The following is a 143877-nucleotide window of genomic DNA, read 5'->3' on the forward strand; positions in this document are numbered from 1 at the left end:
ATATACTTTGGGGGAAATCTCATTTCAGATTGCTGAAAAGTTATATGGCAACTGTTTTCCCAGCAGCCAAAATGAAGCTTTTTCTATGCATTAATCATATTTATACACCAGAAGAAATCCCTGTGCTTGATTACAAAAATAGTATTTCTTGGGGCATCTCTCTATTAGAAAGAGTTAACCAAGAGGAAAACAATATGAGTATATCCTCTCCCTGCAGACAAGCTAAGGCAGGAGGACAAGATAAATTTAAAAGCGCCTCTTCCTCCATCACGGTTTTCTTCTCTCCATCCACACAGACGCCCCTCATTCACAAGTATTGTCTACAAGCCCAGAATCAAGTACTCTAGAATATGGGGCAACCATTAGCCCACTATTAAAACATGAATATTATTTTAAGTTAAGCAGCAATTAACTAAAAATCTATCTATGGCATAGGAAAGGGATACTTCAGCTGTTATGCCATGGATAGCAGGGAAGGAAAACACAGTGCTCAGCAGCAAAATAAAATTAAATAAAATTAGCTGCCACAGTGGAAGCTCTGCAGAGAGGAATTCCGAACCTATTTCCTAGAGAGTTTCTAATCTCAGCGTGACTTTTTTTGCACAAGTTTTGGATGTGAAGGTTTGAAAAGGATGTTGAACTGGCATGCCTTTTGACTGTTGCAAGGACGAAGAAACTGAACATGAGTGAGAAGTTACAGACTGTATTGGGGTTATTCCAGCAAAGGCTTCTCCCACCTGTGACCTGCCCTCCACACACTGAAGTGACTTCGTCTCCAGAGCAGAGAAAGGCAAATTACTTTCAGGCTCTCCTCGTTGGACTCCTTATCAAATGGAACACCTAATACATCATCATCATCGATTTGTATGCTGCTTTTCCATAGTCAACCATGCGCAAAGCGGTTTTATTCCTTTTGCTCCATTTATAATAAACAAGAGGCTGCTGATGGTTCTAACGCTGTGGCCAATTGAATCCAATGAACAGGATGCTTGAAGGTCCAAGGAGAATCCAAAAGACTACAACGGGGTAAAACAATATGGTTCTCTTCAGATGTTCTGGACCACAACTTCAGCTGGCATGGTCAATAGTCAGGAGCAATGGGAGTTGTAGTCTACAGCATCTGGAGGGCAGACACTATGTTGGCTATCCCTAGACTGCAATGTTTTTGAAGCAGTGGTCACCCTGCTCTGTCTCTCTTGTCTGCCTGTCTCTCTCTATACACATATACAGCGGTGCCCCGCAAGATGAATGCCTCGCTAGACAAAAGAGTTTTCCGTTTTGGAGGTGCTTCACAAAACGAATCTCCTATGGGCTTGCTTCGCAAGACGAAAATGTCTTGCGAGTTCCTGCGGGGGTTTCCCCCCCCCCTTTTTCTAAGCCGCTAATCCTCTAATCCGTCAATGGGCTTGCTTCGCAAGACAAAAAAAACGCTAGACGAAGAGAATCACAGAACGGATTCTTTTCGTCTTGTGAGGCACCACTGTACATGTACATATACCTGTATATATGTATATATGTATGTGTGTGTGTGTGTGTGTGTGTGTGTGTGTGTATATATATATATTCTTCTAGAGCAGAGTGGAGGCAGACCCAAGCTTGCACCTTATGTCCTACAGACTGGAGAAAGTGCATTGCCAATGAAATGAAAAAGGCGGCAGGGTGAGCCAGCAAAAACAAGTGGGTGGGACAGAAGAAAAAAATATATTTCCTTCCCTAGAGACCTAAATACTAGGCAATTAACTCGGGGGGGGGGTTGGGGGGGTACTTTTAAGCAACTGGAAAGTTCCCGAAATAAGAAAACTGCAAGGGAAAACTCTTACCTACAACTCAGAGAAGATATTCTGTTTTTAAGATCCTTGAAAACACAGCAATGCTCTTGATTTTTAAAGAGACTGTGGCGTGCAGTGAATATAAAAAAGTGATAGATTGGAAGTGGCTGTCCAGCCAAGACAACAGAATATGGTTTGAGTAAATGGGGAGGGGGAGCAATCTACAGTTGGCATAGTCTGGCCCAAGTTTCCTAAGAGTAATGCAGACTGCAAGGGTATACAATCACTATTTGCTTAGTGACAAAAAATTATGTGAAACCAAGGTCTTTGCTTCTGTATAATATGCATACATCTTGGCTTTGGCAAGGGTTGAGCCAAAAGACAACATAGTTTTTTTCCTGGTTAACATATTGGGGACCATGAAAGGAACAGGATTTCTCAAACCTGGTGCCCCACCAGACATTGCTGGACTAAAACAACCACCATCTCTGGCCTCTGGTCATTCTTGCTGGGACAGCTATGTATTTGAGTTCAACATCACCTTGAGCAGCTTTTCTCAACCTTGGGTCCCCAGATGTTGTTGGAGTACAACTCCCATCATTCCTAGCTAGCATGACCAGTTGTCGGGGGGTTGGGAATTGTAGTCCAACAACACCTGGTGCCCCAACTGATCTAGAGAGAACCAAGTTGGAGAATGCTGCACTACATGATGCAAGACTACAGTATGTCATTCTACTCAGAAAGACCATGGGATGCTATTGAAGGTCTTGTTTCAGGGCACACATTTTCAAGGGGAGGCAAAGCAAAGATGTTTAATGGAGACAGCAATGTTACAGTCATATTTCTCCTCAACACCCACCCACAAATGGCTGCCTGCCTTGCTTCCAATTCCAAGCATAAATCCCAGAGAAGAGTTACCTGGAAGAGAAGGTCTGAGTTGGTTCAAGACAATGGCGCATTATCGACACCATCACACCCTGAAGTTGTACTGACAGCAGATTTTATGCCACCATTATTTCTGCAACCACTTGCTCCAGAGATGTGACACAAAAGACGTCAAGGTGTGTGCCATGTCCAGAGATCACTTTCTCAAACATGTCCTTTCCTTCACAAAACACAGGAATTCTGTGTTCCTAAAAGCCAACCTTAACGTAGCATTTGTCCTGGTCATGCATACCTTTCTCTCTCCACCCTCCATTCTTACCTCAAGGAACAATGCTAGAATTTAACATAAATGAGGAGAGAACAAATGTTACGTGTATTGCGCAGGGACTCTTGGGACTTAGGTCACAATCATATTTTTTAAAAAGCCACGTTACATCAACTGTGTGGTATCCATTTGATGGCTGGAAGCAAACAGGTAAAATGGAGTCATTTAACAAAAAAGAGGAGTCAACATCCTGTGCCACTTTAAAGACTCCTGCCCACCTGAAACAAGGTTTGAGAAAGGATAGGCGGCTCCACTAAGAAGTTCACAAACCCCATGGAGATTCCTCTATGCATGGCAGAGGTGGGAGGTCACACAAATGTCAAGGAAATGGGGAAGGACAACCTTGCGGAGAGCCAGCGAATCAGTTCACTTTCAGCATTCAGTCCCAAGCAGTGATGAGGCATGTCCCACATACGCCACATGCCTAACCATAGACACACAAGAAAGAAAACATTCTGGGAGAAGTTGCCGGGGGTGGGGTGGGGGAATCAGGAGTTTTCCAAAGAGCAGCAACATCAGGTCTTTTTACTAGCTCCAGTCACATAAGTCACAGAGCCCCGTGTCAGGGCCTCTCTCTATTACAGCCATTTCTCTCTCTGCACATGGAAGAAATAAAGTATTGAATACCAGGAAGTCAGTTTCTCTGCCTGGTGTCATGTATTTTGCACCTCCAGAGTCACATGAATTAAGCTGCCCATGTTCTCTCTAGCCACTTGGTTGTGACCATGGCTTTAGATGCAGAGGCTGGGCTCATCAGCTGTTCTGTGGGCTGAAAGAGACACCAGAGAGGCCACAACTATGGGCCAATAGCTAGCAGCAGAGCAGGCAAGCCAAGCTTCAGAGACACAGATCACCGCATTAAACTTAATTCCATAATCCCTGCCCTAGTTTTACATTTTATTGAGTTTTTAAACATCCTCTCTGTAAAATGCATTCATGTAGGCAATGCCTCCCGCCGTCCAGGCCATGCAGCAGCGCTGGAGGAGGGGATGGCTACCAGTTTTACACTGCTCACAGACAACGTGGAAAAGGAACCCCTGTACAGACTAGATTCTGCTGGGAGGCAAAACTCAACAGGCCGCGTTACCATGCTGCTCAATAGTGGAACGGGGCAAAAGGGGGGAAGAAATAGTAGCAGCAGTTTAACAAAGCCACTCTTGCCCCTGCTGACGTGTCCTACTCTGTGCATAGTGTGAAACAGTGCAGTCGTTCATCAGAGTTCAAACTGAGCAAACTAGATTTCCCTTCAAACAAAGAAACAAAAACAAAAAAACCCCAAAATCATGGGAAGGAGAGGCAGTTCAGCTTTAGCTGGTCCGGCAGTGGACTTGCCCCTCGGAGCTGTCTTCATCATCTGAGCCTCCAGTCCCACCACTAGTCAGTCCTGTGATCCGGTAGCCCATGTTAAACAGCATCACCTCCAGTGGGTCAGCGTTCATCCGCCTCTGGTTGGCTTGGGAAGCGCCTTCCATGTCTTCCACCACTCGCCCGTTCAGTGCCTCGCTCTGCAAAACAAGAGGAAGGGCAACAGGCAACGTTAGCTGCTCACGCTGGGCAAACCAAAGTGGGTGGGGCTGCTTTTGGTTTTCCAAGCTTAACCCACGGCAGGCACATTGCTCTGAACATCATCATCATCATATTTATTACGTATACCCCACCCATCTGGCAGGGTCTCCCAGCCACTCTGGGTGGCTCCCAATGGAATATAAAAACCCCCCGATAAAACATCAAACATTAAAAACTTCCCTAAACAGGGCTGCCTTCAGATGTCTTCTAAAAGTCATATAGTTGTTAATTTCCTTGAGATCTGATGGGAGGGCATTCCACAGGGCGGGCGCCACTACTGAGAAGGCCCTCTGCCTGGTTCCCTGTAACTTCACTTCTCACAGTGAGGGAACCACCAGAAGGCCCTTGGTGCTGGACCGCGGTGTCCGGGCTGAACAATGGGGGTGGAGATGCTCCTTCAGGTATACTGGGCTGAGGCCTTTTAGGGCTTTAAAGGTCAGCACATGCAAGTAGCATTCAGCAACCAGGGCTAGAGGTTGCCTGTAGAAGGCAGATCCATGCATTTGTCTAATCCTTTGTCTGATCATACCTCTGGTCTGGGATTCCACAGCCGTACGACTGGATCAATGCCACTGGTGGCCAGGAAGCAGTAACTCGGGTGGGGCTGGAGGCAGTTGACAATGGACTCATCGCCTTGCAACACCCGCACCAGGTTTGTTGTTTCTTTTTCCCAGATGAAGAAGGAGCCGTCGTCAGAGCCGCTGACAATGTACTGTGCATTGCTGGGAGGGAGGGGCAGGGATTGTTGGAGAGAGTAAGTAGAAGAATTGAAGCAAGAGTTAGGTTTGATCATTGTAAAATGTGGACCAAACAAAATTTCCCTCGAATTCCCTAATTCAGCAGGCAGTACAGATGGAAGGGCAACACATAAACAGCAGAAACTCCACTCCTGACCTTGAGAGAAGTTGACATACCTGCCAAAAAAGTTGGCCTCTTTGATGTCTGTGGTGGTGTTGCAGTGGCCACAGTATCTGAACTTGTAGTCATAGCTGCGCTCCCTCAGCACCATCTCATCATCCGAAATGGAATCTTTTCGGCCCGTTGCTCGCAGCCAGATAGGGCCGCTCCCTTTCTTGTCTTCCGCTAAAAAAAGTCAAACACAGTGTTACTTGTTTCTAGCACTTGGGAGAGCACAAGAAAGCTTTGCTGCTTCTCAGTCTACCCTACTTCACAGCGATAAATAACATCCTCTGCCTAGGAAGAGTTGGACACGACTAAACAACAACAACCACCTAGGAATTTTAAAGCTGGAAGGGACCTCAGAAATTATTGGATCCTGGGGTGGGGAACCTCAGGCCCGGGGCTGAATGTGGCCCTCTTAGCTTCTCAGTCTGGCCCTGATCTAAATTACACCCACCACCATACAACTGATATCTGCGCTGTTCGGAAAAACAAAGGCATAAAAAGAAAAGTGCAGTGCTAATGCAAGTTGCAGCTGAATAGTCTTGAATCATGTATACCTCAGAGGTTTGATAATTTAAGAAAAGGAATCTAAGCCTTCACCAATGCTCAGGGCAGGATGGCAATACGCTGGCACAACAGTTCTCACCATTATCACTTTTTGAGAAAAGGGCTGCATTGATGTCCCGGTCCAGTGCATCACAAGCACTGCTATGTGCTTGCTCTGGGAATTTTCCTTTGAAGTCATCCAGACACTCCAGTGCTTCTGCCACATACTTCAGCTCAAAGAGACAGCGAGCCAGGCGGAAGTGAGCCTTCAAGTGGCATGGATTTAGGGAGATGGCCTTTAAGCAGTCTCTCAATGCATCGTAGTGATCTCCATCCCTGTAAAGGTGACAAAAATCCTAATTATTCAGTGGGAAAGCATTTCCCCTCTTGCTTCCAAAACTCATTTACCCCCATCTAGTTCAGTATTCTCTGAAATGTCTGATAGCATCTCTCCAGGGTTTCAGACCTGGTCTTTCCTAGTCCTACCTGGAATGCCTGGGATTGGACCTGGAACTTTTTACATCCAAACCATGCACTCTACCACGGAACTATGAATGAGCCCACATTTCCCTCAAAACAGAAGCACCTCTGCTTCCCTTCTACAGCAGCAAAAGCCAGACTATACTTGGTCCTGATATATGGGCATCATTGCTTGCAGAATTTTCCCAGGAGGGAAAGACATTATTTTTGTTAGGAGATAAGCAGAGGAAGGCATAAACTATCGGGGGGGGGGCTCATGTGGCTCCTCTGGCGAGAGCATTCTCCCCTCACCTTGTGCCCTCAAAATGATGTTGGACTACAGCTCCCTGGGTCATGCTGGCTGGTGCTGATGGGAGCTTGAGTCCAACAATGTCTGGGCATCATCAGGTTGAGGAAGGCTAGTCTAAAAAAGAGACAGCCCACGAGAGAGTCTGCAGGCCAGTGGCTTTAGCAGTCAGACTGACAGCTGCCTATGGAGGAAGTAATATCCACATACTCTTGAGATCAAGGGAAGGGCAGAGGTATCCACAGTGCTATCCTAAGATGGCAAGAGAGGCTCATTTCATTAAGGAAAGTGGCCTCGTTTGCTTACCACTTGCGCTTCATGTAGGCAGCAGCTCTGTTTCCGTACAGCATGGCATTGCTGGAGGCTTTCTGAACAGCTTTGCTATAAAGCTGGATGGCTTGAGTCCATTGCTGACAAGCGAAAGCCTCGTTGGCTTGCAATTTGATTTTCTCCAGATAGGGAGGCAGCTCCACCTGTGGACTTCAGAAAGGAGGGGAGGAGAGGAGAGCTGGAATATGTCAAGACAGATCCTGGCCATGGAACCCCTCCTTACCCCCAACCTCCCTTTGATTTATTAAATTTATACTCTGCTTTTATAAAACTAAATACACTTTTATTTCAATCAGTTCTCGCAGCTGGATAAACAAGTTTCTGCCATGGAAGTCTGTTCTGTATTGTTTTTTTAAAAAATTATATTCTGCTCTTTCTCGTGCAGTTGTTAAGTGGTTTTCGTTGGCTTTATTATGCTTTGTACATCACCTTGAGATATATGTGGAAGATTATAGCATTAATGGCAACAACAGCAACAACTCCCAGCAGCCCCAACCAGTACAGCTGTGTTGGATGAGGCTGTAGTCTAAAACATCTAGAGGGCACCAGGGTGGTGAAGACTTGGCACAGTTTCCAGTCAAGTTGACTCTCACTCTCAGTCTCTTCAAGTAAATTCCCAGAACTTTTTGGACACGGTTTAGATCAAAAATACAAAACCATTTAAGACAATCATGTCACCTTACCTTATGTGTGCTCGCCCCTCGGACAGCCTGAAGCCGTTGCTGTGGAGATGGATGCCATTTGACACGCCATTGGTTGATGTTTTTCCGTTCTGCACCTCTTGAGTGTTGGAAAGACAAGCAAGGTGTAAGTTGCAGATAATGTGCAGGCATCTTGCACATACTTGGCCATTCAGTTTCATGGACTCATCGATCCTCAAGGAGGCCAAGGGTAAAACAAAGTGCATATGTTCGAACCACCACCACCCCCTGCATCCCAGAAATAAACACTCGTAACTCACATAGAACTTGTAGCCATTCATCAAGGAGCAAGATTTCAATCTGCTCTTCCCTGGCTCACAGCTCATTGTGTAAGCCTGGCGCCCCCACCTCCAAGGACCACCCATACCAATTATACAAGGCACGTAGCTTGGGCCAAATAAGACCACAACTTTTATTGATTACAGATGAAGGGTTTGGCAAGGCATTGGGAAGCCACTTTGACCTGCTTGCTGAGGTATCCTGTTTGGGGTCAACTCAAGGCAAAGGGGGCCTAATGACACACATCAAGTAGGCACCCACTTCCCCCCCATGCAATTGCCAGCTTGAGAAGTGCTATGGTCCTCGCCCCCGCCTGGACTTTTGGACAGATGCAGCTGCTCCTGGATCTCTGAAAACTCTTTGTCGCTAGCCTGTGCCAGGTATCTCAAAAGTCAACATCAACCAGGAATGCAGACGTGGGCATACAGCTCCCTCCAGAGGCACATTTACTTGAACTTAACAAAAAATAACAACTAAATGGCAAACTAGTAGGCTTTGTTCATATTTAACGATAATAGCTTTTCCCAAGCAACCCAAGGGAATCGTACGTCAGCGAGAGCACCAACAATTTTGTTAAGATCCCTATCCCCCACCCCTGGTGCACATACACACAAAACTACAGTTCCTGGGAAAGGGAGATTGGCTATTGAACTAGCTTATGTTTGTAGTGTCCTGACATGCTAGCATTACACCACCAACTCCATGATGTACTATTCCAAATGGGAGAGAAACCCTTAACACAGAGAGAACTGCACTATGGGTGGTAAGCGAAGTCAGCAATGTCGCTTCCATTTGCAGTGGTACAGGGAAAGAGGAAGCCTTGCGGTGCTGTTTCATTAGCTTCGTTGATTGTTCAAAGCCACTAAGTCCTGCCTCATACACTTCCCTCAGCCCTATTCCCTTTAAGCAAATAAGTGTCTATCCATTATAAGCATCTGGTTTTATTGCTCTGCAAAGAGGTATGCACTGGGGAGTTACAACTCAATATAAAAAGTCCCATTTTCTGCTTTGCAACATGCTCTGACATTCCATTACGTTTATTTCTTAAGCAAAGCCACAGCATGTCATAAGTTACCTACCTTGGCAACTTGTTTGGTAAAGATCACCACTTCCAATGTGACAGCGAGTTTTGCATATTTTACTTGCATGTTATTAACAAAAGCCACATACCAATGGCATGAATGTGACCAAAGTCAAAATGGGTATCTAGTACTTATTCACCAAAAAACAATGGGGCGGAATAGCAAGGAGAGGCTCACCACATTATCTATGGGATACTGCAAAGCCCATTAAGTAATTAAAGACTGGACTCTCCCCGGTTTGTTCAAAGACACTTAAATTACACTGATTGGGAATAAAAAGCTGTAAAATTTGCTGGAACTGAGTTGCAAGTCCTCCACACAACCACCATTCCAAGAACAACACCAGTTTTGAAATCTATGTCAACCTCCAAGAGGGCTAGAAACAGGCGGAAAGCTAGAGTGGCCACAAAGAAATGCCTTAAGAGTTGAATACAAATACAGGCGCTTTCTTCAATTCAAGATAAGTGTAGTTCGCTCACCTCCTGAAGAGTGGCATTTCTTTGGCAGGAGAAAAGTGTATGGCCGCTGCTTGTAAGTCAGATCAAATAAGTAAACCTAGAAATCAAGTGGAGGACAGTAAGTTTGCAGGCTTTACAAGCCAAGTTATGATGAAGAAATAAAAGGATTTGTTTTCTGCCAGTTACGATGAACATGCACGTTTCTAGTAGAGAGCAACTATGTCCTCTGCTGGGTAATGTAAAACATGACTTCAGAACCCAAAAGGCGCCTCCCCACCCTCAAAAGATGGTCACTGGGAACTGAATGCCTAGTGATGCCTTAAGAAAGAACCATGGATTTCAGAGTTATATACAGAACAGCTTCTTCGTCATAAAACAACAAAACTATATCAGTTTATGGAAATTTTAAATCAAGCCACCTCTTTGACTTAGAAAACTGATTTGTCAGGTGAGAACAAAAGCAACCACGGAAAAACTTCCTGCATTTGGAAAAGGATTTCTTCATATGTTCCTAGGACTACTTGCAGAAGCCTAGGAATGGTCCCAGAATTATCAGAATTACCAAAATGTGTCCCATGCCTTGGAGTGTGCACACACACAGCATGAATGAGTTTATTAATTTAGAGTAGGGAAGGATATAATGGCAATTTTATGTGGCTTCATACACAACAGCAAAATTCCTATTCTGAAAACCATGAGTATGATTTTTTAAAATATAATAATACACACTGAAAAGCCAGCTTAAGTCTACAGCCTGCAGTGAAACTACCAAAAGGAAGCACCTATGGACAGAGACCATGTCACTTTCATGTTCTGTACACCAAGTCACACTTTCCTAGTACCAAAGAAAGTGTTCCTTTGCTTCCAAAATCAGATAGTGCTGGGAAGGATAAGGTGTTTGTTCATTGCCAGCATTTCCAGGGGACCTATGATTTTCAGAGACAGTTAAGGCAGGGATAGAGAACTCTGTGCCCTTCAGATGTTGCTGGACTCCAACCCCAGCTAACATGGCCAATGGTCAGGAATGGTGAGACTTCTAGCCCAGCAACATCTAGAGGGCAACCCAAGGGATTCATGACCTTCATGGAAAGTCCCCACAGCTGTTCTCTTCAGGAAACTCTCAACCCAAAGAGATTGGAGGGATGAGGAACTACTACAAAACATATGCAGTACTAGCTGCCCAGAACGAGCACTGTGCAAATCATTTAATGACTGCCAAGCGATCGTCCACATGTATGAAACCACTACCATTGAATAATAAAATAAAATAATAAAATAAAATAATAATAATAATAATAATAATAATAATAATAATATTTTTTATTTATACCCCGCCCTCCCCAGCCAAGGCCGGGCTCAGAGCTACCTGGCCCCGCAGTGAATGCAATGCTTTTCAGTGAAAGCAATTCATATACAGTGGTGGCTCGCAAGACGAAAAGAATCCGTTTCGCGAGTCTCTTCGTCTTGCGGTTTTTTCGTCTTGTGAAGCAAGCCCATTAGCGGATTAGCGCTATTAGCGGCTTAGCGGGCTTAGCGGATCAGCTGATAAGCAGCTTAGCGGCTCAGCTGATAAGCGGCTTAGCGGCTCAGCTGTTAAGTGGCTTAGCGGATCAGCTGATAAGCGGCTTAGCGGATCAGCTGATAAGCGGCTTAGCGGATCAGCTGTTAAGCGGCTTAGCGGCTTAGGATCAGCTGATAAGCGGCTTAGCGGCTTGGGAAAAAGGGGGGGGAGGGAAAAAACCCCGCAGGAACTTGCAAGACATTTTCGTCTTGCGAAGCAAGGCCATAGGAAATTCGTTTTGTGAAGCACCTCCAAAACGGAAAACCCTTTCGTCTAGCGGGTTTTCCGTCTTGCGAGGCATTCGTCTTGCGGGGCACCACTGTATTTAACTTCAAGTCTATAATTAAATAGGCCCTTCCAGAGATTTATGTGGTAGCAAACCTAGATTTGGAGAAAGGAGAAGGGATGACACTTCCAGGTGCAGGGAAGTATGGTTTGATCCCAACATGTTTCACGTCTTCTTCATGGGAGCTCTTAGGCATAACCAGCACCAGTAATTCCACATAAGAGAACTATGTTTCATATTTGGTTTGATCAGAATCTTTGCTTTCTCTATTTTGCAATATTTTCTGCACTGTGGATGGGCCAAAGGCCACTCACTCCTTGTGGTTCTGACCTTGACCCCTTTGAGTTTTATCTAGGAAATCTTTTGAATGACTTTCCAGCCCTGTGAGGGTTGCTCAAAGAAATAAAATTGGGAAATGGCAACAACAACCCCCAACAACCCAGTACCAAAACACCTGCCCATCAATTTCTAATGGGCAATTCATCTGTGATCCTTCTTACCTGCTCCCCTCCCATGTTGACCAAGAGTTCTGTACCATCAGGACTGAAGGTGACATATGTAGCTACCAAAACTCTCAGCCGGTTATTGTAGTCTGGCAATTTCACTGGAAGATGCCCTGAAGAACAAGAAGAAACTCAAGCATAGCTCACCTCTGCAACTTCACAGAGTGGAAGTGACCTCAGCCCACTATTACAAACTTTCAAAAGGTGCTTTACCGTAAAAGCATCTCATATTTGTGCTGGCCTTTGTAGCACCTGCCAGTTGTGATATGAAGGAGTTCTCAACTCATACTAAGCTATCAACAGTCAAGGAAATCCATGTTTAAGCCATCCACTCCCAGTCCAAGTAACTTAAAAGCACCTGCATCTCCTTAATGAGACAGCAAAACCACCATCTTTTGGAACACAAGCAGACCCCAGATTAGTCACAACACACAAAACTGTCTTACCTGCTACATAGTACTGTGCTGCACCATCTGGAAGGGGTTTCTGCCGGTCACAAAATGTATGGACTCCAGCTGTGGGATTCTGTTTCATTGTTTTTCTAGCCAGAAGGGAGGAAGAGTTTAATTTTGATGATGCTGGTTTTGAGGGCAGGAAAAGTACCAAAGCTGTTAAATTAAAAAGGTGAAACACAAAGAAACTACCAGGGAGCAGAGTGGGGGAGGATACTGGGACAGTCTTTGAGTTCTATATGATTAAAGAGATGGGAGAAGAGGACTGATGGAACAGGAGGCTGCTGAATTTGGGAGGCATTATCACTTGGTGTAAATTAGGAATGCAAATTGCATCTTACCACAAGGAATAATCCTTCATGTGTAGTGCAACAGACAATGTTAAAGTCTGACTATTTTAAAAAAGTTTTATTTACAGACTCCTGCTGTTATAAACATGGCAATTTACCAAGTTAACATCAGCAAAACAAAGAAAAATCATTGTCCCAAAGAGTTCCCAATTTAGATTTCAACTATGGGAACAATTCAAAAGAGAGTGGAGGGAAGAAGAAGGGGGGGGGGAAGGCAAGCAAATGTAGCTAACACAAAATAAAACGGCATAGATTTACTTTCAATCAGGAACGAGACTTAATAGCTTCCAGTACATACAAGCCAGTGCTTTCCTGCAAGTCTTTGGTATGATGTCATACTACTGATAGCTTTCGCATTCAGGTGTAGAATTTTCAATTACAGCAAAAGCAAAGACCAAGATGTACCCCTTTATCTCACTTTATAAAGCTGGTCTCCGCCCCCCCCCATTTTTCTATGCATGTACATAAATGAATATATTCACCACCTTTACTGTCCACATCATACTGTACAAGAATCAAGCTCTCTGAAACGAAACTGTGTGCTACATCATTCCACCTTTTAAAAGCTGCTACGGGTCCCTCTCTTTTGTTGCAATAAACTAACCTGAATACTTTTCGAGAGTCTACTTCTCTACAACAGCCACATATATCACTCACAGCTGAACAATTTCCAAGGTTTGGACAACAGAAATTACTCATGTGACCCCGGATGCACCGTCATGTTCAAAGTGCATTATGTCCACCTTTATGGTGAGGCAGTCAAGCACTCCATCTCATGGCAGAGTACACTCTATGGCTAAGCTTAAAATAAATGTTGGCCTTGGTTCCACAGCAATATGACTGATGGTTTGCTGCTACAAAACCAGCACAGCTAACGCTAAGGAACCTGTAGTAAACTCTGAGTTTGCAGCCCCCTCTACAGTTCATGTGAATTGGTGCAAGTCTTTCTTCTTGGTTTTACATTATTTTCCCTTCTGCCTGATGACTTAAACCCTACCAAGCTCCAAGAATTAGCTACCGTTACCTGTGATTGTGGATCATGCGTATATCATAGATCCGTACAAAAGGCCCGCTGGCTCCCACTGCCAGGTAGTTATTGTCCTGGGGGTTGACAGTGAGACACTTTGCCTCCACAAGCTGTCCACAATATTCCGTCAGGTCAATCAGGACCTCTGAGTGTTTGCTGTTCTCTCGCAGGTCATACTGTCTAAAAAATGAGCAAATGAAAGAGTGTTAACAGGTACATACAGAACAGAAGAAGCTACTGATAGGCATCACACACTTAGCCACCAAGGAAAGTGGGGAATTAAGGCACCAATGCTTTGTTGGTCTACTTCTTCCTACCTAGGTTTTGCTTAGGTGGGTTCTCTTCGATGAAGGCTAACTGGCAGAACACACATTTTGCATGCAAAAATGTCACAGGTGCAATTTCTGGCATTTCCAGTTAAAGGTTTAGAGTAGCAGGCCAATGTGAAGTCTCTGTCAAAGACTATGTAGAGCTGCTGCCAGACAGAGCAGACAGTACAGGGCTGAATGGGCCAATGATCAACACAGTATAAGGCAGCATTGCACCTTATACAGTTCTGGCTCTCACACCACACAAGCCTGGGAACTGCAGTACTGTAATTTCCAACAGAGAGTTCTTAGCATCCTCACAAAATTCACTGCCGTTAGTAGGAAGAGCTGTTGCACTTCAGATAAGAAAGCACTTGTACCTAATCAGCCCATCCTCAGCCGCACTCCAGAAGGTGTTGGGCCACATGGGAGCTGTGGCAATACGCTTGACTCTGTTTTTGTGATCCCCAAACATATGGATGGTTTCTTTAACCGTCAAGTCGTGGACATGCACCTTGGAATCAGCAGCCCCAGTGATAAGTATCCGATCCTCTGCATGTGGTAAGAACTGTGGAGAAACAAAGCAAGATTTTCAAAGCATGGATCTTCCAACACAACCACACTTTCCCCTCACAGCAAACAGGCATCCTATTGCCTGCTTAGGATACTGCTGCTGAGCAGCCCCATTTGATTGGCTTTGGGTTGTATCCAATGTAGCACTAAATGAAAATCACTTAGTGGTCTGCTTGTTCCGCTGGCAAAGTGTTTTGCACCAGGGGAATGTTGTTGCACAAGGTAATGTGCAAGCGGGTTGCTGGTAACCTTGTGCAGTTTATTGTACAACAATCTATTGTGCAATGAATTTCTGCTGCTAACGCAAAAGAACTTACACTTATAGACAAAGAACACTGGATACATCCCATAACTGATAAGTGCCCACCTCCAGTGAAATTTCTAGTATTTCCTAAGAGTGCTTTTAGGACAAATACAAGAGGAGGAAACCCAAGCCCTGCATGCAAATGTTTCCAGGGCACATAAAGTACATGCATGTACACTCTTGTGTGTTGACGGGGGTTGCAGGGAGAATTAAGCACATTAGGCTTTGTGCGTGTGTGTGTGTGTGTTGGTGCATATGCTCATGTCAAGTTCAATGTGCAAATGGCCAGGAAGGCAGGTACACCATGGTGATAGGACTGGTATAATCTCAAATCTCGACCCCTCACAATTCAGGGCCAATTGGGGAGGCAGGGAAAGCAGGAAGTTCATTTGGCCCCAGGCCTCAAGCTAAAGGTGGATAAGTCTGTCAATGGCTGCTAGAAGTGATGGAGGCTACACTCTGCCTCCACAGTCTGAGGCAGCAATGCTTCTGAATGGCAGCTGCTGGAAATTGGGGGTGGTGGTGGTGCTCTTGTGCTCAGATCCTGCAGGCATCTGGGGGAAAGCTGTGCGAATCAGATGCTGGATAAGATGAGCTATTGGTCTGATCCAGCAAGCTTTTCTTATGTTCTTAACATCCAGAGGACCGCAGCTTCCCCAGTCCAGCCTTAGAGATACACCCTGATCCAGCAAGGAAGAACCACATATCTGTATGTGTTGAGCTGCTACAATGCTAATCTGGCACCCACTATATATTTGAGAAATGCGTATGAGTAAGTACATCACCATGCAGGACCCACCAGTTGCATACAACAAGGAGTGTCCTGATGTTGACTGGAACCACCACATATATTTTCTTCTTTTTGCAAATTGTTTTCAGGGGTCTTGTGGTGGTGTTTTCCCCCCAAAACAATCAAGCAGTATATAAATTTTATGAAATAAATGATTGTTACTTTTGGTCAAACTGTGGGTTATTTTGTCTGCCCTACTGAGTGATAATTTTAAAATAATTTTATAAGTGGCTTTATGCTCAAATATAAAAGAACAGAAATGGAAGACTGAGAGATAAAAATGGTGACAAAGGAAATCCACCTATTCAGACAGCACAGCACATGACATCCTGCTTTATGCTGAACTGGAGCATCCCAGAGAAGTGTGATAAGTATGCACAATACATTGCCCAATTCACTCATTCACCCAGAGATTTGTAGCTACCACACATCATTCAGCATATACAGGAAAAACATCACAACTTGGGGCTTGTGCTTGCCTCTACCATTTTCTGTGTGGAGCTGGTGTCTGTACATCCATTCTGATGTCAGCAAGGGAGTCACACAACTGCAAGCTTCACTTTTCAATCTGTGCAGCCGCCTTTCCCCTCTTTAGCCTCAGCTGAATGTGGACTGGATGAACCAGTCACATGAGTCTGTCACCATAAACACAGCAGCTAGTGTGCATGCAATGAGCTATGAGAGAAAACCCATGCAGGCCATAATAGGCATGCCAGAAGTTTGTGCTGATGACAGCTATTTCACACCACTGGTATACTGACTGGGGAATGAGGAAATAACAACACTGACCATCCAAAAACAGTCCAAGTCTGGGCCATGTAAAAATAGTTGAAGCAGAGACAGCCCTACCATGAGGATTTGGAGTGCCATTAATGGCAGCAGAGTGGAATACAGATTATTTGACCCACAGGGCACAACCAACTGGGAGGTTCTCTGGGACAAGTGCTATTGAAATGGGCACCAGTTGTGAAACAGCACCATCAGTCAGGCATCATTTGAATTATTCGCCTCCAAATGCCTGGGGCTGTCCCTGGGTCTGAAACACTGCACAATACATTTGTCACAGCAGTGTCCAGTCTGCTCCCCAATGCTGAAGATTTACAAGTTCTCCTCTGTTTCAAATATTCAGACTGCGAGTGCCGTTGCTTGTGTAGCCAGACAAGTACATGAGGTTTTGAGCCTGGCTTGCTGGGGCTGATGGGAGCTGCAGTTTAGCAACATCTAGATGGCTGAAGACTCCCCACTGAAGGCTTAGAGGAATCACAAGGTTTGCAGAAGAGCAAAAACTCAAAACAGCAACAACAAAACCCTTAAAGGGAGGCAGGGCGACCGTAAAATTGGCCTACTGAGGAATAAATGTAGGCAAGAAATGTTGCATAAATGTTGAGTGCAGGGGACAATAGAATGGAATGGCTGGAATCCTGAACAGCAACACTCCTCACTGTGACATGTTGTTGCATGACCCATTCGTAAATGCATACTGCTTAAAGAGACCATTTCCCCTCTGCTCATCCTTTCACCACTTTGTCCAAAACCCACTCACCTTGACTGAGAATATGTTTGCTGTATGTCCTGTATGCATGGAGAGGAGCTTCTTATGGTGCAGCGGGTCCCACACTATCGTGTGCTGGTCATCAGAGCCAGAGGCCAGCAAACTGAGAAGTCAAAGGAGACAAAGCGTTATGAGCTTTGCTGCCCATGAAAACAACTCTGATCTTCCATATTGTTCCACATTCATTTGCAGGAAGACCTCAGGTGCAAGTGCAACCTGGGACACTCTAGAATCTATGTAGGTTTGTGAAGCACACAGCAAGGAATTAGAAGGAGAAGAAAATGACTCCACTATCAGCATGATCATTGACAGAAACAGGACAAGATAATGGCAAATCATCAGGTGACAATTTGTGGAAAGTGCCCCATACCTCCAACTAATGCCTTTTGATTTAAACTGTTCCCTTGGCCAGATAAGCTTTCCATAGACATTTAATGGAGTTGTCTATTCTTCCCTACTGTACTTTCCCCACAATACAAGGACTTGACTTACAGGTAAGAAAGTACTTCCAGCATCTCATGTCAAACATGGTCCACAGGTTCTATTCCAGCAAGTCTCCAGGTTGTACTGTGCAGCCTGCCTTTATATGGCTTACAGTATGTTATGGTTAACATAACTCCCACCTCCCAGAATTTAATCCAGGCATGAAGATGTTGTTGGACTGCCATTCCCACCCTCCTGAACCTTTGGCCATCCTGGCTGGGGCTGATAGGAGTTGGGAATGTATGTTGCTTATTTCATCTTATTTTTTATATATCATAAATTTTATACACAGCTTGGCTGTAAAAAAAATTCTGAAAGAAGTTCTGGAGAGCTACAGATTCTCCACTCCCAATTTAATCCTTTCTGAAAGTCACGACAATGTATTGCAAGAAATAACATAGTAAAATTTGTCTTGCTGGATTAAGCCAAGGTCTCATCCAGTTCAGCATTTACCGTATTTTTCGCTCTATAACACGCACCCGACCATAACACGCACATAGTTTTTAGAGGAGGAAAATCCGTAGGCATGCCACCCGTAGGCATTCCCTCCATAACACGCACAGACATTTCCCCTTACTTTCTAGGAGGAAAAAAGTGAGTGTTATGGTGCAAAAAATACGGTAATTTCAAATAGCAGCCAACCAGATGTCTTCAGAAGCTCACAAGGAGGGCATAAAGGCAATGGCTTCTCAGTTTGACAACTGCTAGCCACAGCATGAATGTGCTTGATCTACACTTTAAAAACGAATGAAAAATTGCTGCTGGAAGTGGGAAGACTATAGCAAAGGCACCATTTGGCTAAGCAAGAGAGCAAAATGGAAAGTGGCCCCATCGTAAACTCAGTTGCTCATCACATTTTACAGAGTTCCCTCCACTGGATACATGCTACAGTCATCCTTTAAATTTTAAGACATACTTACTTTCCCTTTTCATTCCATTCAAGGCAGTTGACACAGCCAGTATGACCCTGAAAGAGTTATACAAGGTAATGCAAAGTGTTATACAAATTTGAGATTTTACAGAATTCCAAGATGGGGATAAAATAAAATATCACACTATTCGGACATGGCCAATTCCACTTGTAGTTTTAAGTTCTCAGACCCTCATTTGGATGTATAGTGTGAGTTGTCCCTTGTCACTCCCTTGACTACTCATAATGTGCTTGCTTGCACATACTTCATGAAAACAATCTTCCCACACCACGACTAACAAGAGTAAGTTGCAGGAAATGCAAAGCAGCCCCCACTAACTCCAGAAGATCTTTATCAGAACCTCTGGCACCCTCCAGATCTTGTTGGACTATAACTCCCAAGAGAGGAGAGAGAAAGGAATCCTCAAGCCCCATTTCACTAACCCTTTATCGTTGGCCATGCTAGCTGGGGCTGGTGGTGAGTTGGAGTTCAACAATAACTGGAGGTTGGAGAAGACTGCTCTAGTCTAGAGCAACTGAGACTCAATGCTAGAGGTGACAACAGACAGCTCATGTGTCAGCACAGCCACTGCTGAATCCTTATAAAATGAAGGAGCAATGTAAAGAACATTTGGCCAACTGTCACGGATGCTTTAGCTGAGATTCCTGCATTACAGGAGGTTGGACTGGATGACCCTTGCAACTCTACAGTTCTATGATTCTATGATTTCCGATAGAAAGGAAAGGGTGCCGAACTCTCCTTGTCCTATGAAAGGTCTTCTTCTCAATGCAGCCCCACCAGAAGAAAGGCAGCTAGGAAGGAGGTTTCAGACAGGGAAGTGTACTGGGCAGGGGGTAGGCTCAACAACACCCTCTGACTAGTCTCAATGCCCTTTAAAAATCATGTCCACCTCTGATATTTTAGGGATTCAACATGACTGAAATTGGGTTGTGATACAGATACATCAAGTTCCGACATGTTATCTGGTGCCAACCAGTGTGGGGCGGCTACTGAATTGCCACCTCCTGCCAAAGAACTTGCTGTCTGCAAAAGCCCATGCTCCTGTTTAAAAAGCCTTAGTTCAATAAAATAAGGAGGATAAGAGACAAGGTGGCCATGTGGTCATGGACATTTGAGGGAAGTAGGTTCATAATGTCACTTTCTAATGAACTGAGCCTTACAACTAGGTAACCTCACATAGGATTAGACTGCTTGGCTGATACTCACAGGATGCTTTAGATCTAGCTGAGATTTGCATATCACAAACACATAGGTAGGTGCTCAATTCTTTTAGGCAAAGACCTAGCTCTTGGAAGGGGGAAATCCAAGTAGACTAAGGATGGACAACCTCTCCAAGCACTCTTGGGCTCCAGCTCCCATCATCCCAGACAGCATGAGCAATGGTCAAGGATGGCAGCAGCTGGAGTCCAACAAAACCTGGAGGACAACAGATTCCCAATCCCTGAAAGAGATTAAAAACGGTGGCACTTGAAGGTGGTTCTTCGCCAACACAAAATGTTAAATAAATGCAAAACGTGTCAGAAGAGGCACACCAATCCTTGAGGGGGAAACTGGATTTTCGTTAGCATTCAGCAGCTGTCATTGTAAGGGGAGGAGCTGTACTTCAGTTCCTCCAGCACTTGCAACTTACCTGCAACTCTGCCTCCAAGCCCAGGCGCTGGATGAAGGGGTCAGTGACATGATAGTGTCGTTCAAAGCTGAGGGCACCCTTCTCCTATAAAGAGCAAATGGATATCATGCCTTACTATGTCAGGAATCAATATGTGAGCTCTTAAATCTAACTCTATACCATTCCAACAGAAGGCACAGTGTTACGATAATCCATGGAGGCCCTTTTCCAAGTGCCCCCACAATCCAGGGTATGGAGGGTGGCTGTGAAGGAGAGGTGGCAGCCGAACTGTGGAATGATAGGAAGCCCCTTGCTTCTTCTCCTTGCTGTTGCTTTGAGATCTTCTGAGGAGGTTCTTCTTCTTGTTTCACAACCGGGGAAGCTCCATATTTAACAATGTGAGACGCATGGGTGGCCATGACTGATGGGATTCTGGCACATAGTGAAGACTTCTTTGTTCTCCGGAAACTTTCAGAGGTCATGTTTAGTTTAATTTCAAGTGTCCCCACCACCACCACCCGGCAGCTTCTACTGTTTGCATTTAATATTGCTTGTTATCATTTTTAATTGCACTTTGACTGCTTTTGTAAGTCCTACAGATATAAGAGGTTTGAGAGTTTGTCTGTCTTGCAACCAATCAGTATATAAATTTTAATAAATATTTGTTTTGATGTAAGCCACCTTGCGCATATTTGACAAAAAGCAACATACAATAATGCAAAATAAATTAGATAAATGAGCCTTCTGTGGTGGTGCCCTAATTGCAGAATGCCCTCTTCTCACAAGTACAGCTGTCATCATTCTGATGTCAGGTTATTTTCCAGAGACATTTTAAGTGAATGGTTGTTTTTTGGTTGCCTTTGTCTGTTTCAAATTGTATTTTATTGTTGTGCATCTGGTTGTTTTATTTATGTTTTGTATTCCACCTGCTTATCTGTACAGATGACAGTTGGGCTATGAAGTAAAATACATATATACCTGTTCATTGCCTTCTCCAAGTGGGCTAGCAGCAATGAGAGTGATAAGACAGAGCACAAACACACTCTCTCTCTAGGCAGTTGTGCCTACTGTGTCCTGAGGGTGAGGGCAAGTGACTGGGCAGTGGCAGGGCAGAGGTGCTACAGCCACTCAGCAAGGAAAGCCTTCAGAGGGAATTTTGCCCATCTTCTACCCCCCTCAAAAGAACCTAGAGCCAGCACCACTGACAGCCAAACCATGGTTTGGCCATGACATCTGATCTGAGCTTAAAACATTAAAAGTATGTTTTCTGAGACCACACCAAACTACTCCAACTGCTCTTCCTCCCTCCCTTTAGCGCAAGAGGTACCTTGAGCTGCCTGTGGATGAGGTCTCTAGTAATGTTTGCTTTTGCCATCTTCTCACAATAGGGCTGACGAAAGCAAGCTAGTGGAGGTGTTGCTGTGCATCCGAGCATTCCAGTAGAGTTCGTATCCATACAGAAGGCATTGAAATTACCTGTGGTCAAATAAGGGGGGTGGGGAAGATAAGATTTTTTTATTATTTATACAGAAAATCATGATGTGATGGCTAGGGTCCTCTCCTGCTTTGATTCACCGCCCTCAGCAAATGGCATTTGGAAGACGACCCTGAACCTGAAAATTCCTTTTAGCTATTAGGGCTAGTAGTCATTGATAACATGACCTCCATATTGCTGCCTTTCCTAACCCCATTTTAAAGCCATCTAAACACACGGCTATCACAACACCTTGTGGCTCAGGTCCTACACCACCTTCTCCCATTCATGCAAGGTCATTAGTTCCCACCACCTTTCCCCTTAGCCCTACCACTATGATCTCCCCTCTCCCCCATCAGCCGCCTGAATCCATCACTCACATTTGGAAATAAGAAGAGCCCTGCTGGATCCAACCAAAGGCCATCTAGTTCAAGCAACCTGCTCCCCCACAGTGACCAACCAGGTGCCTCAGGAAGCTAGTGAAGCAGGGCAGGAAGGCAACATCCCCTTTCTGCTCTTGCTCCCCAACAACTTGCATCCACTGGCATGCCACCTATGAACCTTGAGCTTTACGATAGTTGTGACAGCTGAGGTAGTCCAGGCAATTGAAACTTCAAGACTGGATTACTGCAATGAACTCTATGTGAGGCTTCCCTTGTGGTTGGTCCACCAAGTGGGATCCTGTTAGCATTTTACACCTCTGCTCAAAGATCTGCACTGGCTACCAATTTGCTACTGCACCCAGTTCAAGGTTTTACTATTAGTATATAATGCCCATAACAGCTTGAGGCCAGTTGACTTGAGGGATTGCCCCATATGTGCCTTGCCCCATATGTGTCACTTCTATCTGTGTAAATTTTACAAGTGCTATATAACATTTGCTCCACATCCATGAGTCGATCTTTCAGCATGACAGCACCTACGCTTTGGAACACCCCGACTATTAATAATAGACAGGCACCTTAATCATGCTGTTCTAGATACCGACCAATTTTTTTTATTTTTTTTTTAGTACAGAAAACCTATCTGGACATAAGTCAGGTGCGTAAAATGGTTTTTAAATCCTGCTGGTTTTATCTGTATATTACTGATAATTACTTTAGTATTTTGTGTGGAAGGCTTGGAGATTTTTGGATTAACCATCTCAGGCCCTATGACTGGCAGGGGAGGCCCTGTTGCTACCTGTGTGGCATAAACCCATTTATGGGAGGTCTGGTGAGGTCTGCATCCCTCACTGCTTAGTTTCAGGAGGAAATTTAAAAGCATTCCTGTTTACCCAGGCATTTGATAGCTCAAAGAAACAGTTCCTGGCAACCTTGAAATTATTAGCCAAGAGGATAAGGATTGTTTTAAACTGTTTCTAGATGTTTACAGTGGTACCTCAGATTAAGAACTTAATTTGTTCTGCAGGTCTGTTCTTAACCTGAAACTGTTCTTAACCTGAAGCACCACTTTAGCTAATGGGGGCTCCTGCTGCTGCCGCCACCGCGATTTCTGTTCTCATCCTGAAGCAAAGTTCTTAACCCGAGGTACTATTTCTGGGTTAGCGGAGTCTGTAACCTGAAACGTCTATAACCTGAAGTGTCTGTTACCCGAGGTACCACTGTAATTGTTTATAAATGTTTGATTGATTTTAGATCTTTTTACATGCTTAAATGTTCATTTTTAATCGTATTGCTTTTTCACTGATGTGTTTGCTGCGCTGGGTTCCTTTGGGAAGAACCGGATATAAATTTAATAAAGATAAAATTTCTAATTCAATAAATTTTGTTCCCCCACCCCACTAACTTTATATATATCCCGGCGTATTAGTCATCACTTATCTTGACCAGCTAGCTACATACTTGCTGTGAATTGTGATCCTCACTCAATTCCACTACCTATAATCTGTTAGCGTGAGGCAAAACTGTAGGAAGGAATGCGAGCAATGCAACCGACCACTGAAGCAAGGAAAAACAGCCTATATCAAGATAGGCTTTTCCTCATTTTTGTAAAAGTGCACTTGAGCTTTGGCTGTGCCATGCATCATGCATGCAAACAAACAAGCTGCAGTGCTCACTCAAGATAACTGATCATGCACAGAAACCCCAAGGGGCTTGTTTAATGGTAGAAAGGAATGAAGAAGCTAGGACACCATCTCTCCACAGAGGAACAGTTGAAGACTTGGATGCCTCTTCAGGATGGGATTCAGCCAGCATTGCAATCCGTGCTCAATGGAGTCCAGCCTCAGAGAAACGCATGGCAGGCTTGGTGACAGGGGACAGAACTTGACAGCCATTCTGTCCCATACTGATATAATTATGTCTGGCTGTCAGCCTCTGCAGCAAGAAACTATGCTAACCACTCAAAAGAAGCCTAATAGCCCAAAGGAGCTCTCACTTTTGAAAGGGAGAAGAAAGATAGTTGGCCAAGACACAGTGCTCCAATGACATGAGAAGGGGAAGTAAAGGGTCAACTCCCTTTGGGAGGCTTTCTTCTCAGTCCATGCAGATGTGTTTCCTGAAACAGACTGAGCATGTGGCATGGGAAACTGGATGCCTGACTAGGATTGCTACACTGCCACATTAAAATGCTGCCTGTCCCTTTAAAAGGCTACACTCCTACACACACTGACTTGGGAGCACATCTCACTGAACAGAGTAGAATTTACTGGTACGCCTGAATAGCCTGTATGGAATCAGGCTGCAAGTAGGACAGAATGCAATTGCTGTGTCTACAGTCCTGTTCCTCCACTTATACTGTCACTAATCCTCCTCAATTGTCTGCAGTGTGGTGATAACTGCTTAGAGGCCCACTCTTCACATCAATTTGGTTGGTTGTCACAAGATACAGAGACTTTTCAGTAGTGGCCCTGTCACTGGGGAATTCCTTCCAATGGATGTATGATTGGCTCCTTCTCTGGCTGTTTTTAAATTATTCTTAAGGCCTTGATAATTTCTATCTATTTTTAACTAAACAAGGCTGCCAATTCACAATTTAACTGGCACTATTTTCTTTATGTAACATGTTAGAAGGCTACCCTTTATGTTTTAAATCACTGTTATGCTTCTAAACATGAACTACCTTTGAAGTGTGTATCTGAAGAAGTGTGCATGCACACGAAAGCTCATACCAAGAACTAACTTAGTTGGTCTTTAAGGTGCTACTGGAAGGAATTTTTTTTTATTTTACCTTTGAAGAGTTTTTGACCCCAAAAGATGGAATAAACATACTCCAAATAGTAAAATAAATCTGTCAATCATACCACCAAGCCAAGTATGATTGGCAACTATACTTGTGCTGTAGTGAGCTCTATGGATCTTCTAATGTAACTTATCACAGGCATGCTGAAGATCTGCATTCACAACAAGATGATGCCTATAAGCACTTTTCCATCTTCATATTCAGTCATGCGATTCATCCACCAGTAGTTGAACACATTCTCATATAGGCTGTCAGCCAGTATTGAGCCAAATGATGTTTCCCAACTTCCTTTAGCACAGGTTGGCCATTAAGCCTCACACTTGCTAGATACACTCATTTAACACGTAAAACATTTAATCTAGATTGGCTTTACAGGTTAATGTTTGAGCTTGTTCTACCTCTTTTCTGATGCTGTTAGAGGCACATATGTGACATGATTTCATACCTTTTTTTAATGTTTGCCATTACAATAAAAAGCAAGCACAGGTTTAATTCCCCCCATGAGGTCTACATGGAAACATGTCAATAAAAAGAAATACTGCACTCTGCTTTGTACAAATGCCCACACTCACAGCAGAAAGCAGGGCACAGAGATTTTCAAAAGCCCAGAATTGCATGAGCGAAATAAACCTACTTTGGATACCAATTGACAACAAAAACCAACCCAGTTTAAAATTATGCACTAAAATGGTAGTTAAGGAGCATGCTTTAGGAAGGGGATGCAGGGTGCAAGATATCATTGGCCAGGCAGCAGGGAAATGGGCATCAGGGAAAGGTATTTGGAAGTCAGAACTTAGCACACATTTCCTCCACAGCTAAGAAAATGCAAGGAGGCCCTCAGCACAACATTAACTTATACCTCACTTCCCTATGCATAAAAAAGTGGGATGGGAACAACCAAGGGTTCACAACTGTTGGGGTTACAACTATGAATAATATTAAAAGTACTGTAGAATTTAAGAACTTACTTATCAAATTTAGGAAGGACAATTTTCTGACAGAAGAGGCAAGACAGGAAAGAAACAGTAGCAAGGCAGTAAACATAAGATACAAAGACAGGCAATACTAGCAATGAGAGGAGGGCTGGTGTTTGTGTGTCTGTGTCCACATAGAGCACACAGTTGCTCTTTTTCCAAACCTCCTTCCTGCTCACAATCACAATGCTGAACACATACAAATATTGCCAGACCTTTATCACTTATACAGCTGGCACTGTATTAAAATAATGTGTTCCAAGGACAGCAAGAGAAATAACTATTCTATGGTCAAGGTAGGGACAGTTGTTCTATGCTAACTGATCTGAGATGTTTGCCTCAACATTACCTATTAAAGTCTTGCGATACCTCATATTGTGGCAGAAGCTTTAATGAACTTGGCTTTTAATTCTGCTAACAAAGTGGGCCTTACTCTATTAAAATTTGGGTGATAGCTCCCTGGCAGAGCACATCCTTTCCTGCAGAACCCCCAGCATCTCTAGGTAGGGCTGGAAGAAAGCCCTAACTGAAATCCTGGCGAGCTGCTGCTGATAAGGGGTGGACACTTCTGAGCTAGATGGATCATTGGACTGATTCGGTATAATGCAGCTTCCTATGTTCATTGAAGGTCCTCAGCTCACAATATGCAGCATCTCCACAGAGGGCCAGGAAAGACCCATTCGAAACCCTGGAGAGCCACTGCCAGTCAGCATAGAGAATACTGAGCTAGATGGACTCTGCATGAAGGCAACTTCCTACCTTCCTTAAAAGCTTCCGCCACAGTGAATCTGCTGGGGCCACAAAGCACACCATCTCTTTAGGAAGGGGAAGAGGGAGTTCGTTGCTGTGTGAAAGACTAACCCTGGAATTTGCTAGGAAGAGAGAGAGAGACCTCAAAGGGGGGGGGGGGACGACCTGGAGTGAGCTGTGCACCAACTTCCCTTGAACACAGTGGGAGGTTGCAAAAGCAGCCAGAGGAGCTACATGCTTATTCGAAACCCAAAATGCTGCGGTCCATTTTGTGCCCCTGTAAATTCACGTGGGGAGGGGGGAGGAAACGTGGGGGGGGTGAAACAGACTATGGGGCAATAGGTTATTACGGAATCAAGGAAGTACAGGGGGGCGGATCGTGTGTCACTTGGAGGGGGGCATCTACCTTTGGAGAAAAAGAAGTGGGGAGGGGGGAGCCGATATCTCTCACGGGGAAGGAGGGAAGGAAAGGGGGGTCACGGGAGTTACCTGTCAGGCCTCCTCAGGGCAGGCTCAGCAGCCGCAGCAGCCAGTGGACGAAGCCCCTGAACTTCCATGCAGGGGGGCGGCCCGAAGCCCGAGCCAGGGCAGGGTCCCCTCCGGGAGGTGAGTGGCTGGGTGGCAGCCTGAGCCGGTCGCCAGGCTTCGCAGCCCCGGCCTGGCTGGGACCCGAGCCCTCCGCGGCCCCCTCCTCTGTTTATCCCCTCCAGCTGTCTGGGGCTCCAGCTAACGCCACCTCCTTCTCCCACCGCCCCCTCCCCTTTCTCCGACTCGGACCGCAGAGCGCCTGCGCGACGCTAACTGCGCCACCAACCCCCTATCCCCGCGCCGGCCCCTCCGCGGCGCGAGCGGCGTAAGGGCGCTTCGGGAATGGCGCGTCCTCCCTTGACGTTAAACGTCCAATTGGCTGTGCTGGGAGTGACGGCCGGAATGGCCAAAGGGGAGGCCGCTGACTGGTTGGAGGCTCGGGCCCATCTGCGCACTTAGAGTAACGTAAATGGGAGGGGGAGGGGCCGGCGTACCAGGGGCAGAAGGGGATGCTGGGAGTTGAAGTTTGCGAAAGAGGGAAATGGGCTCTCCTTCCTAGGCCAGCGGGAGGAGGAGGAAATCTTCAGGGCAGAAACCCGCCTTCTCTATGAAAGCCGCCTGGGGGAGCTTCGCGACTAATTTTTCTTTTCTCTTTTTCTTTTGCTTGTAGTACTATGCAGGGTTACCTAGGATGTGAGTTCTGTTGAACTCTGTTGTGTTTACTTTAGAGTAGACATGCGTCGGACGGCAGTGCGAAAGTTTAGAACCGTGGTGTTCACTAGGAAATTGTAGGTGTCCGCCGGAAATGCTTTTTTATTAAAAAAAAGTCGTAGGAATTGACTTTTTTGTTTTAATTTTTTAAAATTTACTTTTATAAGAGAGAAAGCAAGAGATGAAAATTTAAAAGATTAAAAGCAAATTGATAAATAGGCACATAGAATAAGTACAGTTACATAAAGTCCATGTCATGCAAGAAAAAAGTGGCAATAAAAGTTGTTTTCACATGAAAGAATATTAGTGTTATTTGATTGCCAAGTATAGTTCCAGATTTGCCCGGCTTGTGGCAAGGCTTGTATTGAAAATGATGCTTCTTCTGTATATGTAATGAAGGAATGCCAAATCATAAAAAAGTATCTGGAGATTCTAATCCCTGTCAAAATATCAAATAATTTATACATTTCTCCACTGTAGCTATATTGTAGAATGAGTGTTACTAATTATCCAATATAACATTTGAGGCTTGAATTACTATTCAAGCTGCCAAAATAATATCCAGGACTAGTTATTTTGACAATATATCTACATTTGCCTCATAAAAAATCAGTAACATTAATCTTGGACAGCAAACAATAGTTTATTCAGTAATATGTATCATTTCTATCAAAATTAAATCCCAAAAATCTTGCATCAACATACATTCCCAACATAAATTGTAATGTGTACCAAGTCTTTTTAAAGATGGATAATTTTTAAAAGAGCTGATACAATCGCATTACAGCTCTTCTGGAGGGGGTTCTGTGTTAAGCTGCAGTCCTTTTGCAACAAACTCTGAGGAAGTCCCACATATTCAACTTATTTCTGAGTATACATGTATAGGCTTCATATGACACCATCAGACTTGGACTGAAGAGAATCCAAAGGATGACTATAGAAAACAGTAACAGAGTTGGGTTACCAGTGTGGCACCTGCAGGCACAATGGCACCCTTGAAGACTTTGCCTGATCATATATTTGTAGAGTTGAAAAGTATCCCAAGGGTCATCTAGTCCAACCCTGCAATGCAGGAATGCAGAGCTCACTCAGATAACTCAATTTTAAATAAAAAAAAATGTGGATCTTGAATTGAAGTTGTGCCCTGCAAAGTAACACTTACATCTTGCATTGCTAGGCTTTCCAGCCTGAGTTTGTAATAGCATCCCTTATTTTCCTTTTTGTCATATCTGCCTCTCATCTCATAACAGCTTGCCATGCAGCTGATGAAATGGTTCATGAAAGTCATAGTCACGACTCTATTGGGCCCCCAATATCTAAGATGGGGTGGGAACCTTTGGACCTCCAGATGTTGCTGAACAATTCCCATCAGCCTCAGCAAGCATGGGCGATTGTCAGGGATGATGGAAGGGCCAAAGGTTTCCCATCCCAGATCTAAGACCATGCTTTCACACCTATCAACTTGCATGTACCTTAAGGTCAGTGAATGAGGCCTGACTGGTGGTCACTGTGCAGGATGAGATGCAAACCACTGGGACCCATGAAAGGGTCTTTTCAGTGGTGGCTCCACATCTGCGGAAAACTTTCTCTCCCAGAGATGTGTTTAACCACGCCATTGCTTTCCTCCTGAGAAACAGGTGGAAAAGCGCCTCTTCCAGCCAGTTTTCAAATGATGATATCAGTGACTTAAAACAATTATGAACAATTTGATGGTACTTGTACCAATTCAGCTCTTTTTATCTTTTCCATTTTATGCATATTATGTTCCGTATGTATGTCATGTTGTTTGCTATGCTGCATGCAGAGAAAAAAACCTTGTGGCCTTTGCGCAAAGTGTGGTATAGAAATGTATCAAAAAAGAAATCAAATACTAACTTTTATGGTGCTCACAGGACACTTCATTGTTTTTGCATAGAATTGGACTGCACAGCTGTAATCCTTTGTATTTTGAAGTACGGCCCATTGAACCTGATGGTATTTACTTCTGAATACACTTGCATAGATAGGACTGCTCTGCATGCATCTTATAGCAAACACTAAACAGTCTTGTGGTACTTTACAACGACCAGTGCATGTATAGATTTGCTTCTCTAAATTTGTTTCTGTCTTTTATATTTTGCTGCTATCATGATTTCTTTTTGTATAAGTAGTTCTTAACTTTTTTGTTTCTCACATTGAGGAGCTTGTTTTGAAGCTGAAAAGCAAGTTATAAAACAGTTCAAAAGAAGAAAAACATCAGGTGTGAAAATACCCAAGGTTGACACTGACAGTATCTGGCTTTTAAATTGATCTAGCAGAGAAGATGAAAGATTTGCCTCTCCCTCCAGCTCAAGAACTAGAAGAAAGCAAACAAAAGAGCTCGAGATGTTTACTTTGAGCCTCATAAGACATTTTTAGCCTTTGAACCCTTACTGCTTTCTGCTGTAGATTTAGGCCTCATTCTCATGACATGGTAAACCAAACTATGGCTTACCAGGACCTTATAAAACTATGGTCTCCCAGAAAGAAGTGTGCAGCCACTTGGCTCCTCCCCAGTGCTTTTCAAAGTATCATGTTTGCACTAAGCAAAGGTTTGACTTATCTTATTGTCCTTGCAGCAAAGCCCCTTGACTTCAATAGAGCTTACTTCTGAGTAAACATGCATAGGATTGATGTAAGACTGCAGCACACCAAATGAGTCAGAAATAGAATCAAAGCATCTGAAAGATTAAGAAATGTATTGCAGCATAAGTTTATGTGGGCAATCCACTGCATCACATACATCTAAATACAGTAAGTGGACTCTCTAGTCCATGATTGCTTGTGCCATATATTTGTTAGCATTTAAGTTTTCTCGAGAATCCCTACTGAAGCTGCAACAGGCCATCACAATTACCCCTCTGATGTTTTGTACGTCAGAAATATAGGGCAGGTCCACACCATACATTCAAAGCAGAGCTGTAGCTAGGTTATATTGCGCCCCTGGCCGAACTGTCCAGATTGCGCACCCTAGCCGCTGACAAATTAGCTATTCTTTCTGCCTCTCCTCCAACCCCCCATTCAATTCACTCTCTATTTAAAACCTTTTATTATGAGGCAATAATCAATATTTTTTATTTATGGACATATTATTAGCCAATTTTGCACACCCCCCACCTGTGCCCCTGGCGGGGGCCCACCTGACCACCCGCTAGCTAAAGCCCTGATTCAAAGCACATTCAACAAGCATTTAAAATATGTGACTTCTACAAAGAAGCCTGGGAACTGTAATTTCATCCTTATAGAGCTCCAGTTGCCAGGACCCTTAAATTACAGCTCCCAGAATTCTTTGGGGGGAAAGCCATGTGCTTTAAATGTATGATGTGGATCTACCCATAGTCTGACCATATGGACACTAGTCAGGTCTAGAATGAGGTGGACTCAAGTCCATAAAACTAGGATATGTTTGGTTTAATAATAGTGTTTTATCTTCCATTAGCATACATATTCGAGTGAGACCCCACTCCCACAAAACACTCTTCTAGCCTGTGTCTGAATTAATTTATTTAAATTCCAGCCCCACTAGATTTAGTGGAATATACTTCTGTGCAAAGAGGGATGCGGGTGGCGCTGTAGTCTAAACCACTGAGCCTAGGGCTTGCTGATCGGAAGGTTGGCGGTTCGAATCCCTGTGACAGGGTGAGCTCCCTTAGTCTGGCGGGAAGGTAAATGGCGTTTCTGTGTTCTGTTGTGGTTTTGCCAGAAGCAGCTTAGTCATGCTGGCCACATGACCCAGAAAAACTCTGCAGAGTCATTTGCAACTGGACTTAACTGTCAGGGGTCCTTTACCTTTACCCTTTTTACTTCTGTGTAAGTGGGTTCAAGAGGCTTGTAACCTTACAGTATGGATGCTTTTTCAGAAGGTAGCCCAATCAAATTCAGTGCCATCTATGTACATGGAAATGCTTCTAGGATTGCAATCTTAACATTACTGGTGAAAACCCCTTTTCTTCTTGTACATCCAATTCTGTGACACTTCTAGATTGAACGGCAGTTTCTGTGTTGGGAAATTATTTTTTCTCCAGAGGGTGGCAGCATTTTCAAATGGTTCCTTCACACTCTCCTAGCTCTGTTAGTTCTTACCTTGCAAACCAGGAATGAAATTGTTCACAATATTGTCAAAAAAAAAACCCCATTCTGCAAGTAACATGGGCATCTCTTGGCTAGCCGCCGCGACATCACAATGCACTTTGTGTTTGCCTTCCATTGCACTTGATTTGCAGGCCTCAGTTAGTGCAGAATGCTGCAGCACGATTGCTAACAGGAGTGAAACCCCTTAAGGCTGTAACACCTCTGCTCAGAGATTTGCACACGTTGCTCAATTGCTACTGGGTCAAGTTCAAGGTGTTACTATTTGTATATGCACCCTCAACTGTTTTAATCTGTGGAACTGGCACTGTTACAAATGCCACATACAGTAATACTTGCCTTGCAATTGTAGCAAATCAATCTTTTAGTGTGGCAGCAGCTAGATTTTGGAACTCACTGCCTATTGACATTCAGTTATGCACCTTCACCACATTATTTACAGTGCCTGCATAAGACATATTTGTTTAGGCAAGCCTATCCAGACATACAGAAGAGTGTGTGTGTGTGTTAGCTATGATTTTATTCATCTTTTGAATGTTTTAAAACACCTGCTTTTAATTGGATTTTTTTAAAATCAAGAATGTTAATGTTTTATTTTATATTTTTGTAACCCACCTGGAGGTTTTCTTACAATCAAGCAGTGTGTAAATTTTGTTAAATTAAATAAATAAACCACTGCAGTGCCTTTTGAAAAATTAAAACCAGAGGTAAGAGGAGAGAGGACTGTAGTGTGCAGGGTGTCCCTGTGACCTCCTTTACAGGAGACCTCCTCTGCAAAGGGCTGTCTAGTTCGCCTGGTTTATATATATATATATAGGAACTCAAACACCAGATTCTGCTCTGTTCCAGTAACAAGAAGCCGAAAGCACCAGCCTGAAGATGACGAGTGAGACCTCGTCGAAACGTCGCACAGACACCCCGACTCTTACACGGGAAGACACCCGAAGACACCAAAACCTGCATTCCTGTACCCGTGAAAATCTACGAAAGCATATATATATATATATATGTATATCTATGTATGTATATGTATATATATGTATTTGCTTTCGTAGATTTTCACGGGTACAGGAATGCAGGTTTTGGTGTCTTCGGGTGTCTTCCCGTGTAAGAGTCGGGGTGTCTGTGCGACGTTTCGACGAGGTCTCACTCGTCATCTTCAGGCTGGTGCTTTCAGCCTGAAGATGACGAGTGAGACCTCGTCGAAACATCGCACAGACACCCCGACTCTTACACGGGAAGACACCCGAAGACACCAAAACCTGCATATATATGTATGTATATATATTCATAAGCAGGGCTCTGGGATAGCTCATTCAGTAGAGCATGAGACTCTTAATCTCAGGGTCAATGGGTCTGAGCCCCACATTGGGCAAAAGACTCCTGTATTATAGGGGGTTGGACTAGATTACCCTGGTGGTCTCTTTGAACTCTACAGTTCTATGATAAGGAGGGCGAGCAAGTGCCTTGGGATTGCCCATCATCAGCTCCTGGACAACAAAACTCATCAGGCACACAGATGACCTGTCTTCTCCATTACAATGAGATGCATTTCTATTGAAATAATCTAAAATTTTGCATCTGTCCATATAAATTAGAGTATGCAGATGTTATGCAAAGTTGTGTCCTCCTTTGGTGATACTGTTCCTCTTCTGGGAGTGGGGAGCCACTGTAGAAGAAGAAAAAGAAGAAGGGTTTGGATTTGATATCCCGCTTTATCACTACCCGAAAGAGTCTCAAAGCGGCTAACATTCTCCTTTCCCTTCCTCCCCCACAACAAACACTCTGTGAGGTGAGTGGGGCTGAGAGACTTCATAGAAGTGTGGCTGGCCCAAGGTCACCCAGCAGCTGCAGGTGGAGGAGCGGAGACACAAACCCAGTTCCCCATATTACGAGATTACTGCTCTTAAGCACTACACCACACTGGCTCTAGCAGTGTACGGGGGTGGCTTAACACACACACACACACACACACACCTGTGGTCTCAACAACCCCTTCTCACAGGCCCCAGCGGGCTGGGGTGGGGCAGGGGGTGGGGCGCTCCTGCTGGCTGGGGGGGGGTAGCAATTTTTATCCGGACTACAGCAATGGAGAATAGTGTTAAAAAACCTCAGTTGCTATGTTCTCAGTGAAAATCCATCACCTCCCCCACAAGTCCGATATTAATTTAAGTAGTTTGTATAAAAATAAAATAAAAAGCTAGACATGAGGTTAGAAATGTCCATTACATACCTGGTCGATGCCAGTGCTCTAAGGCATAAGCACAATCAGCCTCAAGCATCAAGCTAGATTGGATAGTGCACTTAGATTTTTTGATTATGGATTTAATGTTTTTATGACACCCCCCACCCTTTAGATAGTAATGTGTAGTACTTCCCTTACTTCCAAGTGCCTTGCCATGTTGGGGGCCCCTCCTGCTCATTCTGCTGAGTGTGGCCCTAGACTTGGGAACATCATAATCTGCCTGCATAGAAAGTCAAACCCGTAGTCCATCCAGCTCAGCACTGTTGCCGCTAACTGGAAGTAGCTCTCCAGGTTTTTTGGAGAGGAATTAATTTCCCAGCCCTGTCTGGAGATGCCAGGGACTGAACCTGGGACCTTCTGCATGCAAAGCATGTTCTCTGCCACTGAGCTACAGCCCAACCCCCTTGAAGTCCTTCCTCCTGACAGCACCACTGTATTGGATTCCCAGTTTAAAAATCTTTGTTCACCCGGAAATACTATGCCCTAAATGCCACACAGAATTCCCTTTTCATGCAAAGTGGATCAAAGCAGTAATTTCTTGTGGTAAATTCCATGACAATGCCAGCATTTAATAGAGATTTAGCCTAACACCCTGGGGAAAGTTCTGACTGACCGCAGACAACCAACCACACGCTGAGATGTGTGTGTGTGCATACATCTGTATGTGTGCAAATGAATGCACTGCAGATTTATCGAGAGCCTGAAGCAGAGAATTATTGCAAAGTACTTTGCCCAGTGCTGTAAAGCGTTATTATTATTAATGCCCGTTTAAAGAGGGACAAAGCTGTTGAAAACTCCAAAGGTTGCAAGCTATTGTACAATTCGTTGGGCTCAGTGAATGATTCAAGGTGGATGTAATCCTACACACGCTTAGAGTAAAGGCAGGCATAAGCAACAAATTATTCAGTGCTATATGAGCCCAGCTTCACAACAAAATTTACCCCGATATGCCAGTCTCTCCTGGCTGGGTCTAGGGTTTTGGAGGCCCTCAGTGGGCCCCATTAACTAAGAAGACATGGGGTGTGCAAGCTGAGAATCTTCTTAGGCCCTGTTCAATTTCCTTGGAACAGAGTATGGAGTGGGAATACTAAGCATGGATGAATGCCCATCCTTGTGACCTTACCAGAGCTGACTTTACATGGAGTGAATGCTGCCTTATGCCTATTGGTTAGGCTGTTTGTCCATCTAGCTCAGTGCTGTTTACTTTGACTGGCAGCAGCTCTCCAGGATCTTAGGCAGAGGTCTTTCTCACCACTTGTTACTAGATATATTTAACTGGAAATAGTGGGGCTTCAACTTGGGACCTTCCTTCTGCATGGAAAAAACCATGGTGCCATGACTTGCTGCATGTCCTCTCAAGCATGAGACAGAAGTGTGTATTCATCACTACCAGTCAGGCTGGTTTAGCTGATCAGCAGCAAAGCATTGCCATGGAGGAACTTTGATAAAGAAGTGGGGGGCAAGGCCTCATTCTTGTTCCGCCTCTCAAAATGGCCTGCTTCCAGGTTTCATTGCTTGCAGATGCTGCTCATCCACATTCCTCTTTAGCTTCAGTGATGGGCCAAATTCCATATCTGAGATGGGCAAATCTGACCCCGGGCTACTAGTTGCTGACCTCAGATTGAACCAAAATAGCTGTTAGGCTATCGAAGTCCACTTAAATCAGGATATTTGAATCCAAGATGCTACTTGGGCTGAAGTGAGTCCACATACACAATCTTCTTTAGTAAGTCAGTGTGCTGGTAGGGAAACTGGCATCCACATAACTAAACTACTGTATTTTTCGCTCTATAAGACACAACAGACCACAAGACCCACCTAGTTTTGGGAGGAGGAAAACAAGAGGGGGAAAAATTCTGAATTTCAGAAGCCAGAACAGCAAGAGGGATCACTGTGCAGTGAAAGCAGCAATCCCTCTAGCTGTTCTGGCTTCTGGGATAGCTGCGCAGCCTGCATTCGCTCCATAAGATGCACACACATTTCCCCTTACTTTTTAGGAGGGAAAAAGCGAGTCTTATAGAGCAAAAAATACGGTAACTTAATGTGGTTTCATATACTGTTCTGTACTAGTGTAAGTTGAAGCTACAGATAGCAGTGCTCGCCCATAGAGGTTTGGTGATGTACTTACAATGTACAAATTGCCTCCCAAATATTTACATTTCACATCTCCTCCTCCTGCATTCCTATGAGGTTGTTAGATGGGGAATCAAAGACACAAGGATGGTTCTGCCATTGTATTAATTGAAAGGAAGGGAACAACAATTTGCCCTCTGCTGTCTGACACGGCAGAACTAAGTTCTAGTGGACTTACATTACCAGGATTGAGTATTCAAAGAAAGCTCTTAAACTGCATGAACAGTTTTGAAAATCACAGGCTGTGTTCATGCTACACCGCTAAAACACATGTTGGACATCTTCTTTCCCTCAAAGAATTCTGGGCATTGTAGTTTACCCCTCACAGAAACACAGTGTACAGAAACCCTTAACAAATCACAGCACCCAGAATTCTATGAGGGAGGACAGCTAATTCTCAAACAGGAATGCAGAAATCAATTTTGGTTTCTCTCAGTTTTAATTTTTTCCAATCTTAAGTTCAGTTCTCCACATTGGTTTTACCACTTTTTTTTAAAGTCCTCATGAAAATTAATTGGCATTTTAGTGTGAATTTCTCCAAATACACACATGTGTATAAGCAGTTCTATCTAATATGCAATTTGTTGCAAATCCATTTCCCCTAATACAATGCATTTTTGTACGTTATTTCCATTAATATGCATTTGTACAGGGTGGGTGCCCAGGGCATGGTCTTGTGCATGACATAGGCCTGAGATTATTTAGGAGGAAATGTGATCTAGAGATTTTGTGAATGTAGACAAAATAAAGCAAAGCTTTTATTTTTAAGATATTAAAAAATGGGGTAAGGACAGAAGATTTGAAACCCAGGACAACAGAACCAGATCTTGGAGTTCCTGGGCCATTCCCTAACAATGGCCCCGGGAGTAGTACAGTGGTACCTTGGTTTGCAAACTTAATACATTCTGGAAGTCTGTTCTTAAACCAAAGCATTCTTAAACCAAGGTGTGCTTTCCCATAGCAGCGGGGGACTCCGTTTACAAACTGAATACACTCAATAGGAAGCGAAACATGTTATTATTTCAAGGCAAAGTTCACAAACCAAAACACCTACTTCCGGGTTTGCAGTGTTCTTAATCCAAGTTGTTCATAAACTAAGCTGTTCTTAAACCAAGGTACCACTGTACAAATGAAATGTAGCTGCCAAGATGCTGGGAGGAACAAGATGGTCAAGCACATATTGAACCAATCCTACATCAATTTCATTGATTGCCAATTTGTTTCGTGGCTCAACCTAAGGTCCCATTGTATTATACATTTAAAGCAATATCCTACCACTAAAGTAGGATATGCTAAACCACTCTGTTTATTGTTTAATGTCATATGTGGCTTTAAAAGCATAGTGCAGATGGGATCTTAAAGCTCTAAATAGCCTAAAGCCAGGTAATCTGAGGCTTGCCCTCACAAACCTATCATCAGCATCAGAAAACCTTTCTTCTGACTTTCCATGAGTTAAGATCAGAACCAATAAGTACCAGGAACAGGACCCTCTTGGTGTCGCATTGCAAACGTGGAACTCTTTCCTTGCAGATATCTATCAAACCTCTTCCCTGCCATTTTAGGCTGGCTTTGAAAAACCAGCTTATACTATCTGGCTTTTTATGATTGGTTTTATTCTGGCTGCCTTGCGGTTTTTTCATATGTCCGTTTGCTGCTGCTGCTATTTTTAAAATGCAGTGTGCACCTGTGCTATTTGAACGATATCGTAGCAAGGTCTCCTTGGGATATTCTGTATATCCTTATCCCTGAACCATTTTTGCCATCGAACGGGTTTTATTTACTATGCTCTTGATGCAACTGTAGCTACTCTTCAGAAAAATGCCCTCAGACACTTTTCGTCGGCTCTTTTCCTGGAGAGACGCCGGGAGCGTAACGCCACCGCGCATTGTTATTCGTACTACGCCCTTGCGCATGAGGAGACCGGGAGTCGAGTCTCTGCCCGCAAGGAGCTTCCTATCGACCGGCCAGCTCTTCCTCTTCTAGGGAAGGCGGGAAGGGAGGCAGGAGAGGAGGAGGAGCTCGCCCGAGGCCGCGCGAAGCCTCTCCCGGGCTGAGGCGCCCTGCTCTCGCCCGCCTCTCCTTCCGCCCCAGGAGGTGGGCTCCCCGCCGTGTAGTGCTGCTCCCGCCCGGAGGAGGCTGCCGAGGCCCCGCCTCCTCGTCCTCTTCCTCCTCCTTCCCCGTGTCCTTGTCTCGGCGCTGGCTGAGCTGGAAGAGACGGCGGGAGAGTAGCAGAGCGCGAGCTGAGCGCGCGCGCCGGGGAAGGAGGAGCCGGGCCGGGCGGAGCTGCCGCGCTGCAGTACACGAGGAGCCGGAACACGCACCGCTTCCTCCTCCTTCCCAGCTCCCACCGGCGGATCCTCTGCCCCGCCGCAGCCGCCCGGCCTGCCTGCCCGCCCGCCGGCTTCCCCGCGCCAGAGGTTCCTCCTCGCCCTGCGGCTGCGCTCCCTCTCGCGCTCCCGGCTGCCTCCTTGTCCGGGTCCGTGCTTGCAGCTGCCGCCGCCGCCCTCTTCCTTCGGCTGCCTCTCGCCTGGGCACCTGGTCCCGTTTTCCCCTCGGGCGGGGGGCTCTTGCTGTCGGCGGCTGCCTGCTCCTTCCTCGCTCTCAGACCTTGCCTCTCTTTTCTAGAGGGCACCCCAGGCGCAGGAGCAAGATTTTTGGGACTCTTCCCCCCCGCCCAGAAAAGCCGCAGGCTCTTTCTCTCTCCCACCCCACCCTCGTCCATCCCTAACAGGAGAAGAACGCAGCTGAAGGAAAGCGCCCCCTGACCTTATTATGAGCGCTTTACCACACCAGTCTCCGTTTAGGTTTTCCATCTGGACGCGGGATCCTTCGGTGGCCGCGTTTTATTTCTCGGACTCCCGCTTCCTCCTCTTCCTCCGCCAATGAAGCATCTCCCTGGAAGCTGTGTCCTCTGACATTTCCCCCCTTCCTTCAAAGAAGCCACGGCGGCCGCCTGCTAAGGCCAGCAGCTCCTCCTGGGTGCGTTTCCTTTCATCTTTTTCGTTTGGAGTGGGAGAGATCAGGAGGCCCAATGGGGGCGAGGTTCCTGGGGGCTTCTTGCTCTTGCCGGGCTTTGCCCTTCCTGTTCTGCGCAGCGGCCCTCCTGGTGCTGCTGCCGGGCAGCACCGGCAGCGTGAACCCCGGGGTCACTCAGCAAGTTTACTCCCCGGAGCTGAAAGCGGCGGTCGAGAGCATCACCACTGCTCCGCCGGTGTCCCTAGACAGCCACCCTGAGTCCAAGCACCCCAAGAACACTTCGGCCCCCGGAAAACACACGCACCAGAAGGCGTTTCCTGTCCTGGGCATCGACTACAAGCATGTAAGGATCCCCTTCGAGATTGCGCTATGGATCCTGCTCGCCTGCCTCATGAAACTGGGTATGTAATGTGTCTGGTTGGTTGGTGTGTGTTTGTGTATGATGATGGGTCTGCATTTTGTATCTTTTTGCAGAACCAGTACTGCCAGGTGCAGTGGTGGACCTACATTTTGGAGGCCTTGAAGCTTCAACTGTTATGAGGCCCCCTTCACAACCAGCGACAGGGTCTGGGCAACCACTGTTTACTTTCTTCAGTGCGGTTGTTTACAACCTCTGTTCTGCTGACTCTCAAACTTTGGGATTGTTGAAATATATATAACAACCAATTAATCAATTCAAGTCATGCTTTTAAAGCAATGTGGACTAAAGCCATTTCTGGGATCCCTGTGGGAATCGGGGGCCCTGAAGCTTAAGCTTCATTAGTTTCATAGTAGATCTGCCCCAGCCAGGTGATTTTAGATTTTCAATTTAAGATCTTGCTGGGTGGGTGGGTGTGTACTTCTCTTCCTAGGTGGTAATGTGTCTTGCTTCATTCACTGCAGAAGGTGGTAGGGCTTGGGGACCCTCCCTCTCATTCTTCTGAGTGGGACCCATGACTTCTTCCCCCAAGGCTTGCCCTGATGGGTACCACTGATCTGAAGCATTGCAGGGCTGCATTTCCCTGAAGCTGCTACTCCCTTCATACTGTTTAGGCCGTTCTGAGACACTTATGTGACTTAACCAGAGGCCAGGCAGAATGCTTAGTTGTTTGTGGAGTGGTGTACTTCTCTTGTGATGCTCTTTATGTACATGACACATGTTCACATGTGGTGCTTGCGTAGGAGCAAAGCGACTGATACTCTGCAGGGTCACATCTGCATACTAAAGAAGGGAAGTTCCCATGTTCTCCTTCAGGATAAAACTCCCTTGTGGTATGTGCTATGTATTATCTGGCCCAATGTAGTTACATGCAATATAAGCAGTGTTAGAAACTCAGATATATACCTAAGCTGGGTGCCAAATGGCTCCTTAAACCGGGGTTACAATCGCCAAAACGGAATGTCTTGTTGCCATTTTGGGGCCAGACAGCTCGAATGTCATATTTTTCAATTTGACTTTTTGGTTCCTGAAATTTGTTCTGACTGTGCAGATAAAATATCACAGAATTCTACAGGATGTGTTGTTAATGTGTGAAAGCAGGCAAGATCCAGTGATCTCCCATGCATGCACCTCCAGATGGTGGAGATGTCAGGTGCCTGGGCATATTCACTTAGTCTCTAATGTAAAATGTACCTGGTACCTGGCAAATTTCAAATGCTGATTAAAAATGAACAGGTTCCTTGGTCCTGGGTTTTCAGGGAAAAGCCTTTCCAAAGGGTTTGAATGGTTAACTTGACTGTGGAAGGTCTGTAGCTCAGTGTTGGAACCTTCTGCATTCAAAGCGGATGCTCTAAGAGATCCCTGGCATCTCCAGGTAGGGCTAGGAGGAACTCCCTGTCTGAAACTCTGTGGAGCTGCTGCTGGTCAGTGTAGATGTTTTTTGGCTAGATGGACCAATGATCTTATTTTGATTTTGCATAAGGTAGCTTTCTTGTATTCCTATGTTGCACTGAAGACAGTAACAATGATTGTGTTCATGGTAGATCCAAGTCCCTGAAGACAATCTGTGGACAAAGGTGAAGTTGCTCAAATATTGGAAGTGGGTTTGTAGGCCACCTGGTCCACCCCCTCTGCTTGATGCTTGACAGTGCTCTTGGAAACTCCAGGCGAAAGAGATCATACACAAAGACAGCTTTCTGTTACGCCTTCCTTCTTTTTTCTTCTGAAGCCAAGGCTGACCTTCCTAGAGTCAGGGACTAACTTAGCAAGTAGTATCCTAAATGGATGCAGCAAAGGATTTTTTATGCAGCCCTGCCCCCATTTATAGAAGCAGTAGGGAGTATTTTTCTGCCTGAGGGCTACATTCTCTTCTGGGCAACTTTCTGGGGGCCTCATGCCAGTGACAGAGCCAAACAGAGAGGTATGGATCTTTGCATTTTGCCCCCTGGCCCAAGCCTCCCCTTCCCGCATGTGTGGCCCAATTTACATGTAACACTTTGCTGCAGTTAATAGCTTTTCAGGGTCGAGAGGTTTGCTAGTGCACGCTGCCTGATCCCTCCTGCTTAGCTCGTTCCCTGGCATAAGCAGCAAGCCTCAAAGCCTCGTCTCATTATATGCAAACCAGGATCACGGTTTGTGTCTCCTGGCTGAACTGATCAGCAGGCCAAGGACAAATTATTGTGGTTTGTTCCCAGGTTCAGGCCTAATGAGAAGCTAACACTTCATGGCTTGTTGCTCATGCTCACGCCTTGGGAGGAGTGAAGTGGGAGTGATCATGCTGCTTGATCTCAATAAGCCATTAACTATGACTTATCTCTGCATGTGAAAGAGGACTGTATCACAGGCTCTAAAGCTGCCTTCTGAATAGAGGTCACACCGGCTCTCCTCCAAGCTGGGATGATTTCTATGCTCCATCCTAGACTGTAGCAGAGATTACCTCTGTTTCACTGAGGAAGTGATAGGAAAAGGGATGGAGAGAGATGTGCTTGCTTTCATGATCTGTTCCTTTGTGCTATTATCTGCCCCCTTGTTAATGCTAAAAATTTGCATGAAGAACTAGGGTCATGGAGTTGCATGTTTGCCTCTTGGGAAATTGGGTACCAGTGGCAGGACTGGCTCTCTTAACATAGCCTGGGATCTCAGACATCCGAATGCCTTGATTTAGGTTAGGCTGTTCGATGATAAAATCCAAGTACTGAAAAGGAGACAGGTGCTTTTGGCTGAGACGTATGCAGTTCACAAAGTACCTGCAGGTGAAAAGTTGAGTAGTGATGACTGTGTTGCTTCCCCTGACCTAGCACATGAGAAGAGCCCTGACCAGCTAGATGCATATGGAAAGCCTGCAAAGCAGTGCTGATCATAACAAGTGCCCTTTCCTTTATGTAAAGAAGCCAAGCTTTACGTCAGCAGACAAGACAGTGCAAACCCTGCAACAAGAGAAGAGGAGGACTTGGTCCAGACACTCTTAGGCCCCAGAGATGTGGCAAGGATCAAACCAACTTAGGAGAAGGGCTGCAAGGTTCCTTAAATACAGCTCAGGGATAAGGCCAGGGATCTGAGTTCTAGGATCAGGACCCGCAAATGGAGACTGCATAGGGAAGCTGTCTACAGTTGGCCCTGCCTACCCATCAGTTTTAAACAGAAGCAGGGAAAGTCCAGCTAACTTGTGCACATTGCCTGCCCCACTGTGAACTCCTGGCCTGACGTGAGGAACTCCTGTCTCTTGGAATGACCTGGGTCTGCTCCTGTCCCTTCCCCTTTCCTCCTCCCCTGAGAGCTCAATCTGTGATGTGCAGCTCTTTCCCCACTCATCCGGTGGAGAAGTGGCCTCTCCCGCATTGGATGGCCCTGTCTTCTCATCTTGAGCCAAGGAAGGAGAAGCCCTGTGTGGCTTTCAGAGGGAGAGTCTGAACAGAGGCGCCTGGCTCAAAGTTGGGGGCTTGAGCAGGAGGGCTCTGATCCATGGCCTCTTCTTCCTTCCTCCTCCTCCTCCTCTTCAGAGTCCTCCCCAACAAGTAGGTGGCTTCCTTTGGGTATGCTGTTTCCTGTACATGACTTATGGAACATTTCCCCTGCAGTTTTTTTCACTAATGCATATTGTCAGGCATCTCACTGACTTGGCAGGTAATGCACAAGGAAACGGAAGCACAATGCAGAAGCTTGTGGAGGACGGAAGGACGAGGTGGGAATGCTGGTCAAGCAAGTACCCATGTGCAAGCCTATGTGGATGTGGCCGGCCACTTCCTGTGTTTTGTGGATGGTGTAATACTCAAGTTCTAAATGACTGGACTTTATGCTTACAGGAAGCAAAGACAGTGCAAGGAGAAAGCTGCCAGGAAGTCTGAATCTGCATAAAGATACATACGCTAGATGAGGAACGAGGAACCTGCTGACCTCCAGATGTTGCTGGACTTCAATTCCCATCAGCCTCAGACAGCATGCTCCATGCTCCAGGATGATGGGAGTTTTCGTCTCGCAACATCTGGAAACCATCAGGTTTCCCATCTTTACTGTTTAAGAATTGTTTGTTACTTTTGAACTATTTGCTACATTTTCATACACTATTTTAATGGAAATAGGTTCTATTTAAGAATCTGTTTTCACTCTTCAGTCTTCTTCTTCTTCTTCTTCTTCTTCTTCTTCTTCTTCTTCTTCTTCTATTTTAAATTTCTATACCACTCTTCATCTGAGGATCACAGGGCTGTTTAGAATATATAAACACAAAAATACATAACATAGTAACAATTCCCCCCTACACAGTTTAAAAGGCCATTGATTGTTTAATTCAAAGGTCTGGGAGAAGAAGGATGTTTCTTCCTGGTGCTTAAATGCAAGTATTCCATGGAAATTCATATTAAATTGGAATGCCACAAATGTGAAAAATGTGTCAGCAGAAGTTACATCATTGGATGGAAATCCCAGCCTCATTTCCTAGAAGTATTGAACACTCCCTTCTCACTGCGATATGACATGTTGTTATGCAGCTTAGAGTCCTGTAATATAATGAATGCACAAATCTCAAGGCACAAGAGAGGGCAGTACAGCCCGTGGCCCTCCAGATGTTGTTGAACTCCAACTCCCAACAGCTTTAGCCAGGGTGGCCAGTGGTTGGGGGTGATGGGAGTTGTAGTTCAGAAGCATCTGGGGGGCCACAGGCTCCTTTAAATAGCTCGGGATCACAGTACCTCAAGGACTACCTCTTCTTTTTATGAACTGTTCCGGACCTTGCAATTGTTACCTGAGGCCCTTCTTCGTGTGCCTCCTCTGCGAGAGGTCCGGAGGGTGGCAACATGAGAATGGGCCTTTTCTGTGGTGGCTCCCAGTTTGTGAAAAGCTGTCCCAAGGGAAGCTCACCTGCCACCTTCATTACATATCTTTAGGCGTCAGGCAAAACCTTTTCTTTTTCACCAGACTTTGGGCTGATTAACATTCTACAGTATGTTCTTTTAAATGTATTTGTGGGAGGGCAGTTATTGGCTTGTTTTGGTTTTGTATTTTGTATTGTTATGTTGTGAACTGCCCTGTGACTTTTGGATGAAGGGCAGCATACAAATTTAATTAATGATAATGTTAATACTACTAATAACTGACAGTTTTCATCTTTATTTGCAAGCAGTTAAAAGCTAAAAGCGCTCTCCTCTACTAAACAGCTAGCTTTGCAGAAACCCATCCTGCGTACATGTTTCTACAGAGGGATTACAGATCAGTATGACAAATGAGGATCCTTACTAAGGGAGACAGCCAAGTATGCCTTCAGCAGGCCAGTGGTCAGGGCCGATGGGAATTTATTTATTTATTACATTGATATCTTGCCCTTCCTGCCAAAGGAGACCAGGACCCACCCAATAGTTGTAGTGTAGAACATGTGCAGAGTACTAGGTAGGGCAGGGCTGGCAGAGTAGATCTAGCCAGTGGACCAGTTCCTGCCCTGCCCAGCCCCCACAGGACATCATCTTTCTTTTGCAATAGTATATTGTCCCTGGAATGTGTGTGTTTTTTTCACCCGGAGGCTTTTCCATGACTTTGGAAGCATCACCTCTGACTTCATGCAACCTTCTCTAATTCATGGAGTTGTTTTGATTCACGGTATTTCATCCATTGCCTTCCCTACCCCTTTTTCCTTACATGCCTGTTTCAGACAGTGAACCCTTCAGGCAAGTCTCTGTTCCTTTCTGTTACTCTATGTTTCATATCAGCCTTCCCCAAGCTGGTGCCCTCCAGTGCTGTTGGACTATCTCAACTCACATCGGCCCCAGCCAGCTGGGTCAGTAGTCGGGGCTGATGAGAATTGTACTCCTTAACATTTTCTAGAGGGCACCAGGTTGGGGAAGGCTATTTTATACTGTAGGTGCTGAAAAAGAATAAAACAGCTGCCTTAAATTTTACAAAAAGTGCTTAAAGGGCCATACTTATTCGTTTCATGTATATCTGGCTGTTCCTCTAAGGAGATCAATGCTATGTACATGGATCTTTCCTGAGAGGTAGGCCAGTCTCCCTCAAGAAACTTCATTCAGTGAGAGCTCCATGACTGACCAGGGGTCTGAACTTGGTTCTCTCCAGTTAGCCTGACATGCTTTCCACTGTACCATAGTGGCTCTGTGTGGCAGGTGCAGAACGTGGTCAGAAATATCTTATAATATGTTGCCTTTGTTCATACTGATGCAACTTAAGATACTTTAGGAGGACACATCTGTACCTGACACCAGGCCTCTTTCCTTGGGGGAGTCCCTGAGCTGTTGAAGCCTGCCCTAGAGCAAGGATGGGGAATCTGTGGCCTTCGTAATTTTGGTTGAAAAAGTGCAAAGTTTGAATTCTTCCATCAGTGTATTAGTCTGGGTGGTTGGTTCATTTAAAATATGGACTGGACCAACTTCTTCTCCTTCCCTAATGCAGACACCTCTCTAATAGCTGCTTCTGTTCCAGCCAGTTTCCAGACATCTAATGTAAGGTCAGACCAACATGGGCAGGATAATTACCCGGGAGTGTTTTGCAACCTTAGCCCATAACTCTCGATTGCAGTGTTGAGCCTAACAATTTAGTTCTGAAATCTGTGTGTCTCCCAGATAAGTGTGGCTTGCTTAAATTGGTTGCTGGACTGATGCCCCTCCACTTTTAATGATGTGGGAGAAGAAAGGGGGCTTGAGCTACATTTTCCAGCACATCCACCTCTTTGTCTGATGATCTGGGTGTTTAATTGGCACCACTCCTACATCTCGTTGTAGTACTGAGACAGACAATTGCAGATGAGATGGAAATAACAGGATACTTGTCTGCCTCTGTGGTTCTGTCTTGTGCTGCTTGCCATGCACTTTTATCTGATTGTCTGCCCCACTTGTTGCTCTTGTAGGGGGCTCGTGTGTTAATGTACCAAGCAAACTTGTTTGCTTACATGATGGGGCATTGGTAAGGCAAGAATTATGCTCACTAAGCTTTCTTCTTTTTAAAAGCATGCTGCTATCCCAAATCCTGAGGGTGTGTAATGATGCTTAAAATGAAAACCTGACGGTATGTGGGCATGCTTTAGAAAGGATGGTGGGGGTAGCCAACACACTGTCCCCTGGATGTTATTGGACTACAACCACTATCAGCCTCAGCCAGCTGATAGCTCAACAGCTCAGTGCTGTTGGGAGTTGTAGGCTGCCCCTGAAGTATGACAGCACTCTGTGCCCAAACTAGATGTGTTGTTCCAAAATGCATTCATTCCAATTGCTTTGCTCTGTAGTGACCTAAACGGTCTTCTAGGCTGCAGCTTTTACTGCAGCCTCCTGCCAAAAGTGTTATAATAAAGGGATACAGTCTGTTCTGCACAAGGATTTTTTTTGTTACCCTTTGTTCCCATTTAACATTCTGATTATGTATTATCCCCAGGTGAAAAATGGATGTATCGTTAAATCATGGAGAAGTTTGTACCTCTTTATTGGGGGAAAGTAATACACCGTCCCTGTTTCCAGCCATTGCTTGGCCCCTCATTAATTTATTTGGCTGACTGTCCTCTCTTTAAACTAAAATTGTACCTGTGTTGCCATTAATGTAGAGAACTATTAACTATATGTTCTAAAACCAGTTACCAAGTGATCCTGGAACCCGGCTACATCCTGATCCAGACTAAAACTCCTCCCCCCTTCTTTTCAGTCTGCTCTCTGGCAACATTTGTGCAAATTCTGCATTATCTGAATATGGAGAAGTCTTTTTTATTTTAAACATAAAAAATTGAATGGAAAACCCCATTAGAAATACATGCCAGTTTGGTGCCTGCAGATGTTGGTGCAACAGGGTCAAAGGGGCACAGCCCCACCAAGCTCCTTGGGGCACAGCCCCACCTTCCTGCCATCTTACTTAAAACCAGTTAGCTTCCTTCTCCTTAGCCTCAGTGTTGCCCTTGTAGAACTCTGCAGGGAAGTGGATCAGAACAAAATTATAATTGGTTCTGATTCTGTCTATCATTGGCTTTGACCCCACCTACTGTTAGTTCTCCCGGCCTTACATCCCACCAGCCTCAATGGGCACCAGTAGCCACTGCCTGGTGCCCTCCCATATGTTTTGGACTACAAATCCCATCACCCCTAGCACAACCTGTGATATCTGGCACACTGCAAGTTCTTCATCCCTGGTTGTGGGTTCCAGCTAAAATTGTGGTTGATCTTTAGTGAGCTAGGCCAAGCATCCTTCTTCTGGAGACGGATTTAATTATCACCGGGTTCTGGATCTGTGATGACAGTCACAAGGCGCAAGCCATCTGTTCCTTGACATTTTGTCAAGAGTCCAAGTATCAGGCGCAAAGGATCTTGGGTGATGAATGTTCATGACTGGTGTTGGACCTTCTGTCAAGCGTCTTTATATTCTTCTGGCTGAGTGGGATACCCCCACCATCACCTTGTCAAAATATTTTGTTCCCTTTTAGTTGTGCTTTGCCTGCTCCGTATGTAAACCCTGGATCGTGCCCCAGAGATCTTTAGCAGTGCAGAAGGATTCCTGAGGAAAAAATCCAGTGTGGAAATAATTCTTTGGAGATGGCAAGCTGGAGAAGCGTGACTTTTTAAGGCTGGGGTGGCAACCCATTTCCAACCTGAGGGCCGCTTTTTCTTCTAGGAGCTACATGCCAGTGCTGTGGGTGCAGCAATAAGTCAAAGGGGGCAGAGCAATGAATGTAAATGTATGGAGAATGTAGTTTGTTGATGGTGCTGGCTGCTTTCCCCCTCACAGACCTACAGTTCCCAGAGCAGTTTAGCCGTCAATCCTCCTTCGCAGGGAACACTGGAAATTGTAGATCTGTGAAATGAACAGCCGTCTCCTAACAACTCTCAGCACCCTTAACAGACTACAGTTTCCATTATTCTTTGCATGGGGAAGCCATGGCTGTTTAAAGTGGTGTGACACTGCTTTAAATAGATACTGGAGGTGGAGGCCTTGGCCTCGCACTCCCATCCCCAAGCTTTGAAGCGAAGCTAAACTTTGGCTTGGCCAGGCTAGGGCTGCCAGGACCCTTCAAACCCAAATTCCTAGTCAATAGACTTTTGAAAAGGAAAGAAAGGCCCTGTCTACTAACAAGTAAGGGTACTTTATACTTTTAGGCACTGGCTTGTCTCAAAGGCCTTTGTCTGAGTGCGTTCCCCCCGCCCACCGTGCATGTGTGTGTTGTGTTAATGCGCAAACTATGAAATGGCTGCCTTTGGTATTTACCTGAGTTTCATGGCTTGCTCTGCCATGGCCATGCTGGCTGGGGCTGATGGGAGTTGTAGTCCAACACTTCTGGAAGGCCCCTGGCCGGCAAAGGCTTGCGTAGATGCCCTTAACATTTTATTACTATAAGCTGTGAGGTGTCTTTAACATAATGCAGCCTCTGGGTACACTTTCTTCCACTCCTGACTTTCTCTTCCTCCACCCCCCTCTGCTAAGCTGCGTGTGATGTAAGATCAGCAGCTGATGCAGCTCTTCTTCTTAGCTGGGACTGCTGTAATGACTGAGTCATTGCAGAGGGTGGCCCCCCCCCGCCGGTTTTCTGTTTGCAACCCTTGGGTTTTGCAATCTGTCTAGGTCAGGACTGGCTGATTGGGTTGGTGTGCAGCCACCGGCTTCATTGACCTGGCTCTTAATTGCCACCTAACTCCAACCAGTGCTTTGGGGACAGGGCGGGGGGGGGGGAGGAGAACGTAGCTCTATAATTTAGGCAAGCAAGGTTGGCTGCCAAACGATCTTGGCTTTAAGCCTTTTCGTATTAATTATGATGATTGAAAAAGTGAGCTGCTTGCAGATTGTGTGCACTTGGACAGACTGTCTGACCGCTGTGTGATGGGTTGAGCCATGTGCTATCAAGGAGCTTATTAGATATACCTCATCCACGACAAGCCTCACATGGGTCCGTTTACACAATGTGCTATTTTTGTAACGTGGGATGGTTGCGTTGCAGAAATGTCATCTGCTCTGTTGGGCGGCTTCCTGCAATGACATCCTGGCTTTTCTACTGCAACGTTTGCTCTCTTGAGATATACGCTCAACACATTGAACCCCGGAGTAACGTTCACCCTGGAAGTGAACCTTCATCTTTTACCTCCCCAAATACGCTTGGTCATCTTATGTTTCTTAACCAATGAACACCGTTGATTTTTCTTTCCAGCCCTCTTAGTGTGCTTTGCTGCTGCTTCTCCTGAATTTTCTTAACAGCCGTAGCACTATAACAGATATTTCCACTAGGCATGTAAATTACCCCTCGCCTCTGGTGAGCTAGAATTTCCCTCCAAGTGACCAGGGAGGGGGAGTTCCTATAATTTGGAAGAGTAGTTCAGCTTTTTATTGCTTCCTCCCTCCCACTTTCAGACCTCTGGTGTATAAAAAATGGCTAGTGTAGGTGTGTGTTGGGGGGCAGGATAGTGTAAATGCATGTGGGCTAGTAACACATTCGTGTGTGGGAACTAATATGCAAAGGTAACCAGCTAATGTCTTTCGTGGACTGGATCTAGTCGGTGCTCTGCTGCACATGGAATGGCTGTTTTGCACCTCACAGCAGAGCATTGTGCAAGAAAATGGAAGTACGGTAAATTCAAAGATGAGAATCTGCCGGTACAACCTTTTGCACAGTTAAAAGCTGGAGAACTGCTGGACTAGAACACCCCTGCCTTTTTCAGCCCTGTGTTGAACTCCTAAGCATTTGCAGAATAGCACAAGTGGTTATTTCCTTTCCCATCATAATTCTCTGCATCCAGTCCTGTCCTGCAATTTAATGTTGTTAACTGCTATTTTATGATGATGAAAATAATGTAAAAATCACTCATATGCACAACTTCAGGTCCTTTAGTTTTCCAGTTTTATATAAAGGAGAGTAAGCCTGCAACTTGCACGCATTTAACTTGCACACATTCAGCTTTGCTGAAATAAAAAAGGGGCCAGAGTTCTTGTGAAAATGACTTGGGCAAGCTCCACCTGCCATTGAACCCAGTGTGTTTTGACCGTATATGTTTTTAGCTTTAGGTGTGACCCCTGGAACAAAACCGCTGTTTAAGTCATGGGTTTACTGTATAGCAAAGGCATAGAGGAGTGGGACAGAGTCCATTGGGTTACCTCATATAATGGAAGGATCCCTCCATTTTTGTTGATGCTTAAAAATTGTTGTCAGGGGTTTCCCCCCCTAGAGTCGCAAGACTTTAAGTCCAAAGCACTGAAAGCTAAATTTCTTAACAGTTAACCGCAGAATACAACTGATACACTCCTTTCCCAGCAATTTTTAAACTAAAATTTTCTTATATACCCTCTAAAATCTCTGAAATGAGGTTTGTTTGTTTGTTTGTTTGTTTGTTTTTAATCTTGTGAACTGCTCTGAGATCTTCAAATGAAGGACGGAACACAAATTTAATATAAATAATAAAGATGTTGGACCCAAAATATGTTAGTTGCTCAGGCAAAACTATGTATTAAATGGAGTTCTGTGCAAGTTCCCCCTGACTTAAAGAAATAAAAAACCAAAAGCAACAACTCAAGACTTCATTGGAAGCAGAGGAAAAGTGACTGGGGAAGGGAGTTTTAGTTGTGCCCTTGTGGAATTTTCCTTTCAAAATTGCCCCGACCTTAAGGTGGCTCCATGTATGTCCCTACTCTCAGGAGTAGAGGAAAGGAAAAGCTTTCTGGAGGTGTTTTTGAGAGGAAAAATGACCAGGTGCTAAGTGCCCCCCCTTCAACTCTCCTCCCCCTGCTTCTGATTTTACACCCACAAGTAACTGCTTTCTGCTTTAAAAACAAAACACTGAACTTTCCATGGTATTCTTTTTTAAAAAAAGCAATATTTACCTGCCCATAACATGTAGTTTGGCTCTTAATACCCAGATCAAGCATTTCTGCATTCCATATGAGTGTGAGATGAAGGCTAACTTTCAGTTTAAAAGACATACAGCACTGACAAAATAGTAGGTTGTATCTAGTGTCGTACTAAGTCATTTGTTCTGACAGTGCAAAGCTTCAGGCTTTTCCAACAGGACTCCTCCCTCTTTCCCCTGTGCCCTCCCTAAAACTGTCCTGGGGTTCCCCTGCCAGCCTTCCAGAGCAGATGTGGAGAGGCCGTGTGCAAGGAAAGGAGCAGGGAGTTGCCTTGTGCAAGCATAAATCCTTGCGCTGATGGAACATGTTAGTTGGGTGATGCCCCAGTACTATCAAAGTAACCAGAGGCACTCTTTCCTTGGCATATGCATGCAAAATAAACGATAGCATCAGAGTCTTGTGGGCATGCAGTGATTCCCACACTGCTTTGGTTTTTGGCATTGTGTGTATGAATAGCACAGCTGCTGGAATGACTGATCATGGCGCTCTTTTCCACCAAATCGCCGCACTTCTTTCTGGACGGTGCTGATTGGGTTGGCGAACTGCTGGATCCACGTGCACCTCTCCCATGTGGTGAACTACTCAAGCTTGTATGGTGACCATATTGGTGGCAGCCTTCTCAGTGAAGTACCTTCAGCCCCTGGGCTCACTCTTACCCCCCAGATTGGCCACTGGCTCCTTCTCTGCAGGATAGAGAATAAAGGGGCTTGTGCCTTGTTTGAGCAACAAGGCCTTCCTGGATCCTTGGTTAATCCGTGGTCCAGCTCTCTGGGGTACCACCAGACAAAAAGCTCCATCTGCTCCAGCACCTGCTTTCAAACAGGCCAGTCACATACCCTTGGGGGAACCCACAAGCTTGGTGTGAAGGCAATAACTGTTTCTAGCCAGGACAAGTGCTATAGAGTTGCATGCTGGATATATAGCTGTCAGGGAACTGACATTGGAGCAGAGGGGAGAGGCGGTATTTCCCGATTCTGCAGAAGAAGGAACGAGTAAGGGTAGAGAGAGAGCGTCATCTGGGGAAGAATGTCCAGGTGACACCAGGAAGAAGGAAGAGGGGGAAAGCATCTTGGAGGAGAGGCTCCGAGACTCTGGCACTGAAGACAGTGGAGAGAGTGGAGGGCCACCCCTAGGCACGCCCACTCTGCGCAGAAGGGTTTCGCGCAGAGAGGGGAGGCGGAGACTATCCGTCAAGGAGCTTCTATGCTGGAGGAAATTTAGAAGCCGCCCACTCACAGATACGTCCAGCGACTGAGCAGCAGCAGCACCTAGGCTGCTCGGTCAGGGAAAGACACCACCAACTTCGAAGCAGTTTGGAACAGCTGGAGGTTTACACACAAGCAATCCCATTTCCCGTGACAATAGCCATGACTGGCTGTCAAAAATTTGCTTAATCCCCTTTCAAATCCATCTGAGTAAGGGGCCATTTTGTGGCAGCGAGTTCCGTAAGTTAATTATGCTTGAGGTGTGTAGGGCTGGAGCACTGAATTAAATTTATATTTATAATAAAACTTCATTTCTTAGTGTGAAATCACATGTATTGATAGCATTTCAGTGTCTTAAAATTCAGGCATATTTCCTTTTCTCTCTGGAATAGAGAGAAGCTCACCCTAATAAAATACTGAGTGAGGGAGCCGGAACCCATTTTTAGATCATAATTACTGTCTCAAGTGTGGTAATATCTCATGGAGTGGCTTAATAATAATACTTTGTGTATGAGACTTAAGCAGCCTAACTGCACATGATTACACTCTTATGAGATTTTGAAGGCTCTCAATATGCTGTGCTTCATGAATACCACGGACTGATTCCAAGTTGGGTATGCTTTAATAATTAGTATAACGGCTTGCTCAGATGTTCCTCTTGAGGTTAGACAGTGCTGGAGTGAGAGAGAGTTTTGCCACACTGGAGGCTTATGTCAGTGATGTCACTTGTTCAAAGGCATTAATTTTTTTGAAGCCAAATTTAAGTCAGAAAACCAAGAGGAGCTAATTAAGCTGCTTCATCCCTGTTTACACTAACCGTGGTTAGCTTTACCTCAGAATCTTAACAGTTAATGTGAGGGTCAAAAGCTGGTTTGCAAACCTTGCTCTTTTTGGGGGGCGAGCAAATGTTTAATTATTATTGAGCTTTTACAGATGCACAAAATACTGCTGTGGAATAGATGCTTCATAATTCGAATTCACCCTCCTTACTGAACTATGAAAAAGACATACTCGATCAGCCAGATTCCCCTTAAATCAGGGGGAGAGCCAGGCAGGGTCCTTGTGGGCAATGCAGACCCTGGCTAGAGTTAACCCATGGTTAAAGTGATCAGTTGTAGAGATGTAAAACCATAACCGTGGCTGCCTATGAAAAGGGAATGGAGTGTGTAAGCCACCCTCTGGCGAAGCTGCCACTCTAACCATGGTTGGGAGGTCAGGAATGCTACATCCACAATCATAATTTTAAAAGCAATATATTCCCCCACAAATCAATTTTGCCTACTTTAATAATAATAATAATAATTTATTATTTGTACCCCGCCCATCTGGCTGGGTTTCCCCAGCCACTCTGGGCGGCTTCCACAGAAACCAAAAAACACTAAAATATCATACATTAAAAGCTTCCCTGAATAGGGCCGCCTTAAGATGTCTTCTGAATGTCAGGTAGTTGTCCATCACCTTGACATCCGATGGGAGGGCATTCCACAGGGCGGGCGCCACCACCGAAAAGGCCCTCTGCCTGGTTCCCTGTAGCTTCGCTTCTCGCAATGAGGGAACCGCCAGAAGGCCCTCGGCGCTGGACCTCAGTGTCCGGGCAGAACGATGGGGGTGGAGACGCTCCTTCAGGTATACTGGGCCGAAGCCGTTTAGGGCTTTAAAGGTCAACACCAGCACTTTGAATTGTGCTCGGAAACGTACTGGGAGCCAATGTAGGTCTTTCAAGACCGGTCACCAGTCTAGCTGCCGCATTCTGGATTAGCTGTAGTTTCCGAGTCACCTTCAAAGGTAGCCCCACGTAGAGCGCATTGCAGTAGTCCAAGCGGGAGATAACCAGAGCATGCACCACTCTGGCCAGACAGTCAGCGGGCAGGTAGGGTCTCAGCCTGCGTACCAGGTGGAGTTGGTAGACAGCTGCCCTGGATACAGAATTGACCTGCGCCTCCATGGACAGCTGTGAGTCCAAAATGACTCCCAGGCTACGCACCTGGTCCTTCAGGGGCACAGTTACCCTATTCAGGACCAGGGAGTCCTCCACACCAGTCCGCCCCCTGTCCCCCAAAAACAGTACTTCTGTCTTGTCAGGATTCAACTTCAATCCATTAGCCGCCATCCGCCTCAACCCACCCATCCCAAGCGTCTCTGTTCCTCCAGCCATCAGCAATTCTTGTCTCCTTACCTGGCTGTATTCCAAACGAAACATTATCATTCCAGCCCCACCTAGTTATGTGGGATGATTTGAAGGTAGTAGCTACCAACGGTGATGCTGAGTTTAACAAAAATAACAACAAGAAAACTTCTCCTTCCAGCTATTGCACAAGCATCCTTGATAGCTTCAGAAACCTCGGGTGTTCATTGGCAGTAACCAGGTTATATAACAGACACTCATGTCTTCACTTGATTCAGGAGTGTCCCCATTGCAATATAATATGAGAATCCAGCATCGTCATATATTTTAGAGGCATCAACAGTTATTAAAAGAAAGCAAATTGAATGTCTCAACGGGAAACCTTAAATTTATGGGCTGTGTCAAGACCTTGACACTAATGAATGAAGAATTGGAAAGAACAGAGAACATTATGTTGTTCAGTAAAAAACAACAGGTATTTGAAGAAATTGGAGAGATCAAGATGGATTGGTTTGCCCTGGATCCTGATTAATTTTTAGGAATGTTATGTGAGAAGGTTTAGAAAATTATCTAGATAACCTCTGTTGACCTTTTCCAATGTATTTAGAGATTTGAATGCGAGAGCAGAAAGGGCCTTGAAACAACCCATCAACAGTTAGCGCAGGGGATCAGTTCCTGGGTATCATTCACTTGATCATAGTCTTTCCTACTATGATGAGATGGATTATATTTCTATTTAAATGACAGCAATTGTTTCTATATTTTGCATCTACAAATTGACATATACAATTTTAAAGCAAGGGAAGCTCCCCCCCCCTTGAGGATGTGTAAGGGGGGCGGGGGCATTCATAGCTATCCTACTGTTATGAAAAGAAAATGATGCCAGGGCAAGGCCAAAGAGATAAAACCAAAGAGAATGTATGCCTCAATTCTTTCACTTTCTGGAACCTGATTTATTGGCAACCAGCTGGTTAAAGTTTACCACCGCGGAAAAAGTTTTGTGCATGTTTTCCTCATCTGACTTCTTCATGAATGGCTTGAATGCGTCAAGGGAAGAAACTTCTTTAAAAAAGAAATGTAAATAGGAATGAATTGCAGGAGCCAGCCTTGTAAACACTTTTTATTCTTTTGATCCCCAAGGCTTAATTTGCCCAAATCAAAACTGACAATTCCCATCAGGACCAAACAGCGAGCAGATACATACTTAGCAAGGTGTCAGACCTTTGCATTGTAAATACTGTAGCTGGGAAAGAGATTTCTTCCCTCTCTTGTTTATTGTAGACAGAAGGGCCTTATAACATTGGCTCTAAATCCAAAAACAAATTGCAAAAGTGCAGCAAGATAATCTCATATGTTTGCAATTGAACAAATAATAACATTGAATAAGATAATGGGAATGGTTCCCTATAGTTAAAAAGGTAAAGGGACCCCTGACTATTAGGTCCAGTCGTGGCTGACTCTGGGGTTGCGGCGCTCATCTCGCTTTATTGGCCGAGGGAGCCGATGTACAGCTTCTGGGTCATGTGGCCAGCATGACTAGGCCGCTTCTGGCGAACCAGGGCAGCACATGGAAAAGCCGTTTACCTTCCCGCCGGAGCGGTACCTATTTATCTACTTGCACTTTGACGTGCTTTCGAACTGCTAGGTTGGCAGGAGCAGGGACTGAGCGACGGGAGCTCACCCCGTCGTGGGGATTCGAACCGCCGACCTTCTAATTGGCAAGTCCTAGGCTCTGTGGTTTAACCCACAGCACCACCCGCATCCCTTCCCTATAGTTGGTGGCTTTAAAAAATCAAATTCTATGCAACAAGTTAAATTTTCCAGGATAAATTTGCAAAATAATGTATTTTGCATAAGTATCCTGCAAAAACTAAGAGCAAGCCCTAATAACCACTGGAAACGTTATTCTGCCACCTGTACGACTGGTCAGATTTCGCTGGCATTTGGTCTGTACACTTTAAACCATACAATTGCATAAGCCATAAGGACCAGAAACTTTTTTAAAGTCCCAAGTTTTTGGAGAACTACATTTTCCACTCATTACCATAGTCTGCCTTTGCATTGCTTGGAATTGTGAAATACACACAGTGTTCGAAACTCCCATTGTTCTAGGTGCATTTTGCGACAGCGAATTTAATGAGTACGAGCAGCTTCTGGGTGCAGTACTGCGCCTAAGATTTCTGATTAAAACTGCAGAGTGGAAGGAAAGGAAGACCTTCTTCTGCCTCCCTACTTCCTACTTCAGTCTCTGAAGACTGAAGAGACCCTCTTGAGAATATTAGGGGGGTGGGAAGGGAAGGGACTAAAAAGGACCCCTGACAGTTAAGTCCAGTTGCAAACGACTCTGGGGTTGTGGCGCTCATCTCGCTTTACTGGCGATAGTTTACCGCAGATAGTTTTTCCAAGTCATGTGGCCCGCATGACTAAGCCCCTTCTGGCGAAATCAGAGCAGCGCACAGAAACGCCGTTTACCTTCTCACCAGAGCGGTACCTATCTATCAACTTGCACTTTTTTGGCCTACTTTCGAACTGCTAAGTTGGCAGAAGCTGGGACTGAGCAACAGGAGGTCACCCCGTCGCAGGGATTCGAACCGCCGACCTTCCGATCAGCAAGTCCTAGGCTCAGTGGTTCAGACCACAGCACCACCCGCGTCCCATGGGAAGGACTAGACCATGTGAAAAATGAACATAATATTTTAGCTGCAGTTCATTCATTTTCAGCTTTGTATTCTGGTTATAAAAAAGTGCACCTAGGCATTCTGTCGTTGCACCCATAACCTAGGTTTAAGGTGCTATTTAGCTCCTAGGTTTCATATCTCAGTTTCTAACACTGCGTCATGTGTCCAAGCAGTGAGCATCTGAATTGTGTGGAAACTGCCTGGCAGAAGGGCTTTTTGTGAAACCTGAACTCACTATCTAAACCTTACTATGGATAAAAGAGAGGTTGCAGGTTTAGTATATCAGTTATATTTATCAGATTTTATACCACCTTTCAATATATGATTATCTGGGTAGTCTAAAAAAAGTTTAAAAAATAGAGTAAAAATGCAATAAACTAGAAGCAAAATGATAAACATGATAAAAATGATTATAACAAAAGTTGCCACACTGAATAATTCTACATCCTTTCTTGGGGGCTAAGCTAAGTGCTCTTTTATATCAGAGTCATCATTCAATTTATCAGCAATATTTAAATAATGTCAAGATGATTGATTTGCCCTTCAGTGAAACAGGAAGGCTTTATCTATCTACTCAGTGGCTTGGATGTACAGTAATAGATAGCGAAGCCTTCCCCCCACCCGACTGCTCTGCTATAAGCTGTTTATCTTGTGCTACCTTGTCAAATCTCTGCTTCTTCATAATATAACACACGTGTACCAGCATCTTTGCAGAGATGTTTAGCCGGAGAGAGACACCAAATGAAGTTCTCCAACAAGCATGTTGTGAGCCTTTTTGTCTAAGCAACTGAATGATTGCTGGGTTGACCCACAGATGCTTGGTACCAAACCATATCATTGCACCAAGCCCATGAGGACTAGAAACTTCTTAATAGTTTCCATGTGCAAATAGGGAACCAGCTTCAGTAGCATCAGTCTCTCTTTCGGAGTGAATTTATCCATTTTACTTCCTGGTATTTAGATAGAGGTTTTGCATTTGATGCTCTGGTAACACGCAAACATGCTTCTCAGACTCTGGCTTTGAGCCCTGTATTTATTTATTTAGTGACATTTAATATTTGGGTCAACTCCCAGGTTGGCTCAGAAATTAACAATAAAACAATACGCAACCATGGACAACACAGTAACTGAAAGCAGAAAGCCTCAGCCAGCATGGCCAGTGGTGGGAACGAAAATGGCCATTTATCCTTAGCTGAAACCCCTAGGTCAGGGTTGGCTAACCTATAGTCCTCCAGATGTTGGACCAATTCCCATCATCCTTGGCCATTGGCCATGCTTGCTGGGGCTGATGGGAGTTGCAGTTCAACAACATCTCAAGGGTCAGAGGCTCCCTGCCCCTGTCTTACTCCTTTAGCTGTTATGTGTTGCCAATAAGAAAATATTGGATTGGAACCTATGACCCGTATGTTGCTGGCTGTAATTTTAGAGCTACCTTAAATCTTGAGTGAATCAGCCTTTACATGTTAAAATGATAGACCATAGTTCAGGGCGGTTTACAAAAACGAATTAGAATAAAAATCAAGTTTCCAACTGTGTTGGAAGTCATGAGAAGTAATAATGTAATCTTGGTTTCCAGGTTAGTTATGGTCCTGTTTTTCAAGGTGCAATGTTTTCCTCTCCTTGTGGCTTTAATGGCTATTCATATTTAATGGTTTATAAAGCTTTAGTAATCCCCAGTGGGAAGAGCTGTTCCATGCCGTTATAGCTGGTGTTACGTGGCGGATGGTGACAGGTTGGCTGATGTGAGGAGAGCATCTGCTGCTACGGTTTCCTCTCTGATGCAGATATCAAAGTAAATGCAATGCATGTGAGCCACATAAGTTGTGAATACATGTGTACATGTGCAGAGACATGAACATGCTTTGCATGCAGAACGTCCAGGAAGAGCACAGGGACCTCTGGCAGAACTTCGTACAGGGCAGATTCTTTTGTCACATTCTTTAAAGCATCTTTTAACTCGTGAGCCGACTGCAAATGGCTCCCAGGGTGGCTTACAACAAGACAGCCCCTGCCTTCGGGCTTACAGCCTAATTGACATGTCACAGAAGGAAAAGTGAGTGGGAGGGAGGAGGGAAAAAGCAAACTCGACTGCTACTTTATACAAAGTTCTTAGACATCTTCTTCTAGCAGGGAAGAGCAAAGCAAGTTCCCTGCATCTGCCAGTGGATTGGGCCAGATTATTCTCCACCCATACCATACTTTGGGGTGCAGATAGAGCTTCCTTCCTGTGGCCCTTGATCCCATCGCTGATGGCAGAGGCCCTTCAGGTATGGAGTCCCAGGGCAACTCTAGCCCAGAATTCTCTGCTTCAACTGGCAGCATCTCTCCACAGTTTCTCTTTTCTCTCACAACACTAGATGCCAACCTTCCCTGTGTTCTGAGCAGCAGGAGGAAAGGTGCTTTCTGTGTGTAACCATGATGTTGGCCGATGCAGGTTCCTTTTCCCCAGTTGATTGGGGTGGAGGGCGTGTGTGTGAGAGGGATGCCCGTACCCTTTTGTGGTCTTTCCCTCTATTCTGGTCTTTTTGATGTGGCTGCCATGGTGTGCCATACGACACACTGCACACAGCAGCCATTTCGTGACTGGTGCCCCACATCAGAATCCCAAATGTACCCACTGGCCCAAAAAAGTTTGGCAAGAAGGTGCTGTACTGGAGCATGCTGGGACAAGATGGAGTCGGTTGCATTCCATACAAGTTCTTTCTTCCATAAATCCTTTCTACAGAAAAGGTGAAGGAGGAGGGAGAAACGACCCTCGTTGTGCCAGTAATTTATATGCTATTCTCTGGCAACCCACAAGGAGCAGCTCAGGAAATGACTTTGCCAGTTCTTCCCATGTCACCCAGTAGGCTGAGATACTTAAGTCACGAACAGTTCTGCTGGTGGAATAACCTCTGGCTTGAAGCTTGATGGGACAGGCTGAAGCCTTCCTTTGGAAGCAGCAGTCGTCTGGTCTTGAGGCTTACCCGCCTCTCCGAAGCATGATTTATTGATTATCAGAGCAACTTATCATCCTGTGGCTGAGAATGTTTCTAGTACAATATTTGGCCAGGCTGACAGGAACATGGCTTGTAAAGACATAACCTTTTATTGTTTATTATTACCTTTTTTTCCTGCCCAGGCTTTCCCTAGCCCATGAGGTCAGACTCTGTTTTCATCTGTATAAATCCCCCAAATTCCTATTTTTAAAATAAAATAAAACCATATGCTTTTATACTACTGCTTTCCTGGCTTTTATAGTCAAGTTTTTGTTTTAGTGGTATTATTTGTTGCATTTATGTTGTACAGTGCTTAAGGTATTCCACCCCACCCCACCCCCAAATTAAAATGGTGCATAAAAGTGGTAAATAAATAATTGAAATAAATAAACGTGGTCAGGAAAGGCAAGAGCCTATCTAAGTGAGCATTTGCTTCCTCGTCTGGTAGAAATGGAGCCCCGATCCAGGGGCATGGTGTGGCCATATTGCCTTGTCATTGGTGGGGCAAACAGCTAGAGTGGGTATAATGGGAGTTTGCCCTCCTTTGCACCAGTGCTCCATCACACGCCTTCTTTCTGGTACTGCTGATTATGCTAGCAATAGGAAACTATTGTTGGAAACAGAGCATCTTTCCTCTGGGCTCTGGAGATTCTTTGGCTGCCCTGCTTCTTTTTCAGAAAGGCCTAGTTCTTCTCCAGTATGAGGAGCCTAGGCGACATAAGTGCTGGTTGTCTCCCTGGAATACATATTTCTCTCATCAAGTCATGTGGCCAGTGCCACATGTTCATCTTTGTGTATGTGTGTGTGTGTTGGCTATCCTTATCTTTTCCTTCCATCCGCCTTTATCGGTCTGCTCCAGAGTGGTGTGTATAAAAAAAAGGTCCCCATGAGAGCAAAAGGAGGAGGTAGTTGGGGAATGTTTTCACGTGGTGGTTTCATTTTCTCTAAGGTACATGAAAGTTTGGGCTGTTTTTCTCCGTATCTGAATACGTATCTTTCATATCTGACTTTGGAAGCACTGGGCTCTTGAAAACAATGGTGTTTCGTGTCAATCAGCCGTTATTGTTACGATGACAGAACACCCATTTAAGTTACAGTCAAATGAAATTGGAAATTTGCTGGCCAGCAGAAGAGTATTAAGAATTCACAGCACCATCGGAACTTGCAGTCTAATTAAGCCGTAGTCCAGAGATGGGGACGGGTCTCGAGGGCACCAGTCTGTTCAGCTGTGGCTCTCCAAATGTTTTTGGACTCCAAATCCCAACATCCATGACCTCTTGCCATGCTGCCTGGGGCTGGTGGGAGCAGGAGTGCAGCAATGTCTGGGGGTCCAAATGCTTTCCCAGGCATTCTGTAGTAGGCTTTCTTTAACCAGAGTGAATTTTCCCACTTTACGCTTTTGGTTAATTTTCCCCAATGAAAAGAGAGAGAGGAGCATTTTATAAATTGCAGAAAATGTATGGGAGGAAAATAGATTGGTGACAATACATGCCTTTAGAAGTGCTCTAGAAGAAGTGGGCCTCTTTGGCTTTTATGAGAGAGAGATCCCAGTTTTAATGCAGGCAGTTTTATCTTCAGTTTTCCTGCAAGGCTTGGACGTCTTCCTCTGCAGCACACCTTTGCACCTGCAGTACTCTGTTGCCAGCTTCTTTTCTCTGCCACCGTCCCCACTGAGTTGCGTCTCTTGTTGCTGACTAAATGGAAACCGCATGTCTCTGTGATGAGCCCAGATGATGACCGGCTGAGCTGTTTTCAAACCAGTAGATGGCCTATGTGGCTGCAGAACATCCTCTCTGCAATTTTGTAACCTGTGGGGAATATGCACTTTTTAAATACATATGGAAGCCCTGTTTAATTGATCTATACTTTCCTTTTGGGGAGGGTACAGTGGCACCTCGGGTTAAGAACTTAATTTGTTCTGGAGGTTCATTCTTAACCTGAAACTGTTCTTAACCTGAGGTACCACTTTAGCTAATGGGGCCTCCCGCTGCCACCACGTGATTTCTGTTCTCATCCTGAAGCAAAGTCCTTAACCCGAGGTACTATTTCTGGGTTAGCAGAGTCTGTAACCTGAAGTGTCTGTAACCCGAGGTACCACTGTACTTGTTTAAAATATTAGCTTCAGCTGGGTGTTTTTTTTGTATTATTTCAAAAACTATTTTTAGCTGTTTTATGGTGCTTGTAAATGGCCTTCAGGTGCATGTAAAAGGCAATTCACAAACAAACACTTTTTGAAGGGGGAAACCTACACCCACTGCAGTGGGTTCAACCTCAATTTGTCCCCTCTGTGGGGTCCCTAGGAGCACTCTTAAATAATTAGATTTCCATCATCTCTTTCCCCCTCAACCCTAATTAGGTTGGGGATTTGCTAACCTCTATTTCTACCTTCTTAAGCTACAAGGGTGCTTCATTCTCTTCCCCATAACTCCTCAAAAAGCTATTTCTTTGCTAGCTATTAATCACTGGGAAGTCCATGTTATCGTGTTAATTGCACACATCTTGAGCAGAATTTGGTCCTGTACAAAGGGAAGGTGCTCTTTGCATCTCCTCTCTTCTGTCCTGTGTTATTTGTCCTCCTATCGAGATTACTTCTTGTCTTTCGCTTGCAGGCGGAATCACAGTTGTTTAAAGACTCAAATCTACTCTCGCACGGTTATTGTCAATTCCACGGCCATTTCTCAAATTCATTGTGGTAGCTCCAGCTCATTACAGGCTGCGAGCAGAATTTTAAGGAGCAGATAAGATAACGGAGAAACAGTGTGGAGTTTCATTTGTGCACAAAAGTACAAGCAGTTCCATCCTAACTGCTCCAAAGCATTGGCTTGCATGAGAAAGTTTCACTGTTGGTCCTAATTCGTACCTACTAACACCAAAGCAATATGGTTAGATTAGGAGCATAGGAAACTGCCTTATATTGAGCCAAACTATTGGTCCATCAAGCTCAGCATTGTGTACTCAGGCTGGCAGTCAAGGGACATTCCTAGCCCCACCTGGAGATGCTGGTAAATGAACCTGGGCCAGTTGCCAAACCTGCTGCAGAGGTAAAGCTAGTAATTCTTGAACCCACATTCCAAATAAATCACAAAAAGCCAGAACGTCTGGCTTACAGTTAACTGTGAATGTGGCCAGGATGTAAAGAGCAATGAATGCTGCAAAGAAGGCATTATGTAAATGCTAAGCATTACTTTAACTAGGAGGCTGTAGTGATAATCAAATAATGGCACTGGTTGCCAGGCTGCTGCTTTTTTTGTAAAATATTTGCTTTGCCCCGTAGGCAGGGAAGTGCTGGTCACAAAGTTGGTTACACTTGCAAGTTGCACCAGGTACCTGAAGAACACACAATGGCAGGCCTTTGCCTTCTTGATCTCTTATCTACAGGTGTGGCTTGAAATTCAAAAGGGAACCTGCTATTGACATAGGGCATGGACCTCTGTGGGGAATGTATATTTGCTTTTCTTAAAACTGTAGGTGCTTAGGGAAATAGCCAAAGAGGGCAGTTTTAGACTGTGTAAACAGGTGTAAAAGCAGGAGCTGACCTGTTTTCTCACTCCTGGCTTTGCCCCAACTTCAGACTGTGCAACAGACGTTTCCAAATGCTCAGTTTTGCCTTCTGCAGTTTTTAAAGTGGGGCTGCCCATTAACTTGAATGGCTCTGAAAGAGGTTAAGACAAATTCATGGGGGATAAGGCTCCCAGAGGTTGCTAGCATTGATGACTGTGTTCTCTCTCCACCGTTGAACGAAGTGCACCTCTGTCTTTTTATGTTGCGTGTCGAGACCCCGCAGCCACCCCCTCGTTGGAAATAACTCACACAAGGACACAGATAATAGGTTTATGTTATTGGACAAATTTTGGCCACAACTTTATTGAAATTACAGAATGTGAGCGGTATTGGCTTAGGCATTGATTGGACCTGACTATATCTGTACCCTTAAGCATGGAGGGGCAGGTGATGGCCACACCTCCCCTCCCCCCCACAAGGTCAAACAATGCCTAACCGCAACCCTAACAAAGTTGTGACGATTGCTATGAGGTAGGCGAAAACCAAGTGGCCAGTGCCAATTTGCCAAGTGGGAAAATTCCTACCAGGCCCTCGGACAACCAAGGCGACCAACCGAAGTCCATAGTAAGGCCATTGCCTAACCTGCAAAATAGGGAGGGAGGGAGGGTGATTGAGGAAGTGAGCCAAAGAGGAGGTCCTCTGGCTCGCTCCTTCGTTTAAATGGCTCCGGCCACACACACCCAGCCAGTGGATTGGCTGGCCAGGCTCTGACGTGGCCGGGATCCCCCAGGCAACGGGGGGCAAAGCCCTCCGCCCCCAGTGGGGAGTGGGTGGCCACGCGGTCCACTGCAACTCCTCCCCACTGGGAAGTGGAGCGGATTTCCCAAAGGGAACGAAGGCACCTACAAATGCTGTTGAAAAGCAGCTCTCTTCCGCTCTGCTTTTTAAGGAACACAGTGTCTTTCTTTTTGGGTGGTCTTAGAAACACCCCCTCTTGCATGCATGGTTGGGAATGGAGAAACACATGCAAAAAACGACAATCTGGATATGTTAACAGAAATTTGCAAATCACTGTCAGGAGTGTCCTTCATCCAAACAGGACAGTGCTTATTGCATAGTCATTTTTTAAAAACATGTATTTGTTTTTTAGAGTCTCGGACCAGGGTGCTTGGTGTGTGAGAGAGTTTAATCGCCCCACTTCTTTATCTGCCTACTGAAGCATCAGAATGACTACCTCCCCCCCCCCTGCTTTTAGCTCTTAGAATTGTAGAGTTGGAAGGGACCCCAAGGGTCATCTAGTCAAACCCCCTGCAATGCAGGAATCTCAATTAAAACATCCATGACGGATGACCATCCAGGATTCTTTGGGGGAAGACATGTGCTTTAAATGAGCGGTGTGAATGTGACCTAAGTCTTAGAGAAGAGTCATGTTGCTGGCATTTGCAAAGCAGGGTGGATTTGGAGCAAGCTTATCCTGAAATGAAGAATTTGTGACTGGCAGGTCATGATGAAATTGGTTGAACTTGTTTGCCATTAATTTAATTCTAAGTCTCTAAGAGGACAATTTGCCTTCCATTTTAGATATGAATTATTAAGTGTGTGTGTGTGTGTGTGTGTGTGTGTTTGGGCTCTGATGGGATTTCAGAAACTTTGAGCACTCAGAGGCGGAAAATCTCATTTTCATTTCTGTTCCAACTTCATTAACTTTAAACCCTTCTGCCCTATTATCTGTGCTTTTGGCTTCTCCATTTTAAATTGTTTTAATATGTATTTTACTTTTGTAAAGATTCATTTCAATGTAAGTGATATATAGAGATAGTATCAAATCAAATCATATTTGTTGTTACTGGCCTTCTGGGATGTGCAAAAATGATGTCTGTCCTATTTCCTTTGAGCTTCCCATAAAACCTTCCCCCTTAAATATTAGGTACAGTGGTACCCCGCAAGACGAATGCCTCGCAAGATGGAAAACCCGCAAGACGAAAGGGTTTTCTGTTTTGGAGGTGCTTCGCAAGACGAATTTCCCTATGGGCTTGCTTCGCAAGACGAAAGCCCATAGGGAAATCTCCGGGGACCTCTTTTAAATGCTGGTGGTGGGGAGCAAAGCCTTTCCCCCCCTCCGGCCTTCAGAAGAGGTCCAGGAAGGCCGGCGGGGGCCGAAGGTCTTTGCTCCCCCCTGCCTGCCTTCCCGGGAGAGCGGAGAAAGGCAGCGCGTTTCTCCGCTGTCCCGGACGGCTTTGGAAGGCAGGCGGGGGGGGGCAAAGACTTTCGCCCCCCGCCCGCCTTCAGAAGAGGTCCAGGACCTCTTCTGAAGGCAGGCGGGGGGCAAAAGTCTTTGTCCCCCCTGCCTGCCTTCCAAGGGGCTTTTACATCGCCCCGGACAGCGGAGAAGTCCTCCGCTGTCCCGGGATTTTTTAAAATGCTGGGGGTGGGAAGAAAGGCCCTTGTCCCCCCCCCAGCCTTCAGAAGAGGTCGGGGGACAGACTGTCCCCGGACCTGGTCTGAAGGCGGTTTCCATAGGAACGCATTGATTGATTTTCAATGCATTCCTATGGGAAACCGTGCATCGCAAGACGAAAAACTCGCAAGAAGAAAAAACTTGCGGAACGAATTAATTTCGTCTTGCGAGGCACCACTGTACAGGAGAAAGTGTGCCGTCCCTTCTAGAGATGCAGGTTTGACATCACTGTTAACCACTGGGTTGTATCCAGTGCTAGTTCTATTCAAAACAGACACGTTTAAATTACTAAGTTTGGTCCATTAATTTCAATAGGTGAACTCTGAGTAAAACCTAGTTGGATACAACCTACTATTATTTTTAGATTTGAAATTAGCAGGGTGTCTATACACAGATGAATCTGTAGGAGTCTCCCCTTCTGTGTTTTTGATCCCTTCAGAGCAGACTGTGCATTACCTGTGTATGCCTGCTATTCACCTGTACTGTTAAGGGGTCATGGAAAAGCAGTGCCAGTGTAGGACATCTGCGTGGGTCTTTTTAATACCGCATCCCACATTTGTTAATCCAGCACAGAACTGGGTGCCTTAGAAGCCTATGAGCTGCCCTGAAAGAGCCAGGGTAGCACACTACAGTGGTACCTTGGGTTAAGAACTTAATTCTTAATTGTAGTGTTAAGCAAGCCACTCTATCTCTGCTCATCCCCTGTATCTGCAGTATGGGGATAATAAAACTGAGCCACCTTATAGGGTTGTAGGGTGGATTACTGAGAACAAAGAGGATTTATTGTGATTTACTTCCACTTGTTGGAAGCAGATCGTAATCAGTGTGACACCTGAGGAGATGCCAGTTCCTTCTGTTGTCACTCTTGGCTCCAAAATGAATGAGAGAGGCAGATGGTTACAAGTACAGTCTCCATGGACCAGGGAAGCCTAAGTTAGTTCCTAGTTCCTTATGCCTGTGTGGGATAGTTGTTAAGAGTTTCAAAGTAGGACTAGGGAGACACGATTTCAAATCCTCACTTTGTCATGAATCTCACTGGGTAACCTTGTGGTATGTAAATGGCTCTTGGAGCCATTTTGGCTGAAAAGCAGGATGCAAAAATTCTACTTAGAGCCATACCATACATTTAAAGTGTATTCAATGCACACTTCCCCCAAAGAATTCTGGGAACTGTAGTTTGTTAAGGGTACTGGGCAGTGCCCCCCCCGAAAAGTAGGTGCCAATACTCGCCATAAAGTTGTTACGGTAAGTGTCACACTTGTAAACAAAAATAAATAAAAGAAGTGGCAGTACCGAGTCCCCTTGTGTACCCCTGGGGGAGCACTGGTGCTGGGAATTGTAGGTCTTTGAGAGGAAATTACAACCCTTGGATTCTTTGGGGAAAGTCATGTTCTTTAAATTGTGCTTTGAATGCACTTTAAAAATATGGTGAGGCTCTGCCCTCAAAAGGATGGCAATTGATGCATAAAAAGTGTGGAAGATGCATGTTTAGTGGGAGTTAAATGCCATGCCCTGTATGACAGGATGCTTTTGCTGGGACGGCAAAGACTAGACTTGGAATATCCTCTTGGCCTTAAGTGCATGACTTTACCATTTTGGTTCTTGAGAAGTTATGCTTGCCTTCAGAAGGGGACATTTTCCTGCTGTCTGAAGAGGTATGTGTGTGTGGACTCAGAGACACACACACTCTGGTTGGAGCAATCTAGCTGCAGTGTCCTTCAGAAGGGCAGGCCCCACTGCGAGTGTGTTCTCTTTTCTTCCTTTTATATATAAAATCCAATTTCCTATATATTAGCAACTCATCCTCACTCTGCGCTCAGTATCTGGGGCAAGGGCATGAACCTATTTCTTCGTCATGCAGCCTAGCGAAGAAGGAGCCACAGGCGTGCGTGGCTGACTTAGCTGTGCTTGCATTTTCGGAAAGCCACTCTGGAGCCTGCAAATATGCTGCTGATTTCTAAAGGTTTTTCACTTTTTGGGGGGTTCTCTGCATCAGTTTCTTCTCACCAAATGACACAGAAGGCTCCCCCCTTCCCAGACTGTTCCTCCTTCGTCTAGTCCCCTTTTATAGGTATTTTAAAAACAAAGAACTCATTAACATCCCATCGGAAGGATGGTTGCCCAAGGCCTGGAGAAGTGTATAATTAAAGTGTCTATGAGGGGAATATATGAGCGACGTTATAGCAGGCTGCTCCTCTCTGGAGCCTACTAGAATAGGCAGTTCATGCATGCAGCGGAAAAAGCAGCTTGAGAGCATCGTTAGATCTGTTACATCCTGCAAAAGTAATAAACCAAAAGAGGGTGGTTTTAATTTTTGATAGATGCCAGCCTCTTTCAAAAGGAGAGTTACGCCTAAAGCAAGTTTAGGCCATGTTGATGGGACTCCTATCTTCCCTTACCCCAGCCAGCATGGCTGATAGTCAGGGATGATGGGGGACGTAGTGCAGCAACATCTGGAGGGGGTAACAGGTCCCCCAGCCCTGCTGTAATAAGGGAGGCTCCTTTCTTGAAGATGGGAGGGCTGTGCAGGCACAGAGCCACACACCCTTTGTGGAACCCTGAGCCATTTGTACTATGGCGGGCTGTTGCATCTGGCTTTCCTTCATCTACTCCAGCCTTTGCCACCCTGGTGCCTTCCAGATGTTTGGGACATGCTGGCTGGGGCTGATGGAAGTTGGAGTCCTAAGCACCCTAATGAGAACTACGGTAGGTTGCCAAAGACTGATGTAGTTAAAACATTGCTCTTCCAGGATGCTTTCTGGGGCTACTCTTAACATTGTTTGAATCCTGTTTCTTTTGCTGTCTTGGTGCTGAAATTCCTCTTAATCACTGGCCATGGCAAAAGCTGTGAGCCAGACTATAAGGTACCAAGCTTCTGGTGGGCCGATGAGGTGCAACAAATCACCCTGGCCTGCTCTTAAAGCACAGCTCACATATTCCACTGGGCCATAGTCTACTCACTCTCAGGAGCTGTCTATTTGGTTTTCTCAAGTCGGATGGGTTGCAGTAGCTTCACCCTTCTGTAAGCAAGTTTTGGCTTACATATGTCCTGACACAAAGGAGAGGAATTCCGCCGCCTCCTCTTCATCCCCAAGTTTAGATTTGAATGGACAATTCAGACCTACTGGAGCAGTGAATATGCTAGGCTTTCTGATGCTCCAGGCTATTCCAATGCTTCCTGCCTTGGTTTTATTGGATTCAAAATAACAATCAAATAGGAAACGCATACTTGAAATATTTTTCCTTACATCTGCCTCATCTACAAGAGAAAAGGAAAGTTAATCCTGGCCCTAGTTCTCATAAATGCCTTCTTCCTGTCCCTGCAAATTCCAGAATGGCGTTGATGGGATCCATCATTCTTGGCCTCCGAAATGTAAACAGGCATCTCATCGGCCGTCCAAACCAAGTGGAGCATCATGTTTCATTTGGCAGCCAGCGCTGGATGCTTTGCAGGGAATAGCACTAAAAATGGAACACCAAGGCAATGTCTTTTCTGGGAACAGTACTTAGTTCAGATATTAAAGCCACTGGATGTCCCTCCATTGAGCATGTTTAGGAGCCAATGACCTGAGCAGGTCTCTGGTCCTGGCTCATTAACACACGGGTACAGCTTCTGGCTCATAGCTCAGGAAAGGAGCTGGGCAGAATGAGGTAACTGGAGAAGATGGGTTGCAAAGTGCTCCTCAGAGCCAGCTTCTCCACCAGACAGGGAGAAGCCAGCATGCCTTTTACACCAGGAAGGTTTAGAATATGAAGCTCTAAGGGAGCTGGAAGTCTTGCTACTTCCTGGATCTCACTCAAGCATGCTCATATGTATTTTCCCTGCACTTCTGAGTTACCTCATTTGCATCTATTTGAACTCTTCACCAGTGACCCTGATTCTTCTGCTTGGTTTGCCATCTCCTCTTCCCCTGCGGTCCCCTTTGTGTGATGAGAGGCGGATGTCCGAGAGTTGGCCAGGGACCTAGGCAACTGAGATTAAGACCTCTGGTCCTGGAGTAGGGATATCTGGATCCAGTGCCTCCTCAGCATTACTGGCAGTGCAGTGGTCTTCCAGGGGGTGCTTCTCCTTCTCCATGGTGACCACCAGGTTCCAGGTCTACACAGGCTGACCCTTGACATCACAGTAGGAGCCATATACATTTATTAATACAGCTATAACCCACCTTTCATTGGAGGAGCTCAAAGTGGTGTACATGTCACACACCCACACCCACTGCACATGTTATCCACTTGACCACCTTTTGAGTTAGGTTAGGCTGAGAGATGGTGACTGGGCCAAGGCCACCAATTGAGCGTCATGGTCTCCCAAGTCTTAGTTCAGCGCTCCAGCCCACCGAACCTCAACTGCAGCTTTTACCTCATGCTAGCCAGGCTGGGGGACGCGGGTGGCGCTGTGGGCTAAAGCCTCAGCGCCTAGGGCTTGCCGATCGAAAGGTCGGCGGTTCGAATCCCCGCGGCGGGGTGCGCTCCCGCTGCTCGGTCCCAGCGCCTGCCAACCTAGCAGTTCGAAAGCACCCCCGGGTGCAAGTAGATAAATAGGTACCGCTTACCAGCGGGAAGGTAAACGGCGTTCCGTGTGCTGCGCTGGCTCGCCAGATGCAGCTTTGTCACGCTGGCCACGTGACCCGGAAGTGTCTCCGGACAGCGCTGGCCCCCGGCCAATAGATGTGAGATGGGCGCACAAACCCCAGAGTCTGGCAAGACTGGCCCGTTTGGGCAGGGGTACCTTTACCTTTACCTTTAGCCAGGCTGGATGTGGGCAATGTCGCTAAAAAAATCAAGAAGGTTCATCCAGAATGCTCTGGGGCATTGCAAAGGCTCCTGGGTCTTATACCAAGGGTTCGGTTCAGTACCAGGCCAGGAGAATACTATTCTCAGCCTTGTGTTGACCTTGCACATGCACCCACGTTCCACTCCACAATAGGGGTAATGTTGGTGTGGAAATGTAACATGTTGGGGGATGTGTTCTGTGGCCATGTGGCGTAGTAGTTGGTGGCAGTGGCCATTGTTAAAACAGCTGTGGCACACACAGGAAGCTTTTTGCTGTCACCACAAAGTGAAAGAGTAGCATTCGTTCTTTGGCTCCCGGCTCCTTGACTAGTGGTGTGTAGTCCTGGGCATACAGCCCAGAGGAAGAAAAACTCCAAGGGGCTTTAGAATTCTTCCCAACAATGCTCTTACTTTTCTTTCAGAACTCTTTTTTCTTAGAAAAAGGGAACAAACAACTGATATGAATCACAATAGAGACAAGACAGAATGAAATCGTGCTCCTATATGGACAGATGCCTAATAGCTTGGGATGTGGGACACGTGGTGAAATTGACAAATAGAATCAGTGTCAGATAGCAGACAACCATGTAATATAAATTTATTGAGAAGTGGAGTTGGTTTATTTTATATTGGAATGATAAAATGCAGGATACAGTAAATCTGTGTGCAGTATTAGGTGAGATAAAGGCTGAAGCATAGGATGTCAGATGAGAGGGAGGACAATAAATGTTCGTTCTCTCTCTCTCTCTCTCTCTCTCTCTGTATATGTGTGTGTGTGTGTGTGTGTGTGTGTGTGTATCTATAGATTATTTTTTCCTCTTTAACTGAAGACATTCCTTTTTTCAACAATCCTTTTAAATGGAACCTCCCCCCCCCCTCTGTATCTGTGTTGGATTTGAAATTGTTTTTATATATGACAATGGTTTGCATATGTTTTGATTTCTGGTGTTTTTATTATTAAATCCCTTCAAGATGTTTTGTAGGCAGCTATTCATAAATAAAATAAGTGCTTACTAATTCTCATGTGGACTTTTTTAAAAAAAAATGCAAACAGATGGGAAATGGGGCTTAAGACTAGTTAAGATAAGAAACAGCAATTGACCAGTCCATTGCAACCCAGAATTACTTATTGGATCCTTCCTGGTTTTAAACTGCCTCTCCCGGGAGAGCCAAGCAATGCACAGGGAGGTGGGTGTTGATACTGCTATGTATGCCTAGGGCTGGGCGAGGGGACCTGAACAGAGTTTGAAGGGCTTCTTGCTGAGGCTAATTGGCAACTTGACTTAAGATTTCCCACAAGAAATGTGTGGGTTCCAATACACTTGCAGAGAGGAGTTCCTTCCCAGTGCGGCATAATTGAAATCAAAGGCTATTACATTATGCAAAAATGGGGGGGGGTGTTAATTGCCACTTCTGTGTTTTATTATTACTCAGTTCTAAAGAGCTTTTTGGCATGCAAAGAACTCTGGAACTTGGACATCTTCATTTGGAGCTCAGTGGGACTTACTCTGAAGGAAAGTGCACATGAAATTGCTGCCTTAGTTGTGTTTGCTTTAAGCCTGTCGTGTCTTGCTTTATCTATCTATGACACAGAACTGAAACATGATGGCTTGCCCAACACATGACCATTCACCTACCTTGAGGAAACTGAGTTCAGTTTTACCATGCTTTTAGCTGGGTGCAAAAGTCAAACCAGGAAAAGGTCAGGATTTAAGGCAGCCTTAGAGCAGGGAAAGGGAGCGGACACCAGAGATGGGTTCTGCATACAGTGGTACCTCGGGTTACATACGCTTCAGGTTACATACACTTCAGGTTACACACTCCGCTAACCCAGAAATAGTGCTTCGGGTTAAGAACTTTGCTTCAGGATAAGAACAGAAATCTTTCTCCGGCGGCACGGCAGCAGCAGGAGGCCCCATTAGCTAAAGTGGTGCTTCAGGTTAAGAACAGTTTCAGGTTAAGAACAGACCTCCAGAACGAATTAAGTACTTAACCTGAGGTACCACTGTACAAGAAACCAAGCTTTGAGGGTAGGACTTCATAGGGCCTAGTATACAGAGAGTTGCTCCTGGGGTCAGCTGCCAAAATGCTCTTTCGGGCTGGGCTTGCAGTGAAAGGTGGTGTCCTCGAAGAACAGAGCTCATTCTGTCAGAACAGTAGGATTTTGATTACCATTTGCTGGAAACTGCCTGGGTTCTACCACACAACACACACACACACACACACACACACACACACTCATATGCCCTTACTCCTAACAACTTTCAAATTGTGGCTGAGTCTGGCAGAATTCTACTGCTTAATTTCCTCTTTATTTGCATTGCAAAGTCACATCGTTCCCTCGAATGTTGTGGCGATTAATAATTTCAATGGAGCTCTGCATGGCAGGTCGTTAAGAGCAAGAGCAGCCAGCCGCAGGCTCCGTGCCTGGCATAGCATTTGGCTATGTTCTGACAGTTGTTATAAAGTACGGGTTCTGAGCACGCCGGGTTGGTGTCTGAATTCGTGTCTGTTAGTGCTGAAGGTTATTTATGGGTCTCATGCATCGAGAGTGAGTCATCCTGTAACTGTGCTTTTCCAGATGGAATTTCAGCTGGGATTTTTCCTCTCAAAAGTCAGGGGATCCTTCACTTTACAGTCTTGAGAAATGCAGCCATTGAGCCAAATCCTAAACCCAAAAAAATGAAAGCCATTTAACTGAGCATATGTTTAAATATATTATATATTATTACACATTCCTCACTTGCTACAGTTCTGCTATATGTGAGTACAGTGCTATGCATGTTCTCTCAGATGTAAGTCCCTTTGTGCTTTTTAAATCCACAGTTTCCTGATTCAGAAGTTACAGGAAACTGTGGCTTAACCACAGTCTCTCCACTGAAGTCATGTAACTGAAGGGGAGAGAAGTGAGTGTGAAAGCACAAGGCATGTACAAAAAGGCCAAGGTTTGTTGCATCTGAACCAGGTCCACTTTCTGCCCACTCACTATGCACACCACAGATTGAGATATCTGAATGGAAAGCATTTCTTTACTTCCTTGTTTGCCTTTTGCTGGTTGGCTGAGGAGCTGTAGTGTATTTAGTAAGATTCCAGAGGGTTTTACTAGGGGGTTTTGACTTTCGGTGGAGGGTGTCAAAATTCTGTGGTTGGGAATGCATGAAAAATTTCCCCAAAGGAATCAGTGGAAATCATTGACTTGTGATGCAAATGCTTGCCTAATGAATGATTTCTAGGGAACGCATTGTGTTTGAAAAGCAAGATCTGTGTGCATTTGCTTTAATTGCAGATGTACAAGTGGGGCATAAGTGGAGGCGAACAGCCAGTCCTACAAGGCTCAGGAACTCCCAGAGGGGGACTTAGGGCAACCATCCAAGGCTGCACTCTCAGATTCAGAAAACTACAACTAGAAATTATAGCAAAGAGAGAAATAGGGGAGAGAGAATGTGGCAGTTTTTTGGGGAGGGAGGAAGCACCATGGCCCTCTCACTTCCTTAAGAGCTGGTGGTGATCATTTCCAGTGTTTAATTGCACCTTAGAAACTAGCTGATTTCTTGTGACATGAATTCGACTCTAGTCCATTGAAGAAAGGGGGCTACCTTGGCATCCTGGTACAAGAAGGTATGGCAAATAGACTTACTTGGGAAATGTAAACAAAAGCTACATATAGCATGAGAGAAAACACAAAGCCACATTATTGGCTACATGGTGGAGATTTATTACTTTTACAAATCACTCTGACAAACAACCAAAAGATTCCTAAAGTGCTTTCTGATTTATGGGTTTCATAAACCTTTATTTGTCTATTACATTAACTGTAACTCTTAACCTGATGACTGTATATGGAATCACATGTGTGGGTGCCACTTCCACAACTTTGCAACGTGTTATATTTTTACTTTGCATTTCTTTGTATTATCTTCCCCCTTGTTCTACTTTGGGAGGGGGAAGGTGCAAGAAAAAATACAAGAAAACCTTTCTCAGCCATCCTGAAGATGCAGAGGAACACAAAATGACCCCTAGCTAGATTGATCAATTTTTTGCAACTCACCTTTCCAAATGCACGAGGGTAGCTAATAATAAAAGCATAAGACTGCAAATTGACCAACTGCATCTTAGAAAGGAGAAACAACGTTGTTGCAAGGTCCTACTAGAGGACAAAAGATGAGCTTACTTGGAGAGGCTTTCTCTGTGGTATGTTGCCAACATCATTGCACAAAATCAGCCCACCTTACAAATCTTTTATTCCACATGAAGCTGCTCCCTGCCTCTTTAATCTCCCTGGCTGTGCTTTATTGGCCTATGCTTTTATAGAGTCTGCTACGAGATGTATTCCTAGGGAGGCTAAAGTGAAGTTGATGCCCTGTGTTGTTGCAGCATTTTAATAGCCAGGAAAGAAAGAAAGAAGGGAGCAAAGTAATGAAGCTCAGCAATGGCAGATTAATCTGGGAACTTTGGAGCAGGGAGAGGGAATTGAGTTGTAAGGACTTTTCAGGAGCAGCAGCAGTAAAACCCTCAGCAGGAAGAGAAACCTGAAGAACAGAATATGGTGCAAGGGAAAAGAAGTTGAGAAAAGTGGGTTGAGGTTTAAACAACAGACCTGAATCAGGATGCAACCATTTTTTTCATAAATCTTATCAAGTTTCATTGCTGTAAATTTTCAGACCTTCTTGTGCTATGTCATTTTTGTTTCCCGTAAAACCTGAATCAAGCAAATGACCTGTTTGTGTTGGTGCTGACCTTTAAAGCCCTAAACGGCCTCGGTCCTGTATACCTGAAGGAGCGTCTCCACCCCCATCATTCAGGCTGGACACAGGTCCAGCGGCGAGGGCCTTCTAGCGGTTTCCTCGCTGTGAGAAGTGAGGTTACAGGGAACCAGGCAGATGGCCTTCTTGGTAGTGGCACCCGCCCTGTGGAACGCCCTCCCAGCAGATGTCAAGGCAATAAACAACTATTTTACTTTTAAAAGACAACAGAAGGCGGCCCTGTTTAGGGAAGTTTTTAATGTTTGACACTGTATTGTTTTTAATATTCGGTTGGAAGCCGCCCACCGTGGCTGGGGAAACTCAGCCAGATGGGCAGGGTATAAATAAATTATTATTATTATTATTATTATTATTATTATTATTATTATTATTACTGTTTTTGTAGCCGTTCCTTATACAGTAGGGTAGAGGTGAGCAGCCTTTGTCTTGGGGCTCAGTGTGGCCCTTAGGGCCTCTCTGCCTGGCCCACATCTCGCACTGACCCGGCTTCATCTCTGAAGGTGTTCTTGAACTCCAAGCACAGGAAGGGGGGAGTGTGAGTGTGTGCAGAAACTAGCCAGTGCTCGGTAACTGGCCTTTACAAAGGTAAAGAATTACGCTCAGTTCTCTGTCCGTTTTTGCTTCTGGCCCCACCCACCATAGGCAGCTTGGAAAGTTGCCCAGAAGGGAATGAAAAAGGGTGAAAAAGGTTCCCCACACTTGTAAGTAGAGGAATGTTACAGGTGTGTTGCTCATATCCGGTAGTCCTGTTTTTAATCTCTGTTAACAACCTTATAGATTCCCAATATCAGTTCCAGAGGTGGTTTATGGAGCTGCTGCAGAGCAATGAGACCTTGAGGGTTCTTAGACTACAGTTCCCATCAGCCCTAGCCAGCATGGCCCGTGGTTGGATATAGACGATGGGATATGTAGTCCCAACAACATCTGAAGGGGGGGGTAATCAGGTTAGGGAAGGTTGGCGTAAGCCAGAGGTTAGCAAACTTTTTCAACAGAGGGCCGATCCACTGTCCCTCAGACCTTGTGGGGAGCTATACTATATTTTGGAAGAAAAAAAATGAACGAATTCCTATGCCCCACAAATAACCCAGAGATGCATTTTAAATAAAAGCACACATTCTACTCATGTAAAAACACTGATTCCCCGACCACCCGCAAGCCGGATTTAGAAGGCGATTGGGCCGGATCCGGCCCCTGGGCCTTAGTTTGCCTACCCATGGCCTAAGCTATTTTGGATTTGGAGGTAGAAGAGATTTTTCTGTCCTCTGGGTGCCTTTTTGGAGCTAAGATGTCACGCGTTGCCCAGGAAACAAAGAAGGGTGTTTTCAGCTGGATGAGACCCTCTCTGATACATCTGGAAGATACTTGGTGTTACCACCTCCTTAGCCAGTGTGCAGCACTAAGCGAAAGTTTTGGAAGATCACGGGAGATTCAGCCTGTAGGAGAGGGTTTCCTTGGTTACAGAGATGAGCAAATGACGTGAAGGTGTCCTGGGGAGTGCTGGCTTTAGTATTTAATCTCTGTTTTCCCAGTTGGGGAAGAGATGCAAATAAAGTCCCCTGACAGCACCAGGAACTCATTATTATAATACTAAATGCTGGAAGGAACTTTTGAACAGCCACATTTTGACAGGGGCATTCTATGGAGCTTGCAGTTGCTTCTCAAGCAAGGGTTCACATTTTGAACCTGCCCTGTGCCCCAACTTCAAGTTCTCACTCCTCCTTTGATTCTTACCAGCTCTCTTCTTGGATTGGTCTGGGAGCAAGATACTCCTGGGAAGGATTTTCCATTTGCTCCTCTACCACCACTGCTGAAATGGCAATGCCAAAAGATTTACGCCTTTTGTCATAGCAATTCAGGAGGGAGGGCGTGGAGTTCGTTGCTTTGTTTCTTAGATTGGAATAACTTTCCTGCTTGCTCACCTGGAGTTGATTTTTGCTCTCTGCAGGCGACCAGCAATTCATGTGCTTGATTCTAGTTACGTGTCTTGATTTCTGTTTAAGACTGGGATAATTTTCCTGCCTGCTCACCTGGGGTTGATTTCTGCTCTCCGCAGGCGACCAAGCGCGTGACAGATTTAACATGCTTGGTTTTAGTCACATGTCTTGTAGCCCAAGTGCCCAGCTTGCGAGCTTCTACTGTTCTTCTGTCTCGTCGGTATCTGGCTTTTGTATTGTTCGGGAACACTCACAGCAGCAATCTGCTAGAACCAAAAACAAAAAAACCCCAGGCTCTTTAGTTAAAAAAAGAGATGGGAGGTGCAGAGTGACTGGGTGTTCTGAATTTCAACCAAGATCAAAGATTTAATGAAAGCACACTCAGTGTGGGTGTTATTTTTAGAGTATTGCAAAAAGATTCTGAATCCTTCATTCTCATTAACTTAGGAGTGCTCCATCCTAATGGAATCCTGACAGCCAAGGGGGACAAAGTGAGAGACAGTTATAATTTCTAGATTTGAGTCTTTAATTTGTACTTAACTCTGCTGTTTTTGTAAAGTGGGGGGTTGGGGGAGTGACTTTGCTGCAGCCTTCAGTGACTCGAGCAGCTCACGAGTCTGCAGGTGGGCGACGAGTTCAATGGATATTGGTTTCCAACTTTAATTTGGCTTTGTTGGATTAATTCGGCAAGGACAGAGAAAGCTAATGGGCATTGTGGTCAAAGCATTAATACTTTGGACAGGGGTGGAACAGAGGAAAGGGCTGGGCTGGGGCAGAGACTTACCTAGTTATTACTATCTTGGAGTCTCAGTACTTAACTTTTTGCTTGTGGGTTTTAAAAATTATAATATTTATTGAGTTTTCATATGCTCAGCAACACAAACTACATTGCCACAGTCATAACTCCCAAGTAGTCATTCCCCCATATGTCCCACCTGCTGCAGAGAGCCATAAAACACAAAACGTATCCAAAACATGTATTTACATATCATTACGATGAGAAAACCCACCAAGGAAAGCTAGAAAGTCCGTTATTAGAGATTGCAAAATCTAAAGAGGCAAGCAAGAGGTACCCTGCTGAACACTTAAGAGAGAGCAACTTATATCTAAAATAACCAACCTGACTTATATTGGGTTGGGATAGTTCTATTATTGATCCTGTAACCAAGTGAATTCAATAAATGAGTACCTAAGCCCAACAAATAGTTTGCATTTTCTTTGACCTCCTGATCATCTTGTACATAAGCTTCTCAAATAGAGGTACCGTACTCTCCAAACCCACTAGTACCAATAATCAAGATGCAAGAATTTGAAGTCCTTCCAAGATTTCCCAGTCGTAGTTTGAGAAGACGGGAGATCAATTCTCAGTTCTTCAGGTCTTTATCTGGCTCTTCAAATAAACTCAGTAGCGCAAATCTGAGAGATGCTATTCGGTTTTGCTTCTCTATTTTAGAAATCTCTCATTCAACACTAACATTTTACTAGTGATAGGTGATTTTTTTAAAAAAATTATTTTATCTAAAGATTTGCACACACATCCCTCCAATGTTTGTATGCACACCATTAAACAGGCTGCTTTCTAAAAGGGAGGGCTGATGGGAGCTAGGGGATAATGGTATCTAGAGGGATACCTATGCTTTAGAACAGAGCAGCCATCAAAAATCTCTGTACAGCTTTGTTGTCTCTGCCATCACTAATGATGCCTGCCTTCAGACTGGCTTGAATGCCAGGCAGCACCAGGGGGCACGGTGTCTGCTTGGCATTCGGTTTGTGGATTTTAACTGATACTCTGCAGGCAGCACCATGAAAGCCTCTTTACTTCGTGCGCCGAGGAGAGGAAAAGGGAAATACTGGCGTTGGTGTCCAAATTTTTGTGGTCCATTCTCTCTTCATGCCACCCTTGGTGCATTTTTCATCTGGCACTGGCGGCAAACTGCTGACTCATCGTTCTGTCCTTGGATGACTCCTAAATTCTGGTCTGTTGCATATGAGACAGGGGTGGTGTGAGGGGGAAACCAGGGTGTGATCACGAAGGAGCCAGGTGCAGAGCTGTTGGTTCTGAGCAGTGTGTTCTGAGCTGGGGCTAGGCACTTGCCATTCCAGGAAGGCTGCCTGGTGTTTCTCTGCAGTGTGCAAAAGGAGTGCCTTTCACCAGCTGGGCTCAGCAAGCTGTACTCCCTTGCTAAAAACAATTGCAGTTCCGCACCCAGACAATCCAAATTCTGGAAGCTGTTTTAAGTTATGCCAATCAAGCAATCTGCATTCTGGGTTTTCTAGTGATACATGAGTGAATGGAATTCCACACCCACACCCCAGAAATTCAATATGGAGCCTGAAGAGGAGGATAATGTCCACCCCACAAATCATCCACCCCCAGGTCTTAAGGCAGCGCTTCACACAATACCTATCCCCTATCAGCCCAACTTTCATTTAAAAAGAAAGGCAGATAGTGGAATGGAGAGGATGGGTCTTTGTTCTCGGTGCCAACATGTCTGCATTATCTTAAGTGCTAAAGCCAGACAGCTAAAGAGCAAACTCAGATAATCGCAGAGTTGGAAGGACTTTGGAGGCTATGTAGACCAGGAATGGGGAACTTTTGGCCCTCCAGATGTGGCTATACTACATCTCCCATCCTTCTTGGCCATTGAGCATGCTTGCTTGGCCTGATGGGAGTTGGAGTTCCGCAGCATCTTGAGGGCCATAGGTTCCCCACTCCTGATCCAGATCAACGCTCTGCTTAATGCAGGAAATCCAGGGCCACAGCGCCCCCCAACAAGTACCAGTTCTGCTGTCCTGCTTTGCAGTGCTCCAAGGCTCGACCAGGTTCAGGCTGGATGCAAGGCAAGGTGGCCCAGGCAGGGCACAGACTGGTTCCAAGCCTGTGCTTTGGGGAATACAAAGCTCTGAAGTTTCTCAAACTGAACCCTTTTATAGCAGCAACACCAGATGTAGCCTAATAGTTACCAGCATCTTTGCTGCAGGATGCTCCTCTACTTAAAGAGGCCCCGCCTTCTCTCACGATCTTCTGCAATGGAGCCTGGGGAGGCTTAGGGCTTCCAGGATCTTCTACAGTGGAGTTAGGAGGATGGCGGTGCCACATCTTCAGACTGGGGGTGGGGGTGAAAGCGACTGGCCTCACAGGTTCATTGGGTTGCAGCACTTTTGGGGCTCCCCCTGCATGCCGTTCAGATTCAGAGTCCTCACCTCCGGAACAGGAACTTTACTCCTTCCCTCTTCCCTGTGCACAAATCTCATGCCTCCAGGCCACAAACCTGCTGTTGGCCCTTTATGCTCGTGGGGGGCGTATTTGAATGAAGGCACGGAGTATCTCAGGTTGGTCTCTGTTATACCCTCTTGCATGCTCATAACCCCTAGTGTCAGAGGGATGCATTTTACAGCTCAACAGGTTGCGCCCTGAGCCAGATGGTTGGACTTGCCCAGCAATTCAGCATGGAAGAACAAAGCAACAGAGGTGTTGATCAAGAATGGCTGCCTCTCATGAAAATACTGTAGGTCCCTTTGCCAGGGAGTCGGAGGACAGAACACGCCGTGCTTACCAGTTGTCTTCCCACCCCCCACCCCTAAACAGCAGGGCTGCATTTAGAGGAATTAACAAAACCCATAACAGCTCTGGGAGGAAGGCAGCACGATTTGAAAGTCTCTATCTATAATGGTGATTTGCAACATATCGTTGCAGCGCGGAGCACTTCCTGTTCAGGATTCAAGGCATTTCATTCTTGCTTTTGCCCCTTCTCCAGTGGAGGCAATAGTAGATGGGGTACTGGTGCAGGATAGGGCCCTCTCCATAGTGGCAGTTAGTCATTATTTCTGCTTTAAGGTGCATTGAGCACCACCATTACTGGTTTTAAGCACTGATTAAAGACATACCTCTTTGCTCAGGCTTTTGGAGAGCACTAGGTTTTATAGCCGGTTGCTGTCAAGGTACAGAATACAGTGTTGCTTGTGTAATTAAAAAATACAGGTATGTGTATATATATATAATGTTAATAAATGTACCAACCAAGCACCTACATAGATATGTGGACCACATGTCTGGAGCAGCACAGGAAGACCGTCCTGAAACCATTTTGACTCCCAAACTGACCAAATGTTTTCTCTGCAAGGAGGGAGGGGGTGAGGGAACCTTCCCATTGTCTCAGGAATTGGGAAATCACCATTTCAAAGGAATGGCCAGACTACCAGGAAAGGCAATCAAATAAGGCATTATAAGATAACCTGACAGACAGGAAAAACAACATTCAAATTTCTGTTGTAGACCACCTCTTCTGTGATGTAGGTATGATGTTTGTGGGGGGTGGTCTTGGGTTACACCCCTTCTGTGATGTATGTATGATGTATGGAGGGGTGGTCTTGAGCTCCAGGGCAGGGAATTTAAAATGGCAGGCACACCTTTGTTCTGGGTCCTCTTCCATCCTCCTGCGTGTAAGGGGAGCACCCTGTTGCAACAGCTTTAATAAAGATCAGGCTTACTAGCTGCTTTGCTTCTCAATATTCTCTGGTTGGCTTCTGTTATTTTCTCCTACCAATAGGGAACCCATGTAAGGACTCTATACAGGCTCTTGGATACCCCATAAGGGAAAAAGGACAGATTTTGTTTACAACACTTGTTGTATAACTTAATTACTTGAAGAGATGCTGTGTATGTTTTCCAGTGTTTTATTGCACTGTATGTTATCCGGTGCTCACCTGATTGGTTCCTATCTGTCTGTGAGGAAATAAATACATGAATATTAATGTTTCAATTTGATGTCTGTATTGTAATTATTTTTAAGTGTGCTAAATTTAAGTTTACAAAACATAAAAATGGGTTGCACAGCATTGTTACAATATAGAATGATTAAAACAACACCACAGTTAAAAGAAACAGCTAAAAACTCAACTGAAATGCTAAAATAAAGGCCAGCAAATTAATTGTGGCATGGAGCGTTAGCATTAAAGGGCAGGGGATCATTCTGTGACTGAGTTAAGTGACTCTTTTGCTCAAATAAACTCCTGTCTTGGTTTTTGGACTCTGGGAAGCTGATATATGTGAAAGAAGTGTGTGTGTGTGTGTGTGTGTGTGTGTGTGTGTGAGAGAGAGAGAGAGAGAGAGAGAGAGAGAGAGAGAAAGAAATTACATATTAATTTATTCCCGCAGTGAAATCCTATACCTGTCTACTCAGTAGTAATTCCCACTCATTTTAATGCGGCTTACTCCTGGGCACATATAGCATTACAGCCTAAGGCTGAAAGAAGGATTTATGCAAATATATCCTGTTTGTGTAATATACTGTATATGGGTAATAGAATTCAACTTCTCCCACAGCAAATTCAGGTTTACTTGAAATTTTGTCTTTCAGTTGGGGTCCTTCTGCCCTCCCACGACTCTGTGCCATTCTCTTCGTTCGGCCTTTGCCAACCTGATGCCCTCCAAGTGTTTTGGGCTACAACTCCCATCAGGACGGCTGTACTCGTTGTGGCTGAAGGGAGTCGTAGTCCAAATTATAGAGAGGGCACCAGATGGACAAAGGCTTTTTGTGTGGGTGGAAGAAGTTCTGGGGGGCAACACAATGCAGCTGAAGAGGAACTGGCCTTTACCGTCTTGTTTCTCTCTCCCCTTCCAGGGTTCCACGTGATTCCAACCATTTCCAGTATAGTTCCAGAGAGCTGCTTACTGATTGTTGTAGGACTGCTGGTCGGGGGACTCATCAAAGCTGTGGGAGAGACCCCTCCAATCCTAGAGTCGGACGTCTTTTTCCTCTTCCTGCTCCCGCCCATCATCTTGGATGCCGGCTACTTCCTCCCCTTGCGCCAGTTCACAGAGAACCTGGGCACGATCTTGATCTTCGCCGTGCTGGGGACGTTGTGGAACGCCTTCTTTGTGGGCTCGCTGATATACGCCGTGTGCCAGATCAACGGCACCGGTTTGCAGGACACCGAACTCCTGGCCTGCCTGCTTTTTGGCAGCATCATCTCGGCAGTGGACCCTGTTGCCGTGCTGGCTGTGTTTGAGGAGATCCACATCAACGAGCTGCTGCACATTTTGGTGTTCGGCGAGTCTTTGTTGAATGATGCAGTCACTGTGGTAAGTGAAATGGACCGTAAGTTGGAACATGTGCCAGCTGCCTCAGGTTTTGGATTTGGGGCTCTGTTTAAGGTGGAAGGATAGGAAGCAGATCTGATCCCTAGGACACTATCCGTCAAGCGCCACACAAACGGGTTGGCACAAGAATGGGAATGTAGGGTTGTATCCAGAGTAGTACTACATGACTTGTTCCATCGGCTCAAGGACTTCTGCAGTGGAACTTTCCCTTCTTTTCTCCCCTTGTGCACCCCCTAAATCAGTTCTAGGGGTTCTCCCAACCCTCCGGAACAGATTTGGGGATGTGTGTGTAGGATATTCCATTGCACAAGCATAAATACCGTATTTTTCGCTCTATAAGACGCACCAGACCACAAGACGCACCCAGTTTTGGGAGGAGGAAAACAAGAAAAAAAATATTCTGAATCTCAGAAGCCAGAATAGCAAGAGGTGAAAGCAGCAATCCCTCTTGCTGTTCTGGCTTCTGGGATAGCTGCACAGCCTGCATTCGCTCCATAAGACACGCACACATTTCCCCTTACTTTTTAGGAGGGAAAAAGTGAGTCTTATAGAGCAAAAAATACGGTACTTCTGTGCAAAAGGAACGAGTACTTTGCATACCACCCTTGGTATGTTGGTCAAGGTACACAGTCCGCCTTTGTCTCCAAAACTGATCATGTATATGCCATGGAATTTTGCAGGAAGGGTGTGATGTAGTTGGAGCAACAAATGTACATGCTATCTTTGAATATTAGGTTGGTTTTTACACACACCTACCAATCCTTCTCTGTTCTCCATCCAAGCAAGTGAAAGGCATTATCAGAGGAAGCGCATGGTCTAGTTTGCTGAAAATCACTTTTGTTTGCAAAGCAGGGGTGGTGAGGGGCTTGGTCTGGAGAAGCGGGGTATCTGGGGAGGGGTTGTAGCATGGGGGACAGTCCTGAGGGCCAGATAGTGTGGCTTGGAGGGCTACCTCCGACCCCTGGGCTCTACCTCTGCCGTATACTGTAAGGCAAAGTCTCTTAAGAGTGACCTGGATGTAAACTGGATGATCAGCCAGGGCATGATTTCCACTTTGCCGGTGAGGAATTGCTGTCAGCAAATGGCTGAGAATGAAGAAGCAGTTCTGCCTTTGCTGTAGCTCTTGTGTTGGTCTGGTTGCAAGATATCGATACCCTTCTGCCTGTAGAGAAGGGGAAGGGCTGTAGCTCAGTAGGGAGCATTGGCCTTGCAGGCAGAAGGTCCCAGGTTCAATCCCTAGATTCTCCAGGCAAGATTCCCCCCCCCCCAAACTCTGAAACCTTGGAGAGCTGCTGCCAGAAGAAGAAGAAGAGTTTGGATTTGATATCCTGCTTTATCACTACCCGAAGGAGTCTCAAAGCGGCTAACATTCTCCTTTCCCTTCCTCCCCCACAACCAACACTCTGTGAGGTGAGTGGGGCTGAGAGACTTCAAGGAAGTGTGACTGGCCCAAGGTCACCCAGCAGCTGCATGTGGAGGAGCAGAGACGCGAACCCGGTTCCCCAGATTACGAGACTACCGCTCTTAACCACCACACCACACTGGCTCTCTTGCCAGTCAGTGTAGGCATTAATAAACTAGCTGGAGCAACAGTCTGGCTCTGTATAAGGCAGCTGCCTGTGTTCCAGTGCTAGGGCAGTTATCTTGCATGCAAAAGTTCCCAGGCTCAATCCCTGGCATCTCCAGGTAGAGCAGAAGAGGCTCTCTGGCTGAAGCCCTTGGGTGCCATTGCCAGTCAGTGTAGATGTTACTAAGCTTGAAGGCCCAATGGTCTGACTTGCTGTAAGGCAATGTCCTAGGTTCCTGTGGCACATTTGATGCTCCCTGCTCTTTGCGGGGGTGGGGGAGAGCCTTTGGGGGACATGCATCTCCCCACATCTCGCCTTATCGCCTGCCAAACGTGTGATCTGGCAGGGACAGAGGAGAGCCAAGCTGGGACTGAAGTCTATTTGTCTCTCTCCAGCTACAAACATTCAGGCACGCACACCTGGTGGGATTTGTGCGTGCTTAAATTGTCAATGGGCATCGCCTTGCCATGCCTTCCGTTGCTGAGGCAGATGAGGATTTTCACCTCACCCATCAGAAAGCACTTGAAAAGGCAGAGGGAAGGAGGGCGTTGGAAAGCTTATTTATGACTACCAATGTGGCAAAAGGGCATGGATGGGTGACTCATTTACGTTGAGGCCTCTGCTGCCCAGGATGTGTACTGTTACATCGTAGTGACTCAAGAGGGTGGTGCTCCTTGCCTTTTCCAGAAGGGGTTTCTCTGGCGTGGTTGTGATTTATTGCAGCTAGTGAACTCCTTTGCCCTTTGACAGTTTGAACCTGTGGCTGTTCTGTTTTGGCAGCAGAGTTTCCAGTTCCAAAATGCTGCGAAGCTACCCAGGGGGTGCTTCTACTCCCCTTCCTAATGGGTGGGACACAGAGTCCTCCTTGCCCGAGAGGAAGGCGTTTCTGCCAGCTCCCCCCCTCACCCCCTGTGCTTATTTAGTAGAGACCAGTGGGACTGTGGAGGCAGGAAAGTCGTGTGTTGCTATGCATTGTTATAAATCAAGTTGAATGTGCAGTGCTTAGGCGTACTGTAACTCACAGTCTCGTACCAAGCTTTGCATAGGAATTCAAAGAAATCAGAAAATTGGTACAGTTTTTAAATCAGTGATTAAAACCAGTGCAGTTTTGTTCAGCTCACCATCTTGATTCAAAACGGCCTCCTTGATCTCTAGAACTGTCATGAAAAGTTTGGATATGATATCTTAAGAGCAGGGCTTTTTTTTTCCCAGCCGGAGCTCAACTCAGGTGGGGCACCATTGCCATTCTAAGAGAACAAGGGAGAAGTTCACGGTGAGCTCCGGGACCTCTTTTTCCTAGAAAAATAGCATTGCTTTAGAGGTGAACAGTGATCAGACAAACCACTTTCCAAAATATATCGTAGACTAGCAGAAAGTACCTGGTGTTGCTCAGGAATTCTAAGAAGCAACAGAGTTCTGAGATCTCTAAATGGAAAATGTAATTTGTTAGTTTCTAAGGCTGTGCACATCACACGCATGCAAACCAGAAACACTCAATCCAAATTCAACCTCAAATCAATTCTAGGGTGGGGCTAATGTTCAAGTGGCTGCTCTCATTGCACCAAAGGGAATAGGAGGGTTCAATCCTACTGCTTCATTTCTCATGTGTTCCCTGCTACTTAATATATTTATCTGTTTCACAAGATTCATGGACCACTTGATAGCAATTAAACCTCAAAACAGTTTGCAAAAAGAATCAGGGTGGATAAAAATCAATGAATTTTTTATTTTAAAAAATGGATTATTATTTTTAAAATCAGATTATTTTATTTAAATCAGATTTTTTAAAAAAATTAAATTAGATTTTTAAAATAAAATGCTTTTGGAGGAAAAATATTTCTAAAAAGTTTTCTATTTAAGTTACATTATAGTCCAAAGGCTATAAGGAAATAAGGATTTGTTTTAAGTTTTTCATGTGTGTGTTTTTTTTAAATCGTTTAACCACATCAGTTAACAAACATGGATACATATGCTGTAATGTTATTGTTTTAGTTAAATAAATTGTTTAAATTGTTATTAAGGAAATGATTATTTTTCTCCTTCCAATAAAGTACAGCAGAAAAGTTGTCCAAATCTAAACAATAATTTCATAATTACCTGTCTTTGTATTTCTAATAGTATAACCAAATCAGTATTTTTTGATATAACTGTAAAAACTACTCTGAAAAATTATTATTCCAAAAATGAAACTGTCATCTGGTTGTAAATATTAAGATTATTCCAGCAAGAATGAGTCTTTCTGACTAGTGATTTAAATCTTGATTTAAATCGATTTGATTTAAATCAAAGCCACCCTGAAAAGAATCAAATCATAAGATTATCAGGTTTTTTTTAAAAAAAAGTTAAAAGCAACTTTTCCAAAGCTTTCAAAAAATAATTAGCATCAACAATAAGCTAAAAACCCAGTTTAAAACACACGCCAGCATTCTACATCTCTGTACAGGCTTGCCTAAACAAAAATGTTTTAGCCGGCGCCAAAAAGGGTATAGTGAAGGCGCCTGCCTGCCTGATGTCAATATATGCCCAGTAGTGTAAACAGATCTCCGCTTGCAGTGTTCTCAGTCCTGTTCACTATTATTGTCCTCTGGGGTTTTTAATTTTTTGCTACTAGTAGTACACACAGTATAATTCATAAGGCTTAGATCATTGAATCCTCACTTGGCCTGAGGCAGACTGAATGCTGACAGACTGTGGTTTGCAAACAGAGCCAACCTTGTGCATGTGAGCTGTGTCCTTTCTCTGGAGTGCTGCCCTGGTAGCCTCTCGCCTTGGGTGAGGCATCCCTAAGATGGTTCTCTGCTGAAGGTCTTGCTACCCATAGAGACAGATGGTCCTTCAGGAATCCCGATCCTAAGGGCTTTAAAGGTCAACACCAGCACTTTGAATGCCTCACTTCATGGGATACGGTTCACCGTTCTGGTCATCTCACCTTAAAAAAAGGATGTCATATAGTTGGGAAAGGTTCAGGAAAGGGCAGCCGAAATGTTAAATGGGAAAGGTTGCAGTGTTTGGGACTTTTTAGTTTGGAAAAAAGGCAAGTAAGAAGTGAAATAATAGAAGTTCATGCATTTGTGCATGGCATGGAGAAAATGGATAGAGGAAGGTTTATTTCTCCATTGTCTGTAACACTAGAGTTTGTGATCTTGTTTTCCCCTTTGCACATGCCTTCCCAGAACACAGGGCATGGCGAGAAAGAGGATGCAATGTTCCAAACCGGAGAGATCTCTCCAAGACATTGGACGCTGAGCGACCTTTGGGCCATTGCCTTAATGGGCCAAGGCAGGGAGTGCCATGCTACGAGGCCTTGCCCTTTTTCTTTGCTTCCCCTAGGAACATAGGAAGCTGCCTTATATATTGACTGGCACTTGCTCTCTGGGGACCCACACGCCCCTCCACCCCCTCACCTTTGGTTGAGTTCACTGGTGAACTTGGTTCTGAATCTGACCTAAGAAGGGTGGGATTTTCCCTTCCATCCTGGTAGGGCAAAGCTCATTTGCCCAGGGGAGCTAAATCTATAAATTGGCTCTAATAAGTCTCCCCTCCAGACTGTTTTTGTTTTTTTTTAAAAAAAATGCCATCCCTGAATAAGCAGTAGAATCTTGGGAAGGGAGAAGCTATTAAAAACACCATATGTAATGGAAATGGAGAGCAAGAGGAGCAACGTTAAAGCAGCAAGAGAGTTTTAGCCAAGTTTATACAGCAGGAATGTGGAACCTGCGGCCTTCCAGATGTAGGACTGACTCCAACTCCCATCAGCCCCAGCTGCCATGGCCAGTGGTTAGGGATGCTGGGGGTTGCAGTCCACAAATTTCTGAAGTGCCACAGATAACCCATCCGTTTTACACAAGCCAATCCGTACATCACAGTAAACCATAGTTTACTGTGTGTTTACTATTGTGAACTCAATGAACTTGGATTTTTTGTTCCTCCCTGCTGACACTGGGGAGAAACAAACCACAGTTCCTAGCTTTACCTTGCATCCAAGCCAGGGAACCTGGATTGTTTTGCTCTCAACAACCCCTGATCAGTGAGCCAAAAACAAAGATTGTCTACAGATTGTGTCTTTTGGGGAACAAATCGAACCATGGCCCCTGGTTCAGATGTAATGCTAAAGTAGGACTCATGGTTTAGTTTCCTCCTAATGTATGTTGGGGGGAATGGAGGGGAACAAGATGGGAGCAGTTTGCTTGTACACAGTAAACCATGGTTTATAGTTTGCCACAATGTGCGAATGAGGTCTTTTAGACCTATGTTGTAGCTCATGCTCATCTTAGACGTCTCAACAAAGTGGTGGTGTTTTTCTAATGATGGTCTTTTGTAACTCTTCTAGAGCTCTGTAACAGTAAGGGAGGCTGAAGAAGGACAGAGTTAATAGGCAGTCTTTGAAAAAGGCTCTGTGCTGGTCAAGGTTGAAATTCCAAGAAAACTGTACAGTGGAGTTTTGGTATTTTGACACTGATGGACCAGGCTTTGGATTTCACTTCCCACTTCGAAAAAGCATTTGACAATGGAGACTGTACTGAATGTGCTTCAGCAAGGAATAAATAGCTAAATATTGAAACAGGATCTAAAAATTAAAATGTCAAAAAGTTAGGATAGCACTTTTACTCCTGGCCAATTGTTTTTAGAGAGAGAACACTAGACTGGCGCAGACTAGTATGTGTTTAGATATATTTACTGTTTTCATTAGCATCCATCAGTATTATTGCTATTGCTGACTCTTAAGTTAGAAAGAAATATTTTTTTTAATGAATCATTTACAAGTCAAAACAGCCCCTCTTAGAAATTAAGTATCATCATTCCCTTCAAAGGGTTGGTCATTAAGCCAAGAACGAACCTGCACATTTCCCATCTTTTCAATTTCTGTTGCAGACTGGTTTTGACACTCGAATCCTATTCTCATTAAGCCACAGTTCCCTGTCAAATCTGAAACAAGGAACTGTGGTTTAATGTCAGTTTACCCATGATCTGAGTCTAGCTGAAGATCCTGAATAGTAAACGGACATAACAAAGGATAAGGATCAGAGCCCTGAAACCAACACATGGGAGACATGGGAGCCCAATATTCATCACTTAGTTCCTGAACAATGGTTTAGGAAACCAGGCTCATTGCATGCAAAAAATTGTTTTAAAAATCCCTAGGGGTGACACTGAAGGTGTAGGGCATTGGTGAGGAATTTGTGGCCCTCCAGATGTTCTCATCTCATAACTCTCATTACACCTGGCTGTTGAGTGTGTTTGCTGGGTCCTGTGGGAATTCTTCATCATCTGGGGAGCCAAAGGTTCCCCATTCCTGGTATAGAGGTCAGAGAGAGAGAAAGGAACACAGATTCCTACTAACTGCATATTAACCAACTCACTGGTGAAAGCAGAGCAAAATGGCAGCTCTTTTCCAACTAGAGGAGGGCTGCTTAGTTGTCTGCATTAGCCTTGATAACTCTTAAGGCAGCAATTAGGAACGAGGTTTGTATCCAGCAGGATGAGCTCTTGTCTATTTTTAATGCTCCCTTTTGATCCATTTCTCGAAACCTCCCCACTTGCCTTGTGGGATACTAATTTCTCGTCTCTCTCATGTTGGCACACCCGTGGCCAACCTCTGATCAGTGCTCCCGTGAGCTTACATTGCTGATCCCTCCCTCCCTCCCACTTTTGTCGTTCCAGGTTCTCTACCACCTTTTTGAAGAGTTTGCTACGTTCGACAAAGTCACCTTTACCAATATCATCCTGGGTTTCCTCAGCTTCTTTGTGGTGTCTCTGGGAGGCGTCTTTGTCGGGGTTGTCTATGGCATCATCGGAGCCTTCACCTCCCGCTTCACTTCCCATATCCGTGTCATCGAGCCCCTCTTCGTCTTTCTTTACAGCTACATGGCGTACCTGTCCGCAGAACTGTTCCATCTCTCGGGCATCATGGCGTAAGTATGGCGGTGGGTGGGGACTTGGATGCCACATTTGAGTTGGAATGTAGGAAGCGGCCTTAGATGGAGGCAGACTTTGGGGTGGGAGTGGTTGGGTTTGAACCTGGAACCTTTGGTGTGTGGAGGCTCAGGACTTTCAAAAGGGGTGTATCCCTTGTGACCTAACCTGATTGTGTTTGTTAATTTCAGGCTAACAATCTATACAATCCTTATATGCAGGCCTTTGGTGCATAATAACGATGTGGTGGGCAGAAACCAAAATTCAACCAAGTTGTAAAACCCAGAACGAAACAGCAGCCGCTAGCTCAAAAACAAACCTTGTGCTAAATGTTACATGTGAATGCAGCCACTAGGATAGCATGCATCTGTATGTGAAGACCTACATATAAGTCATTGTGAATCAGGAATTTTAAAATAAAATTCTCAAGTTCGTTAGCAGAGCTGGACAAAGACCTGCAACCATAGGCGCCAGCTCTAAGGGGCCTAGACCTCTTTGGGCCTCCCCAAATGGACCATGCTGAGCCACCCCAGCCTCCTTTTCTGCTGTGTGAGAGCACAGATAAGCTGCCCAATCTTTCATCTCTCCCAGGGCACCCTCCCTCTTCCCCTCCCCTCCAGCACCCTTGTCCTGGACCCAGTGCCCCACAAGCCCCCCCCCTGTTGGCATCTGGGTGGGGATAGGAGGGGGAAGTGTTCAGGCTGGGCCTACCATTATGCCCCAGTGAGCCCCCCAGTGTACAAGTTCTCCTGGCAACATTTCAGCAGTGGGTGGGGGCCCCATATTTTATTCAACTTGGTGCAAGTTTACTTGCTATTGTTTTATTGTTGGGGGTGAGAAACCCTTGCAGGTCTGCTTCAAATTACCCAGCTCTCCACCTGATCTCCCTTTTGCATGCGCCCACACGCACACGCACCAGTGTACAAGTCTTTTTCTACAAAGGCATTGTCTCCATGTATGAAGCCTGCACTGTATGAAAGCTCTCCCAATTGGTCCAGCAATATACATGGTCTCTTCCTGTTTTGTAACCCTGTTTTCTTAGAGGCTGACATAGCAACAGCTCCCCACCAAGCTCAACAAGTGAGTCATCGTCGGGCTGGATTTCATCAGCCAGAAAAGGAACAGTGGCCCCCACTTGCATAGTTTGAAACCAGCAGGCAAAGGAGAAGCAATAGAGATAGCTCAGTTGGTAGAGCACGAGGCTCTTAATTTCAGGATTGTGGGTTCGAGCCCCATGTTGGGCAAAAGATTCCTTCATGTCTGAAGTTGGAGTAGTGTCTCTTCCAACTCTGTGATTATGTGAATCCAATCTGGGCAGAAGGCCATGGGAGCACTGCAGAGGTAGTTAGGGCCCCCCAACCCCCATTTTCAGCTGTCAAGACTTGAATACATGGCCCTGTTGCTTTACTGCAGCCTTCTTCAACCTTCGGCCCTCCCTCTTAACACCCTTATAACAAACTACCACATTTTTCGCTCTATAAGACGCACCAGACCACAAGATGCACCTAGTTTTTGGAGGAGGAAAACAAGAAAAAAAATATTCTGAATCTCAGAATTCAGCAAGAGGGATTGCTGCGCAGTGAAAGCAGCAATCCCTCTTGCTGTTCTGGCTTCTGGGATAGCTGCGCAGCCTGCATTTGCTCCATAAGACGCACACACATTTCCTCTTACTTTTTAGGTGGGAAAAAGTGAGTGTTATAGAGCAAAAAATACGGTACACTTCCCTTCATTCTTTGGGGGAAGCCATAACTTTTTACAACTGGCGTGATGCTGCTTGAAATGCCACTGGAGCCCAAGTGATGTATTGGTGTGCATGAGCCTGTCCACAGACATTCCTGTTTCTTTGGGCAGGGAATGAAGTCTGACTGTTGCTCCACTCAGCTCACACTGACTGGCAGCAGCTTTCAAGGTTTTCAAATGGGAGATGCCAGGGATTGAACCTTTGCATGCAAAGCAGATGCTGTACCCACTGAGATGCACTCCTTCCACTATAAGCTTTACGCTGGGATCTAGCCCCCCCAAGTGTCTTTTCTGACACTTATGTAAAGGTCTCTCCTGCCCCTAAGCTTTTTAACTGGGTATGTCACAGATGGAATCTGGGACTTCCGTGCAGACAAAACATGTGGTCTACTGCAGAGTTTTGGCCCATTCCTTAATCTCTTAGGCCCAGTCGAAATTGGCTGTTGTGGACTGTATAGAGTCTGCAAAGGCAACAAGGCACCCCTGATTCTTGAGAAGAAATGAACGAATCCTGCCTGCTCTGTGGCTTTCCATAGCATACTTCTTGCTCCCTTGCAGGCTCATTGCTGCCGGAGTGGTTATGCGCCCTTACGTGGAAGCCAACATCTCCCATAAGTCCCACACCACCATCAAGTACTTCCTGAAGATGTGGAGCAGCGTCAGCGAAACCCTCATCTTCATTTTCCTCGGTGTGTCCACTGTGGCCGGGAAGCATCACTGGAACTGGACCTTCGTCATCTGCACCCTGCTTTTCTGCTTGATCGCTAGGGTTTTAGGTGAGGCTGTGGGAGGAAAAGTTGCAAGAGTGGTGGGAGATGTGGGCGTGGCCTCTGCCCACAGCTTGTTCTGCCAAAGGCAGGCCTCAAATCTCAGGTGTGTAAGGCCTGAAAAGGGCCAGAGCAGCAGGCTTCACAGGAAAAGGATCCCCCCCAAACAAGCCCAAGGCATCTGAATGCTTTTCTTGTGTCGAGAGCTTCATGTATTCCACGTCTGCACATTATGGCTGCATTTTGGACATCATGAGAAACCATCATTTATCAAGATGGGAACGAGCCTAATCTTCCCCAAATCCTCACATTCTCCACCTTTTGATTTCAGTCGGCTGCAGCTTAGCATTAGCACTTGAACCCTGAACTTGTGCTTTTTTGAAGTTGGCTTGTTTCAAGAAAACCATAGTTAAGATTAACAACGGTTTGCAAGGTTCAGAAGACATCACAGAAAACGTGGTTCATAGTGATGTCCAGATGTATTGGCTGAGCCTCTCTCTTTCTTTCTGCTTTTAAAGACTGCGTTTCAAACCTCCTTGGAGCCACATCTCTGTGTGTTTGGTGACTTCCTCATTCAAATTTTGTAGCGTGCACCGCGTAGGACTAGTGTCAAATACCACCCAAATTATACAAATTTGACATAATTTTTAGCTACGTGGCAGAATTCTTTGCCTTCCCATCTGTGGTGACAATATACGGACCCTGTACTTTAGTTTTCACTTAACTGTTGCCATTCCTTTTTATCATTTCCTCAGGTGTCCTGGGGCTGACATGGTTCATTAACAAATTCCGCATTGTGAAGTTGACTCCAAAGGATCAGTTCATCATTGCCTACGGTGGCCTACGAGGTGCCATTGCCTTCTCCTTGGGTTACCTCCTCAAATACGATCACTTCCCAATGAGAGACATGTTCCTCACCGCCATCATTACGGTCATCTTCTTCACAGTGTTCGTGCAGGTAGGCCTGCAGAAGCCCCTCAGTTTCCCAGGCCTGGGGGGCATCATGGCAGCAATGAGGTCATGCAACAAAAGGAGGTGGTAGACTAGACTGTACTTAAGGAGAGTGATACCCTTTTTAATACCCCCCAATAAAGGGGGCGGGAACTAGTGGGGTATGGGGAGTAAAGGGGAGTAAAGGCTAAATTAATCCAACCAAACACAGTCTAGAGTCCGTATTTAAGGCATGCTGAATTCAACCAGGCTTATGTCTCCACAGGGAATGACCATCCGCCCTTTGGTAGATCTCTTGGCTGTGAAAAAAAAGCAAGAGACTAAGAGGTCCATCAATGAGGAAATTCACACTCAGGTAATAGTTCTGTTTTACTTTGTGCTTCGTGATCTCTCTCTCTCTCTCTCTCTCTCTCTGTGTGTGTGTGTGTGTGTGTGTGAGAGAGAGAGAGAGAGAGAGAGAGAGAGAGAGAGAGGAAGAACCTCTGTTGAGCTGCCTTAATACTAGAGTTTGCATTGAAAAGCAAACTGGCCTAATTCACCTGTCACAGACTTTGACATGGAATTCGGAACAGAGCTATCAACCACATTATACGCTTCTCTACATTTTGTCATGCTGTTAACACACACAAAAAGCATATTTTATGGGAGGAAAGGAACCCCCCCAATGCTTATTTTAGAGGAGGAATGTGTACAAAATGTATACAATTTAAATGTGATGGTATGTGTGGGTTTTTTGTGTTTGTTTGCAAAAAGTGGGATGAAATAACACGAATCGGTAATAGGCTGATTGTCTAGCCATACTTACTACTCTTCTAGTTCATATCGGGTTCCAAGTTACACTTTACAAAGTACAAAATAACATGTAACTTAAAAACACACACACAAAAAGATTTATTGGAAGCTGAAATATGTCACCTAAAATCATCCAGTATTCCTTGTCTCAAAGATTTCCCATAGCTTAATTCAACAAAGCACTGGTTGGTATAGCTTGCTGGTGCCACCTAGCAGCTGATCAAGGCACTGCATGTAACCCGTGTCCTCAAATTCAGTTATTTCCCGCTAGTGGGTCAGAACCACGTGGGTCACACCTAAGATGGATCTCACCAGTGGCAGGGGGGAAAGGTGGCAGTACCAATTCTAAACCACTCACACCCCAAAAGAGCAAGATTGGCAAGATCTCGAGGAAAAGCTATAGTTTACTTGCAAAAGCATTCCATTGGTCTAGTTGTGCCTGGTGGGTTTTGAATATGGCAGTTGCTTGTTAAAGATGGATTGCCTCTTGTTTCTGGAATAATAAGTTCCTTTGACTCCAGGGAAAAGGATCTCCACATATGTACCAGAGTTATGAAATAGTAATTCAGGGCCAGATTTTTTGCTACCTGAGGTGAAACAGCAACTGGTGCCCCACGCCAAGCCCCAAGGCCTGTCAAGATATTCAGCACCTGAATATGAAAATCCAACAAGCATCTCTTTTTTATTTTTTTATTTTTTTTAAAAAAATGATATTTATTACTTTTCAAACAATTTCAACACAACACTACAAACAAACAAAAAAGAAAAAAGAACAATACAAATACAATACAAAAACACTACATATAAAACAAAACAAAAACAAACAAAAACAATTTAAAAACACCTCAAACATTTTCAATATCTTATCTTTCCTTCGCTTATTTCCATCGACCTCCTCACACCTCCCTTTTTGTATTCCACTTCTATTAATTGCTTCAGCAATTCCTTTCCATCTTCCTCTGTTTTCTATCCTATAATTATCTTAACACATTCTTGCCTTATTTTTTTCCTTTAATTTTCTATTAATCTATTTATACTTAATTCCTTATAACATTTCTACTAAAGCCATATAACTTCATTCCAACATTCTTCTAACATTCATTAATTTTACAATATTTCTATAAATAGTCTTTAAACTTTTTCCAGTCTTCTTCCCCCGACTCTTCTCCTTGGTCTCGGATCTTGCCAGTCATTTCCACTAATTCCATATAGTCCATCAACTTCATCTGCCATTATCCGAAAATCCAACAAGCACCTCTCCTCTCCCTGGTAGCAAAAGTGCAATAATAATAACAAACCTTTGCTGCCCTTTGAAAATCAGCTTCCCAATGAGACTGCCTCACTCTGTCTAATGGTAGGATCAGCCCATCTGATAAAGTTGTCATACTCAAAACCCGTTAGATATACCAACAGAAAGTGGGAGGGCTTTTGCAGATAAACTGTCACTTTTCCACACTAGTAGCTTTTAAAAAAAGTTGTAGAAAAGGAATGTGGTGGCGGCGGGTTGGCGGGGTGAGACTATGTCTGCATAACAATTTTTAAAATACTAGATCTTTATTATGTTTACAGTCATAGCTCCCTTCTCTCCCACACCCTTAATTCTGGAAACTCTAACTGTAATTTGCATTCAAGAATTTTGACAGGCCTCTAACTACCACCCTGCACATATAACCCCTATTGACATCAGGCAAGCACCTTCGCTGTTTTCTTTTTGGACCCTGCTAAGAGCATTTTTGTTTAGACGAGTCTACTCAGATACGTGGAATGTCAATGTCTGCTTTAATGTGTTTTAGTTTATTGCTGGTTTTCTTTTGTTAATTCTATAAATTGTTGTTTTTAACTGTTTTCACTGACAGCGTTATTGTTTTGTACTCTTGGTAAAAAAATTAAAGAAGCTCAAAGCAGTTTCCAATCAAGCAGCACATACATTTTATGAAACAATATGAAATAAATAAATACAACCCCCAGATCCTTTGGGGGAAGGGCCAACAGTTAAACCAGTGTGTCCGAAGCGTAAATACTAGAAACGCCCCAAGAGAAGAAAGAGAGGAATATGTACCTCGGGTTACATACGCTTCAGGTTACAGACTCCACTAACCCAGAAATAGTACCTCAGGTTAAGAACTTTGCTTCAGGATGAGAACAGAAATCGTGCTCTGGCGGCGCAGCAGCAGCAGGAGGCCCCATTAGCTAAAGTGGTGCTTCAGGTTAAGAACATTTTCAGGTTAAGAACGGACCTCTGGAACGAATTAAGTACTTAACCCGAGGTACCACTGTATGTTAAATATGGAACCTAGTTTTGATTTGTTTTAGGTTGGGATTAATGAGTCCCAGCCTGAAAAGGCTGAGGGATGATACTCTAATGCAGGCATAGGCAAACTTAGCCCTCCAGGTGTTTTGGGACTACAACTGCCATTATCCCTAGCTGACAGGCCCAGGGATGATGGGAGTTGTAGTCCCAAAACATCTGGAGGGCCGAGTTTGCCTACGCCTGCTCTAATGGCATGCTGTGTAGCATTGGTTCTCTCTCTCTCTCTCTCTCTCTCTCTCTCTCTCTCTCTCTCTCTCACACACACACACACACACACACACACACACCAGTTCAGTTGCCAAAGAACATTCCTGCACAGTCAGTAAGCTGTATTTTAGCCTTGCTGCAATTACCTTTTCAATAGTTCTAGTGCAATATCCGGCCTTTATTATACAGATGGGAAGTTCGCATCCACCCCATCTTTTTAACTAGTTAAATGTGTGCTGCAGCACAGGAAAGGAAGCAGATACATCTTTCCAGTGTTTGTTTAACTTCACCAGCCGGTGAAAGAGAAATCGTATGCTAGAGCTGCACTGGAACGGGGTGAGAGCAGACCATGATATCCTCTCCTCCAAAACGTTGAATGAGCTACATCCCTCATCGCTGCCCGTGTCATGCTAAAACAATACCCATGAGGTGCCTGAGCTCTGTGTGTGCTGTCACCACAACCACATTTGTCCTAGGTGCAAAATACTGCAGATGAAAGGGATGGAGTGTGGAGGGGGGTTGGCAAGGAGAGATCACTTCATCACCAGGTTGTGCGTCTGTTGCAGAGATCAGGTATGCCCTGTAGATGAGGCAAAATCCATACTTTTTGTTTTCCTCTCTCCTTCAAATAGTTCTTGGATCATCTTTTGACGGGGATTGAGGACATTTGTGGCCACTATGGCCATCACCACTGGAAGGACAAGTAAGTGCTACTGAGCCAGGGGAGAAAGTAATAAGTTGCTTACAATTATTATTGTCTACTATTGTAACTGGATTTTTGTAATAATCACGTTTGGGAATTCTTTTCTAAGATGCCTCATTAACATGGGGGGGGGGGGGAGAGGGTTATTCTCAAGGACTCTGGGCAGGTTGTTGTTGTTGTTGTTTAGTCGATTGGTCGTGTCTGACTCTTTGTGACCCCATGGACCAGAGCACGCCAGGCACTTCTGTCTTCCACTGCCTCCCGCAGTTTGGTCAAACTGATGCTGGTAGCTTTGAGAACACTGTCCAACCATCTCATCCTCTGTCGTCCCCTTCTCATTGTGCCCTCCATCTTTCCCAGCATCAGAGTCTTTTCCAGGGAGTCTTCTCTTCTCATGAGGTGGCCAAAGTATTGGAGCCTCAGCTTCAGGATCTGTCCTTCCAGTGAGCACTCAGGGCTGATTTCCTTAAGAATGGAGAGTTTTGATCTTCCTGTAGTCCATGGGACTCTCAAGAGTCTCCTCCACTTGGTGCTAATTTTTATGAACTAAACCCCAGGCTGGCTAACCTGTGCCGCCACACCACACACCCCATGTTGTTTGACTCGAACACCCATTGCCCCCAATCAACATGGCCAGTTGCTAGGAAATGATAGGAGCTGCTGTCCAAAATCATCAGGGTGGGCGATGCTTATTGTAGCTTTACATTGTTGTTGTCTTTCTCACCCCCTTGCAAAGGCTGAATCGCTTCAACAAGAAATACGTGAAGAAGTGCTTAATTGCTGGGGAGAGGTCGAAGGAGCCCCAGCTGATTGCCTTCTATCACAAGATGGAGATGAAGCAAGCCATTGAGCTGGTGGAGAGCGGAGGAATGGGCAAGATCCCCTCTGCCGTATCCACTGTCTCCATGCAGTAAGTATCATGGGGAGCAAGGGAGGTGGGGCTGTTTTATTCATTAAAGGGGGAAAGGCCTACTCTGATTGGAGGAAACACAGTGCTTTGAGTGTTCAAACCACTTAACATATACAGTCGTACCTCGGAAGTCAAATGGAATCTGTTCCGGAAGTCTGTTCGACAACCCAAATGTTCGAAAACCAAGGTGAGGCTTCTGATTGGCTGCAGGAAGCTCCTGCAGCCAATCGGAAGCCACGGAAGCTGCATCGGATGTTCGGGTTCCAAAGAATGTTTGCAAACGGGAACACTCACTTTTGTTTAAGCCAAAACATTAAACTCGCAAGGCGTTCAACTTCCGAGGTACTGTACTACTTTGTTATAATTCTTTAAAAGAAACCGCTGTAAAAAAAACTGGTATTACTGGCCTATGCACTCATTCTGTTAGCATAGGGATTTCTGCTTGCACAACAAAACTTTCCCCACCTTCTCATAGGAAGCTGCCTTATACTGAGTCAGACCATTGGTTCATCCTGCTCAATATTGTCTACACTGACTGGCAGCGGCTCTTCAGGGTTTCAGGCAGGGTTCTCTCCCAGTCCTATCTTCTGCATGGACCCCCTGCATGCAAAGCATGTGCTCTAATTTTATAAGCTTTATAGCAGGCACCCCCATCCTTTGTCCCTCCAGATGTAGTCCAGGACTACAATTCCCATCATCCCTGACCACTGGTCCTGTTAGCCAGGGATCATGGGAGTTGCAGGCCAAAATATCTGGAGGGGATGCAGGTTGGGGATGCCTGCTTCATAGTGATGAATAAATGCAATTAGTAATCGAGCATTTTGATTTTCTCTAGTAGGTCAAACCTTTGAAGCTTTTTAACCTTCTCTTAATCTTTCAGAAATATCAATCCGAAAACTTTGCCTGTGGAACGCATCCTGCCAGCTCTGTCGAAGGACAAAGAGGAGGAAATCCGAAAGATCTTGCGCACCAACTTGCAAAAGACCAGACAGAGGGTAAGAAAGAGGACCCCGTTAGCATCTTTGGTCTGGAAAACTGTGGTAGGTCAGAGCTATTTCCAGGGCACCTTCTTCCAGGGGCCCCCACTCACCATCCCTCCGATTCTCGCAGTCCATCAAGAATATATACAGGCCGGACCTGCATTTACAGCCAGCTGGCAACCCAAGCAAACTGACGAAGCAAACAAATAATTGCTTTGTTACTTGGCCAGGTACATTGATGAATGTGATAAATCTGCAGCTTGGTTCAACAATTTGACGTAATAAACAAGGCCTCAGGCAATAAATGAACATTGCTTTGAGGGTAGAAAGGCCTTTGTCTGGCCCAAAGGAAGGGGCAGCAAATTGATCAGTCTGCTAAAAGATGGGCAGTGATGGGACTGCAAGCTGAGGATGGAACCTGTAGTCATCAGGCAGATGAGCATGTGTGCCTGGAGCAATAATACACTCGACTGGGGGGAGCGGTAAGGCTTGCACAGCAGAAACAGGTGCCATGTGGGGCTCCTGATCTGTGCAGCTTCAGGGGCCTAGCAGAAATGAGCAGTGAGGAGGGGCCTCTTTGGGGACACACCTGTTGCATCTTCCTGTGCACACCTATGCCCAACCTTATGATGGGCATTTGAGAAAGGGGGAAGTCTGAAGGAACAGCTGCTGCCACCTGTCTGCTAAGAGGGGCATTGCAAAGCCTTCAGCATGTTGGGGCTGCAAGAGAAGATAAATGTTCACTCTTGCAAGTGAGATGACAGCACCCCCAGATTTTGTGGGCAAAGAGGATCCCAGATCATCGACATCTGAAACCTAGGGGATTATCCTATTCAAACAAAACAATAGTGATTCAAACAGTGGGGAATTGTCAAAATCAAAGTTGGTGAACCCCTATGCGTTAGCAACAATGGCTAAACAAAAGATTATTTTCTCTGTATAGTAAAAACAATCAGTAATTTGAATGAATGAAAGCAAAACAAAAATTTGTTCAGCCATTTTATTCGATTTTAGTTGCTTTGCGTTGGTGTCATTGTCTTGCATTGAAGAGATGGGCTAGAGCTCTATCTACAGTTTGCGAAAAAGTCACAAATTGGGGGAAGAGAGAAAGCTGTGAAACTGGCACAGTGGGGAAACTCTCTTTAGTTAATATAATCATTAAGTTATTATGTTTGTCCACTTTTTCCCAGTTGCCTATAACTCTGGGACCCTTTTGTCTGACCCCCTGCCTGAAATTCTTCAGGCTTGTTGGCTGAATATCTGCAGATTTTATACGGTTTGGATGGAAAACACTAATGTTACAGCAACAGAAATCTAGCTGGGTTTTCCATTGCAATCGGTTGGGAGACAGACACATTTTTTACTGAGCAAGTCATGGTCAAAGAGTTCGTTTCTCATAATCCCAGAGGAAGAGTGGCTTAGCTCAAAACTTGCTGGAATTTGGGCACCTCTGGTTAAAGTCGATAGCCTCTGCTTGAATCACTGTTGTCGTTTTACAGATACTAGTTGTATTTCCCACCCCACACATCTGCCGCAGAAACCACACTGTCTTCACACAAATGGCAGCCGGGAGGGTGGGGTGGGGGCTCTCTCTCTGTGTGTATATGTAACCTCTTTTGAGTTCTGTTCTAGTTGCGGTCATATAATCGACACACCTTGGTGGCCGACCCTTATGAAGAAGCCTGGAACCAGATGTTGCTGAGGAGACAGAAGGCTCGGCAGCTGGAACAGAAGGTACCATGGATGGAAGGAAGGCTGTAATGGTGGAGAGTTTGGGGTGGAGGTTCAAAGTGCGAGTTTCTCTTCAGTGGCTTCCAAATACCAGTTGCTGGCAACCAAAGGAGGGGGAGAATCCTGTTCTCAAGGGTTTCCCAGGGGCATCTGTTTGGCCACTGTGAGAACAGAATGCTGGACTAGATGGGCCACTGGTCTGATCCAGCCGGTTCTTCTTAAGTTCATCTCGAAGAGAGGAAGATAAGAGGGGAGTCTCCGAGGTGAAGAGCCCTTTAATTAACGGCTGCTGTGTTTCTGATTCCAGATAAACAACTACCTGACGGTGCCGACACACAAAATCGATTCGCCCACCATGTCAAGGGCGCGCATTGGCTCAGGTGAGGGGAGGAGGCTGTGGCAACGTCTAGAAATTAGAAATCTGCAACCGGGGCATGGTGGACCATTTGGGAAGGAAGTTTCAAGGCACTGCTGCTGTGTTAGCGTTTAGTTACCCCACTAACCTCATGCCCCACAAGTTTCGCTTTAATGGCCCTGCTTGCAGGCTGCCCATAGCACACGGTGAGAACAAGATGCTGGACTAGATGGGTGTGTGGCCTGATCCAGTATGACTGTTCTTATGGTGCAACCATCTGCAGGAGGCACCAAAGGAACTCTGGTGTGTGTGTGTTTAATGCAGGGTTGGAGAACCTGTGGAACTTCACAGGTTGTCAGAGTACACCTTCCATTATCCCAGACCATTGGCCATGCTGGCTTAGGCTGGTGGAAGTTGGAGTCTGACACCAATGGGAGGCCACAGGTTCCCCATCCCAGGCTAAATGCATTTTGGAGCAAAGGGAGGCTGCTACCTTTGGGAACAAAGCAATTTGTATTTTGCAGAGAGAAGGAGAGAAAGCTGAGGATTTTGGAATGCAGAATTCTGCACTGAGCGTTGGATTTTTTTCTTGTGAGAGGCTTGCAGAGTAGACACGGTCCCAGCAGCTGCTCGCCCACTTAGGGTGGAGCTGCAGCAAGAGCCTCTCACAAGTGGTGTCACTACTGCTTTGGGATCCAGAAATTCCCAGGTTCAATCCCTGGCATCTCCAGGTGGAGCTAGGAAAGACTCCTCCCGAAGAGCTGCTGCCTTTCAGAGCAGGCAGTATTGAGCGAAATAGACCAATATTCTGACACGGTATAAGGCAGCCTCCAAGGTTCCTGTGCCATAGGGCTCCAAGGTGGCTGAAGATCTTCCAAAAGATGCAGAGTGGCACATGCTGCCAGTAGGCAGGAGGAGCAGGGAAAGCGATGCGCCGAGCGATGGAGAGCAGAGAGAGCCAGCAGACTCTTTGAGGGTGAAGCAAAAAATCTTCAGGGTGCTTAACCCCAGTTGGATCTGGGTGAATGTTTTCTCCTGATCCTCCCTCTGCTAGACCCTGAGATCAAAGGAGAACCTGCCCTCCAGGTCTCCACAAGAGGTACCTAACGGATCTCTGCGAAGGATTGATCTCCTCTCTTGTGCCTTTCTTCTTTCTTTATCAGACCCCTGCCTATAAATAGGACTGGTGCTTCTCCTCCACAGCAGGTAACGGAACCAAACCCAGCCATCCCTGCTGTGATCTATACAAGCCTGTCTCTCCTCCCCCCCCCCCAGAACCCAAGAATGAAACCCAGCAGTTTCCTCTACTTGGTTGGACCCCCCATTCTTACCTCTCTGCCCCTGTCACCTATCACTTCGTGGACACTGTGAAGTTGTTTGTCCTCCTGTATTAGTCATGTTCTGCAACTCCCTGGCGGTGTCCTGAGAGACTCAACAGTCTGCATTTCAGAGAACTGCCGGGGTTGCACAAAAAATGAATGTAAACCTTCCAGGGAGCTACTGTTCTCATGCCCTACTTCTTGGCTTCCCACAGACATCTGGTTGGCTACTGTAAGTACCAAATGCTGGACTAGATGGCCCTTGGGGCTCATCCAGCAGGACTTTACTTATGTTCCAGCTTTACCCATCCACAAAGTGGCGGTTGCAGCTCTTGATTGACTTGCTCGCTGCTCCAGCCTTGGCTCTTAACTGGCTTCGTTTAGGAGTAGAGTGTAAAATATAGGGACATTTTGTAGTCTTGCGGGGGCATATTTTTGACGGTGAAGAAATACCTGGAAACTTTTTTTGGAGGGGGGATTTAAATACATGCAATACTTTCTTATCAAACCTAAATTATTTTCCTACTTTAACAGGCTGAGATGTGGCATTTATAACTTAGCATGTAATATTTGGCGTATTTATTAAATTTACAGAGCAATCCTTTATGTGTTAACCCAAAAGTAAGATGCACTTTTAAAGGTGCTTTCATCCCAAGAAACCACACCCAGGGTTGCAGCCCCCAAAGTGTGCATACTTTGAATATACATGTCACAGTCATTTGAAGGGAGATATGAAAATGTGCTGGTCAAGGGAGGTGCCAGTCAAAAGGACAGCAGATTTGGGATACTTGCTTCTAGTATATCTAAGCTTAAAACAGGCTGCCGGAAGAAACCAAGCAGCAATTCACAAGCAACGAAGGCGCTCCTAGATGCAGAAATTTATCTTGGATTTGAGTGTTGTATATGCTTATAGTGTACATATGAATTATTGTTCTCTAATGCTGTTGATTGAGGGGACATGAACATATTCATACTACTCATTTTAAGTGAGTAAAACCTTGTATTAAAAAGTCTTTTTTTCCAAAGGACAAAATACTGAACAGGAGTTTTTTCAGTGTTCCTCCAAATTTTCCTGGTACATAGAAGGGTTAGATATTCAATCAAATATACAGGGGAGAAAACTCCCTCAGAATTACATAGCCAATCACAATAAGTGCTACCTCAGCAAAGACCATCCCACTCTGATTGGATGCTAAGCAACAGCTCCAGCCTCTCTTGGTTAGCTGGCTTCTTGGCAACAGAATTAACCCTTAAGTTACAACAGAATGATCCCTGCTGTTGACCTCCAACGTGATCTTTCCTTTCCCTCTCCAGACCCTCTAGCTTATGACCCCAAGCCGGACTCCGAAAACCTCCCTATCATCACCATCGACCCTGCGTCCCCGCAGTCTCCAGAATCTGTTGACTTGGTGAACGAGGCGCTGAAGGGAATGAGCCGCCTCCCACCATCCCCAGAGGAAGACGAGGATGAGCAGGGGCTGGTAATGCGGGCCAAAGAACCTTCCTCTCCAGGCACAGATGACGTCTTCACCCCTGGAACTGGCGACAGCCCCAGTAACCAGCGGATAATGCGATGCTTGAGTGACCCTGGGCCTAGGCCCGATCCTGACGAGGGGGAACCCTTCATCCCCAAAGGCCAGTGAGCTCCTCCCCATGCACTTCTACACCTGACCAGTAGGGGGAGCTTCCTGCAAACACACACATACCTTGGGCTTTTCTCAGTTGCTTTCTCCTCTTCCTCTCTCTCTCTCCCTCTTCCTCTCTCTTTCCCCCCAGCCTCTCTCTCTCTTTGTGCTCTTCATTTTGGAAGCTTTACTAGGAGGTGGGAAATAATAACCCAGATGAAATGCACATCTTATACCAGCTTGGCTGTTTTGCTAAGGAAAGCGGCAGGCATAGTGGGTGACCAAAATCCCTTGTCCTGAAAAATGCCAGAGCCCTGCTTATCCCCTTTTCCGCATTAAGAGGAGCATCCCTTCCTCTGGGATGGGTAGGGTGGCATGCTTTGCCCCGCTCCTACCTTTCCCCTTAGCGCCAAGAGACTGCTTTCGTTTAGGCACCTGAAGCCTCTTGTTCATTTGCACTTTAGAGAGCCCTCTCTTTTCTCCTTCTTGCTGCTCTGATTTTCCTTTCCAAACACACTGGAGAAGACGAGGAAGTGCATCTTGTATCAGGTATAGCACAGTCTGGGGCGGGGTGGCGTGTTGTGTCACCCCAAGCCAGTCCCCGGCATTCCTGTGGGCCAGTGGTGAAGCTGGAACTCTGTGGGATTCGAGTATGGCTTTAAATCACCAGCTGCACTTCTCTTCATTTTTTTCTGCATATTTTGCTTGTCGTCTTCTAGAGATGGCGTTGGCAGTAGCTTCTCCGCTAAAGAGGACTCTTGAAAGAAAACACTGAGCCAGGCGTGCTTTAAACCAGGCGTGATTTTTAAAATTTTATTTTAGAGCACTGCTGGCTTGGAAGGAGTGTGGCATTTTTCTGACACCAGTTTTCTGCACCAGGTGGTTGGTTGGGTTAGCAAAGCATTCCAATACTATAGAGTTTGTGGATTTCTTTTTAAATCCCATGAAGCCATAAGAAAATTATTCTAGCCTTTTGGAAGTTCCAAATTTCAGAGTCACCTGGTTTCTTTTTGTTTCACAAGTCTGTTAAGTGTAACTAAGCTGTTTGCTCCTAGAACCTGAGCGGTAAGTGTGCTCCAACACCAGGGACTGATTGTGATCACCTGTCTAAAATTCTCCAGCATACCTTCCCCTCTTTTCCTGGAGTTACCCACTTTCTCATCTTATAATCCAAATTACCTTTTAAAAAACACACACAAAGAGCATTTTGTTGACCAAAGATGAATACATGGCTGTACATATATAATTGCTGGTTTATTTTGACCTTGAAAAAACAACGGCACAGGGTATTTGTTTCTTTAAAAGGCGTCAAATTATTCTACAAAGGGCACTTAGGGTGCCTGCGCAGAAGGCTGTTCTACTTGTCCTTTACCTGATGCCTTGCAGATGCTTTGGGTATGCAGTTTCCCATCAGCCACAACCTATGTGAGCTGATGGGAGTTGTAGTCCAAACTGTCTGGAAGATACCAGATTGGCAAAGGCTGCTTCTGTGAAAAGCTTTAATAGCCTTTTTTTTCTGCCTATAAACTTGAGAGCATGAACTCTAATAGGTAGCTGGGTTTGGGCGTTACCTTTTAGCAATATCAGCTGCAGAGGAGCCAGCTGCTTCTCCTTCCAGAGAGAGCTATCTCAACAGGGGCATCCTTTAACTGGTTTATGGCCCATCGCCCTCTGACGAGCTCCTCTCAGTTCTGTTTTCCCTCACCTGCCTGCTAGACTCTGCTCTCCCTCTGGCCTTCACTCTGCAGTGGGCATCCTCCTCCAATAGATGGTGCTAGGCCAGTTGTTCCCAACTTGGTGCCCTCCATATGTTTTGGACTACAGCTTTTATCACTCCTGACCATTGGCCATGCTGGCTGGGGCTGATGGGAGTTGGAGTCCGCCATTTTGGAGGGCACCCACATTGGCTACCCCAGAGCTGCTCCCAGTGCCTCTTTCAGTTACCTTACTTCTTGTTTTCAAAAATCTAGCCCCTCATTATCCTAGCCTATAAAACTCATGTCTCCATCCTTGACCACCAAATTATGTATTACGGTGGAGCGCCACAACTATTCTACAACCGGGAATAAATCCAACCTTTCAAATAATAGCAAGGCTTTCGTGTCTGGAAGTTCCAGGAAATCCCCTCCATCCCCCTGATGGGGGTTCACGAAGACAAAGTGTTGCCTACAGAGCAAGCAAATCACATGGCTGAGACGGTGCCTCTTCAAAGCGGCAGGTGGAGGAAGGGGCATGATTGAATGTTCTCACATGTGAAGGGGAGGGGGGGAAAATCTGAATGCGGGTTATAATTTTTGCTCTGAGATGGTTGTTTCCAATATGCTGGGTATTTATAGATAGGTGGGTATATGGGAGTCTTTCAGCTGCACCCCTGCCCTGCATTCTCAAATGACGAGCTTCATCAAAGAGTGGCCTGCTCACTTCGTAGAGTTGGCCCTTAGCCAAAGATGGCTTTCTTGTGAAGGCATTGCAGGGATTCCCCATTGCTTACCCCCAAAGAAAAAGAAAGGAATTCAGAAAGGGGCATAGAACTGTCTTGCTCAGTGAGGTTGCTTTCCGCTCTATACCAGGGGGTTTGGGACCCTATGGCCCTCCACAGGTTGCTTGACTACAGCTCCCATCAACATCTGCCGACATGCCCAACAGCCTGGGATGATGGGAATTGTAGTCTAATATCTGGAGGACAAGAGGCCAGCCTTTCTGGCTCCCTCCAGATATTTGTGTCTTCGTCTCCCACAGGGCTTGTGGGATCTCTGGTGGGTTTGGGGGGTGGGGGCAATCCTGTGTGTTAGGTTACTGCCCTGCACTGATCTATATCTTCCCAGTCTGAGCTGATTGTGTTTTGTCGTCCCCCCCCCCTTTTCTGAGGATGGGTGTGTTGGTGGTGGTGATAAGACTAAGGTAGAGAGTAGACTGAGTTTCTGCACTTTAGACACCAGTTCTGGATATTGCAATTCTGTTATCGAAGCTTCTTTCAAGAAGTGTACCCTCTACAGAGCCATGCTGGTGCCTGCTGTCCCCCCCCCTTCCAGTAGTTCTTAGTTCCTCACCCCCATCCCACCCCATCCTGAAGGGGGCATTTTAATTTTCTGCCCCCTGTGCTGTGCCTTTTTAGCCATACAGTGTCTGCCTGCGCAAAAATAAAATAAAAATGGTGTTGTGATTTGCCGCTCGCTCTGTCTGGTCCCTCCCAGCTCCAGCCGGGACGGCTAGACTAGGCCTGTTAATAGCTCTCTGTGCAAACCTGTCCATCTTTTCTCCCACCCAAATAGCAACACCCTCTCCTTCCTCCAGCATGCTCCCCCCACAACAAACACACAAGAGGGGAAGAGCTGCAAGCGGCACAGGTAAGAGGGGGGAAGAGCGGCAGAAGGGGGCTCATCCGTCTCGCCCCCACTCCCACCACACGGCTCTGTGTACTCTCAACCTAACCTGGGCCTTGCCATAGCGCTCTGCTTCAGGCTGAGCAGAGATCAGTAGACCGCAGTAGCCTGTATGTGCTTTCATGTACAAATGTTCTCTCTCCAGCGGGAGCTGATAAAGCAATGAAAAAACAACTATTGTATAAAAAAAAGAAGTGTAAAGAGAGTCTTTTTACATAAATATTCTAATAAATGAATGTTTTAATTTTTAGTGGCCTGTACTGATTCCTCCCTACCACTATCTTATGTGCTCTGTTTTGTTTTTTAAGCATCTCTCTCTCTCTCTCTCTCTCTCTCTCTCTCTCTCTCTCTCTCTCACTCTCTCTCTCACACACACACACACACGCGATGCTGGGAAAGGTTAGCTATTTTTTGATGATTTTTTGGAGACTTGGAGCACAGCATCACCATACATTTAAAACACTCTTAGGTCACTTTTAACAGTCATTAACTTTTAACCCCTAAATAATCCTGAGAACTGCAGTTTGTTGGGGTGCTAGGAGTTGTTGGCAGACCCCTGTTCCCCACACAGAACTATAATTCCCATAGCCCCCTAAAAAGAGGGGTCGATTGTTAAACCTCGTTGGGAACTGTCGCTCTGTGAGAGGGACAGAGGTCTCCTAACAACTCTCAGCATGCTTAACCGCTGACATCTCCCATGATTCTTTGAGGGAAAGCCATGGCTGTTTAAAGTAGTGTAATAGTGCTTTAAATGGAGGCAGAAACTCTCTCTTTACTCTGAAAAGGTTGATCCATGAAGGAGAGGGTCACTTGTGCTGTTTGGCCACTGGGCACCAACCTTCACATTGTTGCACCAAAGTGAGAATGACCCCCTGGGAGCAGGGCTTGGCAGGAGCAGGGAGGCAATGAAGGGAGAGGCAAATTAGCAAGAGCGGAAGGGCTTGGGTGCTTCAAACAGCCACGTCGCTGTCCAAAGAAAAGGAAGGAAGGAATGGGAGAGGGGGGGAGGAAGAGATGATAACAACAACAACAACAACTTTTTATTTATAGCCCGCCCTTCCCGGTTCAGAAAACCAGGCTCAGGGCGGCTAACAACAAATTTAAAACACTTAATTGTGATACAACAAAAAACAACAACATAAAATACAGTATAAAAGCGTGAATAACAAATTCAAAGTTCAAAAATCAATTTAGGGGGAAATCCATCCAATAAACATCCAATAAGTCCTATTTGGGCCAGCGAGGAGGCCAGGGGAGAATTAGCTGTGGGATCCCAGAGCAGGTAACCTTCATAAAAAGGGGAGGTGGAGGGAAGGAAGGAAGGGGAATAAAAGATCAGGCTAAATTCAAATTGAAAGCCAGGCGGAATAGATGGTGGTGGTGATGCAAGTGAAATGAAAGAGAAGTCCCACCTGCATTGTCATGCCACCTCAATCAGCGATGGCTTCCCCTCAAAAATCCTGGGAACTGTAGATTTGTTAACCATGTAGGTCCAACACGCTTAGGGAAAGTGCCACAAATCACTGGACCACTAGGGGGCAACCTTCCTCCAAATGTTACCCCAGCAAGTGATATTTAGAAGAGTGCTTAATCAGACAAAAGGCCCAGCATCCTGTTTTCCACAGTAGTCAACCAGATACCTATGGGGAAGCCCACAAGCAACAGCACCTTTCTCACTTCTGTTCCCCAGTAACTGGTAATTCTGAGGCATTTGACCCTGCAAGTTACATGTACTCGCTTTGCCTAGTAGTCATTGGTAGCCCTGTGCTCCATGATTTTGTCTAGTGGTAGTGTAGACAATCCATCTTTAGCTCTTTGTTTCTGGTATATGAGATGACTGCAATTTCCATACATTCGGAATATAAGAAGTGATCAGCAAAGCTCCATTTCTTGCTCAAGACATTGAGCTTTCCCAGGAAAATAAGCTAAACAGGTTGAGGCACTTCTGGATGAAATTAATGATCTGGATCCATTTCAGACTGGTTCCAGGCCAAGTTTCGGGACCAAGGAACTATGCCAGGGGAGGGGGCAAGCTGTGTTGGCATGCCCAACTCTCAATGCCTTTCGCTAGCATCAACTGGTATCCTTGTGGAGCATGACTCGGGGGATTAAAGAAAACGGGCTGTAGTGCCCCGGACTGCTTCTAACTTTGCCAGGTTATTCCATAAAATGGTTCTGCGATATTAATCTTCTGTTTGGAAGTGTGTGTTTTGACGGGGTAGCTCAGGAAGTAGAAGGAGGAAGGGAAGCAGTGGCTGAGACTGGAAAAGCAAAAGGCAATTCTCAAAATTGCTGGGAAATTCTGGGTTCTTTTTAGAATAAGAATTTATGCAGTGTATAGATATCTGAACAATGCATTGATGTTCGATCTAAAGTGGTGAAATGCCAGATTGTGTTGGCTCTGCCTTTGCTCTTCCTTCAGAGACAACAGCAAATTACTACAGAAAAACGATGGCTCCTGAACAACATTTTCCCCTACCTAATGCTCTAGATGTAGCATTTGTGGGTGCTGGTCACAATTTCCACAAACACACACAACACAATGCCCCGTCCAGCCTTCACTAACATGGTTGTGCAGCCCAGATATGGGTGGACTACAACTTCCATCATCCTTAACCATTGGCTGTGCTGACTGGGGCTGATGGGATCAATAGTCCAAAACATCCGGAGGACACCATGTTGGGAAAGGCATTGTGGGAGAAAAAAGAGCTCTGCTGATTTTTCTGTTGTCAGTATTACTGCTATTTTTATTATTACTTCAGCCTAAGATCACAGGGAGGGTCTCATGCTGAATTTTATACACCCCACTAAATCTCATATTTATTTGTGGTTGTGGTTTTTTCTTCAAAAAAAACAACAACAAACAGTAATGGAAGATCCTCTGTAACACAATGTTATGTGTTCTAAGGGTAAAACGAAAATATGAGGTCCAGACAATCCATATTTGTGAGTGAGACAGTGGAAATCTCCATCTCTCAGGCAGAAAGAAGTTTGCAAACCATAGAAATGACAAAATATTACAGAACAAAAATCGCAATCCTATAACACTTCAGTTCAGTGAAAAGAAGCTGTTTTGAAAAAAATGTAGCTAGAAACAAAAAGAAAATTAACATTTAATGAAATGGGGAAGGAGGGAAAGTGAAATGAAAAGAAGCGGTCTGTGGTTTGCTCTTTCTGATCCTGTGTGAGAGAGCTCACAGGTCCTGTTCATTATTCCCATGTGCTCCCCATTCTGAGATCTGTTGTGACGAACTGAATCTGCCTTGTCCTCAAACCTGTGTTTAGGGCTGACTTTGCTGCTGTCAGCAGATGACTCTCCAGTGCAGAGTGCTGTTCAGGCCTTTCCAGGTTGCTGTTCAAGGGCTAAAGAACAGCTACAGACAGCAGCACGTGAAAGCCAATTCAAATATTAAGGAAAAACACACACCACAGTTGCCCTGGGACAGCACCACTTAGCAAGGCTGGCTGGCAATGGTTTTGAATGCTTCTCTTATTTCGGAAGTGCCTTGCATGTGGAAAGCTAGCATGTCAAGGAGAAAGGTTGTGGGGAATTGAGATGTGCTAAGTTTCTACATGCAGGGAGTCTTTGGTGTAAGGGGCTATTAAAATTTGACATCCCTTCCTGCCAGGCTCAGCATTAGCATTACCCTAGGCTACAATTATGAGGCATTGATTATTTCTCAGCACAGTTCCCTCTGGTTAAGGGTAAGGTAAGGGGACCCCTGACCATTAGGTCCAGTCATGACCAACTCTGGGGTTGCAGTGTTCATCTCGCTTTTCTGGCCAAGGGAGACGGCATCCAGCTTCTGGGTCATGTGGCCAGCATGACTGAGCCGCTTCTGGTGAACCAGAGCAGCGCACGGAAACGCCGTTTACCTTCCCGCCGCAGCGGTACCTATTTATCTACTTGCACTTTGATGTGCTTTTGAACTGCTAGGTTGGCAGGAACAGGGACTGAGCAACGGGAACTCACCCCGTTGCAGGGATTCGAACCGCCGACCTTCTGATCAGCAAGTCCTAGGCTCTGTGGTTTAACCCACAGCGCCACCCGCATCCCCGCCGCCTGTTTAGACCCCTCAATAAACCTACCTAGTGGGAGCAGGAAACAGTGTCTGTGTCTGGGAGCTGCCATCATTTATCGGGGAGTTGTGGGACTGGTGTAGGGCTGGCGCTACCGTTAAACAGAAAGAGGCAGCTGCCTCAGGTGGTAGATGCGGTACAGAGAGAACTGTGTGTAGGGAGAGCTGTGTGAGAGATTCAGTCCAGTTCACAATCCCTTTATGAAACAATGTGAAAACTAAAAGAGAGCCATCCTTTGATATTCACACTTCTCCAAATTTAGCAATTCAGTTCTGCAGCAAAGAAACATGTACAAGAATGCACGCATCTGTTTAGAATGTGCATATATTGGTGAAAATAACATACAAAAATGCACTATACACATGCAGTGGTACCGTGGTTCTTGAATTTAATCCATTCCAGGAGTCCGTTCAACTCCTGAAACCATTCGAAAATCAAAGGGTGGCTTCTGATTGGCTGTAGGAGCTTCCTGCACTCAATTGGAAGTTGCATTGGATGTTCGGCTTCCGGAAAACGTTCACAAACCAGAACACTTCCGGGTTTGCGGTGTTTGGGAGCCGATTTGTTTGGAAGCCAAGCCATTTGTGTACCAAAGTACCACTGTATTGTGGAAGATGGCACACAAAAATGTGTACATGAGAAGAAATTTGCACTAAGATACTGATAAATTTTCCTTGAGGGCTTTATAGAAAACATGCACAAACTAACATGGAGAACTTAACTTATAACTGAAATAAGTGAAATTGACAGATTAGCTCATCCTTAATGGTGGCGTAAGCTTTCATATACTACAATCTATATTGTTATGTGCATGATGTGTTATACAGATGTTGCCAGGGAGGGGAGGATTGTAAACAGTGAGGACAGAGGAAAATGAAATGCAGAGACCACAGACAGTGATAATCGCCTTATTAACAGCAGCCATTCATAAAACAGTTGCTGGAGACGATAGCATAGACATCCTGGCTTCACTCATTAACATCTATAGTGTGATAAACTCTTTACAGAAGTTAGAACTGCAGTGTGGTCTTCTTTGAGAGAAATTTGATTACCAGTTTCTCAAAGACTTGACTCTCCCCTCACTCCTTCAGGAGCTTTGTTAAGTATAAACCCCAAAATTTGGGATTTCCTCAACTGGTGCCAAATAATTTTACTTATTTTGTGCTGTTTTGTACTGAGAACCCTGTGTATTGTATCACCCCCCAACTGAGCAATTGTTACTCAAACTGGGGTTCGTAGTTAACAACAACAACAACAACAATAATAATAATAATAATAATAATAATAATAATAATAATAATAATAATAAATTTTATTTATATCCCGCCCTCCCCAGCCGAAGCCGGGCTCAGGGCGGCTAACAACACTAAAATAGTGCAACATTATAAAAACATCATAAGAATTAATTAAAATCAGAATTGATGGCAACCATAAACTAAAGTATTGTAAGGATTGCCAAAGGAGGGAGTCAGGCTGTGCCCTAACCAAAGGCCTGGTGGAACAGCTCTGTCTTGCAGGCCCTGCGGAAAGATGTCAAGTCCTGCAGGGCCCTTGTCTCTTGTGACAGAGCGTTCCACCAGGTTGGAGCCGCAGCCGAAAAAGCCCTGGCTCTAGTTGAGGCCAGCCTAACCTCTCTGAGGCCTGGGACCTTCAAGATGTTTTTATTTGAGGACCGTAAGTTCCTCTGTGGGGCATACCAGGAGAGGCGGTCCCGTAGATACGAGGGTCCTAGGCCGTATAGGGCTTTGAAGGTTAAAACCAGCACCTTAAACCTGATCCTGTACTCCACCGGGAGCCAGTGCAGCTGGTATAGCACCGGATGAATGTGATCTCGCAGCGAGGACCCCGTAAGGAGTCTCGCTGCGGCATTCTGCACCCGCTGGAGTTTCTGGGTCAGTCTCAAGGGCAGCCACACGTAGAGCGAGTTACAATAATCCAGTCTGGAGGTGACCGTCGCATGGATCACAGTGGCTAGGTCAGGGCGAGAGAGGTAAGGGGCCAACTGCTTAGCTTGGCGGAGATGAAAAAATGCCGCCTTTGTTATAGCTGTAATCTGCGCCTCCATAGAGAGGGAGGTATCGAAGATTACACCCAAACTCTTGACGGACGGTGCTGGCACTAATTGCACCCCCGCAAGAGATGGGAGTTGCCCCCTCAATCCCATATCGTCCCGTCCCAGCCAGAGGACCTCTGTCTTCGAAGGATTTAACTTCAACCGGCTCCCACGTAACCATCCAGCCACAGCTTCCAAGCATCTGATCAGTGTGTCTGGGGCCGAGTCAGGATGGCCATCCATCAACAGATAGAGTTGGGTGTCATCAGCATACTGATGGCAGCCCAGCCCAAAACTCCGGACAAGCTGGGCGAGGGGGCGCATAAAGATGTTAAAAAGCATCAGGGAGAGAATCGCACCCTGAGGCACTCCACACACCAAGGAGTGGCGGGATGACAGTTCCCCCCCAAGCGCCACCCTCTGTCCCCGACCAGAGAGAAGCGAGCGCAGCCATTGAAGGACTGTGCCCTGGGTCCCCACGTCGGCGAGGCGGTGGTCCAGAAGTTCGTGATCGACCATGTCGAAAGCTGCTGACAGATCTAGAAGAATCAGCAGCCCCGACCCGCCTCGATCCAGCTGTCTACGAAGATCATCTGTTAGGGCGACCAGAGCCGTCTCGGTCCCATGACCAGCGCGGAAGCCGGACTGGAATGGATCCAGAGCCGATGTTTCATCCAGAAACCTACCAAGCTGTTCAGCAACCGCTCTCTCAATCACCTTACCCAGGAATGGAAGATTCGAAACTGGGCGGTAATTGGATAGATCTAAGGGATCTAATGATGTTTTCTTTAAGAGCGGACGCACCACTGCCTCCTTCAGTTCCCCTGGGAATGTCCCGGTGCCAAGGGACAAATTGATGATATCCCCCAGGGGGGCCCGCACCTCGTCTGGACATGCTCTAATCAGCCAAGACGGGCACGGGTCGAGAGGACAAGTGGTGGGCTTTCCAGCTCGGAGGAGTCTGTCCACATCGGCTGGGGATATCCGGTCAAAGTGGTCCAGTACTGGACCCGAGGACAGTCGAGGGGCCTCCAGTTCCTTTATTGTATCCAAATTGGCAGGGAGGTCATGGCGGAGCGACAGGACCTTCTCCGCAAAAAAGCTCGCAAATGCCTCACAGCTGTGTGTCGAATTGTTATTTAAATTTGGCTGTCCTTCGAGGGACGTTAAAGACCTAATTATACTAAATAATTGTGCCGGGCGAGAGCTAGCGGATGCAATGGAGGCCGAGAAGTAAGACTTCTTAGCGGCCTTCACTGCCATCTCGTAGGTTTTCATAAAAACCCTATAAGATGTTCTTGAGGCTCCGTCACGGGCACCCCGCCATACTCGCTCTAGCCGTCTGAGGTCCCGCTTCATTTTCCGGAGCTCCTCAGTAAACCAGGGAGCCCGGTTTCTGCGGGGTCGCAGAGGGCGCTTAGGTGCGATCTCATCGATGGCTGCCAGGAGCTGGGTATTCCAGCCCTCAACAAGCTCAGTCAATGAGTCGCCAGGGGGAGAAAGGTCCCGCAAGGCTTGGCGGAATCTATCAGGGTCCATCAGCCTCCGCGGGCGAGCCCAAATCGGCTCACCACCTAAGCAGGGTGGGGGTGGAACATCAATCCTGGCTTTCATAGCATAGTGATCAGACCATGGCACCTTCATCGAAGGAAACATGATCACATCTATACCAGCGCCAAAGATCAGATCCAGCGTGTGGCCTGCTTGATGTGTGGGGCCCGAAACAAACTGGGAGAGCCCTAGTGTCGCCATGGAAGACACCAGGTCCAGAGCCTGTGAGGAGGGAGTGGCATCAGCATGGATGTTGAAGTCCCCCAATACCAATAGGTTAGGGAACTCCAAGGCCCAGCCGGCCACCGCCTCCAGCAGGCCTGACAGGGTGGCTGCTGGTGCGCTAGGTGGCCGGTACACCAGCCAGACAGCCAAGCTCACCTCGGAGCCCCACACTAGGCCAACACATTCAACACCCCCAAATCCAGCATTGTCTGATTTACTCCATACTGGTGTCAAACTTTTGCAATAGTTTTGTACTGCAAACCCCATGTTTTGTACCACTCCCCAAACTGAGTAACGGATACTCAGGCTAGGGGCCGCAGGTATCCCTGCCAAACCCAGTATTGTCCAATTCACTCCAAACCGGTCCCAAACTTTTACAAGAGTTTCAAACCCTTCTGCACCATGCACCCCACTCCCAAAATGAGAAATTGATACTAAAACCTAGGGTCCTAGTTAATGGCACTGTAGTTGGCAGCATCGATTGACTCCATTTGCACCATTTTGGAGTACAAACCCAATGTTTTGCCTTGCCCCTTAAAAATCGCAATAAGTAACACGTCAAACCTGGTAAATACCTCTGTCCTTTCGACAAACAGAACTTGCTAGTCTATAGTTTCAAATATGGAGTGTTTTTTCTTTAAAGTACTTTTCATTGAGTTTTTTTTATAACAGATAAAAGTCTTCTAACTAACACAGGCATTTAGGAGGAGCTTCGTAAATTTTCCTGAATGGCACAGTCTCCCAAATTTTGGGGTTTGTACTTAATAAAGCTCTGTTGGCATGCAGTGCTAGCAAGCGTTTTTCATTTTTAAGCAACCAGAGAGAGGGGCACTGGCAAGAAGGAAATGACATTCAGTTCACTATTCAACCTGAAAAGGTGGGCCATAAAGAGTTTTGGGGCTGCCAAGTTGGGGGCAGTTCCCATTTCACCTTTGGAGCAGAGACAGACCAGGCCAATCCTGCCTCCATGATATAGAGGAGGTGGGGTGCAATCCATTGGTGTGCCACTGGGCAATTTCTGGTGGGCTCCCAGTTACTGCTGGTGGTGGAGTTTTTTGCCACAATTTCTGGACCTAGGGATAGAACCTGGGATCTTTAACACTCAAAGCTGATGCTGTACCACTGAGCCACGAACCCACATTCGCCCCCATTGAGAGGGTAGACTTTGCTTCAAGTTTGCTGCATCACAGATGTGACAGAGGCCACATCTCACAGAAGCAATGTTGACTCTCTACATCACTCCATAGCCCCCTTCAAAATTCCCATGTCACCACTGCTGGTTACTCTAAGGGTCAAACCTAAATGACTTGCCTTGTTTTGTAATGAACACTGCCTCTCTTTTTCAGCAATTTATGGCATTCATAAGCCCGCTTAAATCGTTTCCATGCTGTTCCCAGTGCGATTTGTCTTTTTTTACTCTCACTGTCCCCAACCTCGTTGGCCTTCGTTGGTGTTTAATCCTATTGGCTGTGGCAACCTCCAAGTTTTGCCAGCAGCATCCCATCTACAAAGCTACATCCAATACAGTGGCGACGTGAGCACTTGCAAATATAATAGAATGGATCATCGCTAGCCAACCAGGCTGAAGAGCAGGGCAGGCAAGCAAGTCCAAGAGCATTGAGGGCAAAGAAGAGAAATCAAAATGGTGCTCAGAAGAAACCGTTGCCAGGGGGACAAAGCAGTGCTGTGCATCACTGAAACAATGTGCCGAGGCATCATTTCTAGACATTTGTTCAGCTGTGTGGAATGTGCTGATTTTGAGATTAATATCAAAATTGGAAGGCATTTCACACAACCCTTATTACTTCTGCACTGGATAGTAAATAATTTTCACAGACTTCAGCAGTGGGTATAATTGCAGTGCAATAAAGTAAATCACTGTGGAATTTAGTCAGGTGTTTGACAGCAAGTACCCTTCCTGTGTAGTGAGTTGTACATATCTTCCAACCAATCATGGAAGGGAGCTGCATTTAATTTTTCCAGTTTATGCAGATTGTCCCTTTGTCAAATTCCAAGTGTCCTTCCAGTTCTTAATTCCTCCTCTTGCAATGTGTCCAGTTCCTCCAGTTCATTTATATCCCCTTTGCAGGGGGTGTTCCCTGTTTTGTTTTTGTAGTCCCCGTGCCTGCTGCTTCCCTTATCTCCCTTGCCACACCTTCCTTTTGAAGATGCCCTGACTCACTTGTTTTTCAGGTGGGGCTGAGGGCGAGGGAAGCCCTGGAATCTGCGCAGAGTTGGGTCGCATTCAATGGTTGGCCTCCTAGATGGGCTGATGAATGGCAACTGGCTGGACCACATCTTGCTAGCAAAGCAGGAAGTCTGTTGGTGGTGTCAATATATATATATATATATTGCGTAAGCCGGGTCCAGCAATTAGCTTCACAGCCAGTCCTGCCGCTGTGCCCTGCCCTGCGCAAAGCAAGGCTTTCTGATTGATGCTGCAATTTTCTTGCTTTAGAAGCATTTAGTAATTAAGCTCACCACCACCTCTTTGCGATGGCTTCCCTTTGCAATCACAACGAGGAAGCATGATAAGAGTCATTTGCACACTTTGGCTCAGATCAACGCCAAGGGACTTCCAAAGATACAGTGGTACCTCAGGTTACATACGCTTCAGGTTACATATGCTTCAGGTTACAGACTCTGCTAACCCAGAAATAATGCTTCAGGTTAAGAACTTTGCTTCAGGATGAGAACAGAAATCGTGCTCCGGTGGCGCGGCAGCAGCAGGAGGCCCCATTAGCTAAAGTGGTGCTTCAGGTTAAGAACAGTTTCAGGTTAAGAACGGACCTCCGGAACGAATTAAGTACTTAACCAGAGGTACCACTGTACAGGGAAATGCTATTGCATAAATGCACATAGTCCAGCACTCCCGGATTTGAAGTTCCATATTTCCGTGGAGGATAGGACGACACACAGGGACTGCTCTGTTGGAAACATGCTCTGCCTCCCTTTCTTTCACCTTGGTGTTTCTGAAGAGTTCTGGTCCATTTGCTTGGCACTCATTGCCCCGAACTAGGCCACACAAAACCGATAAGCACCCAGCCAGTTGTGCAGCAAGCCATAACATAGGGACGAGTAGTTCTGGTGCTTTTTTTTTCACACCAGCAAGGATGCCTGTTATTGGAGCGAAGCTTACTAGAGTTAGAAAACGGTGGGGTTGGAAAACAGGTTGGCATGGCACATATAATCCCTTTGCTAGACAACATAGAAAGCTCATTTGTATGGACTCTACTGCTCCCGGATGTGTCCAATCTCACTCCCTCTCGCCATGGTTTCCCCCAAAAATAGCTGCCGCCAAAACAAAGCACGAACAAACGAGGAAGTAAGTAAGGAAATGGGCTGTTTGGATGAGTGAATCCATGGTGCATATGGCAAGGTTGGGCATAAATCTTTGGGTGTGGATAAGTGAATTTTCCGATAGCAAGCAGGCGGATAGCAGGACCTGGAGGCACACTTTTTAAAATCCTGTACTCTGCCCTTGAAAATTTCACCATCTTCCCCTCTCAACTTTGATTATTATGAGTGCAATTCCTCCGCCCCCCCATTGATGGAGAACGGGTGGGTGAGGAAATGAACAAGAAGTTTTCAGCACAGCACTAATACCCTTACACCGCCCTTTGACAGCTCACTGTTTTATTACCATTGGATGATCCTTATATATAAAGGATCAACACAGCTGCCTGCCTTTCTGGATGCTTCTTTAGGGCGTGATTATGGGCTGCCCTTATTATCCATAGTGACTCCAGCTTAAGGAATTAACGCAGAAAGCTGCATTGGAAAATCATCAGTTCAATTATCTGGGTTAACTGACTGATATATGATACCTTGGGCCTGCTTTGCAGAAGTGGGAGAAAATAAGTGCATACCCACAGAGGAAAACTGGGATGCACATCTTTCAGGGACGAGCTACCACAGGAGTCATGTGACTTGTGAGAGAGCATGGCCCTCCGAAACGGGTGTCTTTTGGGGCTACGCTCTTGCGGGAGCCAAAGCAATACATCCCGGGATCCACTCAGAAGCCAAGATGGCGTCTATAATTCTAGGATGTCCTGCTTAAAGTGGGACAGTTGAGAGGTATGTGAGTGGAATATACGATTCTTGCCCCTCAGGTAATTTGTGTAAGGTCTGTATAGTGGACTTCACAAGAGGCAATGGATCTAACAAGTTTCTTTGTTTATTGTTCCAATGTAATTCTATCCCATGTTTCCTCACACAGCTCCTAAGGCAGGTAATAAATATAAATAAATACAGTGGCACCTCGGTTTTAGAATGTCCTGGAAGTTGAACGTTTTGGTTTCCGAACGCCAAAAACCCGGAAACAACTGCTTTAGTTTTCGAACGCTTTTCGGAAGTCGAATGTGCCACACGGCTTCCATATTGAGTTTTCCATAAATAAATGCTTCAGTTTTTGAACGTTTCGGAAGTCGAACGGTCTTCTGGAATGGATTACGTTTGAAAACCGAGGCACCACTGTACAGTCCTATAAAAATAAAAACTATGATAGGAGAAGATAAAAAGAGCAGGAAAACCAATCAGTAAACTACAGCCAGTTAAAACCTTTCAAGAATGGGAAATGAAGACATGGAATTAGATCACAAACCCAAGGTCTGTCTGAATAAAAAGCTCTTTCTCTATCTTTGGGTGGAAGGGCATCACAGAGAGAGAGAATGCTTTTCTTCTTTCTTAATCTTCTTAAGTATATTTTATATTTTTCCATAGAAGCTTGTAGCTCTCTGAAAGCTTGATCCCCCCCCCCCCGGAGAATCATTTGGATGAAGCATGAATTGGACATAAACCAAACTAGCTTCTTCTTTTTTTTTTTGTAAAGGAACCAATAGGAAAGGGAATCAGTTCCGTATGGGTCGACTTGAAAGAGAACTTTTTCACTTTAAGATGAACTTTTCAAGCTGTGGATTAGGCTGTGCTGAAAAATTGACTCCCTGCAATCAGCAGTCTGAACTGGTAGAATCCAGACTCTATTCCGTACAACTGGTGGTTTGGTAAGTGGTTGGTGGGGTTGGGTGGGAGAGAGCCAAAATGAAGAGGAGAAAGATAAAGGCCTCCACCCAGACTCTGGGAAAATGGTCCTGAAAGAACTCTGCAACCTCAAATTCCAGCCCCTTAACAAGCTGCCCCAGGCAGCTCTCAGCTTCTTTGCTAAATTCACAGCACTGATGTGACTCCCTAATAGGACTCTATAGTAATATTAGGGCTCAAAACAGCACTGGTTACTGAAAGAGCCAGGCAGGAGGTGCACAGGGAGTGGTAGTAAGACACTGAACAAGGAGAGGACGTTACTTACATCATGTCCATGTCCCTTAATTAAAATAATTGTCTTTAATAGCCAAAGCAAGGAGCCTTGCTGCAGAGTCTCCCTTTGTAGGGCATTTTTTGCCCCCGGGGAGGTGGAGTGGCAGAGTTGGTTCTCTGGCTGCATGGCTTTAATGGGATCCTGTCCCTTGGCCCAGTTCCCAGGGCGATAGAGATCAGCAATCTGTGGTGGTGTTGAACTGGGGAAAACTGGCCTGGGGTGGGGTGGGGGCAACCTAACTACTTGGATGTGCTTCTTCACTCAGTTGGCCTCCTCAAATATGACTCCACCTTCTCCAAAAACGAGCAACACAAACACATTCACTAAGGATCGGTGGAACTGTTCTTTTAAGTTTCTCTGTTTCTCGTTTTCCCCAATCCTAAATTCAGTTCTCCAAAATTCTACATCAATTCACAGATTCTCTCTAAATCTTCACCAGCATTTTGGTGAGAATTTCTACTAATTTACACCTTTTTTTTTTTTTTACAACTTGGCCTAATATACATGATTTTGCAAAACAATTTCCCCAGTAAACTCATTTTTAATGTTATTTTCAATAAAATACATTTTTAATGCATTATTTACCATAGCACATGCATTTTTGCACACATTCCTTGGCTGGAGAGCTGCATTGCAAAATTCAGAGAAGTGCAAATTTCCAAGAAGAAGAAGAAGAAGAAGACGACGACTGTGTTTTGGAATGTGTATTGTTTCAGAAAGTGAAAATTAGGTAGGTTCACCCTGTGGGGTGGGTTCAGTTAAGCCTGTGTCCAGAAAACCAAAAAGATTCTCCACCCCTGAACCACACTGACTGGCAGCAGCTCTCCAGGGGTCTCCTAGCTAGAGCTGCCAAGAGCTGAACCCGGAACCTCCTGCATGCAGAACACATGCTCAAGTTCTGGCCTTTCTCAAAATAAGGTGCGTGCATGTGTTTTAAGACACACAGGGGCAATCTGCATATAACCAGAGGGCAATCTGATCATGGCTAACATAGTAAATCAACGCTTTCTCTTTTGGGGCGCATGTGTTGATCAGGGGTTCTGAATTTACTCTGTGTCTGCATCTAGGTGCCAGGCAAAAACATTCCTTTTAAACCAGGCCTTTGGTTGATCTGACTGACATCCTACACCCTCTTAAAATGGGGGAGGGAGGATATTATTGGGTTGTTTTTTTAATTTTGATTATATATATTGTGGTTTTTATGTGGATCTTTTCTGTGAACCACCCTGAGACCTCTGGATATAGGGTGGTATATAAACTCTAATCATCATCATCATCATCTTACTTTCCTGTAGCTGCTCTTCAGTTGCCTTTTAGCGAGCTGAGAGACCACCATGCCCAGTCTTGGACCTTAGCTGAGAAGGAAAGCGTTTGGATAGAGAAGCTGTGGGGAGGCAGGGCAGGGCAGAGCGAGTCCCCTCACCCATTGCTGTGAAAATCAGAGCCACTCTTTCCTCTGCTACTGCCATGTCCCCTTTGGCCCTGTGCCACCTGCAATGGATGCACGGGTTGTGCCACATGAAGTGGCAACCCCATCTCCATTCCTGTTAATGCTGCCTTTGAATTGCAGGCACCTTTTCTCTGCCATGATGATCAGCAACCTCGTTAGCAAGCAGGGCTGTTCCTGTGCCAACTGCAGTAGGCGGAGTAATTTATTGAGTGCTGCGTGGGTGAATGAACTTGTGTAGCCTGGAAGAAACTTGCAGAGGAAAATGGGACGAGGACAACCTGCCATCTATAGTAAGGTTACCAGGTTTTTTTCAATGAATCCGGGGACACTTTTCAACTTCAGTAGGAATGATAGGAATTTGTATGGGGACTGATTTGTAAATCCGGGGACCGTCCCCAGGAAATGGGGACATATGGTAACCTTAATCTATAGGCCAGCCTTTCCCCCTTCTCAGTTCGTATCCTAAAGACTTCTCAGTCTTTATCCTAGAAAGAAACCTAGGATGTAAAACACACCGGTGTTTGATTTGCAAAGGCATTCAGTTCTTCCTAGGGAAGGCTGCCAGACGGAACATTTGAAAGAGTTGCGTATGTCTAGCCTGGAGAAGAAGAGATTAAGATGAGACATGATAGAGGACTGACATGCAGAAAGAAGATGGAGCGGACTTGTTCTCTGTGACTCCAGAAAGCAAGACTAGAACCAGTGGGTGAAAATGTTGTGTAAGCAGATTTTGGCTAAACATGAGGAGAATGCAGTTAAGACATGAGGAACCTTTGGCCCTCCAGATGTTGCTGAACTACAACTCCTGCCAGTCCAATCATGCATGGACAATGGCCAGAGATGGTGGGAGTTGCAGTTCAACAATATTTGGAAGGCCAAAGTTTTCCTATTGTCGTTGCAGCCTTCATTGTGCAACTTGCAATAAGGACAGAGGGAGTTGAACTAGAGGACCTTCAAGGACTCTGCCACTTTGTGTGGTTCAAAGAAGAGATGGAGCTAATGGAATGATGTGGCCCCAGCAAGCGCTCCTGTCCCCAACATGCATATCCTTTGGTGTGATGAAGGCGGCACCTGCTTTGTTGTGATCACCTGCCACAACTCCATCCACATTTATCAGCCATCATGCTAAAAGCTTATTTTGGTACCAGAGGTACCTAACACCACTTTTCCTAACAGCATGTAAAGTGCTCAGATTATTTAAGTGCTTGGAATGTGTGTTCCCCTTTATCTGAGCATCGGCCTACTATTGTCTTTATATGTGAAGAAAGGGTAGTCCTTTGTTTAATTTGGCTCCAGGTAGGAGGCAAACATGGTTCTTGATCTGCCATGGGCACAATCCACAGAAAGCTATTTATTATGTTTATTTATAAAAAAAGTATTTATATCCTGCCCTCTCATAAAATATCAGGGTGGTGTACAGCTATATAAAGATGTAAATACCATTAAAAGCAGTACAGAAGTTCTCCTGGACAAACCTCGACATGACATGCATACACATAGGAACACAGGAAGCTGCCTTATGCTGAGTCAAATCCATTGGTCCATCCAGCTCAGCCCTGTCTACAACCGACTGGCAGCAGCTCTTCAGGGTTCCAGACAGGGAGTGCTTCAGCTGGGGAATGAATGAGTGACCATCTGCATGCATGCAAAGCAGGGGATGAGGTAGTGTGGAAGACCATCATTTCCTGGAGTGCAGGAGGGTCTAGCGAGGGTCCTGCCTTTAGTCCTGCAGGGCATGATGCTGTTGCATCTGAATTCAGTGGGCTGCTGCCTGCCAGTTTGGTTCAGTGATTCCTTGGTCACCAGTATAAAGTTCAGAACTGGGAACTCATGACATGGCATGGCATCAATCCCATAGTGCCCATTCTGTTCCTAATTGCAAAGCAAACACCATTGAGCCGCAGGCAGTAGCCAAGCAGATGTTTGAAGTGACAGCAGAACTTTCCTGTCATTAAAGCAAAGAGACAAAAACACACACACCATCAGCCTGTTCCCTTTCAGCTGGGCTCCTTGCCCCTTGTTCTGCATCCTGGAAAGAGTAAAGATTGTCTTCCTCGAAGCAGCAGCTTCAAGAAACTAACACAGCAGCTATCAAAAGGGGAGAAAAGCAGGGGCAGGATAACTGAGTTGTCTTTATTTTCCTCTCCGGACGGCTGGCGGGCACTTAGGGATGCTCTCACAAACTTTCCACTGTCCTCCGCTCTCCCCTCCTCATTTGGGGCTGCTGCGCGTGGGGAGGCAGGGGGCATGAGTGCACTTGGGGTCTCCCACATAAGGGGGGGCATTCAGAGGGAGGAAAAAACCCAGAAAACTGAACAAAAAAAATGGATTGCCATACGTACAGGAAATTCCGTACATCTCTTAAAATTCATTTTTTCCCCAGGACGCCATTTTAGGTGTCCAGTTTCCTGGCATGTCCAGAATTTTCCGGGCATATGGGAAGCCTAAGGAGAAGCAACAGCAGCTGAATGGCTTATCTGTGGGGAACTAATGTGCTACGTGCCTTGTTGTTTCACCACACAAAAGAGGCAGGTACCACTTCCCCACTAAGAGAGCTCCCTGTCCTTCGCAATTCAGCTCTTTTATTTCCATCAAGCCCTGGTGTCCGAGCTCAAGGTGAGTTTGCTCTGTTTGTGGAACAAGCACCCCTCAAGGTTCCCACCTGCAAAAAGCTGCTGAGGCCACTGGAAAGCAATGCCCTCTTGCAGGCGTGCCACACTGTGGAAAGAAATGTCCCTATTAGCCTTTGCCCTCGTTGTTTGCTCTCAGCCTGCCAAGGGGTAGTGCGTTTGCTTGCCTTTCGAATCACCCTGGCCGAAAAAGACCCATTTCCTCCATCCCACATTATTAAAGAACCAGCAGCATCCTAGCTCTGGCTCTGATTCTGGTTACAGACACAGCAGTCAACAATGAATTCAGTTGGGCTTCCTCAGATCCAAAACACATATCCTCTGCCATCTGCTGTCAATGCTTGTCAGATGAAACCAGGTGTGGTTGTTTTATATTATTTGGAGACAATAATTCACGAGGCAGGCAGCAAAGACAAAGAAGTATGAGCCTAGAGCCAAGATTCTCAAATGATGTGCTTCCAGAGGTTTAAACAGATGCCTTGTAAAAGCCAGTATCTCAGAAACATCCATCATTCTGCAGGGCCTTCAGAGTGTGAAATCCCTTGCAGGACTGAGTGACCTCTCTCCTAAATTATAGGCATTAACAATATGCTGAGGTGATGGGGGAAGCTGCCAATGCCCACCATTAATGCCTGCCCACCCAGGTCCCTCCCCTACTTAAACACTTGTTTTGTTGGGGAGCTGGGTCTTGGAACCACCATTTTAATTTCCCACAAAGTGCTGATCTAATTTTTATTTCAGGGCACTTTCAGTAATTTAATAATGGCTCCCATAGTGTGGGCCTGGGAGCCACCATTTCAGGAACAGTCCAAGACATTTTGCTGCCTGAGGTGAAGGACAGGAAGGTGCCATTTCAACCTCATCCATCATACAAACACCAAAAGTGAATCTTCAGCATTTGTGACAGGATTAGGGGATTACAGCTTCCATCGTACCTAAGGACAGGAGGCCAGTTTAGGGTGTGAGCCAAGTCACACATACAGCTAGCAATGGGCGAATGTTTCCGTTTTAGGTTCTCATAGGCCCCATCTGCACTATATATTTAAAGCAGTATCGTACCACTTTGAACAGTCATGGCTTGCCCAAAGAATCATGGGAACTGTGGTTTGCTAAGGGTGTTGCGAGTTGTCAGGAGTCCCTGATTACCCTCACAGAGTTGCAATTCTCAGCATTTCCTGGGAAGAGGGATTGACTGTTAAACCACGCTGGGAATTGTAGGTCAGTGAGGGGAATAGGGGGCCTCCTAGCAACTCTCACCTTTAACAGACTACGGAACCCAAGAGTTTTTGAGGAAAACCATGACTGTTTAAAGAGGTGCAATACTGCTTTAAATGTATAGTGCAGATGGGGCCTCTAGTTTTCATTTTCCTACTCTTAAGGTTAGTTCTCCACATCAATGAATGTGACACTTATCTTTGTGTACTGGACTATATTGTAGGCTACACACCCTTCAACACAGGCAAGCAAGGGGCATTATATTCAAGGGTATATTTCAGCAAAATAACTTCCCACTCCCAACTCCAGGATGTGGAACAAGGCCAATGTCATAGATCCTGGAGAGAGGCTGTCGCCCAGGGAGGGATTCTGGCCTGTACAGAGTCCCAAAACTAAGCTTACCAGATTTTTTTTCAATGAATCCGGGGACGCTTTTCAACTTCAATGGATTTCGTATGGGAACTGATTTGTAAATCTGGGGACGCCTTGTAACCTTACCCAAAACAGCCCTGGAGAAGTGCCTTTGGCCCCTGGCCCTACTGAACATAAAAAAGATCAAGCTACATAAAATACTGGGGGGTGGGAGATTCATAGAAGTATGGGCTTTATTGGGCTGTGGAATCCACCGTGAGGATATTGAAATGTGGGTGGGGTATACTGAAAACTCTTGCATCAAACGGGCGCAGACTAACCAAATTAGTCCCAGCCCACACATTCTGTGCAGGTTTGCCTTTCCTTCTGCTTTACCCGTCAACAGATTTGTGTACACGGGGAAAGCAATTTCCAATTCATGAAGGCTCCTTCCAGACAGTGTTGTGCCTTGTGGCTTATTGGAGCTGACTTGGTTCATCTGGAAGTGATTGCCATCTTGATGAGCAAGCAAGAAGCACTGAGCTCATGTGAGCACCCCATGCGTAAGCAATTCCCAAGTTAGTGCAAGGCAGTAGGTGTGGGATGGAACTAGAAACTGGGAAGTCCCTGCTTCCAATATCACCTCTGACATAAGAGCAGTTTTAGGTAAGCCACATTCTCTCAGACTCGGTCCCCCATCTACAAAAAGGGGTCAATAATACTGACCTACCTTAGAGGGGGGCTGTAAGAATTGCTTGGAATTTAGAAATACATGAAGCTCCTGGACACTGGCGGAGGAAGAGGAGTGCGGGGGGAGCGCCCTGCCCCCAGCAGCATGATCCCCAGGGTGCCATTGCGGCTGCCCTTGTTAAGTTGTGGGTGAACATATCAGACGACACAGCAATTCTTCAAACAGCTCTTGCTTATTCACAGGCCGGAACAGAACTGAACTGAAGGGTTCAGCCAGCCTGCATATATAGAGCTCCACTACAACGCAACAGCAACCACTTTCTGTAACTATCCAATCACTGAACGTCACTTTCAATCCCTTATTTGCATATGTGGACCTGAGTGAAAACTATCTGCAGTATCCTGCTGCTGGTAGGGTGAGAACCTCAGTACATAACAGCCCCCCCGCCTGCCCCCAGAACGTGCACCAGCCCTGCCCCCGCCTGCTCTCCACCCCCAGTGCCGAAGCATGAAGCTCTGCCACTGCTCCTGAAACACTGATCTATGATTGTTGCGCTTCCATGCACCTAAAATATTTCAAAACAAGTCCTTTGTTTATTTGAGTTCAGTCGCATATTTTGAGCTTTAAAATTTCAGGGGCAGCCTGTGCAATGCCAAAATTTGCCCCCTGCTGCCTCTCGCCTCCCAATGTTTGTCATTATTGCAGTGCCCCCTGTGGCACCCTCTTGGCTTGGCGCCCAGTGCGGGCAAACAGGTTGTACTCCCCTAAATCTGCCTCTTTTTAGAGGCTTTCCAGATGATGTGATTTGAGTGAGAGTGATGTGTATGGGTAAATCTGGGTGTCTTTCAAATCACATTTCCACAGCAAGCTCACCCTCTGCGTGAGTGAGCGTGGCATTGAAACTCTGGGCATGATTGTTGCCAGCAACAATTGGCTAGTACCAGTGATGTCATGAATAATGAGCAGAAATACAAGATGTTGGCCTGTTAACACTTGATATTATCTAAACACTCTTATTACAGTCAAACAATTACTGTAGATCACTCACAATGCAGTGAATGAAATTGCCAGTCTATAGTTGTCATATCCTGCATATTAATGAAGCTAAGAGCTGGAATTTTTAATCAAGTTTGGCACTTTTAGTAATGTTAGGCTGATTTACTGCATCGGGAGGTTTTTGGAACATTACTTTGGAGTTGTTTGATGTATGTAACAGCTGAAGGCCTGCTTACTAGGCAGTGAGCTCCATTGAACACAAAGAGGTTTATTCCTGAGTTAACATGAACATGATTGTTCTGTCCGTTTATTAATTTCCTTGATGTACAGTGAATGATGTATATTAATACACTGTTTTGATTGTAGTAAAGGCATTTAGATAACATTAATTCTTATGAGCAAGTTCTTGATTTTCTGCTTATATTTTGGCCTGTATTTAAGACTGCCTTTCCTGTGGCTTGCGGGGGAGGGGGAGTTGATTTTTAATAATGAATAAATGTCCCTCCAGACATCCTTTCTTAACTGAGCATTCATCATGATTTGTACTCATCTTGGCAGCTATATGTGATGGCACTTTCAATACCAGTTGTTCCTGCAAAGGTTTTGTGGTCCAAATGCCACTTTGTTTGCAATAGGTGCATGTCCCATAGTTTCCTGCTGAAATCCCATAACTTTTCATATTACAAATGTTCCAGGTTTTGGGTTTTTTTGTCCCACTTTTACTATGTGATAGTGCAATAGTGCTCCTTGGGGAAACAGTCTTAGTTGAGTTGGTTTTCTAAAAATGTTTGCTTGTAATTAGTTTAAAAGACTAAAACAAGAATTCCCTGGATGTCTAGATTCAAACTTGAGGCAGATACTCTATTGGTGGGATAGCTGCAGCCACTGGCGGAGGAAGAGGAGTGCGAGGGGAGCTCACCGCTCCTGGCAGTGCGATTCCATTGGGGTGCCATCGCGGCTGCCCCCCATCCGCGCTAGGTGCCCCGCCCCCGCAGGAGGCGTGTTCCGCCCCCAGGATGCGTGCCACGCCTCCAGGATGCACGGCAGCCCCACCCCCGCCTGCTCTCCACCCCCCGGTGCCAGAGCATGAATCTCAGCCACTGGCTCCAGCAGAGATTTAAAATAAAAAAGCATGCAGCAAAGTGAGGAAATGTAGGCTGTTTGGCCCTTACAATATCCCCTTCTAAGTTTCTTTTCAAAGTTCCCCTTTCTTCTCCTTTAGCATAGAGACAGACCGTACATTTGGTAAGTTAAAATGGTTTCCTTACAAATCCCACAAAGGTCAGATTCATGTGCTTTTCCATATAGCAGCAAGAAAACACAGGCAGCAAAACTTAGTATCAAAGTCAATAAATGTTCTTAAATTAGTTGTACAGAAAAACAAAGATGACTTGCTAAAGCCACGTGGTCTGGGCGTCCTTTCTGTTTGGATTCACATGGTGGAAGAAAGTGAACAAAGGCTTTGATAACCCTTCATCCCAAGGTGAAGGGGTGTGACATAATTGAGTATGACAGTACAGCTAACTCTATGGTCTTAACCCCTGCATGCATTAGCTAGAGCTAAGCATGTTGGTTATGTGTGGCTGGATTTATCCCACAAATCCACCATGCTTTTCACTGCACCACTTGTTAAACGAAACGAGCCCTGTGCTACGTATTTATATCTCATTTCAGCTATGGGTCATTGCTTGTAATAGAACATCATTCACATCTATGCTATGCTGTTTATGACCACTATCTTCCGGATTTTCCTTGTCCATTGTAATGAGAAGATGTTTAGGCAGGGGCAGACCAGCCTGCAGCATGAGCCTCATATTACAAATAGCATAACTGAGGCATAGAGAGGTAAGCTGAGGTGTCCAAAGTCAGTCAGTTGCAAGACTGGAATTAGCAGCTTTACCAGGGGAAGAGTACAACACTGCCAGCATCTTTCACTCAGTGTGCCTCCACAAGTGGTGTTATTGCAGCATGTGACTGGCTTATAAAATCATAGAGTTGGAAGGGGCCCCAAGGGTCATCAAGTCCAACCCCCTGCAATGCAAGAATATCAACTAAAGGATCCATGACAGTTGGCCATCCAACCTCTGCTTAAAAACCTCAGAGGAAGGAGAGGCCCACCTCCTGAGGGAGTCCATCCCAGTGTCAAATGGTGCTTACCATCAGAAAGTTCTTCCTGCTGTTCAGTCTGAATCACCCCTTGCTCACCTCCCTCCCTCCATGCCCACTCACCATCTGAATGAGGAGCAAGCGAGCACTAGCCGGGCAGCCATTCAGCAAGGGGGCAGAGGATGTGGTGGCGAGGCCAGGCTGGGCTCCAGGGCCCAGAGACCCCCAGTGGCAGACAGGGTGGGATGGGGAGTTCTGTGTGGAGGTGCCTGGTTCATTGTGTGCCTGGGGTCACGGCCCCCACAGGCTCCCCCTCCCCACTAAAAGGTAAAGGTAAAGGACCCCTGACAATTAAGTCCAGTCACAGACGACTCTGGGGTTGCGGCGCTCATCTCGCTTTACAGAGGGAGCCGGTGTTTGTCCGCAGACAGTTTTTCCAGATCATGTGGCCAGCATGACTAAGCCACTTGTGGCGAAACCAGAGCAGCGCACGGAAATGCCATTTACCTTCCCGCCGGAGCGGTACCTCTTTATCTACTTGCCCTTTTTGGCATGCTTTCGAACTGCTAGGTTGGCAGAAGCTGGGACAGAGCCCAGAGGCCCCCAGTGGCAGACAGGGTGGAAAGGGGATTCCTGCGTGGTGGTGCCTGGTTCATTGTGTGCCTAGGGCCACGGCTCCCATAGCCCCCCCCCCAACGCCCCTGCATTCATTATTCCTATGATCCCTGTTTATAAAACCCAATAAAAAGTTATTAATGAACAGGGCACTCTTTTTTCTGCTCTATGCTGAGAAGCATAAAAAGAATGCTTTTAGAGGGTAATCCTCATTCATTTACCTGAGATTAGGGAAGGTGGAGAAAAGGTGGTTTCGTTTTGCACTACAAGGTGAATCTACCTAATCCACTCCTTCTGAAACAACACAGGAACCAAAACACAGCCCGCCTTTCGATTCTGTAACAAAAGTTCTTCAGCACACATATACTAGGGTAAAGTATGTATTGAAAGGTATATTGTGAGATACATACACAATCTGAACCAAAAGGGTCTTGCTTCTTCTATAGCCGCAGCCTTGCATTCAAACAGAAATCAGTCATTGCTCTGTCTCTCTGTCTTCTCCCTGCTTGGTGCTTTTCCTCTGGTCTACATCACTGACAACTCTGCTCTCAACTCTGGCTTTTTCTGTTAAGGGAGGGCCCCCCCCCATTTGCTGTCTCACACCCTTAAACCCCCATCATCAGGAAGTTGGTTTGGCTATTCCAGGAATTAGAGGGCTTGATTGTCTTTTAACATTTGCTGGATCCAGGGACTAGAAGGCTTGATTAGAGTTCAACACTTACTGGATGCAGGGATTAATGGGGTCTGGCATACAGTTTAACACCACCACCCAACTCATAGCATTATACCGTATTGGCCCAAATATAAGCCGCACCCAAATATAAGCCACACCTAAAAAATTGGAGAGGGGAAAAGAAAAAAAGAGAAAAATACCCGAATATAAGCCACTTCCTTCCTTGCTGCTCCTGGCTGCATACTGGGGGGGGGGGCATGCTGCGTTGCTGGTGGCCTTTCCCCTTCCCGCTCTCTCCCTTCCTGGCCTTGGGGGAGAGAACAGGGGACTATGCATGGGGCGGGCACTGCTTTGCCATGCTCCTGGCACTGTTTGCCTCATGCTCCTGGCTGCATACCATAAGGTCGTAAATATAAGCCACACTTTAACTTTTGACGGTCGGAATCTGAGGGGGAAGTGAGGCTTATATTCAGGCCAATACGGTATTAGTGCAAAAAGGCACCTCAAAATGCATTATAGAGTTGGGGGAAATTAGCACTAAAAAGCCAATGGATTTCATGAGATCTTTACAAATAAGAAAAAGTATCACAAACTGATGTGAAGAAGAACCGAATTGAAGAGTAGAAAAGGGAGAAACCGAAACCGGTACAGTGGTACCTCGGGTTAAGTACTTACCATAATTCATTCCGGAGGTCCGTTCTTAACCTGAAACTGTTCTTAACCTGAAACACCACTTTAGCTAATGGGGCCTCCTGCTGCCGCTGCGCCGCTGGAGCACAATTTCTGTTCTCATCCTGAAGCAAAGTTCTTAACCTGAGGTACTATTTCTGGGTTAGGGGAGTCTGTAACCTGAAGCGTATGTAACCTGAAGCCTATGTAACCCGAGGTACCACTGTAGATATACCCATCCCTACCTGGGAGTAAGTCACATTTAATTCAATGGGGCTCACTTCTGAGAGCAGACATGTATAGGATTGCACTGTCAAGCGAGCAAGGACTGAGCAACATACCATTTTCTCATTTTCATTCTTAATGTCAGTCACTTCCTCTTCCCTAGCATTGCCTCTGCTCCAGGCAGCTGCTGCAGATTAAGGAGGCTCTTGATCATGCCCCCTGGAATGCTGACAACCTGCTAAGCTGCTTCTGCGCACCTCCTCCGAGTGCAAGCGTGCCTTCCAAGCCATTAGCATAGCTGAAGCGTGGAGTTTTGGCCACTGCCTGCACTACCTTTCTGAGACAGTCCGGATCAGGATGGATCGGCATGCTACTGTTGCCCATTTCCCCTTTTATCTGTGATTTTCACTTTTTAAAAAACCCCATATAAAAATTGTATTTAAATATTCAGATACTTATTTTGTTGCAAAGTATGTATCTAGATACCTACAGTGGTACCTCGGGTTGAGAACTTAATTTGTTCTGGAGGTCCGTTCTTAACCTGAAACTGTTCTTAACCTGAGGTACCACCTTAGCTAATGGGGCCTCCTGCTGCCACCATGCCGCTGCCAGGCGATTTCTGTTCTCATCCTGAAGCAAAATTCTTAACCCGAGGTACTATTTCTGGGTTAGTGGCGTCTGTAACCTGAAGCGTCTGTAACCTGAGGTACCACTGTATTTTAGAAACATTTTTGAATGTATCAAGCGAAAGCCAACTAAGTTCTACTTAGTATGGACCCATGCAAATTAATGTTAGTTATGTCCACTCATTTCAGTGGGTCTGCTCTGAGCAGGACTAGCATTCGATACAAACTTATTTTATTATTTCTTTTAAAAAATGAATATGTTTTATCCTAATTTATATATTTGTGTGTATATGTATGTATGTGTGTGTGTGTGTGTGTGTGTGTGAGAGAGAGAGAGAGAGAGAGAGAGAGAAAGAGAGATTGCAAAATTTAGAGAAATGTGGAATCCAAATAATAATTCCATTCTGACCTATGTATTTGTATGGGGAAGTGCAAATTTGGTTGGTTCACTTAAAATGTTGTCTGAAATTCCCCTCAGTCCATAGCGTCAACCATATTCAGGCATACCATGAAAAGATGGGTGTTAGAAAGAGAAAGAGTTCTTCCTTTTGGGTGGAAATGGAATGTGTTTGCCTGTAATCTCCAGCCTTCACAAAAGGCTGTGTTCCCTTTCTGTGCTGCAAAGCTTTTTGGTGGAAAGTACGAAGATGGACAAACAGCATGTGTTGAGCAAGCTTCACCACTCCATCCTGTTCCTAAGGTTGAATAGCTCAGCCAAGAACCTTTCTAAACAAGCTGGTCCACCTGACCTCTTGCCTAAATGCCTCTAATTTTACCAAAGCTTTTGCCAGCTGGGTGGCGGTGGAGCTCTGACTTCCAGTTTTGCCTGGCTTTGCTAAGGATGGATGGGTGTTCCAAAAAAAATAAATGTCCAAGTGCCAGACGCTCATATCTCTTGACCTCATTTCCACTCTCAACCTAAAAAGCCAGTTGTTGGCTATTTTGTTGACAAGCTCATCCTTTGCACTGGAGGAACGCCAGAACTCACCCATGCTTACAAATAAATAATAGACAGTCATGGAATGGAAGCTGTCTCCGTAGCTAGTTATAACTACAGTTGTCAAAGGAAGGCTTCACAAGTCCATTTCTTCTGGCAGAGCCTCAAACCTGAAACCCAACCAAGGCGGCCATTGTTGACTGTTTTTTGTCCATCCTGACTCTCTACACTGGATACTGTCCTGTTTCAATAGTCACTCATTCGTGGCTTGCCCACTCAGGAGTCATGACAGAGGCTCTTTTGAAACTGATGTTGAGAAGAGAGCTCCCTCGGACCAGAATACCCGAAGGAGAGCCTTATCCTTTCTCTCTGTGCGTGTATGTGTGAGTGTCCACTCCTGCTTCAGCCTGGACAGACTTTGGAGTTTTACTCCAGGTTCCTTTGTTAAGTGTGAGATAATGAGTGACAAGGAGCAGACAGGGTTGGTTCAATACATTTTGCAGCCTGAGGCAAAGCATGGCTCCCCCTCTCATTTTAACTACAGAAACCGACTGGACTGGCAGCTGAACTTTACTCCAGCACTGGCAATGGGACATCTTTCACCATAACTATTTTTTTTATTATAAATATTTATTAAACTTTTCACAATATTACAAAATGAAAAAGGAAAAGGAAAAAATACAAAATAAAAAGCAGTTAAAAACAATTCCAACTGTTTGTCGCTTATCTTTCATTTACTTGTTTCCCAGACCTCCTCATACCTCCCTTTTTTGTATTCCAGTTCAATTTATTAGTTCAGCAATTCCTTTCCCTCCTTATTTTATCCTGATCTTTAATCTAGATATATTGTAGCATTAAATTTATACCTGTTAAAAATCCAATTTTCCCCCATATTCTTTTATACCATTACAGCTAGAAACCACTTAACCTCAATCCGACATCATTCTAGCATTCATTAATTTTGCAATATTTCTGTAAATAGTCTTTAAACTTCTTCCAATCTTCTTTCACCGTCTCTTCCCCCGGATCTTGAATTCTGCCAGTCATTTCTGCCAATTCCATGTAGTCAATCACTTTCATCTGCCATTCTTCCAAGGTGGGTAGATCTTGTGTTTTCCAATACTTTGCGATGAGTATTCTTGCTGCTGCTGTAGCATACATGAAAAAAGTTCTATCCTTCTTTTGCACCAATTGGCCAACAATGCCCAAAAGAAAGGCCTCTGGTTTCTTCAGGAAAGTGTATTTAAATACCCTTTTCAGTTCATTATATATCATTTCCCATAACTAATGGCAGGAGGCCCTGGAAAAGACCCTGATGTTGGGAAGGATTGAGGGCACAAGGAGAAGGGGACAACAGAGGACGAGATGGTTGGACAGTGTTCTCGAAGCTACCAGCATGAGTTTGACCAAACTGCGGGAGGCAGTGGAAGACAGGAGTGCCTGGCATGCGGACATGACTAAACGACTAAACAACAACAAATGGCAGGAGGCTGGATAAGGGGAGGACAGGGCAGGCGGCACAGCACACTTAATTCTGTCTACTAACACCTTGTTGCTGTTCCCCACCCCAGCTTCTGTTGCCCACAGCAGCTGCCTCAGTTTGCCTCGTGGTAGAGCTGGAACCAAAGAGCCAAGTCTTCTCCATTATGCCTCCCACTCCCACTGAAACATTTTGATAGTTCTTCCAGGACTTTTTTTTTAAGGCTGGCAAATGTTTCTTTATTTAGAAGTCTAAGCTGCCTTCCAGCATATACTGTTCTTACAGACAAGGCAGCACACAACATACTATAACAAAAACATATTACTATATAAAACCATCCAATTAAAGCCTACATGATTAAAGCCGTCCAATAAAAAACAATGATTGTTGTCTTTAGGGTTGCCACTTACACATTGTCAAAACAGAGGAAATGCATCACCAAGGCCTCTTCTGCATTATACATTTCAAGCATTATGGCTTGCTCCAAAGAATCCTGGCAGCTGTAGTTTGTGAAAGGAGCCGAGAGTTGTTAGGAGACCCCTATCCTTCTCATAGAGCTACAACTCTCAGAGTGGTTTAACAATCAGTCCTGCTTCCCAGGGACTTCTGAGAACTGTATTTCTCTGGGTAGAATCAGGAACTCCTGACAACTCTCAGCATCCTTAACAAACTAGAACTCCCAGGATTCTCTGGGGTGAAGCTATGACTACTTAGAGTGGTATGATGCTGCTTTAGACATATAGTGCAGATGGGGACCAACAAAATAAAATAAAAATTGCCTTAAAATGTGCATATGCAGATTTTTATGGCTAGATGCAGATTTAGACATGATTACTGCAACTTCAGTAGAAATACAATCTCCACATAACGAAGAAGATGACCAGGTGATTTCTGTGCATATTCAGTCTGTTATCCAGGTGCTAACTATTGCTGGGACAACCTCAGCTTTCCTCACTCTCCTGCCTTATTTATCTTTAACCCAGACAGCCCTTTAAAGAGAGAACTCCTTCCGAGGCTGGGCTCCAGCAGCTCTTCAAATAGAGGCCCAGAGGCACCATGTTCTCTAGTTGATTGAGGGGGTCTGGTGTGACATCGTGAGGAGCCAGGGGGTGGAGCCAAACACCCTGTGAACATTGAGGAAGCCCAGTCCCATCAAAAAATAAACTGGGGATCTGAAACTGCCGTAGCCCCTGGGAGCCGGCGCCTATGTAGAGGACTGACCTTTGTTAAATAGGAAACATGGCCAACGTAATTGCATTGTTCTTAGGCTGCTTGGAATATGATCTCTTTGGATACGCTTTTTTTACCACTAGTGTATATTGTTGGCTGGTCTAGCATGAAACTCATATTAAATTGATAAAATAAATAGTAAACACATAAATCAATTTCTCTGGGCAGACACAAAAGGGCTGCTGGTCAATCACTTCAGCTGAGAATGAGAGTCTCCAGCTGAGGCCAACAACTCAAAACATGAAGCACAAAAAATAAAAGAATAAAGCTTCCATTATTCATGACTGGTTCCACAGAAGTTTATTCCAAGTGAAAGGGTGCCTACTCCACAATGTTCACGTTGAGAGCCCTAAAGAACTCCAAGCAAAGCTCAATTACTCATAAAGAGCAAGTAGGAAATAAATGGTCTACACAACAACCAGGTAACCCGAAAAGACACAAGCACAGCAGGAAATGACTGGGAAAACCAGAAGGCCAGCTTCACCGGAGGCAAACATCATATACTTAAACTTTTGGGAGTCTAGGAAGTTCTCGGAAGAAGCTTGATCCTCCTCCCATCAGAATCAATTAGGACCACATCCCATAAACAAGTGCACACCCATTCCAAAGCTTGCTTAGAAGTCTAACCATTTCAGTCAGATGAAGAGTGAGGTTAATCATCCACAGGCATTGGGTTATCAGGAAAGCAAGCCCTGGGCAGTCCCTCCAAGCTGGGCTCAGCCTGGTGCTGACAATCTTGTTTTCCTCATCTAGTTTGATGATGAGAGCAATAGGGGGGGGCACCAGAGGCCACTTCTGAGCAGGCAGAATCACAAATTGTAGGCGCAAGAGCCCATTTGTCCAAGGGGTTGGAATCCTGGGTTCACTGGGATATTATATATTGACTTTCTAATCACAAATTAGGGACGCGGGTGGCGCTGTGGGCTAAAGCCTCAACGCCTAGGGCTTGCCGATCGAAAGGTCGGCGGTTCGAATCCCCGCGGCGGGGTGCGCTCCCGCTGTTCGGTCCCAGCGCCTGCCCACCTAGCAGTTCGAAAGCACCCCCGGGTGCAAGTAGATAAATAGGTACCGCTTACCAGCGGGAAGGTAAACGGCGTTCCGTGTGCGGCTCTGGCTCGCCAGAGCAGCGATGTCACGCTGGCCACGTGACCCGGAAGTGTCCCCGGACAGCGCTGGCCCCCGGCCAATAAATGTGAGATGGGCGCACAAACCCCCACAGTCTGTCAAGACTGGCCCGTTCGGGCAGGGGTACCTTTACCTTTACCTTTAATCACAAATTGGCTCATAAATGTGTAACGGGGCGTGTACTGGGACCACTCAAGGCTAGTGCCTTTGATTGGCTGAGTGCCTCCTTCCAAAAATGTGATTGGCTCCCCAGACCTCCCATATCACCGTGAGTGTCACTGCTGTGTGGTTGTAGTCATTCTGCCCTATTCTCCAGACCCTCACCCAAAAAATCTGACTAGCTACTCCAACCTTGTCCTCTGGGCTCTCCGCAGTCCATGACCTTGTCTGATCTCTAGACAGAAATCTATTAGACCTTTTTTCTGACTCCAGAACATCCCTTTCATCTTGGCACATGATCCAATGGTCCAATATGCCTAGGCTATAGCTTCTGGACACAGGAAACCACGGTCCTCTGCACTTCTGCCCAGGATACTGAATCAATAGTGAGAGGGCTGTGAAATTTCCCAGGTTCTGGTTTCATCCTGCCTACCCAAGCGAACCATTGGCACTCCTTGAGCGAGAAGTTTCCAGGTGAGACCAGGTGCATTCTTCCATTGTCACCTGAGACAAACAGATGCCAACTCACCAATTTGTGAAGAAGTACTTCATTTTTTCTGTCTTGAATCTCCCATCATTCAGGTTCATTCAAGCGTCATAAGAGAGGAAGAAAAAAAACACCCTTTCTCTGTCCACGTTTCTCTACACCATGCATCTCACGCCTTACTTGACTTTTCTCTAGACCAAAAAAGTTATCTTGGGTTGTGAAGGGGAAAGTGTACGAGGTCCATGAGAAAGGAAGTCAGATATGAAGCCTCTGCAGACAGGCTAGGAATCCATCCTTTGTCCTCACCTGTCAAATTCTTACCTCTGCTGAATGCCAGGAAACACCTCTTGAAGGTCTAGCCTTGGCACCATTCAGGGCAATTATAGACAAATTCTGAAGGAAGCACCTGTGCTAATTCCAGAAGACATGGATGGAGCAGTGTCTGGTGGCTCTGTTTACCTTTGGCTGAAATGAACATTGGATGTGTTGGTAGATGAAACAACACACGCAAAAACACAAACAAAACCAAGGAGTGCCTGGAAAATATGGGTCAATATTTGACCTGATGTTTAATTTAGACTCAGTTACAACGTGCCTCTATATTTGAAAAGCAGGGTCAAATGAGCGAGCCAAGCACACTGGTTAACTCCGGGTGCATTTCAAAAAGCTGGTGCATCTCCTCTTGTTGGGTTTGCCTTCTCAAACAGGCAAACTCTTCTAAGCTGTGCTCCTCAAACAGTGAACTCTGTGGTGCTGCTGAACACTTTTCGCAGACACTGAGGTCCAAGACCCCACCATATTGGCTTGATGAGCTCAGCACATGTGCTTAGTGCTCCTAAAACACAACATGTGAAGAGACAAATCTCAACGCCCACTCTGTCAGCACAAGTTGCAACCACGAGGCCTTGCTTCTAGGGGGGTTCCTCCCCCATCCAGAGAGCCACACGCAACCATATACTTATCTCTTCCCCTCAGGGAAGGCACAGAAAACATGAGTGGCTAAGCCACCCCCTCCCCGGTTGTTCAGACACACCCAGGGGTTGGGGCGACACTATCTGCCTCCTCATCTCCAGGCGGCTGGATCTGAAGAGATTTCTATCTCTACCACTATGTGTCTAAGCAGAAGCAATACACCCTGTGTGATTTGGCAACCATGATGTGGCTGCTACAGACAAAGGTAACGTGAAGCAAATGGCTGATCATTTTCGGGGTGGGGTGGGGTGGGGGCATTCCTCCATTTCGCAGCCTTTGAAACACTTGGCCATCTAATAATAACACCATGGAATGGAACGGATCGATTAGTTTAATTATCCTTCAGGAATCTGCTTGCTTGGCAGCTTGCTATCATTTTCTTAAGGCTGCTTTGCTAGGCTGCATTAGATGCAGCCATTAATTTAAGCACTAGCCAAGTAGCCATAGGGGACAAGGAATCCAGTGCAGGCTTGTGGGGGAGAGACAGAGGCTTTGTCCCACCTTGCATTGGTCACGTTCCAGGAAGTGAAAGGTGGGTTAAGCCTTTTATCACTTAACACTTACTCAAGAGAGCAGGGTTGGAAGTGTGCTGTATTCTCAACAAACCAAGGTCAGGCACAGGGAGGAGGAGTCAGGGCAACAGAGAGATTCCCCTTGCTCTGACAAGAGAATGGAGTAATAATGGGCCTTTCATGTCTATTTGTGACATATTAGCATAGTGTGTGTGTGTGTGTGTGTGTGTGTGTGTGTGTCACAGAACAAGGAAAAAAATCAAGCAGAGACTAGGTACTTCTTTCTTTTTCCGTTTATGGGATCTCTACTTCATGCTTCCAGTTTAAATGGCAACACTTCCTGTTTAAATTGTTTACATTTCTAATTAAATGCTAAAAGTTGCATTGCAGCTGGATGAAGATCTGTTGTTGTTGTTGTTATAAGAAGAAGAAAAACACCTCAATGAGTTTTACACGTTGAACCATTGCAGTCAGAAAAGAAACACCATTCAGTTCAATGGCACTTACTTGAATACTTAGGACTACAGTCATGCCATATGGTTGATCAGGGATGTGAACCCAGGTATGTCCAGCCAAATTCCAACATGCTGATTGTCACATCACATTCAGCCAGCTCACTTTTCTATTACTATTAGCTGTTCCTAATAAGCTGGGTATTATGGTATATATTGCTGCTGTTTGTGGATATGTATATTTGTATATAGCTATTTGCCTATCATGGCAACATAGATGCCTGCATTTTTGAATTATCCTTGGAGGTGTGGCTATGGAGGATGTCATAATAAGGTCCTGAACTTCTAAATTTACCACTACAGTGCTGCTGAAGCGTGTGTTTGCCTCATTTCTCTGTAATCACAACCAGCACCTACACATCTGAGATTACATAATAGTTTTTACCTTGGAGGCCTGATACCTCCTCTTTTTAATAATAATAATAATAGTAATAATAATAGTAATAATAATAGTAATAATAATAATAAAAAAGAACTGGGGCTTTGGGAATAAGTAACCACTTGCTGTCTTACGCATTTTGAGCCTTTAGCGGAAACTGACTGCATATTCCCCACATTTTCCTCCTTGCCTCAGTGAGGGCTAGAAACTTTGCTTTCTTGTCATTTCCAAAAATGTGTCGACCCCAAGCAATCCAGACTGAGTGTTGTGATATACAGTACAGCGGTACCTCTAGATGCAAATGCGATCCATTCTGGAGCCCTGTTTGCATCTAGAAGCAAATGTAACCAGTGATGGCACGTCTGCGCACGCGCACGTCGCTTTTCACCGCTTCTGCGCATGAACGTGACGTCATTTTGAGCAGCTGCGCATGCACAAGCGGCGAAACCCAGAAGTAATGCGCTCTGTTACTTCTGGGTTGCCGTGGAGCGCAACTCGAACACGCTCATCCCAAAGCACATTCAACCTGAGGTATGACTGTACAAGGAAGCAATACTGCATACACATATGTACACACAGAAGCCCCGAACTTTTGTATTCTTCATTGGATTTGTTCTAGGGTGGAGGCACATTGACAGTCCGGATTTCCAGCAGATGTCACTACCGTCATCCTTGCCTGTGGGGTTGTGTTGATTCCTAAACAGCTCACACAGAGGCATCAGCTGTTTGTTCACACAGTCCTGCATCACTTGCCTCTCCTTCTGTAATGACAACCTGCCCAACTCCAGCTCCTTTCATCTTTGAATTTTAAAGTGTGTTTTAAGCCCTCATTAAATCTCACTACACCCAATGTGAAGGAGGTGTTAAGTGTTATTAACTGCATTGTACACAGAGGGAAACTGAGGCACAGAGCGGTCAGACGACTTGCCTGCAGTCACAGAGGAAGTATGTGACAAAGCCATTAATAGAACCTACGACTGCTGGATCACCACCTCCCTTTTTAGCTTTGACCATTCCAATAAATACCAGCATGATGCACATCAAAGCAATAAACTGTGATGTCTCATGGGTATGTTCGTAGCAAAAGGAAGAACAAAGAAACAATGGGGTCACTCAGAGGAGAAGATGGTGAAATGCAAACAGGGGACACAGAAAGGGCTGAACTACTCAATGCCTTCTTTGCCTCAGTCTTCTCCG

At 45.4% G+C, this 143877-nt stretch overlaps 2 protein-coding genes and 2 long non-coding RNA genes across 5 annotated transcripts; 2 read left to right on the forward strand and 2 right to left on the reverse strand.

The window, feature by feature from the left end:
- Positions 1-2553: 2553 nt before the first annotated feature.
- On the reverse strand, positions 2554-27471 carry WDTC1 (WD and tetratricopeptide repeats 1). The gene is made up of 16 exons (XM_082233343.1): positions 27211-27471; positions 21668-21816; positions 20362-20445; positions 18720-18766; positions 17308-17419; positions 14478-14665; positions 13787-13969; positions 12407-12501; positions 11958-12073; positions 9632-9707; positions 7774-7870; positions 7067-7240; positions 6095-6330; positions 5460-5628; positions 5075-5267; positions 2554-4484 (listed from the first exon to the last, which is right to left on the reverse strand). Exons 2-16 carry the CDS (start codon positions 21794-21796, stop codon positions 4287-4289), a joined length of 2097 nt encoding a protein of 698 aa, XP_082089469.1. The 5' UTR covers positions 21797-21816; positions 27211-27471; the 3' UTR covers positions 2554-4286.
- Positions 27472-38411: 10940 nt separating this feature from the next.
- Positions 38412-109667, forward strand: SLC9A1 (solute carrier family 9 member A1). The gene is made up of 12 exons (XM_082231555.1): positions 38412-39822; positions 83684-84144; positions 91392-91642; positions 93942-94159; positions 94906-95108; positions 95367-95456; positions 99044-99114; positions 99851-100024; positions 100905-101019; positions 102637-102738; positions 103043-103115; positions 105724-109667. Exons 1-12 carry the CDS (start codon positions 39477-39479, stop codon positions 106050-106052), a joined length of 2433 nt encoding a protein of 810 aa, XP_082087681.1. The 5' UTR covers positions 38412-39476; the 3' UTR covers positions 106053-109667.
- On the reverse strand, positions 62160-70649 carry LOC309538278. Its single transcript, XR_014222152.1, has 2 exons — positions 70429-70649; positions 62160-62438 (listed from the first exon to the last, which is right to left on the reverse strand). It is a non-coding gene; the product is annotated as an uncharacterized lncRNA (long non-coding RNA).
- A 31683-nt stretch (positions 109668-141350) lies between the features above and the next one.
- On the forward strand, positions 141351-143733 carry LOC309537378. Of its 2 annotated transcripts, XR_014221845.1 has the most exons (3): positions 141351-141482; positions 142180-142351; positions 143300-143733. It is a non-coding gene; the product is annotated as an uncharacterized lncRNA (long non-coding RNA). The 2 variants fall into 2 exon arrangements; XR_014221846.1 differs by lacking the exon at positions 141351-141482 and having other exon boundaries at positions 142063-142351.
- Positions 143734-143877: the final 144 nt, after the last annotated feature.

Source organism: Podarcis vaucheri (assembly GCF_965113315.1).
Source record: "Podarcis vaucheri genome assembly, chromosome: 7".
Lineage (NCBI taxonomy): Eukaryota > Metazoa > Chordata > Lepidosauria > Squamata > Lacertidae > Podarcis > Podarcis vaucheri.

Bases quoted from the DNA above. Each gene is read 5' to 3' on its own strand.
- WDTC1 (XM_082233343.1), bottom strand. From the start codon at position 21,796: ATGGATACGAACTCTACTGGAATGCTCGGATGCACAGCAACACCTCCA. The intron at 17,420-18,719 runs GTAAGTATGTCT...TTGACTTCTCAG, and splicing joins GAATGGAATGAAAAGGGAAA to TTTGCTGGCCTCTGGCTCTG. The intron at 13,970-14,477 runs GTACAAGTGCTT...CTCATTTTTTAG, and splicing joins GCTGAGGATGGGCTGATTAG to ACAGTATGACCTGCGAGAGA.
- SLC9A1 (XM_082231555.1), top strand. From the start codon at position 39,477: ATGGGGGCGAGGTTCCTGGGGGCTTCTTGCTCTTGCCGGGCTTTGCCC. The intron at 94,160-94,905 runs GTGAGGCTGTGG...TCATTTCCTCAG, and splicing joins CTTGATCGCTAGGGTTTTAG to GTGTCCTGGGGCTGACATGG. The intron at 99,115-99,850 runs GTAAGTGCTACT...CCCCTTGCAAAG, and splicing joins CATCACCACTGGAAGGACAA to GCTGAATCGCTTCAACAAGA.